Source organism: Erinaceus europaeus, chromosome 5, assembly GCF_950295315.1.
Source record: "Erinaceus europaeus chromosome 5, mEriEur2.1, whole genome shotgun sequence".
NCBI lineage: Eukaryota > Metazoa > Chordata > Mammalia > Eulipotyphla > Erinaceidae > Erinaceus > Erinaceus europaeus.
In genome coordinates this window covers 118717005-118861183 of record NC_080166.1, presented here as the reverse complement: position 1 = coordinate 118861183, position 144179 = coordinate 118717005, and the positions used below count along the sequence as shown (strand labels likewise).

Genomic DNA, 144179 nt, shown 5'->3' with positions numbered 1-144179 from the left:
CCACACCAGTGGCATCCTCCTGACCTCCCAGCTGTCCTACCAAAGATGAAAGAACCCTCTGGACTGGATTACAGTTGCTTCCCTGTGGCTGGAAACAAATTAATAACTTTTGAAGGAATGCCATGTGGTCCTAAAACAATTTCATTGGGTATAGTTTCCGTTGTGCTGCTAGACAAACCAATATTATCAGTAAGGATGAGAGGGAGAAGGGACACTAGTTCGTAAAGCCATCAGCATCAGTTGTAGAAGCACTATAATGGCAACCAGACTTCAGAGACCAAGTTTGAATCCGGACTTTCCTCTAGAGGTGGGAATTTTAGCACAAATTCTTTGCTCAGTTTCCTCAGTGACAAAATGATAGTGATAGTCAGACTGAACTAACCACCTGAGGTACTTTATTTAGGACAGCCTCAGGAAGCCACTCCTCACCACCCCTGCCCTACTGGAGGGAACAGTTCTGTTTCTCTCCTTGGAGAAAGGGGAGGAGGAAAGTCCTTGCCCCCTGCCCCAGGAATATTAAAAGAGCCATGAGATAGGGGTGGGGGAGGTTGTCAACTGCTTTATGGGGAAAAAAGTCCTGTTCTCATGTTGTGTGATACTACAGAATAAAGCTCTTCCCTTCACACTGAGGGCTGAAGTACAGAATTTTGACTTTTACTGTAGCATTTCAGTGATGACTTTCCACAAGGTGTTTTAGAAGAATAAATCAAAAGACATAAATGAACTTATCTTGTGCATATTAGCCATTGCTATATGTTTATAGTGTTTAGAGCCTTTCTATGTGCCACTGAGTAGAATAGGAAACAGGAAAATAGGGGACTGGGCAGTAGCGCAGTGGGTTAAGTGCACGTGGTGCAAAGCTCAAGGACCAGCGTAAGGATCCCAGTTCTAGCCCCCAGCTCCCTACCTGCAACGGGGGGGGGGGGGTCACTTCACAAGCGGTAAACAGGTATGCAGATGTCTATCTTTCTCTCCTCCTCTCTGTCTTCCCCTCCTCTCTCAATTTCCCTCTATCCTGTCCAACAACAACAACAGTTATAACGAAAATAACAACCACAAGGGCAACAAAATGGGAAAAATGGCCTCCAGTAGCAGCGGATTTGTAGTGCTGGCACTGAGCCCCAGTGATAACCCTGGAGTCAAATAAATAAATAAAATAAAAAAGAAAACAGGAAAATCCATTCTGGAGTCAGGCTCCTGGAGTCGTTTTCCTGAAGCTACCATTTGAAGGTAACTTGACCCAAACAGTATTCATGTTTACAGCAGAGTTCTGCTGTATTTATAGGAAGACCTGATTTAAGGCAGAGCATAAACATCCTCAGAAAGATGTATCAGGATACTTATGGAAACCTGAAAGGAACTCCATGAACGGGCTGGGTAGAGTGCCAGCTTTGCAGGTGTGAGACTCTAGTTCATCCCCAGCACTATGTGGAAGTGGCAAGGAGAACTCCATGGATGGTAGAGCAGTGTACATGAACGAACACACACACACACACACACACTAAAGAGACCTGGGAGAAAAATTGGTAATGCATTATCATGCATGAGACCCTGAGTTCGATCTCCAGCAGTGCGTTGAAAAGAACAGAGCAGAAAAGAAAAGGAGAGAAGAGAAAAAGAAAAGAAAGAAATACATGTATCTTGAGGTGCTTGCATACATGTTGGAAAGATTTATGAATCTGAAACATTTAGAGAAAAGTGAGACAGAGAGAAAGCAAATCAAGGTACAAGTTGGAAAGCTTTACTGAGGACATGGATTCGCAAGCACAAAGATCATCTTAATTAAGTAATTAAAAGTTTGATTAGTGAATGTGTTATAACTATATACACACAATGAGGGAGCTGGGCAGTGGTGTACTTGGTAGAGGATACATGTTATAATGTGCAAGGACCCAGGTTCAAGCCCCTGTTCCCCACCAGCAGGGGAGAAACTTCACCAGTGGTGAAGCAGCGCTTCAGGCATCTCTCTTTCTCTCTCTTTTCCATCTCCCCCTCCATCTCATTTTCTCTGTCTTTGCCTAATAAATGGATAAATAAAATAAACAACAGTTAAAAAAATACTCTGACATTAAATGCAAGGGAATGTAATTAACTAAATTCTAAAGCCTTCCTGTAAATGATTATATGTATATAAAAGTAAAACAATATTTGTTAAGTTTAACTTGAAAGCATAAAGAGTTACAGAATGTGGGAGCCAGGCGATGGTGCACCAGGTTAAGTGCACATAGTACAAAGCACAAGGACCGGCGCAAGGATCCGGGTTCGAGTCCCTCAGCTCCCCACTTGCAGGGGGGGGGGTCACTTCACAAGCAGTAAGCAGGTCTGCAAGTGTCTGTCTTTCTCTCTCTTCCCCTCCCCTCTCAATTTCTCTCTGTCCTATAAAAAAAATGGGAAATTGAAAAATAAAAGTTACAGGATGTGTTATTGAAATAAATTGAAAATTAATTCTTTAGCACAAAGCCATCTTTTCTCTGTTTAGTGTTTCCTCTGAGGACAACAACAAAAGCAAAAACATCTTATAATAAAGGTAGAGAGGAAAGTCGGGTGAGAAACTTCCCCTGGGAACTAATTTTTCTTACTTTGCTCCTTCCAGTCATGTTCTTCTCTCATTGAATCTGTGTTTTCTTTTCTTTTTTTTCTTTCTTTTAAGCAGAGAAGAAAATTGTGAACTCAGCATGTTGTTAGAGATGACAGATCGTACATGCTGAGCACTGATTTTTTTTTTTTTTTGAAACTGATTCCACCCTGCCTTTCTTGTTTATAAAGGTGTGGTTGTCTTCATCCTATTTGCTTGAGTTAGCTAATCTATTCCCAGACTCCTCATCTCTGTGATTTCTTCTCCAAACACTAGGCTTTAATTAATCTATTAGAATTAGTTATCCAGGAGAGCCTATAGTCACCCAAACTCAAGACACCTATGTGATCTCCTGTGTGCCTGCCCCTTCTTGTTACCAGACTCAGAATTTAGGTATTTTCAAAGCCTTGTTCATGGTTCCCATCTTATTTAATAAGCGACTTTTTCCTTGGAGATTTCCTTACAACTGTCACTACCATTAGAGAGTGGCTTCTTCTAGACTGCAAGAACTATTGAGAAGGAAGAGAAGGGGGGGAGGTGTATTGAAATATAATTTACATACTATGAGCCTTCCTTTTCAAGTATAGAATTGACTTTGAATCGAGATATGTGTAACCTTCCCCATGGTCTGATTCCAATATGTATTTATAATCCCCCAAAGAAATTACATTTCTAGTCTTTGCACTTAATTACATATGCCTAGAAGCACTTCAGAGGTTAAGCCTCGCCTGGGTCACATTCTGAGTGTGCTTTGTCATCTTTGCCTGAAGTGACCTCCATGTAGCAACTCAGGCCTCCAGGTCCCAACTCGGCAACATGCTCTTTTTGCCACCTTAGTATTTCAAGTATCCATTTTTGTTGTTTTACTTTTTCCCTGATTTGTTTAGAACTGATCAAAATATGTTTATTTAAAGTACAACATGATGATTTGGTGCATGTATACATTGGGAAACAGTTACCATGATCAAGTGAACTGACACAGTCATCACCTCAAAATTCAAACTTTTGTTTTTCCTGAGATTCTCAGATTCCGAGAACCTTGGGCTCTGGAAACAGTTTACTGAGGCTAGAGTACAGTTTGGGGCTGGGGGAGGAGATGAAGGAGAGAGTTTAGGTGAGAAGACGCCTCTTCATCTCTTCATGTACATTAGTGGAGATGTCTAGTCGTCATCCCTTATCATTCAAAAGAGTCATTTATCTAGTCATAAATTTTGTAATTTCAGTTATATCAAATAACAGTTTTAAAAATTTCTAATAATTTCTCACACTGTCATTTTGAAAAATTCACTATTGAGGGCAACAAAAAAAAAGGTTCAGTATCCTTTTCATGAAAACTGGGTTTAAAAGTATGTGTGTGGCTGGGAGTATGGATCAACCTGCCAACACCCATGTTCAGCAGGGAAGCAATTACAGAAGTCAGACCTTCCACCTTCTGCACACCATAATGACCCTGGGTCTGTACTCCCAGAGGGATAAAGAATAGGAAAGCTATCAAGGGAGGGGATGGGATATGGAGTTCTGGTGGTGGGAATTGTGTGAGTTGTACCCCTCTTATCCTATGGTTTTGTCAGTGTTTCCTTTTTATAAGTAATTTTTTAAAAAAAAGGTATGTGTGTTAGAGGGCCAGGCAGTGGTACACCTGGTTAAACACACACATTACAATGTCACAAGGACCTGATTTCAAGCCCATGGTCTCCACCTGCAGGGTGAAAACTTCATGAGTGGTGAAGCAGCGCTGCAGGTGTCTGTCTCTCTCCGTTTCTATCTCCCACTTCTATCTTAACTTCTCTCTGTCTCTATCCAATAATAAAAATACATTTGAAAAAAGATTTGAAAAGAAAAGAAAACAGCCATTAAAAATAAACAAATGTGTGCTGAAACAAGGGTACAAAGTACAATTTTGAAAAAGAAGAAAAAAAGCTTAAAGTGGATGATGCACTCACTAGGCTAGCATATATCAGGGTACACCCTTGTCCTAGACTTTACAGCTGTCATTTGCTCAGTGTTTACTTTCCTTCCCTGCTTCCACATTCCTTCTGTAGATGAGGTGAAGGAACAGAATTTCTCATGGCTACTGAATCATGTTGGCCAAATATTCAGCCAAGACCAAGAAGGGAATCTGCTTCTCAGTTTTATCTGTCAGATAGGATAGACATGACCCAGACCCCACAAAATAGAGGGTGACACATCAGACAAATGAAAAGAACCCATGTTTATGCTGAACATTGAATCAGCCACTCTTCTTTCTTACTACAAAGCAATGACCCTTCATTATTGAAGCCAAAAGTCAAGCTATGGTCCCTGGGCCATACCAGACTGCTGCCCATTTTTATAAATAAAGTTTTGTTGGGAAACTGCCATGCTTCTTTCTTTACTTGCTGACAATACCCACATTTATGACAAAGGTATGTAATTGTGTCAGAGGCCAAGTCTGAAACATGTTCTGTGTAGTGACCAGGAAAGTGGCCTAGTGAGCAGTGTGCAGAAGCGCAAAACCCCCCAGTTCAGTCCCAGGAAACACACATGCCAGGGTGGAGCTCAGATCTCTCTTTCATAAAATTAAACTTTTAAATATACATATGTGTGTGTTCTACCCTACCTAGTCTTTTACCAAGGGGGAAAAAGAGTTTGCCATCCATTTTTGTTTTGCCTCCAGGGTTATTGCTGGGGCTTGGTGCCTGCACCATGAATCCACTGCTCCCAGAGGCCATTTTCCCCCATTTTCGTTGCCCTTGTTATTACCCTTGTTGTTTTTATTATTATTGTTGCCATTGTTGTTGTTGTTGAATAAGACAGAAATTGAGAGAGGAGGGGAGACAGAGAGGGAGAGAAAGATAGACACCTACAGACCTGCTTCACCACCTGTGAAGCGACCCCCCCCCCTGCAGTTGGGGGGTCGGCTTGAACCCGGATCCTTATGTCGGTCCTTGTGCTTCACACCATGTGCGCTCAACCTGCTGTGCTACTGCTCGACCCCCTCCACCCCTAAATTTAAGCCATTTGCAATTATGTCAAAACATTGATGATCCTGCAACTTGGTACATGGCATAAACAAGTGTCTTTGTTCTTTGTTTTATTCCTGTGCTGTACTGATTTGGATCACAAATTCAGTAGATGACTAGGAACTAATAAACCACCTCAAATGTTAGTGGCATGGGGACAATTTTATTATCTTTCATGTCTGCAGGCATGGGCTGCACTGAGTGCGTGTTCTCACTCAAATCCCTCCTGTCATTTGGTCAGATGCTCTTTGGGCTGCAGTCATCGGGAAGAGTCAACAGGGGTGGACATTCAAAATGGCACACAAGTGGCTGCTGTGTCCTTTCCATGTGGTTTGGGCGCCTCATACGAAGGAAGCTTGGTGCAGACAGGGAGTCTCATGGACGGATGGATGGTCTAAGAGGCAGACGGAAGATGCTGCCTGGCCTGTGAGGCTCTCTCCTAGTGTGGCTGCAGCATCACTTTTCACAGAGAGAAGTAATCTTTGTTTCTTGAGGAAAGAGTAGCAAATTCAGGGTGCAGAGAGTTTGTATAGTCAAAATACTGTGGCTCCTTGGAAAATAGAGCCTGCCCTCTACACACAGTTATTCACATCCTTTTACCTACCTTCCTGCAACTCCTTCATAGTTTGTCAGAATCGTACTGGAAGGCCAGGATCTTGCCAGCTACCATGGCCAAGGTGTAGATGGAGCCTTTTTTCAGTGGGAGTTCCTGTTAGTGCTCGAGTACTAAAAGGATAGGCTATTTGCTCACATCCCCATGTGCTTCTAATATCCAATGAGGTGTGTATGAAAGATAACTAGAGGAGCCAGGTGGTGGCGCACCTGTTTGAGCATACACATAACAGTGCACAAGTACCCAGGTTCAAGCCCCTGGTCCCTGCCTGCAGGGGGAAAGCTTCACGTGAAGCAAGGCTGCAGGTGTCTCTGCCTCTTTCCCTCTCTATCTCCCCCTTCCTCCCTGCTCAATTTCTCTGTCTGTCCAATAATAAATAAGATTTTTTTAAAAAGAAAGATAACTGGAGGAGCCATGCTTGCTTTATAAGGCGTGTGGGGGGAGGGTTATGGGGGAAGCATATAGCAGCCGGCCCTCTGTAGCAGCTGTGAAACCTAGAAGGTGTCTGTCTCCCCTCTGTCCTACTGTCAGTCACAGCCCTGCCCTCAGGTTATTCTGCACCGGGCTTCTTGATTTTTTTTTTATGTTTTTTTAAATATTTATTTTATTTTTTATTCCCTTTTGTTGCCCTTGTTGTTTTATTGTTGTAGTCGTTGTTGGATAGGACAGAGAGAAATGGAGAGAGGAGGGGAAGACAGAGAGGAGGAGAGAAAGATAGACACCTGCAGACCTGCTTCACCGCCTGTGAAGCGACTCCCCTGCAGGTGGGGAGCCGGGGTTCGAACCGGGCTTCTTGATTTTTGTTTTCAAAATCATCCTTCCTTTGTTTGAGGAAGTGGCTTGTGCTTACCATTGAGTAGCTTCCTTAGTCTGTTCTCTGCCTATGTGTTTGAAAGTTTAGGGCTTCCTTCTTTTTTTTAAATCATTTCTGCTCTTTTCGTTGGGTCGTCAGAAAAATCACAACTCATTTTTGCGTAGAAAAATACACCATAACTTTTCCAACAACCCAAAGTTCAAGCCAGTGGGTATTTTTCTCTCCCCACCCACCCCATCTCACAGTTAAGAGAAACAGTGCCTGACTTCCTGTGGTGTTTTCCAGATTCACTTCCCCTTCAGTAATTGTATAAAAACAAGATTCCTGGTGACAGATCTTTGGGTCCTGGCTCCACTGGGCCCTTGCAGGTTGGAATTTTTAAAAGCTTGCCCCAGGCTTTCCTTAGTCCTCCCTGTTGTTGTTCACTCCTTACGTTTTCCTTAGAAACTCACTTCTTCTAGTACTTCTTGGTTCTCATAACTTCTGTAATAGTTAGAACTGGGTGACTGTAGGTTACAGAAAGCCCCAAACATCAGTAACTTAAGTATTAAACAATGGTTCTGGGGAAAAGTCCCCATAGGCCTTGTGTGTATGTCATCCTAAACCTCCTGGTCCAAGATGACATTTTGGGCTCCAGACTTTGCAACCGTATTTCTGTCAGCAGAAAAGAAGAAGGATACATTGTACAGATGCTTTATGGAAGTCATATGTGACATTTCTCTTATTTTATTGGCTTAAATTTAGTCAAGTCATCACCCCAGCTCCAAACAGATCTGGAAAAGTGTAGTGGTCTGTCCAAAATGAAATGTTCTAATACAGAGAAGACGGGGTAAAAGGATGGATCAATATTAGGGTACAACTCTTAGCCTTTGCTACATCTCCCAAACTCAGATCTCTAGGTTAGACTTCATTGTAACTTCTGCCACTTTGGTCTCCAAAGGTATTTCAAAGCTAAACATCCAAGATGGGTCTCTGATCTCTCTGACCCTGTTCTACTTTAGCTGCTTCCCTTCTCAAAGAAAGCACTACCATCTATTCAGCTATGCAAACCCTAACCCTAGGAGCCATCTTGGATTTTTAAAATGAGAACCACACTGACTCACAGTTCATTTCTGCCCTGGCTTCCCTGGGGCAGAGATGAATTCTCTGGCATACAGTCTTTAAGCTTTGTCACTTTTTTTTTTAATCTTTTTGGCTAATTGTTGCATATGAACAGACAGTTTTTAAGTTTTGTCCAGCCAGAGGCTTGAAATGTGCCTGGATAGTTTCACTCAACATGTGGGTTACTTGACTTGGTCCCTTGCCCCATTGCCAGTCACCGTAGAAGAACTTGGTCTGATGTAATTTCAGGTGCTGCGGTAACTGGCGCATCATTACCTTCAACCTGAAGCAGATCTGGCCCCACGACATGCAGACCTCTAGCAAGAGAAAGAAATGAGTATTATAAGTAACTGAGAATTTGGGGTATTCTTATTCAAGATACAGTGGAAACCACTATACTTCTTTATTAGTCCATCTCAGTGGAAAGTTACCACAGTTGACTTGCATTTTAAAAAATCTGTTCTTTCATTAAGTCCTGTCAGTTTATGTCATTTACAACTCTGGAATTCAATTACTTCTGTCCATCTCAATTGCCAGGCTGGACCACTGCAGTAGCCTCCTGTCTTATGCAACCTCTGCTCAGATCTCTTGGCATTTAGCTCTCCAGCCAGAAAATAAGTTGACATTTAAAATAGCTAATCTCATTTATAAGAGGGATGGATTTTGCCACTGTTACGGTCTAGGTGATGCTGTATTTTTACTCATGTACTGATAGCGAGGAGTTTTCCCATCCCTGGAATCACTATACCCCTAATTGTCATTTTATCGTTATCTCTGATGAGGAAGGAGGGAAGGAAATCAGCAGGAAATGACATAAGTTATTGAACTTGGGGGATAGATTATGTGGAGTGAACATCAGGTAATATCACTCCAGCTAGATCAATAATAAGAGAAATACTTTGGGAGTCAGGCAATGGTGCACTTGATTGAACACAGGTTACCATGTGTGAGGACCCAGGTTCAAGCCCCCCGCCCTGTCCCTACCTGCAGAGGGTAAGCTTCACAAACAATAAAGCAGTGCCTCAGGTGTCTCTTTGTCTCACCCCCTCTCTAGCTCCCCTTTCCCTTTCAGTTTCTCTCTGTCTATACCCAATCATTAAATTAAATATATATATTTAAAAGTAAGTACTGACAGAAAGCGTTAGCTCCCTGGTCCAGGCCACCTGTGTGCTCTCTCCCAGGTGAAGACAGTCTCAGGTGTTGGCCAAGTTCCCAGGTGTCTCTCTGACACTGGGCCTACCCAGCTCTTCTCTCTTGTAGTTCCTTCAGACCAAGAGTTCATCTAGCCTCAGCAAATGAACATCTTCCTCCCAGTTCCTCCCCCTCCCTGAACCTATAAAGTCCTGTTTATTGCCTACTCATTTTAGATGAACTTTATCCCTAACTTTCTTCAGGACTTTGCCTTTTGATTCACTGAAAGCTCTGCTCTTACAAATCACAAGTTTGGCTTTCACAACAGTCAGCGATAATTCTCTGAAATAGAAGTCAATATCTGAACCTTGACCCTGTCTTTGGCTTAGCTGTCCAGGATAGCTTTGTCTTTTGCTCTCCAATCTTAACTCTCCCCAAGAATAGATGTGTTGATTTAGGAATGCCAAAAAGAGTGAAGCACAATAACACGTGAAAGTGTCTAAAAATGTTTTAGTGCATGACAGTGTCACTGCCCCTCTTCCACTAAAAACTATTCAGTAGCTTCCTGTTGTCCTTATAATAGAGAACAAAAATCTTAATTCTGGCCCAAAAGAATCTAAAGGTCTGCTTTTTGCTTTGCTTTCTAGCTAATTGCCCACCTGGATCTTTCAGCCCTCACCACATCAGCCTGCTCTCTTTCCCTTGCTGGAGCCATGCTCGCTCTGTCCACACTTGACCCTGATTTCCCCTTCCTCTGAGAAGTCCCTCTGGATATCTGCCACCATCACCCCTCCACCCCATCTGAGTCAGACTCTTAAATTTGATACCCTTTACTGAGGGTTTCTTTCACTAACAAGGCGATAATGATTTCTTTCTCTGTGAGTTTGTGATCTGTTGGATACTCCACACCATCCCCACTACCAGAGTTCTGAATCCCCAATCCCTCCATTGTAAGCTATAGTGGTTCTCCCAAGGTTGCAGATATGGGTTAATTATTATTTTTACAACTGTCTGTCTTTATTTGTATTTATTTGCCCCCCCCCCCATGGTCCTATCTACTTTTCCTTTCCAAGTCACATAAACACCTTTTACTACATCCCAGCATCCCTCCTGTTTTCCTCTTCTCTCTCTGGATCCTGATGGAGGTGGAGTTCAGAGCCCTTCGGTAAACGTCCCCCCGTCATTTCTCCCCGCCTGGGAGTATGGATCAAAATTATTTTTTGGGGTGCGGAAGGTGGGAGTTCTGGCTTCTGTAATTGCTTTCCCACTGGACATGAGTGATAGCAGTTTGATCCATACTTCCAGCTTATTTCTGTTTTTCCCTAGAGAGCAGGGCTCTGGAGAGGTGAGATTCCAGGACACATTGCTGGAGTCATCAGCCCAGGGAAGTCAGGATATGATAGCGTTACAGTGGTCTTTCTCACCACTGATCTGTGTTAAATGAATGAGATAAGTGGATGGATGCAGAGACAGTAGGTACTTGTTAAAGGCAATCTTGTAATTCTTGGGCTCCAGTCAAATTAAAGTGATCAACAAGTAGATATAGCCTTCTGAGTGGTCAGACTATATTGCTTTCTATTTGGGGACAAGTCTGTCCTAAATCCTCTGCCCTTGTCCTCTGGAGATTTAATCACTCAGTCTTATTCCTCTAGACTAGTCATCAAGAGTTTTCTGCTAAAGTTCTAATAATTCTAGAAGAGTTCAGCCAACTGACAGCTGATTTCATAGATGAACCTGGGAGAACAGAGAGATAGAATAGAGAAGCAAGAGAAATAGAGGAACTTGGGCATGGGGAGACGTGTGAATGAGCCCTTGATAGCAAGGTCAAGACATCAGCTGTCCTCTGCTTCTCAGATTTGTCCAATTCTGATCTTATCACTTATGAGGCTCATGATCCAGATTTTTTTTTTTTTAAAAAAAGACTTTTCACTGTTTTTGAGTTATTCCCAAGATACAAAAAAAAAAAAAAGAAAGAGAGAACTTCAGAAGTACATAGCAGCACATAGACACAGAAACCAAACTGAACATTTGAACATGTCCTCTTGAAAAGCTTTGTTGGTTTGTGCCTTTGTCCATGAAAGGAGGATTACCAGCTCCCTGCGCAGCACTGTGCTAGGCACTAGAAATAAAGGGCAGAATAGGCACTCCTTTTTTTTTCAAGGGCAGAACAGACACTACTTCCCCCTCCTCCCCAAGTAATGGAGACTTCTTTTATTTATTTATTTTTTATATCTTATTTCATTTTTTGCCACCAGGGCTATCAGTGGGGCTTGGTGCCTACGTGATGAATCCACCACTCCTGGGAGCTAAATTTTTTTTTCTTTATTTGATCAGACAAAGAGTTTGAGAAGGGAGGGACAGATAGAGGGGGGTAAGAAGCAGAGACACACCTGTAGTACTGGCTCCATCATTTGTGAAGCTTCCTACTGGGGATTTCACGAGGGTTTTTTTTTTTTAGAAAATAAGACCCACAACACACGCACTCTTTTGTGTCTGCACAGACTCCTCCAGCTTGAAACTGCTTGGGTGTAGTGGGACAGGGAGTTTGAGGAAAGTTATATTAAAGTTTTTGGAGGAAGAGAGAGTTCTGATGAGGAAAGGGTACATCATTTTCTTTTCCCATTTTTCTCCTTATCTTTGATAACAGGACATGAGAAGATGAGGCGAAGGATTTGGGTTTGATTATGAACTCCAGTAAATATTATCATTATGGTCTGAATGACTTTGATGGTCTGATGCCAGCCTGAAGCTTTGAGGTTTTGTTAATAGAGTAAAAATATCTGATTCACAGAGTTTGACTGGTGATATGAAAATCACTTCAATGTACTGCATCTTCATTTTATTTCCTTTTCTTCCTGACATCCAATTTCTTCCCTTCTTCAGTTATGTAAGAGCTCCAATCTTCATGTCCCTGCATGCTACTCTTAATGAAATTTCTTCTTTTCCTTTTATTACATTTATTAAACACCCTTCCCCCTCTAGGCCATTACCAAGGTCATGTACAAAATAAAGCTACTCTGTGATTTTAATAAGAACCATGTAATCTCTTCCTAAAGCACTTCTCTGCTTTGAAAAAAAAATCAGTTTTCCTCCATTGGCAATTTCCCATAATGGTTTTAGTTGAACAAAATAAAATTTGGAAAATCAAAATGTTATGAGTACAATTGAATTTTTTAAATAGTAGATTTATATTTTATCTTTTAAAAATATTATACACATGATAACCTGTGCTCTTAAACAAGTATGCCACTTCCTGGTTCCTCCCTCCTCCCTCTCCCTCTCTCTCTCTCTCTTTAAGTAAAGAAAAAGATTGAACTGTCCAGTGAGATGTTCTCATAGTTCACTTGGTGTGGTGGCACACACACTTCAGTGGTGGGTAGAGTGAGTCATATGCCCACAGGTGTGAAACAAGGCTCCTGAGACATTATATGATTGTAGATCAAATTTAAATCAATAATAATGAGTTAAAAAAACCTTACCAGTCAACTTCACAGAATTCTCAACCATTCCACCACATCTATGCTGAGAAGTGACTAGATCACCAGCAACTCCATAATACCAGCTCCCATGGTATTATGGGCTGTTGGTATGCTTCTAATTCTGCTTCTAAAAACCCCTTCTGTTTCATTTGGTTTAATCCCCCCTGCTTAACTCTGCATTCTATTTACATAACCACTGCATGGCATTGGTTTAATCCCCACTGGTTCATGATGTCTTTTTGCTCCGCCCCTTCTCCTTGTCACACCCTGATTTTCACCAGTCACTTTTCTCTCCACTCTCTACGTCACAGCCTGTTCACACCCTACTTGGAAAGTATATATAAGGACAGCATTGTTCGTTTTAGTTTAGTTTTAGTTTTTAGTTTTAGCTTGGCTCGACTTGGATTGCGCTGCGTCCTGCGTGAATAAAGAGATACTGCGTACAGCTCAACCATGAGTCCCGGGTCGTCTGTCTCCCGTCCGTGAAGCTCAGCTTGACAATGGGCTTCTCGATTCTTAGCTTTATTGGACATCCTTGGCCACTTCTTCCTGCTTGAATCTTTTTTAAAAATGACATCTTTCCCTTCACTGTCTTTTCCAAGATTCTTCTGGCTTTAGATGTGTTTGGCATTACTGTGACGTGTGCCTGACTCCCGCCTTCTCATCTTCCCCAATCTCACGGGCACGCCGGAGCTGCGAGAATATACAACCGTTTCCCTTCCCAGAGTCTTTGTGCTGTCTCTCTCTCTCTATAGACCTTTCTTCTATTTTCCTTTATTTGAGAGTTTATTGTTGCCTTTTCTCTTTTCTTTCATGACTTTGCCTAAATGTCCTTTCCTCAGAAAAATCTTCCCTGATCCCCTTATTCTCTGCTCTAGGATTTGCTTGTGCACCTTCAAATACAAATTGTGGTTTTCAATTATTTGTTTATTCCACCTCACATTAGATAAGCCAGAAGGTCCTGAGGCCAGGGATAATATTTCATGTTCCCTATTTATCCTTAGTGCCTAGAAGACAACCTAGCAGATATTATATGCTGAAGGAGTAGTTTTGAATGAATGCATAAGAATAGCACCCACAGAAACTAATAGTAGATCTAATTTTGACTACTAAGCTTTTGCTAGTGAAACTATTTGGGGGAAATATTTATACAATCTGGAATTGGGATGATGTTATGTCTTAAGATGTATTCAGAGAATTCTATACTGCATTAATTATTAAGAGAACAAAGCTACATTCTTTTAGAAGTCATTAGAGCAGAAAAATTTCTATGACAAGACTATTTCTTACTCTGATTAAAACTTTTCCTATTAAGAAGGATGAAAGCAGAATATCTTTGAAGTTAATATGGAAACTGTTCTTGGAAACTTTGTATGTAATAATACAAAAGTGGTGGAGAGAAAACTGAGATTACTTTATTTTATTATTTAAATATACACTTATTTATTATTGGAGAGAGACAGACAGAAATTGAGAGGGAAGGAGGAGGTAGAGAGGGAGAGAGACAGAGAGACACCTGCAGACCACTCATGAAACTTTCACCCTGCAGGTGGAGACTAGGAATTTGAACCCAGGTCCTTGTACATTGTAAAATATGCACTAACTCAGGTGTGCCACTGCCTGCCCCCCTGAAGTGTTTTCTTAAAAACAAGCTAACTTTCAATTAAAAAAAAAACTTGCTTTTAGTCTCTGATTATACCCCCCTTTCTGAGAGACACTCCCCCTCAAAATTAAAAATTAAAAAAATAATTCTTCAGTTATAGCAGATTACTTGAAGACTAGAGTATAAAGAGATAGTTGGAACTAGCTCATGATGATTCCATCACAGTTACTTCCATTAGCATAAGGTGAAAAAAGCTTTTCCAGTAACTGCATATTCTTCGGCAAAAAATGTGTTCACTGTTCAGCAGTGATGCCACTGAAGCACTTTGCTTTAAAGATTAACCTGTAGGGGCCAGGTGGTGGCACACGTGGTTGAGTGCATGTATTACAATGCTCAAGGACCCAGGTTCGAGTCCCCGGTCCCCACCTGCAGAGTGAAAGCTTTACGAATGGTGAAAGCATTCGTGCAGGTGTCTCTCTGTCTCTCTCCTGCTTTATCACCTCCTTCCCTCTTGAATTCTGGCTGTCTCTATCCATTAAATAAAGATTAAAAAAAGAATTTTTAAACAAAGATTAACCTCTAACAAAAGGAGCAAATAACCTTAGTTTATGTTCCACTATTTATAATTAAATGCTCTTCATCTGTGTAATTTTTGCTTCTTTTCCAAAATTTTTATTTTGAAAGATGTATATAATAGCTTGATGTCTGAATGAGAAAATAGAATAATTATAAATAATTTTATTACTATTATGTTTATATTTTTTCTGGTGCTTAAGGTATTAAATATTGGTTGCCATTGATTTTTAAAAAATTGCGGGTCATTGACAGAGACGTTCACTACTCTGAACTGTTTTTGTTCAGATAGAAAAAGTGAGACAGAGATAGAGAGATAGAAAGAGAGACAGAGGAAAAGATCTCATGGTACTGACGCTTCCTCTAGTGCAATGTGGACCAGGTTGGAACCTGGGTCACATGCTTGACAAAACTGGTGCCCTAGCCAGGTAAACTATCTTGCTGGGCCTGGTATTTGTTTGTTTGTTTATTAGAGAGACAGAAAGAAACTGAAGACTGGGGAGAAATCCCAGTGTTAGAACATAACGATTTGCATGCCTGAATTCACAGAGGCCCCAGGTTCAATCTCTGGCCCCGCCATATGCCAGAACCAATCAGTGCTCTGGTGTCTTTCTCTCTCATAAATATGTTCAAAGATTTTTATTACATTTTGTGTTCAGAATAATAAAGCTCAAATTTTAGTTGATACTGTAGATACTGGAAAGCATTATGTTAAATTATTACCATAGTAAAATTCATATACTATAGCTACAACCTAACAGATATTTAATACAAATGTGCACTAGGACATTTTGTATACTATTTACCTCAAATTGATTTTTAAATAAAAGCCATAGAATTTTTAATCAGCTCACAGCCTTTCAGATTATTGTGTTTGTTTTGTTTTAGACCTCAAATAAAAGCTATTTACTGCTAAATTGAATGGATAAAAATTTACAGATAGTAATTAACAAATCATTTATGACTATAGTTAAAGCCTTGGAACTAGAATAAAAGAACTGTATACAGTAAAAAATATGTGAAAGGCAGTTAAGCCTCTCAAAGGACGTGGTAAGGTGGAAGGGCTGTCACATCTGGCATGTCACTCAGAAATAAAGTAAATAATAGCAGCCTTCCATGGTCTTAGTTGACTTTAATTCAAAATCACTCTGAACCATATCAGGTTACACTAAAATGCAAGTAGTCACCAGGCTTTGTACATTTCCCAGCCTATAGCTAAAGACTAAAGAAGCAAAGCCCCACTAACTTTATCAATAGGACTTCTTCTTCTTCTAGCGTTTGCCCTTCTTCCGTAGCCAGTCACCAGCGTCAGGTTGAGCCTGATGTAAACTTTCGAGACCTCCTTTGAATCTGGAGAGGTGGCAGTCGTTGACTATGTGGGTCATAGTCTGTCTTGTAGCCGTAGGGGCAGTTCGGGTTGTCTCTGGCTCCCCAGCGATGGAACATAGCGGCGCACCGGCCATGGCCTGTTCGATAGCGATGGAGGAGGGCCCAATCATAACGTGCTAGGTCAAAGCCGGGTTGATGCTTGCAGGGGTCTGTGATGAGGTGTTTGTTCTTTACCTCAGCTGACTGCCAGCTCTGTTTCCAAGAGACTGGAACAGAGAAGTTCAGTGTAGGCGTAGGGGACCAGATTGGATGACGAGACGTCAAGCGTTGGACAGGGTGGGCGAAGATATCTGCGTATATTGGCAGGTCCGGTTGAGCGTAGACGTGGGAAATGAACTTAGATGATGCCGCATCCCGACGAATATCTGGCGGGGCGATGTTGCTAAGAACTGGCAGCCATGGAACCGGGGTGGAACGGATGGTTCAATAGGTTCAATAGGACTAATAAATCAGCAATCTCTGTGGAAGTGGGTGTAAATGCTGTGTTTGAAAAAGTGACATGGTTCTATTGCAGTATTGTTTCATGAAAACAAAACAAAACAAAACAAAACAAGAAATATGGATTTGTGGGATTATTTTTTTAAATGTATGGGGGGGGAATCACACCAAAGCTTTTTTCAGTGTGTAGAGAACTGGATGTGAACTGAGGTCACACATGGCAAAGCTGCACACTATTCAAGTGAGCTATCTTGCCACCCAGAATCTGTAGGATTCTTAAGAAACTCATGACCTTGGCTATTTTTGCAATTTTCAGAAACATGATAGTGTATTCAAGCTGACATGACTATCCTTATCCTCTATACATATTTTTTAAAAACTGAACTATTATTTGTTATGCATTGCTAGAAATATTAAAAATTACTAGCAATGACTAAAAATAGTTTAGAAGAATCTCAGTAATAGTGCTAAAAATACCACAATCTCATAGTCATAAAAATAATTTGAAAACATGTTTCAGAAAACCATGTACAAAATTACTATATTTATAAAGAAAAGACCTATAGCTGCATAGATCCACACACTCCAAACTCTTGACAGTGACTGCCTGGGGAGAGGAGACGAGGTCGGGGTAGCAAGGATTTGTGTGCTGCTTTGAAGTTAAACATTCAAAAGCAGAGCCAGGGGAGTCGGGTGGTAGCACAGCGGGTTGAGTGCAGGTAGCACAAAGCGCAAGGAACGGCTTAAGGCTTAAGGATTCCAGTTTGAGCCCCCAGCTCCCCACCTGCAGGATAGTCGCTTCACAGGTTGTGAAGCAGGTCTGTAGGTCTTTCTCTTCCCCTCTCTGTCTTCCCCTTCTCTCTCCATTTCTCTCTGTCCTATCTAACAACAGCAACAACAACATCAATAACAATAAAAGAATAACTACAACAACAATAAAAAACAACAAGGGCAACAAAAGAGAAAATAAATAACTATTTTAAAAATTCTTAAAAAGGGAGTCGGGTGGTAGCGCAGCAGGTTAAGAGCACGTGGCGCAAAGCGCAAGGACCAGCATAAGGATCCCGATTCGAACCCCCGACGACTCCCCACCTGCAGGGGGATCGCTGATTGCTTCACAAGTGGTGAAGCAGGTCTGCAGGTCTCTATCTTTCTCTCCCCTGCTCTGTCTTCCCCCTCCTCTCTTCATTTCTCTCTGTCCTATCCAACAACAATGACATCAGTAATAACTACAACAATAAAACAAGGACAGCAAAAGGAAATAAATAAATAAATAAATATTTTTTAAAAATTTAAAAAAGCAGAGCCAGAACAAATTCATCTAGACAAACAAATAAATAAATCCAGAGGATTCTCAGTCAATCTCAGCACGTGCTATTATTTTCTGCAGCTGCCAAGATGAAATACACAGAAGAGAGGCTTTAATAGCAAAAGTTTCTCTTTTCTTCTCAGTTCTCAGGGCCAGAAGTCTAAGCCCAAGATGTTGCCAGGGATGTTTTCTCTGAGCCTCCTTCCTTCTGGTTGATAACTGACTTCTTTCATTTCCACAGGTATCTCTCTGTCTCCGTCTCTCATCTGTAACTGTCTCTCCCCCACCCGTGTATGTGTGTGTGTGTGTGTGTGTGTGTGTGTGTGTGTGTGTAGCTTTGTATGTTCTAATCTCTTCTCATAAGGACACCAGTTTCACTGAAATCCATCAGGTTACTGTGAAGACTTCAACTTTAGTCATCCCTTTGAAAACTGTCTCCTAATATAGTCACATTCTGAGGTACTCAGGCTTACACCTTTAACTTGTGAATTTTGGTAGATATAATACAACCCATAACATTGTTTTCATTTCATTTTCTTTTTTAATGAGAACTAATATTACTTTTATTAAACATGATGTATTTTTAAAAATTTTACAAGTGATTTAATATTGATTTACAAAATTATGAGAGTTCTGTGTCCCCATTCCCTCTACTGGAAACTGCAGTTCTCCCAAGACCACAGAGATGGGGTGAATATTATTTTTATAACTGTATTTATATATGTCCCCCTTTTTCCCCATGGTCTTGCTTCTCTTCCTTTCTAAGTCAAACCTACATCTATTGTTACTTCCAAATGTCCTTCTGTTTTTACTTCTTCTCTCTCCAGGTCCTAATGGAATTGTTGTTCAGAGCCCGCTGGTCACCTTCCCCTCACATTTCTCCCTCTCTGGGTATATGAACCAAAATTCTTTATAGGATGCAGAAAGTGGGAGTTTTGGCTTCTGTAATTGCTTCTCTGTTGAACATGGGCATTGGCAGGTCAATTTATACCCCATCCTGTTGCTATCTTTCTCAAGGGGTGTAGAGCTCTGTAGAGGTGAGGTCATCTGTCCAAGGAAGTCAGGATGGAATTATTGTAGCATCTGCAACTTGGTGGTTGAAAGGTGGTAAGATATAAAGTAGGACAAAATGTTTAATAACCAGGAACCAGAAAGTAGGAATAGGTGGTCCAGGAGATGGCACAGTGGATAAAGCATCAGGCTCTCAAGCATGAGGTCCTAAATTCAATCCCCAGCAGCACATGTACCAGAATGATATCTGGTTCTTTCTCTCCTCCTACCTTTCAGATGAATAAGTAAATAAATAAGTAAGTCTAAAAAATCCTGTTAAATCATACTAGTATTTTTTAAAAAAGAAAAAAAGAAGGAATAGAGAATATGAGAATAGTGATCGTAGAGTGGGAAGAAGCTAGGAAGCCCATTTTAGGTATTGCTTTAAGGGACCTGTGACTTTAGTAATTTTTGCTTGAGCTTGATAGCTAACACACAGGTGGACTAAAAGTATTGTCTGGGAAGATGGTTTCAGAGTTGAGAATAGGGCTAGAAATCTGGCTTATGGCAGAGAGTAGCTCCCAAACTTGAATAAAGTATATAAATATAATTAACTGTTGACCCATTGATCTGACCTAAGGCCCATAGATATATATTCACACCTAGCACAGGAGCCTGTGTAATCTCTGAGTCCCTGTCAGCCTGAGCTTGCAGTCCATAGTCACATCTGGGAACATTCTAGACTGCACTCATTTTAGGACCAGTCTTCTTCAATTGGCAGAGTAGGCTGACCCAGCCTTCCTTTGAAGAGTGGGACAGTTCCTATTATTGCTGCTTTATAGTGAGGGCGAGACCCTGGAGAGGCCCACAGGCGGGCTTATGCTGATGTTCCTGATGGAAGTGACCACTGATGGTGGAGAGAGGGATCTATTAGAGGTCTAGGCCCATCATATCTGTGTGGGAATCCAAGGATTCCCTAACTAGGGCTCCAGATGATGGGGTGGCCATCATTAAGTGAGCCAGTCTTTTACCCTTATCCAACTTTTGTATTCCTTTCTTTATCTGGAGGTTAGACTTTCTTCCAGTTTTTAAAGTGTTGAATGTCATTTATTATATCCAAATTACTATTGCTTTATGGGGTCTGGCCTCAAGTTAGGGAGGAAATACACCTAGGATTTTAGTGTGGTCTAAGTTAACCTTGGGTTTTATTGCGTTGATTTGTTTGATGATTCTAATAAAGGTTGTCACAGGGACAACAATTGCCCTATAGTTGATATATATACTTTTGCCAGTGTATCTCTTGGCCAATTGTATAGTGTGTGTTCTAAAGATTATCAAAGGGTGACAGTAATCAGAAGATACATCTTACTGGGGCCAGGTGGTGGAGCGCTGGGTTAAGCGCACATAATATGAAGTGCAATTTCTGTTCTATCGGGAAAAAAAATGGCCCATTTACTTCCCTGAGAAGTAAGATATTACTTACTTACTTTCTTTTATTATGTAGTTAGCTGAGTAGATAGAATGACTGAAGGAAGTGAAGTAGGGGGTAGGAGAGGAAGAGTGTCTAGGCCTAAGTGGTAAATATTGGACTAGATTAATTTATGGGGCCTTCTTTAGGCCTTTCTACTGGCTTGCTGATTATATTTAAAAAAAAAGTGAGCCATAAAAAAAAAGAAAAAGAAAAGAAAGTGAGCCATTTGGAATGGAACTAGATAATCCCATGAAACAAGGTAGAATTTGAATACCATATTCAGATAATTTTTAAAATTTTTGTTTATAAAAAGGAAACACTGACAAAGCCATAGGATAAGAGGGGTACAACTCCACACAATTCCTACCACCAGAACTCTGTATCCCATCCCCTCCCCTGATAGTTTTCCTATTCTTTAACCCAGTATGGACCCAGGATCATTATGGGGTGCAGAAGTGGAAGGTCTGGCTTTTGTAATTGCTTCCCCACTGAACATGAGCGTTGACAGGTTGATCCATACTCCCATCCTGTCTCTCTCTTTCCCTAGTGGGGCAGGGCTCTGGGGAAGCGGGGCTCCAGGACACATTGGTGGGGTCGTCTGCCCAGGGAAGTCCTGTTGGCATCATGGTAGCATCTGGAACCTGGTGGCTGAAAAACAGTTAATATATAAAGCCAAACAAACAGAGAATAATTTTAAGGGGGGCAGGTGGTGGCACACATAGTAAGCGCAAGGATCCAAGCAAGAACCAGCATTCAAGCCCCTGCTCCCCGCCTGTAGTGGGACGCTGCACAAATGAAGCAGGTCTGTCTGCAGGTGTCTATGTTTCTCTGTCCATCTCCCCTTCTTCTCTAAATTTCTCTCTGTTCAACCCAATAAAATGGTAAGAAGGAAAAAAAAAGGAAGAAATGGCTGCCAGCAGTAGTAGATTTGTAGTGCCGGAACCAAGTCGCAGCGATAACCCTGGAGACAAAAAAAAAAAAGAATTATATATATGTCATGTTATGTCATGTCATGTCATGTCATGTCATATCATATTATATTATTGGGGGCCAGGCGATAGTGCAGCGGGTTAAGCACATGACATGAAGTGCAAGGACTGGTATAAGGATCCTGGTTCAAGGATCCCAGTTCAAGGATCCTGGTTTGAGCTCCGTGAAAAAGGTCTCTGGGTGTCTGTCTTTCTCTCCCCCTCTCTATCTTCCCCTCCTCTCTCAATTTCTCTTTGTCCTATCCAACAACAACAGCAGCAGCAGCAATGGCAACAATAACAGTAGCAACAAAGACAACAAAATGGAGAAAATGGTCTCCAGGAGCAGTGCATTCGTAGTGCAGGTATTGAGCCCCAGCAATAACCCTGGAGGCAGAAAAATAAACAAACAAATATAAAAATATTTCATTTGTTTATTTTAATGACAGACATACAGAGAGAGATCAAGGCACTATTCAACTCTGGTTTATGGTGGTGCTGGGAATTGAACCTGGGCCTCAGACATGAAATTCTTTTGCAGAACCATATGCTATCTCCCTAGCTCCTAGAGAATAGTTTTTATAAACATTTCAACACTGATTACTTAATTAATTTCCTGAACAGTTTCAACTAAAGTTATAGTCCTATCCTGATTGATTATTTGAAGCTTTAGGTATTTTCACTTTAAGTTCTAGACAAATTAATTATATTCTGCATTATATTAGTTTTAACAAATGTATAATTTTATACTACACACAGATTAAAGAGACATTCAAGATGACTTTGACATATACTTACTGTACCCTCACATCAAATAAATGCACATTGTATAAGATGTGGTTCTTTTATGAAACCTACTACTCAGAGGATTGTTTGTATCTTGTGGCCTGTTTTGAGTAACTGCAGTGTTTCCATAGGGAAATGACAGGGCAAAGCAAGTTCTTCATCATCTCTGACCTGTGGTTGGTTACACATTAAATCCATACTGTAAAAATAAGTGGATACTTTTCTTTAATCTTGTAAAGTACGAGTAGTTCATCTATATCTAAATGAAAAGCTTATTGAAAAATAATTGAAGATAATTTTGAAAATGTCAGGCACCAAAATCTCATTTTCAGGGATTCCTGTTCAAGGACCCCAGTTTGAGCCTCCAACTCCCCACCTGCAGGGGGTGTTGCTTCACAAGTGATGAAGCAGGTCTGCAGGTGTCTATCTTTCTCTCCCCCTTGCTGTCTTCCCCTCCTTTCTCCATTTCTCTCTGTCATATACAACAGCAACAACAGCAGCAGCAGCAATGGCAACAATAACAACAACAATAGTCATGTGTATATGCACACCAACATTAAGAGTTCAGATAAGTGGAATGTAGTGTTACAGTGGAGCTCCTAACACTGACCAGCAGGAACACATCCACAGGCACCAGCTGTGTTTCTGGGCCACTCCACAAGCTGTGCAGTGACGTTTGTTTCTGGCTGTTACACTTGTTTATGAACTATGAGACCATTCTCAATTACTTATGGTGACAGCCATATTTCTTACTTGGGAGCTGGTCTTGGGGATCCATCCCCACAGGAGCTCTGGGGAAGTGAGACCAGAGAGCATGTTTGCATGTGTGGTTCATGTATCCTGTTAAGTGCCAAACTCTGACTCTGCTGTTGTTGAGAGAGAATTCTAACAACCCAGCAGCGATGGGTCAGACACCATAATACCCCCATCAATGTCAATGTTTCTTTCCTTTGTTCTCCATGGACATCTTGTAGACCTCTGAGTGCATCCACAGGCATGCACTCGTACACACACACTCCCCCCCCCACACACACACACCACAGATGGGTCCATTAAAGAAGGTAGAGGCAAGGAAATCACATATTTTGAGACTGGCCATGTGCTGTGTTCTGTGCAGACACTAGTTCATTGAATCTCGACAATGATTAAAAAACTCCCTTGGAGGTTAGGTATAGTATCTGTTTCCACACGGTGAAATTGATGTCTAGATAAGTTAATTGCACACCCACTTCATTTGACTAGTGTATGGCAAGTCTGGGATTCAGACGCACATCTGTCTGGCTGTTGAGCTTAGGCTTTTTCCACATTATCAACAAGGATTGAATAAAGGCTGAACGGCTATGTAGACAGTCAACAGAAAGACAAGCGAAGGATCGCTGCTGCAGTGGGTATGAAGCAGAGCTGAGAGTTTCTAGGCAACCGAGGATCAGATTGTTGCACTCTCATCTGATAAATAGGTCAAAGAAATTCATCAAGAAGAAAAGAAGCTTTCAGAGAAAGAAAGCTGTGCTACAAAAATCTCTTGCAATTATAGGATCCGTATAATTAGGCCCAAATGCCTTCCACCATTCGGGAACTATCTAATTTCCTTTGGAAAATGAGGACCTAGATGTTAGAGTTTCAGTTGTAGGGGAGTCCCAGGGGTGTAGGCACTGTGAGGGGGTGAGGGACTACTGCTAGATGCAGGTGTCAAGGAGGCACCAGGTCAGAGTCAGAACAGACCTAGATTGGGTCTCCAAGTTACATGGCTCTGAGTGCAGGTGTGGGGTGTGTCCGTCTGCCCCTGAGCATGCATGTGTAGACACACAGACACAGCGGGGACCAGTACTTGAAGAGGTCAAAGCACATGGAAACATGACCAGCTTGAGTCTCTTCTGACCCAGAGGCAAACTGTGTATGTGCCTTGTTTTTTAAAGCGGCATCTATATAGAGCACAGGACTTGCAAGCCTGAAGTCCTGAGTTTGACCCCAAGCATTATATATGCTCTGTCAATCAGTCAATCAAAAGAACAGATGATTTTAAAACTGAAGCAGTACCTATGGGCACTGTGCTTGTGCATGGCAGGAAAGCAGAAGCATCTTCCAGCTAGCCATCTGGTATATCATCCGTCCTTTGTTCAAAGCGAGAATGCAGTTGGCTTTAGGAAGACATTCCTGTAGGAGGCTCAGGGCAGGCACACAGCTCTTGAATGTAGAATGAGCTCAGAAGTTCAGGCTACAAAAGCAACTCAGAATGTCCAAGAGCTCCTGTGCTTCTTGGAGGGCCTGCAGACCCTGCTGAGACAGAAGCTGGGAGGGGCTGGGAGCCTGCAGGGCTGTGGCAGTCAGAGCGTGTTTGTCTTCAGAGTAGGGCCTAAAGTGGCACAGCTAGTCAGTGGCCTCAGCTCCTGAGCAGGTGGCCAGCATGGCCAGTGCTCTGCCCTCTGTCTTAGCTGTGGCTGCCCTAGCCCCTTACTCCTCTGGCCTTGGTAAGTGACCTAGTAGGCTGGTAACTGAGCATATGAAAGTTGTTTCCCTTGTCCACAAAACAGTGACTCTACTTTAAGGAGGAGCAGCCTCATTAAAAACAGATTCTGTTCCTCGTCACTCAGCACCTGGCTCTGCCACTTGCAGGGACTCTTCCTTCAGACAATGAAAATGACAGCATTCATATGTGCACAGTCACACACGGGGAGAAAGTAGCAGGAAATGAAGATGCCAGAGAATTCGGAAGTCTCTGTGTAGGTCCATCTTGGAGACCAGGGGCTTGCTCAGCAGTAGAGCACAGGACTTGCATGCCCAAAGCCCAAAGCCCCAGTGCCAAAGCTCTGACCTCTGTCTCTCTTTCTCTTTCTTTCTCTGTATTTGCCTCTCATTCTCTTTCTCTCTCATAAAAATAAATCTAAAGTGAAAGAAGCAGTTTGGGCCTCTGGGGAAGTGGCTTTTCTCAGGGGTCTAGAGTCTTCACAGTTTAGCATTAGAAGGGAAAGAAGTGCATGTGGCCCACATTTCCTCAGGGTCATGGTTGGAGTGGAGAAGCCTGCTCCCATCTCTCAGGTTGTGCCACCCTCCCACCTCCAGTGAGAGAACTAGGGGCCCACTGGGTAAGGGATTCCTGGGAGATACAGCTGGCTGCACCTCTGAGGCTGGAGGGCCAGGGAGGAGAGGCACGTCAGGGCCAGTGTGAGCATGGGTCAAGGCACAGAGTGGGTTGGAGAGTCTGTCTTCCCAAGGCTTGAGGGGGAGATCAGCTGCAGAGCAGGGAGAGAGTCAGAACTAAAGTTGTGGGTTATATTAGCAGCTCAGAGTTAACAGTGGCAGAAACCGAAGTCCACACTTGGCAGTTAAAACAGAGAGGATATTGCAATGTGGCACGCAGAGAAGGCACAGAATGAGCCCTACCAAGAATGGTGCCTTTCACCACTGCAGTCAGGCTGCCCAGACAGCTGAGGCTGTGTTGTGGTGAGGAAGCGGCTTGTACATGGAGACCCTGCCTGCAAGCCAGAACCCATGGCCCCTGCCACCATGCACACAGACGGACGGAGGGTGCCACATACCATTTCTCTCCTCATCGCAATTGTGAATAAAATCTCACCTGAGCAGCTGAGGAGATAGCTCAGTTGGTTGGATGCAGGACTTACATACCCGAGGCTCATTATATCCTGGTGGCCCATATGCCAAGGCGGTGCTCTTTTTCTCTCACAAAACCTCCATTTCACAAGAATTAAATCTTGAAACATATGTCACCAGGTAGATCACATGGTAACATATATGAAGGCCTGGGTCTGAGCTCCAGGTCACCCCATGGAAGCAGCTGCAGGATGGAAGCTTTACAAGTGGTACAACAATGCAGCAGTGTCTCTCCTTATCTGAGTCTCTGTCCTCTCTCTGTCTCTCACCCTCTGGCTAGAAAGAAGAAAAGGTCATGGTGAGGAGTGGGGCAGATGGTGGCACATCCAGTTAAGTGCATATATTACCAAGTGCAAGGACCCAGGTTGGAAACCCCACCATCACCACACTCCCCACCTGCAGGGTGTCCACTTCAGGAGTAGTGAAGCCATTCTGCAGGGGTCTATATCCTCTCCTTCTCTCTATCTTCCCATACTCTCTCAATTTTTCTCTTTCCTATCTAATAAAAATTAGAAAAGCCACTGGGAGCTATGATTTATAGTGCTGGCACTGAGCCCCAGTGATAACACTGGCAGCAATTAAAAAAAGGTAAAAAGAGGTAAAGAGGTGAGGAGAGGAAAGAAAAAGAAAAAGGTCATAGGAAGCACTAGAGCCATGTGGGTAGGCACAGACCCTGATGAGAACCCTGATGACAAGAAGAAGAGAAAGAAAGAAAGAAAGAAAGAAAGAAAGAAAGAAAGAAAGAAAGAAAGGAAGGAAGGAAGGAAGGAAGGAAGAGAGAGGGAGTCGGGTGGTAGCACAGCGGGTTAAGCACATGTGGTGTGAAGCGCACAGACTGGAGTAAGGATCCTTGTTCGAGCCCCCGACTCCCCACCTGCAGGGGGGCTGCTTCACAGGCGGTGAAGCAGGTCTGCAGGTGTCTGTCCTGGTGCCGTTTATGGGGGGGGTGCTAGGGAAAGCTTGGAGTGGTGGGTGTGGAACAAGTGAATTCCCAGAACTCACTGCTGATGGAGAGCTGGGATCCACTCCTGAGCTTGGGAGTTTGGATTTCTCTGATCAGGAGGCATGTCTGGAAGAGGACGCAGCAGAAGAGCATGTGACTTGCAAGGATGAGGACCTGAGTTTGACCTCCAGCACTACAAGTGTCAGATTTAATACTCTGATTCATTCTCTCATTAATCTTTTTTTTAAAGTCACTAGGAAGTTCTTAGCCAGAAGATGGTTATAAACAAAATGACTCTGAAAAAGACATCTAAAAATATTATTCACATTAAATTTGTCATCAGAAGTCTTTGACTAGAAAAAAAAAAGAGGATTTGTAGAAGACTGATTGTAACATATGTCAGAAATAATGAAAGTCCAAGCATAGGCCATGGGCGTAGAGAGGGCGAGGATATTAACTAAGAGCAAATTGAGAATGTTTGATGACTAATGAGGTGGGTAATAAAAGGAACCACAGACCTGGTGAGCAGAAACTATATAACCTTGTCTGTGAACAGCCAGTGCCTCCCCTGGGCGAGGCTTATAGAAAATGCCCGCTAGATGCTAGATGATGCACAAGGGAAGGAAGAGGACCAAGGCAGTGTGAGATCATCAAAAAACAGATGGGTAAATGCACATTTAAAGCAAGTAGAGTCAGTAGATTTGCTGTCCGCCCGACCCGTTTTTCAGTCAGCAAGCAATATGAGAAGTAGAAAAAGGAAAAAGAGGAAGGAGGAAAGACTTCTAGAGTCAAAGGAGAGGCCAGAAGGCTAGAAGAATGGTATGGTGAAAGTAGAGTTGATTCTCCAACAGAAACTGCACCTGTACTGGGAGGACAGCCTGAACCCCAAAGCGAGTTCTATTTGGGGACGTTAAACACGCTCAGGCAGGTGGCAGAAACCCTGGCTCTGTAACGAAGTAGCAGCGTCCATCTCTCTCTCTCTCTCTCTCTCTCTCTCTCTCTCTCTCTCTCTCACACACACACACACACACACAAACACAATTATATCATAATAAAACTTTACTGGGCTGGGAAGATAGCATAATGGTTATGCAAATGATTTTTATACCTGAAATTCTTGAGTTCCCAGGTTCAATCATTATCACTACCATAAGCCAAAGCTGAGCAGTGCTCTAGTCTCTCTATCTCTATCTCTCTGTATTTCCATCATTAAAACATAAAAAAGAAAAAAAAATTACCAACTGATAAGGGAAAACAAAGTCATCAGGAATAATGGACCTCTGATAAAAAAAAGTACTTCTAAATATACGACTAAAACTAATTGCAAGAACACATAATTACATGTTGGAACTCCATTTCCTCAGAACCCTGCCCCACTAGGGAAGAGAGAGACAGGCTGGGAGTATGATTCGACCTGTCAACGCCCATGTTCAGTGGGAAAGCAGTTGCAGGAGCCAGACCTTCCATCTTCTGCACCCCCATGGTGACCGTGGATCCACAGTCCCATGAGGTTAAAGAATAGGAAAGCTATCAGGGGAGGGGATAGGATATGGAGCTCTGGTGGTGGGAATTGTACCGCTCTTATCCTATGGTTTTGACAGTGTTTCCATTTTACAAATAAATAAATTTAAAAGAAATCTGTAAGAGGTGTAAATAACTCATAAAACTCAAAGTATTAATATTTGTATCTCAGAAAAATGTAACTTATCAGAATTTCCAGAAAATGACAAAATTAAAAAAATTAAATAACCCTGTCTCTTTATCTTTTCTTCCAATTTACTTTTTCCTTAGTGCTAAAGGGATTTCTAGGAAACTTAAAAAAAAACAAGCCAGATTTCTTTTCATGTGTATGAAAGAGAGAACCAGAACCTCTGGCATACAGTGGTGGCAGGAATTGAACTTCCTGCATGCAAGTCCTGTGCACTGCTGCTGAGAGGAATTTCCTGAGACTGCTAGTTAGTGGATGTTGTGGTTTCACTTTATTTCTGGTGTTAAATTCAGATAAAATGAAGTGTCTAAAAGCTACTACCAGCTTGTAGTAAATGATCCAACTCTTAAAAGCAATTATGCTCATTAACCATCTCTACTATATTTATGACTAGAAAGTAATTGGATCATTTTCTTACTCATGAGTGATGGACTTGAGGTGATATAAAACACTTCAATTTCTTCCTGCTTAAGACTGCTTGAATTCTTCTTTTGTAAATTGAAGTAGCCTGGGCTTTGGTCTCTGTATGTATTTCAGGGAGTGCTTTTATCTCACCTCTTTGGAAGTGTGTCATGCCACACCCAGCACTGAAGGGCCATATCCTTCACCACACAAGACAGTGTGAATTCTGTATTTTATTTATTTATTTATTCCCTTTTTTTATTGCTGTTATTATTGTTGTTGTTACTGATGTCACTGTCATTGGATAGGACAGAGAGAAATGGAGAGAAGAGGGGAAGACAGAGAGGGGAGAGAAAGATAGACACCTACAGACCTGCTTCAACGCTTGTGAAGTGACTCCCCTGAAAGTGGGGAGCTAGGGGCTCGAACCGGGATCCTTACACCGGTCCTTGCACTTTGCGCCACCTGCAATTAACCCACTGCGCTATTGCCGACTCCCAGGATGGTGTGAATTCTTTATAATAAGACTGCTTTTACAAACACAATAATCTAATATATAATTCACCACAAGGGAAAGGCCGGAGGGAAGCTCTCAGACAAGGACTAGAGTTCATTCTGGGTGACATGAACGTGGCTGAGGGTTGTGCAACCTTCTTCGGCAAAAGTCCAGACTGAAAAATCACTGGCAGGGCTCCTCCGGCTCCTCGTGGCCTGAGCTCTGCTCTCTCTTTCAGCCTCAACTTTATTGAATCTTCCATATCAAAGTCAAGTATCCCATGCTTTAGTCATTCTGAGCTACTCATAATTTCCTGGCCAGTCCTCCTCCTCTCATTCTTTGGGCTCTGCATCTGTTTTCTCTGCTGACACTACACTACTGCCTTCCACCCTGGGCTCTTCACCATTCACCATAGTCACCATGCTCTGGCTCTTCATAAATGTGTTCATCAAAAAAGGAAAAAGAGAAAAGGAGAGAGGGAGAGATAGATAGATAGATAGATAGATAGATAGATAGATAGAGTGAGCGAGCTACTTTTTACTCTGGTAAGATCTTAAAATTTAACTTGTTTTCAAAATTTAATATTTCTACTTTTTAAACAAGACACTTATTGCTTTGTTGTCACTGGGGCTTTACCACTCCAAGCTGACATTTTTCAGAGAGACAGAGACCACAGTGCTGAAGCTTCCTCCAGCGTGATGGGGGCCAGGTTCCAACCTGGGTTGTATGTACAAGGCAGGCAGACTGTTCAGATGAGCTATTTTGATGGCTCCTATTAAAGTGATCTGTAAGTGTACACTTGGGGAGCACTAATAATACATACATGTTGTGCAGTCACCACTATTGTCCATCTTCAGAGCACTGTTCACCCAGTAGAGAGCACATGTTACCATGCCTGAGGACTCAGGTTCAAGCCTCTGATTCCCACCTATGCTGTATGTGTGTGTGGGGGGGGGTGTGTGGGTGTGTGTGTTTGTGTAGCTTTGCAAGTGGTATAACAGTGCTATAAGTGTCTCTCCTCTATGTCTCTTTCTGTTTCACTTTCTCTCACACACACTCTCTATCAAAAAGAAAGGGAGAAAAGCCTCTGCAAACAGTGACAAGTGAGCCCCAGTGACAAGCTATATAGTGTTCAGAAATTGTGAGGAGCCTCACAAAGCACCCTGCATTTTTCTGCCTCCAGGAGCCTGGCATTCCTTAAAACATTAAGCCAGCTCCCCCTGCTCCACCCTGCATTCCTGATACTATGGCCTATCTACATAATGATTGTTTTGCCTGAAAGATCCCCACCCATTCCATTCCTTTGATCTACCTTCTTTCTACCCTCAAGACCCCCCCCATGCCTGCAGGGTATTATTAATCCTACCAGTTAAAACCCTCGCAACAGTTGCTAAGGAAGTTCCTACCTTTCCAGCCCCTTTTGCCTTTCTCTGCCCCTTTCCTAGCCATTTCTGTTTTCGACTTGCTACTTCTGGGTCTGCCCTTTAAAAACCTTGGCTCTCTGATCAATAAAGATACTGCATTGCCTCGCCGCCACATATTTGGTTCCTGAGTCATCTCCCTTGCGTCACTGAGTGAGTAGCAGCCCAGGCTGGCTCTGGTTGAGTTCTCTCCAACCCAGAGAGTACGCACCCAGGAAGAGGCACCCCCACCTTAGCCTGGCAATGTAGCAAATAAAGAAAATAAAAAAGGATTAAAATGAATTCACCAAGATATCTATATTAATATTTGATTCTGGGTGATGTGATTAATTTGTCTTTATACTGTGAAGTTCTCTGGACCTGTGAAATATGTCATGATCATAAACAAAGCTCATCACCAAGTTGATGTTCAATGGGTTTTTGAAAACATAGAACTTCTAGGGTTGCAGAGGACTTAGTGCCAGACCTTTCGCGATCAGAGTCGCGTCATCAACAACAAAATACAATGAAAGGGACTTTAGAAGAAGAGGTCAAAGCAAGGTGATAGGGTTCTGCTGGATCCTGAGTGCCAGAGAGAAGGCCTTTGCAGTGGGGAGGGAGCATGGCAGGAATGGATGGCTTGGGGCTCACAGGGGTCATGAAGAGTTGAGGAGTTCTGCTTGGGTCTTCCTGTAGTCTCAGAGCAGAGGTGGGGATGAGCACCCACAGGAAGCCTAAGCCTTGTGTATCCTGATCATGGGGCCGGGAGGTAGGCAGAGGGGCAGTGCTAATTCAGAGTGCAGAATTCTGAAAAAGAATTTGTCTAACTCTGGTAACTCCAACTCATTGTGCCTCTTTCCTGTCTCCATTATCTTACCTAGCTTCCAGCTGTAAGATGTAACTATGCCCACTCCTGTCTTTTATGATAGTCTTTTGTATTTAAGGATATGGAGTGATTCTTTTTAGGTCACCTGCAAAAATTAAGGCCACTGTTCCAAGCCATGAGTGCTCAGCTTTAACTAGGTTAATCTGAAAGGCCCAGGTGCCAATATTAAAAAATAAACCCAACACTCCCTAGGCGATCCTAATGGACAGCCAGGTTTGAGAACCAGAAATGAATCCCTTGCTTTGTACTTTTTGTTTTGTTTTTTTGGGTCTGAACATAGCAAATGTAAATTTTAATTGTCTCTCAACTCCAATGCATCTCACATCCTCCTAATGTTATTGTTAGAGCTATTTCCTATGAGTAGTCATCCTTGGCCTCTATGACCAAGCCCTCTTTTTTTCTGCTCATGCCTTTTAAAATGATTTTATTGGAGAAGTGATTGGTAGTCACTATGGTCTTTTTAGATGTCTTTTTACTTTCATTCAGAGGATAATTTGCAACTAGCTAGCAGAGGTTTTGGAGAAATCGAAATAGAAACATTTTTCTCATCTCTGAAAGCTAATTTCATAGTTTGGAGTCTGTATTGATACCTAGCAGTCCTAGAGATGCTTTGGAGTGGAAAAAGCTTCAATAAATATATTAGCTTGCCTACAAAGGCACCTAGAGCATGGGACTTCCTGCTAGGCAAATTCTGAAACTCTGCCAATTCCTCAGGGCCAAGGCTTTAAATTTTTTCCCAATTCTGCAACTTCAGTATGCTGGCTTTGCCCTCTGGCGATCTCCTCTCAGGGTTAAAAGGTGATTGTAACAGTTTGAGTCATCATATCCAAACTAAAAAATGTCCTGAGGCAGAAAAAAAAAAGAGGAAAAAGTCTTTTTCTAAGTTCTCCTTGGGAATGAAATCTTCCCTGCAAAATACTGTCAGCAGTTTCCCCTCAAATATCACTGACCAGGAACAGATCCTAGAAACATTCTGCCCTTCTGGGTCAATGGGAATCCCATAGCAGCAGCTTTGCTATTTCCATGACCTCAGGGATATGTTAACCTGTTATCTTATGCCCTGGCCTCATCAGCAAGTCAAAAATCAGCCTATTCTTAGTAGGTAAGACACCCAGGTAGGGGTGGGTGGAGGCCCTCCTTCATCACTACACTACCTTAGTGTTGGAAATCTGATGAGGGTTCGGAAATCCAAAGCTGGAATCTGGAGAACATAAACTGTCATCCTGTCATCACCTGTCTATCTTTTCCACCACCATTCAGTTATTCCTCACCCACTTAACCTCTTAGCTCTATGAAGCACCACGTCTTCTTGACATAATGCTGTGTCCTTTGTCGGGCAGCTCCCCTGCTCCATCCTCCATTGTTGACACTATGGTCTATTTACATAATCATTGTTTTTCCTGAAAGACCCCCACCACATTATCCTCAGGGTATTGCTAATTCCTGCCAGTTAAAACCATTGCAACAGTTGCTAAGGAGCTTCCACCTTACCATGCCTTTTGCCTCTCTCCACCCCCGTTCCTAGCCATTTCTGTTTCTGACTTGCCACTTCTGGTTTTTATCCCATAAAACCCACTTCTGTTCCTGATTTCACCCTCTTTTCTCTCCTGCTTCCCGACCTGGAGCAGGGCTGGTGTGCAGAGCAGGAGGCGGCCATTGCAGTTTGGCGCCATGTAGCTTAACCAGCTGTGCTCACACCCAACTCTGGAGCGTCTGCATCAATAAAGATTTGTATTACCATGCTGCCATGAGTTCCTCATCTCTCTCTCCGGCGATGCTAGCCTGGCACTCCTCCCTCATTAAGCCCTCTCAACTATGTATATTTTTCTTAGTCAAGGAGTCCCATCTCACATTTTGACAGTTTTATGCCCTTGTGTTAATATGTCCTATTCTTTGCTTATTGTCCATCTATAACATGGCATCTCTATATGAAGCCATGTCTCTTGTTGAATTGTTGGGAGCATTTCTTTTTATTCTAATTCAAATCTTATTAAAATCACCCACATATATCACCTTGTAAAGTCTTTTCATAATGCTTAGTGTGTATGTTAACACCTAGCACTTTATTTCCAACACAAAGTCTTAGAACAGGCCTACCAGTTTGTCAGGTAGATTCTTGGGAACATCAGCACTCTAATTATTTTGAAATAAGCTTTCAAATTCCACACCATAGGTCTTTTTGTCTTATTCTATGTGTGAAAAGCACCACTGTCCAAAACAGTAATTGATCTGTTTGGTCACCGACTTGAAACAAGCCCTGGTATCCCAGCCCAGCTCTTACTGTGGTGCTTTGAAAGCAGAGGACTAAATGGCAGTGCCAGTTAAAATGGAGATGGGTCACAATTATTTTTTTGTTGATTATTGTTGGGAGAATTAGGGCACAAAACTTTGGTAGTGGGTGTGGTAATCTTACACTCTTGTAAACTATTATTCATCACAAATTTAAAATGGCTTGAATAAAATTCTTTTTTTTTTTTTTTTAAATGCTTCTGACACACAGAGAAAGCTGCATACTAACTATGGAACTCAGGTTAGCAATGCCCCAGAGAAAAACTCCTGTAATAGAGAAGGGCAGTAAAAGAAACAGGTCTCTGAATCCTGAGAAACCTACTTTATGTAGTAGATGATTAAGAACTGAATGGAGCTAAGGAGGTAGCATAATGGTGCAAAAAGGCCTTCATGTCTGAGGTACAGAGGTACCAGGTTCATTCCCCAGCACCACCATAAGCCAGAGCTGAACCACGCATCACTTATTTAAATATATAAATAGTAGAACTGAATGAATGTTGATAAGATAGGTGAAGTAAGAGGACAAGTTGGCGGAGGGTGTGGCGTTACTGACACTCACCATGGGGAGGTATGTTATGACTCCTCTTTTCTTTTTTTGTTTTTTGCCTCCAGGGTTACTGTGGGGGCTCAGTGCCTACACTACTAATCCAGCCTCCTGGAGGCTGTTTTTTCCCCCTTTGTTGCCCTTGTTGTTTATCATTGTTGTTGTCGCTATCGTTGCGTGTTGGATAGGACAGAGAGAAATTGAGAGAGGAGGGGAAAACAGAAGGGGAGGAATAGATAGACACCTGCAGACCTGATTCACCACTTGCAAAGCGACTCCCCCTGCAAGTGGGAGGCTGGGGGCTCGAACTGGGATTCCTGTCTGGTCCTGTGTGCTTAACCCGCTGCGCTACTGCCCAGCCCCCTATAATTCCTTTTCAATTGGCTAAATCATAAAATATATTCATATTCCTTTCCTCAAGTATTGATTTCCTATGCCTACCCTGTATTTCTTGAAGCTGTCATCCTGAAAATGAGGCAGACTATAAACATTAAAGGACAAACACTTGACATCATTGTCACAGTCACAAAATAAACAGTGCAATCCTTATCTGGAGTTAAAACGGACATGTGTCACAATTATTTTTTATGGTGATTATCATTGGGACGATTAAGGCACAAAACTTTGGAGGTGGGTGCAGTAATCTTACAATCTTGTAAACTATTATTAATTACAAATTTTAAATGGCTTGAGAAGTTATTAGCCATGGTTACATAACCTTCTCCCAAACTCTCCTCTCACACCTCCATCTCACTATTTAACTACCAGATGACTGAGTAGACTATATCACAAAGTGGTACTGGGAAAGAATTACAGATGAGTCTGTGGCTGTTATTAATAAGGATGGTGTAAAGGCTTACTGAACTCTGGTTGAGTAAGTCTCTCCCACTTGGTAAACTTTAGAAGGATAAAGGCTGACATACTGCTGGCTTTACTGAAGAGAGGAATAAACTAAACTGAAAGTATAAAAGAAAAAATAGTATAAGACAGAAAAACATGCCAGAATTATGAATGGAAGCCATCTAAGAGAAGAGAAATATTCTATAACAGATGAAGAAAGTTTTAATTTCTTTTCACATCAAACATTGTTTACCACAGTCAGCTAACAGAAATTACTGTAACATTGGTCAAGACAACATAAAATCAAGGGTAAACGTCCGTTATGAGAAAACCTCATTTAATGTGAATGATAATGTTAGAGACTATTTTTTCATGATAAGATACAACTTATCTTGAAGAGAGAATAAATCATTCAGATCAAGGAGACATGCTGAGGTTTTAATAAAGAAGACAAATTTTGCCTTGTCTAGAACACTTAACAAGATCTGGGGCAATTTAGGTAAAAGAGGTGAATTGGATACAGGTGGGCAGGCTGAGAGGCCTAGAACTCAGGCTTGATTTACATTACTGGGTCTATGCAGCTCTCACCTTCCAGTAAGTGAGCTCTTTGTGGCAGAGGGATCTTTAATAGTAACCTTGGATATGATCAACCATATACATTTTTTATTTATATATAGCTGTGCCTTATAAAGTAATGCCACCAGATCAACCATATATTAACCACTAGGCAGTCACTATTTTAAAAGGGAAAGTTGAGTACTTCACATATTCATTATTAAGGCATCTAAATTTTTGGTGTTTTCAGTATATAATTTTACTGCTTTTTATTCTTTTTCATTTTGCACAAGAAAGATATTAAGTGAAACAAGTCTTTCTCTAGTAGTGAACCCATCCATTTTATAAACTGTAAATTGAGGTCTTGTGAAAGGGACATTTATAATACAGAACACACAGAAAATTTTATCAAAATCCAATAGAGAACAGTTTTAACCACCATAAAAATGCAATCATAATTAACTGATCGTCTTTAACTTTGGGGGGAAAACAAGAAGGGTAATTAGAATTAAAACAGGGACTAAAATAATTATAAGCAGTTTTTTTCTTAACAAAAGAGTAGAGCCACAAATGGCTTAATTGCCCAATGAATTTCCAGATTCATCTTTAGTCAACTCTTAAGAGAATTCACATCTGAGCTAGTCAACAAAGCATATAAATATTTAACATCTCTTGAATACAACATTTTAGTGGTAACAAAGACTACATAATTCTATCCATTATTGTGACTATGCACAAATTAGCCTGGTTAAATATTAAAGGTACATTGGAAATATTCCTGAAATTAACAATATTAAACTTTTTCAGATATAAAGTTAAAAAAAATTAACAATGGATGAGACAGTCTTAAACTAATTATCGACCTACTCAAGACCTTGAAAATTACCACTGAAATGCACAATATATATTTTTTTAATTTAGTTTACAGGAAGAATCTATAAGTACAGTTGCAGAAAAAAAATGATTAGTGCTATTTACAGTCATTTTAAAACTCTGCTCTATACAAATTTAATTGATTAGTATAACAATATTTTTGTAGGTCTACTGCATATAAAGCCTTTTCATGAAAGCATAAACAGTAAACAAAATAACCTTTAAAGAAAGCAGACCATTTAAAATCATTTACATTTAATGTTTTTAAGGGCCATAGACACAAGTACAGAACATAAGGTCAGCCTGCAATTTCATTTTTATGAAGGCTAAAGTTATTTATATGGAATATTGTTCTATAAACTACAAGCCAATCTACATTTAAGTTCTATAGTTAAGATTTATAAGTTTTTTTTAATTAAATATATTCTACACATATTTGTAATTTCATCCAGGAAGAATTTCTTCCCAGTGAAAAAATATAAAATCTTTTGTATTTTTACAGGTTTAGATGAAAACTAGCTCATGCTTTAGTGCTGTGCAAATTGTTTTTAGCATATCAATTTTTAAATTATTGGTACAAAACATAAGAATGGCATCTTTAATCATATATGCCTTAAAATCAGCTGTTGATTTTAATATAATGGCAAGCACTAATACCAAATGCAAACTACATAAAGAAACAAAATTATTACCATGGAGAACTTTTTAAAAAATTTACCTGAACTTTCTAATGAGTGAGCATGATGCTGGACCCAGTTATAGATGAGCTGTAATTATGGAAAAATTGAATTTGCTGATATTGACATGTGACGCTGAGGAGTAAATGAGGTTTCCTACTATTTCAGCATGATGATGAGAGTCTATGAGTGATTGGAATTTACCCCTCCCACATTAAGGCTAGGAAACGCACTCGCCCCATTTTGTGCTGTATGAAGAAGCACTCAGTTACTGTCTGACCCGAGAGTGCATGTGTTAAGGGAAAAACAATTAGTTTCATCAGCCCTCTACTGAGTGCTTTAAACAACAGGCACATTTCGCTTTTTTCCTTTGTTGCAGTGAAAATCATCACACTCAGTTTTGTATTCTGTGCCAGTGCAGCCACCATGGCTGACTTTGGTAGACTAAACCCAACATTTTAGTTTATTTTCCATTTTCCAGAGCAGGTTGGCCCAGTGGTTAACTTCAATAATTGCTGAATGTCTTCCAGTATGGTTTATATATATGAGTATTTCTAGGTGCCAGAAACCATGTTATAAATTCTGCTGATGAAGAAAATAGTGTCAATCTTTTTTCAGTGCAAAGTGTGTTTGGAACACTTGATTTGTTAAATTCTGGTGATGAAAATTTTTGTGACAACAAAATGATCTCTGCTGTGAAAGGTAACTTGTTAACTTTGCCCCTGGAAATCGACTACATTCAAAAACCAATGATTTTGAAACTGTTCAACACAGACAAACATACTAGAAAATCATAGTGAGAAATGTTCTTGGTTCTTTTTTACTTTTTATGAGAAAAGATAACAGTGTTCATGTGGTAATTCAGTTCCATGGATTAATAGGCAGGCTCTTCCTAAGGGTTTCTGAAGCAACATTGGGTCTCTTCTGTCCCAGCAGCATGAGAAAACAAAGACTACACCACATCACATGTAGAACTCTTTACAGGATGACACAACAATTACTCTCTCCAGTCTTTTCACGATTTCTTTGACCTAAATGGAAATAAAGAAAAGGCTTGTGTATAAAAATGCTCAAACTGAAGGGGAGGGGAGGTACCCAAGCATAACAAGAAAGTGTGACATGTTTACATTTTTTAATTTCAAACCTTGTAGCAAATGTTCTTTTAGTTTTTAGCTTGTTTGCAACATGCCTGGTTATTTGCTTGATGAGGTCTACTCATCAATTATGAAAACTTCCTTTGCTTCAGAATGTCTAAACATACTAAGCCAAGTTTTTGAATATTTGCTTCTGCAGCTCGAGAGAGAAACTTATCTAGGGCACAGCTTACCTTGAGAGTTTGGCTCTGGTAATGTCTCTCTGGCCACCAAGTGCATCACGGTTGTTTTGCCAAAAGGAAGTTTTAATGCTATGTGAAAAGCAGAAGACAATTTGTTACACATACATATTGAGATAGTATCCCATTGACTATAAATTCCCTTTCTTCATCCAGTCATCTAGGGAGGAGTATTAGGTGGCTGCCATACCTTGGCTATGGAAGTTATGAATATTGGTAGAACTGGGGGGGATTATGATTAATGAAATGAGAAGTAAAAAATAATTACTGATACTTTTGTTCATATGTGGAATATTATCAAAGCATATGAATTTGCAAAAAAGAAAAAATAACCATATTATCTCTCAGACTGTGAGAATTATAATAGTTGGGAGGGGTTAGGGGGGAACTTTGGTGGAGGGAGTGCTGTGGAACTATATTCCTGGAATCTTTTAATTTTTCAAACTGGTATTAAGTCACTAATAAAAGTAAATAAAAATTTTAAAAGTATTCTTGGTAATTCTTCTGCCCACTGTCTCAGACCACATTTTGGTAAACAGTAATGTGGACTGTAATTTTCTTTATCCTCTAGTTTCTAAGCTTGTTATCACATCTTTACTGGAATTTCAAAAAAAAAAAACCTGCTAATTTGATAATTTAAACCTTAAACTTACTGAACCATAAATTTTCAAGAATGGCAGGAAGTGCTCTGCCCTAACCATGTACACAATGACAGGACCGCACCCATGTATCATTCCCATCCCCATCCCCATCCCCAATAACTAGGATTCCACTTTCTCCTAATGCGGCCATTTTCCCTTCAAGCAGGTTGACATGTTCAACAATTCCTTCTTTTACTGGATAGAAAACCTCATTTGATTTCCAGCTGTTGGGCCTAAGTCTAGTCACAAGGCTATACAGAGTAAAACTCCAGCCTTCTTCACACTAGCCATTAAAATAGTTAAAAGGTAGTTGCTATCATGCTATGTGCCATCTCTTCTTATTCACATTTGAGAATAAAGAAAATTGAAAAGAAAAATTGTGATAAGTAAGAAATACCTATTATTACTTAAATTTTTTTGCCTCCAGGGTTATCACTGGTGCTCAGTGCCTGCACTAGGAATCCATTGCTCCTGGAGGCCATTTTTTCCCATTTTTTTGCCTTTGTTGCCCTTGTTATTGTTATTATTATCATTGTTATAGCTGTTGTTGTTGTTGGACAGGACAGAAAGAAATCGAGAGAGGAGGGAAAGAGAGTGGGGGGAGAGAAAGACAGACACCTGCAGACCTGCTTCACCACTTGTGGAGCAGCTCCCCTGTGGGTGGGGAGCCAGGGGATCGAACCAGGATCCTTACACTGGTCCCTGTGCTCCGTGCTATGTGCTCTTTACCTGCTGCGCTACCGCCTGGCCCCCATTACTTAATCTTTAACAAACACAGTTAAATAGATCAACTTAAATAGCCTATGCCATCCTCTCATGCTATTTTTCTAATTCACTGAAATCAGAGATGGTTTATTCTGTTTTTGAAAAGACTGACATTCTATGAACTGACACTAATAATAGTAGAACAAACTATTAATTATTAAAAAACAAACTTCAAAAAATATACCTAAATGGTAATGAGTGAACAATTTAATTTTAACACAAATTTCATGGCCTTTAGTATGAAATTTGGACTTTAGAGTTCTAAGAATACAATTATAAAGTCAGTGGGAAACTGCTCATATAGATTAATACTCAAAGGAAATGAAATCTCAAAATTCATTCATGTGCAATCAATCAACATTTACTGATTAATAATGTAAAAACTCACATGTGACAACTAGAAGAAAAGTAGTTTAAACTATGGTCCTATCCTTAATGAATGTATAACACAATCAGGGAGCTATTAATTCTTACATTGAGTTGGTCAACATAACTATAAAAAGAGCTATAAAAAAACTACAAACAAAAAAAATTTATTGTAAGTGATAGGAATCTTTCAGAAGACAGCAGTACATTTACAACTAGCTGTAACACTGCCACCAAACTTGGGTATACGTGAAATGATCTCAATATAGAAAATGATCAGTGACCATTTGCATAATTTACTTCAGTTCCTTTTTATGCAGCATTTACTAGAGATTTTTGTTTCTCTTCTGTAATACTAAAGCACACTGAACAGATTCTACTGTATTCAACATTGTATCTCGAATTGTTTATTTAGCACAGGCTTAGCAGTAAGAAATAGATATACAGTAAATGAGAGAAACTAATCTGTGCAAGTGGTGAAGCAGTATTGCAGGTGTCTCTGTCTCTCTCACCCCCTGCCCTCTTGATTTCTGGCTATCTCTACCCAATAAATAAGGATAAATAAAATTTTTTTAAAAAATAAAGATGAACCCCCTTTAGGGGGCACTATCTAGCTGTTATTGCTCTTCACATTTGATTGGAGAAATCACACATAAAAAGCGTAAGTTAATAATTAAAATGTTTACTATGTGCACAGCACTATTATAAGTGCTTTGAATAAACTAACTCTTCCAACTCATGAGGTAGGCACTATGGTTATCCCATTTTATTGACAAGAAAACTGGTTACAAAGCAGTTAATTAACTTGCTCAAGGTTACAAAGTGAACAAGTAGTGTGGCAAGAATACAACTTGGGAAGGGGCCAGGAGGTGTTGCACCTGGTTAAGTACACGTAGTAGCAAGTACAAGGACTCGGGTTTAAGACCCCAGTCCCCATCTGTATGGGGAAAGCTTCACATGTGGCAAAGTGGTGCTATAGGTGTCTGTCTCTCCTTCTCTCTCAATTTCTCTCTGCCCCATCAAATTAAATAATGTTAAAAAAATACAGGGTCAGGCAGTGCACACCCAGTTACAGGCACATGTTACCAAGAACAAGGACCCGGGTTCCAGCCCCCACTCCCTGTCTGCAGGGGATCTGCTTCACGAGTGGCAAAGCAGGTCTGCAGGTATCTTTCTTTTCCTCTCTCTATCTCCCTGTTCTCTCTGTCCGATCTAATAATAAAATAAAATAAAAAATTAGGAAAAAAATGGCCACCAGGAGAGGTGGATTTATAATACAGGAACTGAGCCCCAGCTTGGGCAAGTTTGGTTCTGGAATCTGTTCTTCTCATCACCACAGTCTACTGCCCCACTAATGATAACCATTAGTCTTGGCTGATTCCTAATTGTAACTGAGTCAAACAGAAAAGACTCCATTATGATAATTTAAAAAAACAATGATCATAAACTATTCCTATTTTGTCGGTCAGGTTTTAATTTTCAAATATTTAAATTATATTATGCAGTAATATCATAAGTTATATTTATAAAGTAACTCTTTGATTATTTTATATATTCCCATCTGTAATAGTGAAGAATTTATTTAATATGGTAGTGAACAACACAGTGCTAAAAAATTTAACTGAATACAATATGTAACTAGAGTGAACAATTAATATAAAAAAATAGCAGCAGTCATGTTGAATTTGGCATTCAGAAGCACCAGTGGGGGCCAGGTGGAGGCTCACCAGGCTGAGTGCACTTGTTACCAAGCACAAGCAGCTTCAAGCCCCCAGTCCCCACCTGCAGGGTGGAAGCTTCATAAGTGGTGAAGCAGTGCTGCAGCTGACTCTCCCTCTCAATCTCCTCCTCCCCTCTTGATTTCTTTTTGTCTTATCAAATAAAACAAATAATAATGAGGACAGATGGAAAATGTTGCCATGACATTAAATCCTTTATAGAGACCAGGGAGATAGTTGAGCCTGTTACAGCACATAACTTAATGTGCCTGAGGCCCCAGAGGCTGCAGTTTTAGTTTCCTACACCACATTATGTTAAAGTTGAGCAGTGCTTTCTCCCAATACTTAATGTCTATCTCATATCATAAAAATAAATGTTAGGAGAAAAACCACTACAAAGGTGACTATTACCTCCTAGTGTGACATTTCCATGCAGAAATCGTCCTTGATAAATAAGTCGTAGAATATTTGGACTGCTGACTTGCTCTTCTTCCCAGTCTGAAAATAACCAGTGAATTGTTAGGTATATTTCAAGATAAAAGTAAAAGTAAGATATTATTGCATTATTCTAAATATTTTGATCTGAATCAGGGAGACTATATATAAGAAAATATTTGGAACTAACAACTGAAATAGTTACTACTGATGCAATCATTGCAGCCTTAGTTTATTTATTTATTTTTTATATTTATTTATTTCCCCTTTTACTGCCCTTTTTTATTGTTGTTGTAGTTATTATTGTTGTTATTGATGCCGCCATTGTTGGAGAGGGCAGAGAGAAATGGAGAGAGGAGGGGAGACAGAGAAGGGGAGAGATAGATAGACACCTGCAGACCTGCTTCACTGCCGGGGCTCGAACCAGGATCCTGCATTAGCTGGGAGGTAATGCAGTGGGTGAAGCGCGCAAGGTGCAAAGCGCAAGGACTGGCGTAAGTATCCTGGTTTGAGCCCCCAGCTCCCTACCTGCAGGGGGGTTGCTTCTCAAGCGGTGAAGCAGGTCTGTGTCTCTCTGTCTCTCTATCTTTCCCTACTCTCAATTTCTTGCTGTCCCTATCCAATAAATAAAGATAATAAATTTTTTTTTAAAAGACTCACTTTAGGGAGGCAAGACAGAAAGTAAAGAATCTGAGGAAAGAAGGAATACCACATTTATCTCCCACCCTCGATTTTGTTTACTGTCAACTGTGCCTTGAAAACATAAAGTATACTAGGGTCAGGGAGGGGGTTCAGCATGTAGAGTGCAAAACTTGCATGTGTGAGACCGTGGTTTCAATCCACACACCTCATGTGCCAGAATCGTGCTCTGATCTCTCAAACTCCCCTCCACATACACACACAATAGACAAATAAATAAATCTTCTTCTTGAGGTTCTTTTTAAAATTTTTAAAAGTTATCTTTATTTATTTATTGAATTGAGACAGCCAGAAATCAAAAGGGGAGGGGGTGATAGAGAGACAGAGAGACACCTGCAGCCCTGCTTCACCACTCGCAAAGCCTTCCCCTTGCAGGTGGGGACCAGGGGCTTGAACCTAGGTCCTTGTGTATTGTAACATGTGTGCTCAACCAGGTGCGCCACCACTTTGTAAAAAAAAAAAAAAAAATCAAGGAATAAATGGATTTCATACCTTCATGACCTTGTAACAATTCACAGAACACACAAAGTGACATTAAATAGAAATTATCTTTCTGGGGCCTGGTTGAGCGCACATGTTACAATATGCAAGGATCCGGGTTTGAGCCCCCAGTCCCCACCTGCAGGGGGAAGGCTTCACAAGTGGTGAAGGTGTCTCTCTGTCTCTCACCCTCTCTATCCTTCCCTTCCCTCTCAGTTTCTGACTGTCTCTATCCAATAAATAAATAAAGATAATAATAATAATAAAAGAAATTAGCTTTCTGTCTAACTCAGTTTTAAACAGACTATATGTATAACAGACCAAAGAGAATATATTATAATTTGTATAATGTGTTAAAGGTAGTTTTTCTTTCTTTTTACTGTGTGCTTTGGTATAGTTATTGATATAAAAGAGTGAGTATGAGAGTGATACTTTCTATTTTTATTTTTACTTTATTATTATTTTTAAAAGAGAAAGTGCGTGTGAAAGAGACAACACTGAAGGTTCCTTCAGTGCAGTAAGGACCAGGCTTGAACATGGGTTGCACACATCACAATATCCAAGTGAGCTATTTCACTGGCAGTGCAGTTTTATTTTAGAATGAAAACTTCAGCTGGAGATTCAGTTCAGTTGCATGCTGTGTATGTATGAGGCCTAGGGCTGACCTCCAACATATGCATGCACTTACATACACACTATCTTCACTTACATGAAAATAGCTCACAGCTTAGAAACCAAGTCTTTATAGTACGGACTCTTATGCCATTTTGCAATGAGCCAGCTATAAAGTAAAATCTAGAAAAAGCTACAGTAATTTCTTTAACTCTTATATCTTAAATTACTTGTTCATATATATATATATGTATATGTTTTAAATCCTTTTTGTTATTAATTAATTTATTTATGAGAAAGGAGAAGAGAGAAAGAACCAGACATCAGTCTGGTACATGTGCTGCCAGGGATTGATTTCAGGACCTCATGCTTGAGAGTCCAATGCTTCATCCACTGTGCCACCTCCCGGACCATATATATATATAAAACTGGTGCTGAAACAAGTTAGGGCACAAAGCATTAACATCACACATTCTCAAGAGAAAACCACCACTCACCCATTGGCCAGTTGTCGTACACGTGCTTTGCGATGTCTGAAGCAGAATCATTAGGAGAAAACAGGAACTCTTTTGTTTTCCCGCTTACCAAGATGAGGCGCAGATTTATCTGAAAGAAGACAGTAATTAATTTAAATATAAATCTTGAAAACTTTTAAGTAAGTAAAAAAAATCCTTAGAGGTTTTTATTTGAATCACATTCTCATGATTATCTTCTGGTTTCTATTTAAATTCTATATATATATATTTTATTAAAGAATGGGAATTTGGCATATGGTTCTACGATTATTTAGTGTGGGAGGAGTAAACATATACAGGCCATCATCAGTAGTGAAAATACATATTTCCCTTTAGAAATTAATAAAAATCAAGCATAAAATCTATTTGATAATCTACTTCTTAGTAAAAGAGAAAAAAGTTTATTTATCAGTTTATTCTATAAAAGTAGTCAAACCTAAACAAATTAACCCAAAACCTTAATTTTAAAAGACCTTTATTATTATGATTAATATAGGAATTAATAGTAGTTGTTACCTTAATCCTAACTGCATGATTACGTATTTGTTGTGAGGGGGAAGAGGATATAAGTATGACAAGGACACAAAATCATTGTGTCCTAGTGAAAAACTTATCATTGATAGACTTAAAATTTTAAGAGTGACTTGATTTATATTTCCAGGTCAATATATTGGCTTACACCATCCGTAAATCTTTTCCAAAATGCCCGCTTTTTATTTCTATTATTGCTCATAATTATCTTGATATTATTTTTTAATATCTTTATTTATTATTGGATAGAGACAGAGAGAAATTGAGAGAAGTGGGGGAGATAGAGAGGGAGAGGAAGACAGAGAGACTCCTGCAGCCCTACTCCACCACTTGGGAAGCTTTCCCTCTACAGGCGGGGACCAGGGGCTTGAACCTGGGACCTTGTGCACTGTAATGTTTGCGCTTAACTAGCTGCACCACCACCTGGCCCCTAAATTTTTTTTTATTGTCTTTATTTATTTATTGGATAGAGACAGCCAGAAATTGAGGAGGAGAGATAGAGAGGAGAGAGAGACAGAGACACCTGCACACCTGCTTCACCACTCGTAAAGCTTTCCCCCTACAGGCGGGGACCAGGGGCTTGAACCTGGGACCTTGTTTATGCACTGTAATGTGTGTGCTTAACCAGGTGTGCGACCACTTGGCCCCCTTGATGTTATTTTTAAAAACCATACTGCCCATTCACTTCCATATAAGTTGCAGATACGTGATAAGGTTTTCTATTCTGAAGGGTCTCTATTAAGAGAGAAAAGACTTTCCACAACATTGGCTTTGGTCCAAAGGCAAGAATTGAGAAGGTGATTTGTTACCACATCTTATATATAAACAGAAAATATATTGTACCTGTTTGAATTATGCCAAGTCTCTGGTTGCCCATATTCTCCTCTTCAGCTACCAGTACATCTTTTAAATTCAACATGTGTTTACAGTATTATTATATTTTAGTGTAGTCGCTCACCTATATATAAGACTCACCACAGCTACCAAAGTCTCTCCCCTCCCTTTTCTTCTTCTAACACTCCCCAGGGAAATTTTTAAGATGGCAAAGTCTAAAATGCATAAACTGGTGCTGTTTAGGAAACAGGCCACGGATTTACTGTCTACCACCATGGTGGATGCCATTTTCAGTGCTGAATACTTTGAAACTGTTGGAAGTTACAAAATACCTTTCCTAGAAAAATGCAATACAAAAAATTCAGCAATTACAGGATGTAAATGGGTCCCATATTAGAAAATGTAACCAAAAAAAAAAAAAAAAAAGGAAAAATGTATCCTAACTGTATGCATGTCATATCTCAAAAACTTTATTTTCATTGCCGCTATGGTTATGGCTGGGGATTAGTGCCTGTACCAGGAATGCACTCCTAGTGGCCATTTTTGTTTGTTGTTCTTTATTAGATAATGAGGGGGGAGAAAGAGAGGTACCTGCAGACCTGTTTCATGACTCATGAAGGATGCAATTACATATTTTAATACATGAAACACAGTAAGTTAAATAAGGGTTCTAAAAGGAATGTGAAGGATCTGTGGGATTTTTCCATAACAGCTGTTACAATTGCATATGCATCTATACTTATCTCTAAGTTGTTTGCTTGCTTATTTGCTTTTGAAAGCAAGCACTCAGGGCTGGGAGACCCAGTAGAATGCATGCCCTACTGTAGGCAAGGATCCAGATTTGAGCACTTGTACCACATGGGCGTGCTATGAACAGTATCAGATGACCTTCCACAGATAGTATCACTGTTGTGGTGTGTCTTCTACTCTCTCTTTCCCCCTTGAATTGCTTTTGTGAAGGATTCATGCAACTTCTGAGATAAAAGAAATGATAAACAGTTAAAATCTATTATTTACTGTAGTATAATACAGGCTTTGTTTTTATTTGTATCTTAATTCTCCAATTAAGCCATGGCACTCAAGATGAAAAAAAAAATCTTAAAAAAATTTTTTTTTTATTATCTTTACTTATTGGATAGAGACAGCCAGAAATCAAGAGGGAAGGGGTGATAGAGAGGTAGAGAGATAGAGAGACACCTGCAGCCCTGCTTCACCACTCATCAAGCTTTCCTACTGCAGGTGGGGACAGGGGGCTCGAACCCGGGCCCTTGTGCATTGTAATATGTGCACTCAACCAGGTGTGCCACCAGCTGGCCCGGAAAAAACAATCTTAAAACTTCTTGAGTTTTCCTCCCAGAAATTGCTAATTAATATCAACAATCATCTTTTAAGTGTCTGGTGACAGAACAAGTTTGCAGATGACGTGCCTCTGGCTTTATCTTTGTTTTCACCACACAGGCCCACCATGTGAATACTTCCATATACAGAACAACAGAAGTGCACAGATGCATTGCAATTTGTGCTCTGGAAATAATAAAATTGGCAATATCCCCCGAAACTGTAGATCATCTCATCCTCACAGCAGTGCCAGGGGGCTGCTATTATTAATGCCCATGTTTATAGACAAGGAACCTGAAGCCTAAAAGAAGCTAAAGACTGGTAGCTTGCATTAAGATCCAGTAACTAAGAAACACTGGGTTGTCAGAAAAGTCCTGAGGAGTTTTTGCACAGAAAAACAGGCAAGTTTCTTGTATAGAAAAACAAGACTTTTCTGACAATACAGTATTATCTCCACATGATGATCCACCCTGGGGTCCTGGGTCTGTGCTTTTAGTCACTAGAGAAAATGGCCTATAACCAATTTAATATGTCTCTCCGTCACTGTTACAGAGTGAATTGCTCACATATATACACATGTGGAATTCACTTCAGCAGTAGTCTATATTCAGGGCCCAACTATAAAATGAAGCACTTGAACTGACATTTGTCTCTAAAACAGATGTTTCCCATACTTAAACTGCCCTCAACTAAAAACAACAGTAAAAACAAAAAGCAAATATTACCATGACTTTTACTAATCATTCCAGAAGCATACTGACTTAACTTCTGATTCCAATTCTTACTGTTGTTGTATTTACTGAGGGTAGGGCTACAGCTTGCTATTTTTCATCCGCTCATTTCCTATAAACTCTTTGTCATCACTGCTTGTGCCAATATGTGGTAGCATCATCCCCTTGCTCCCCAAAACACATTCAAGCAAACTAACACAGATTTAAGTCAGAGAGATGTATGTAAGAGATAAGACTTTCTGTAAAGATAAACAACATGGGGCAGAAGTGAAAGGTTACAGAAGTAAGTTCAAGAAAGTTCAGCACTGATTAACTAGAAAGAAGGGTAGAGCCAGAATCAAGTGGATGAGAAAGAAAAAAAAATTAACTCCAGAGCAGGTTGACCTGTGGACCACTGACTCTGTATTTTGCAGACAGCTGAGAGCTGAGGTCAACAGTCTTAGAAAATATGGGTCACCTTAACTGAAGACAGGAATATGAAAGAAAAACTTGGCTCCCTGTCTCAAATATAAGTGAACTAAAATGTTCAAAGTTCTTTCCAGGTGGTCAAACAACTGTGATGACTCTATTATCACCACTATATATAAGGGGAACCTCCTCCAATGACTTGCAACTTTTCAGAGAAATCAGATCTCTCTAGAAATGATATGTAATAATACTAATATTCTTTTTTACCATGAGGAATAACTTAGTTTCAGCTATTCAGAATATTAATTTGATATTTGTATATACTGTGAAATGCTGACAATAAATTTAGGTCATATCTGTCACCACATATAGTTACCTTTTTCCCTGTGATAAGAAATTTTAAGAGCCATTCTCAGCAACTTTCTAATATGTAGCTCAGTATTACTGACTGCAGTCACTGTGCAACACATTGTCTTCTCATGATTTAACTGATAGCAGCAGTTTGTACCTTTTGACCCTTTTGTACACTGCTTCACTCCACAGCCTCTGAAAACCACCTCTTTGTTCTCTAGGAGCTCAATTTTTAATTCTACATGTAGATGAGATTGTATGGTATTTGCCTTTCCTGAGCTTATTTTACTTAACATAAAAGTTCATTCAATGACAACCCTTCAGCTTCATTACTCGGGTGAGACCTTTCCTTTCATAGTATACTCTAATTTCATCTCAGGTGGTTCACTTTCTAACAAAGTCCCAAAACCTAGATATACACCAGTTTCTGTGAGAGAGAGCATATGTTCACACGTATCCATAAACTACTGCAAAATATATACCCGAAAGCAGAAGTACACTAGAGTTTGCAGTGAGTACCTCCCTAACACTTCCTCTCCATTATTCCAAGCTTTGGGTCCATGATTGCTCAACAATTTGTTTGGCTTCGTACGTTAACTCTCTTTTCAGTCACCAGGTTGCAGATGTCATCAGGATGCCGGCCAGGCTTCCCTGGATTGAAGACCCCACCAATGTGTCCTGGAGCTCAGCTTCCCCAGAGACACACCTTACTAGGGAAAGAGAGAGGCAGACTGGGAGTATGGACCGACCAGTCAACGCCCATGTTCAGCGGGGAAGCAATTACAGAAGCCAGACCTTCTACCTTCTGCAACCCACAATGACCCTGGGTCCATGCTCCCAGAGGGATAGAGAATGGGAAAGCTATCGGGGGAGGGGGTGGGATATGGAGATTGGGTGGTGGGAATTGTGTGGAGTTGTACCCCTCCGACCCTATGGTTTTGTTAATTAATCCTTTCTTAAATTAAAAAAAAGAAGGAAAAAAAAAACAAGCACAAGCAAAAAAAAGTTCATTCAAATCATCACAAATGAATAAGATATCTTCTTTTTTTTATTTTAGTTTGTTTTACTTGTGATTGAATATTGATTTATAAAATTACAAGATAAAGGTACAACTCGATACCATTCCCACCACCAGAGTTGTGAATCCCCATTCCCTCCATTTGAAGCTACAGTAGTTCTTTTAATATAGGTTAAATATTTTTCTACAATAATCTGTATTTGTAAATATTGGACTGTTTCTCTCTCTATATATACACACACACACACACACACACACACACACACACACACACACACACACACACACACATATATAATAGTTGTAACACAATCAATGAAAGTACAGAGTTCTTGGGACCAAAGAAGTTAGCTCTTGATTTTCTTTCTTTCTTTTTTTTTTTCCCTAATTTCTTTAGAAGATATCCTCTTCTATGGCTGACTAAAATTCCGATGTATGTATGTATGCATCACATAACATTTTCTTCATCTATCTATTCATTCCTCAATAGACATTTAGGCAGTTTTGATACTTCGGCAATTGTAAGGAAGGCTACAGTGAATCATAAAGGTAGGATTCTTGAAATCATACTTCCTATAAGTGAGTAAGTTGTCCAAAAAACTACTCCAACTATCACTATTAAGCTAAACTAAAATTTCAAAGTTTCTACCAAGTCAAAGCTTCCAGTCAAATATTAGATCAGTACTGGTAAATATTGTTTTTAAGTATAGGAGTGATGGTAGGTATTTTGCTTTAAATGTATTTTTATGTATTTATTTTTGCCACCAGGACTATTACTGTGGTTCCATGCCTGCAAGACTACACTGCTTTAGGTTACCCCCTCCTCTGTTTTTTTTTCTGTTGTTGTTGTTTGCTTGTTTTTTTCCCTCCAGGGTTATCTCTGGGGCTCAGTGACTGCATCTTTTTTTTTCACTGTTGTTGCTACTACTGTTGTTGTTGGATAGGACAGAGAGAAATTGAGAGGGTCTAGCTATCTACAAAACCGAGACCCCCACCCCTAACTCTTCATTTGTACTACTCCAACCTTTAGGTTCATGATTAGTTAACAACTTGTTTGGCTTTATATGTTAACTCTCTTCAGCTACCAGGTTTCAGATGGTAGCATAATGCCAACCAGACTTTCCTGGACAGATACCCACCAATGCGTCCTGGAGCTCCAATTCCTCAGAACCCTGCCCCACTAGGGAAAGAGAGAGGTAGGCTGGGAGTATGGATCGACCTGTCAATGCCCATGTTCAGCAGGGAAGCAATTGCAGAAGTCAGACCTTCCACCTTCTGCATCCCATAGTGACCTTGGGTCCACACTCCCAGAGGGTTAAAGAATAGGAAAGCTATCAAGGGAAGTGATGGGATACGGAGTTCTGGTGGTGGGAATTGTGTGGAGTTGTACCCCTCTTATCCTGTGGTTTTGTCAGTGTTTCCTTTAAAAAAGAAAGAAAGAAAGAAAGAAAGAAAGAAAGAAAGAAAGAAAGAAAGAAAGAAAGAAGGGAGGGAGGGAGGGAGGGAGGGAGGGAGGGAGGGAGGGAGGAGGGAAGAAAGGAAGGAAGGAAGGAAATTGAGAGGGGAGGGGAAGACAGAGAAGGGGAGAGAAAGACAACTGCAGACCTGCTTGTGAAGCGACCCCCCTGTAGGTAGGGAGCTAGAGGCTCGAACCAGGATCCTTGTGCTTTGTAACTGTGTGTGCTACTGCCCAGTCTCCCCCCCCACCACCACCATTTTTAAAAGAAATAATCTGAGCTGGGGAGTGGCACACCCAGTTAAGTGCACCTATTATCATGCACAAGGACCAGGGTTTGAGCCCCTGCTCCTCACCTACTGGGCTGAGGCTTCACTGAGGTGTCTATCTCTCTCTCTCTCTCTCTCTCTCTTAACCCTCGCCCCTCAATTTCTCTCTGTCCTATCCATTAAAAAGGAAAGAAAGGGAACAACAACAAAAACAAAAATTGGCCACCAGGAGCCATGGACTGATGCATAGTGCCAGCTCTGAGCCCCAGCGATGACCCTGATGGCAAATAAGTAAATAAATGAGAAAAGAAATAATTTCAAACCTGTCTTCTCAATAATAAAAATTATTTAGTTCTGTTGTTCAATTTTTATGAGAATGCGGGGGGGGAGACAAGATAATCAATGATAAGCTTAAAATATCCACTGTAAAAGTATGTAAGAGTTGTTAACAGCAGCCACTAAATGATCAGAATTAAGCCGCACAGGCTTACATAAGAGTCACTGGAGCTCATTCTTCTACGAAGGGTAGTTTTTGTATACAGAAAACAATTTAGACTTTTAATGAAAACTTTGGTTTTTAAAAGTTAATTTATGAGAACTACAAGTTCTACAAGTTAAGCCTAGCTGGTAATGCAATTATATATTTAAAACTGGATATAGTCTGACCAACAAGCATTATAAAAAGATGCTCAGCATTTGCTAAGCAGTTATCAGAGAAATAAAAAACCACAATGAGATACCATCTCAAACCTATTTGGATGGCAAATATCAGACAGACAGACAGACAGACAGACAAGCACAGATGTTGGCTAAGATGTAGTCAAACTGGTAGAAATGTAAAATGGTGCAGTCACTGTGGAGAAGTCTGGCAGGTCCTCAAGAACATTACAGAGTTTTGTCTGATTCAGAGAAACTAATCCTTGGGGTGCTGATTCTCATCTCTCACCATAGTACTGTTCTACAATACTGAATGAGCATGGAATTAGAGAAAATGGAACCACTATTTTACAATATATATCTACAAAACTGAATGAGCATGGAATTAGAGAAAATGGAACCACTATTTTAAGGAGAAATATAAAGTTAGCATGCGTCTCTAAGCACTACACTTTCAGTCAACATGAAACCTTGTTTTATGCTTAAAGATATCTCAAGTATCTACTGGACTCTCAATTTTTTAAATATAGTTTCTTAAAATATTGATTTATATACTTTAAAGGGCTGAATTTTCTAGTATATGAATAAAATGCCAGTTATTAAAAATAAAATTATACCAAACGTGAATGTGGTTCAATTTCTAGACTATAGTACCAGTTCATAGGAAATAGAATAGAAAAAAATGATATTGTAAAAAAAAAAAAAAAGCAAAACTTACATGCAAATGGTATCACATTCTATAGAACATATGTGTCCAGTCCTCCCAACAAGGCACAAGATGGGGGAGGAGGCAGAAGAAGAAGGGGGAAACTAATAAGTGGTATTTAAGAGATAATCTAAACCCTTTTTTAGATGCTTATTTCAACAAAACAATTATTAAGTATGCTTTGGGAGATTTGAAAGTAGGCTGGAAATTGTTATTAAGAAATTACTGTGGGGAGTCAGGCGATAGTGCAGCAGGTTAAACGCAGGTGGTGCAAAGTGCAAGGATTGCATAAGGATCCTAGTTTGAGCCCCGGCTCCCCACCTGCAGAGGAGTTGTTTCACAAGTGGTGAAACAGGTCTGCAGGTGTCTATCTTTCTCTCCTACTTTCTGTCTTCCCCATCTCTCTCTATTTCTTTCTGTCCTATCCAACAATGATGACATCATCAACAACAACAACAATAATAACTACGGCAATAAAACAACAAGGGCAACAAAAGGGAAAATAAATTAAAAAAGGGAAGTCTTGAAAAAAATATATATATATATACATACAGAAATATATGCTTTACCAAAATCATTTTTATTACTTCTATTAAACATTTGTCTAATAAAACAACTGTATCATCACTAATAATTTTGAGTGACATTCCTGTGAAATTTGACGGTTACTATGGATTCCTCTTGATCAGAGCAGCTGAGGGGAGAATTAGTTCTCACTGCAGTTACAACTATCATAACAAGCATGTTTTAACAGTGACTGCAAAACTTAAAAGGAGACAGGCTCCCCAGCAGTCTGCCTCAAACCTGTGTCTTACTGACCTCCCAACAAGACAAAAACTTATAGAAATTACCCACACAGCTCTGGATATACACCTAAATCATTCATCTCTGCAGTCAACAATCTGAATGAAAACATAGAACAACCTTTCTAGATAACTGAAGACCATTAAACTATTTGTCTCATATTTACATATAAAGAATAATTAACTTCAGAAGTAAAATAAAATGCTATCCTTGATTTGTCCTTTCCTAACCTTGGTCAGTTCTTCCCTGTTATATGAGGCCGAATATTTGAGATCTGTCATACATTTGGGCCTATAAACCCTTTGAATATTAAACATGCAAATTTATCTCCTCAACTAGATTGTAAACTCCTGGTGGGCCTCAGGAGTCAGTGTCTTCTATTCTTTGCAAGTGGATTCTCCCTTCAGCTCCCTCTTACCATTAGCAAGTTTTTCCCAGAATGTGTCTTTGTGAACCATTGCTAAATATCCTTAATGATGGCATGGTGTAAGTACTGACCCAGCTGATCATCCTCCCTAATGTGCGTCAATAAAATCATCAGGGGGCCATTAGAGAGAAGGAGAAAAAAGCCATGCTCACCATGACTACTGATGTAGTCTTTAACAAGCTGTAGCTACCAGAGTAGTCATCTGAAAAGAAGCAGTTTCAGTTCATATGTTTATCAACAACCCTTATTCCAAAGACTCTTTGCATATCTGTAATCTTGCAAAATTCATCTTAAACTGTTATTATGATAATTTATATTGAATAAGAAAACCTGAAATATGTGTGATTAGGAAATATGTGGAAAATGAAAGCTTTTGCGTGGCCTTACTATACTGTACCACAGTATTATACAAAGTATACATCCTATTTATCAAATGAGGAAGTTTATCAAAACCTCAATAACCAGGATGAGAGAGGAGAGAGGGGCAAGTTTCCGCCTAGAGTGATGACACAGGAAATTTTGATGATGGGTGTTGTGAGTTGTGTACATACACAGAAACAGGCATGAAACTATACTCCTAAAATCTTACAATATTGTGAACCAGTGCTAAAATATTAAAATCAGTAAAAACCAATCAATCAATATATTATTAAAAAGGTCTAGAAACTAAGTGTAAGTACTCATCAAACATTTATCAGTCTAGTAATTTTTGTCATGCTTATATTATTACTGTCAGTGGTAAAACAATAATAATGGTTTATGTTGTGTTTGAAACTGTGCTAACTAAAGATAGGTATTATTATCTTTATATTTCAGATGAGGAAACTAAGTATTGGCAATGCTTTACTTCGCAGCTAATGTGTCAGTGGAGCAGTTTCTAGACTTTACCATAAGTTTCTACTCCTCCCCCCCATTATGGGGTTGTATTTCCCAATACTATACTATATTATCTCAAGTATGATTATTAATAATACTAATATGTAGTATACTTTTAAATGACAGTATCACAAAGAAAGATCATGATAATATCACAAAGAAAGATCAATGATAGCAAAAGGAAACTGATTAGAATTTGAATTTAGATGTTTTGAATCTTAAAGCTTATGGTATCGTCATTCCTTTCTACAGAGACCCAAATACAGTTAAAGAGGTAAGGGTTGCCACAGACATCATCTAAAGAATGCCAACATTTACAGAATTCACTTCCATGAAATCAGAGACACTTCCTGCTTCTCCGTTAAAGAGAAAGAAGAGTCAGTAGGCTTGGATTTTTTGCATCTTGGCTTTTAAACTAATTGGCTGGATAACATTGGAACAATCACTTTACTGTTGATGGTCTGATCTGTAGCCCCTAAGTCTCTACAGCATGTGCGCAGTTTGTTATGCTGCTCTTGGCCTCTGATGTTACTACTGCACACATTGATTCTTCTTGCCTTTATCCCTTCTCTTCTACCTCAAACCAAATTACAGGTTTTAACCACAACTCTACATGTAGGTTTGTCATGTTACGTCTATGAATTTTATTAAGATTGTTTTTCTCAAATAGTGTTTTTACCTAGAAATTATTTGTATTGTTTTTCAATGAAATATTAATTAGTCTAATAATCATAAACATAGTATCAAGCATAGAGTCTTAATAATCCCATTAATTCTTGAGGGCCCCATGTCATCAAACAATAATCAGCTTTGCTTTTAGATCTGAAAAAAAAAAACAACCCAAAAAACAAAAAGTAAACCTTAGTAATTTTGAAAAAGAGCTCATTTAATACTTACTTTTTAAAAAAAATTTCTTTATTGGGGAATTACTGTTTTACATTTGACACTAAATACAATAGTTTGTATATGCATAACACTTCTGAGTTTTCCACATAAAAATACAACCCCCACTAGGTACTCTGTCATCTTTCTTGGACCTGTATTCTCCCCGCTCACCCATCCCACAGTCTTTTACTTTGGTGCAATATGCCAATTCCAGTTCAGGTTCTACTTGTGTTTTTTCTCTTCTGATCTTGTTTATCAACTTCTGCCTGAGAGTGAGATCATCCCATATTTATCCTTCTGTTTCTGACTTACTTCACTTAACATGAATTTTTCAAGGTCCATTCAAGATTGGATGAAAACAGAGAAGTCACCATTTTTAATAGCTGAGTAGTATTCTATTGTGTATATATACTACCACTTGCTCAGCCACTCATCTGTTGTTGGACACCTGGGTTGCTTCCAGGTTTTGGCTATTACTTGGCTATTATTAATTGTGCTGCCAAGAACATATATGTCCACAGATCTTTTTAGATGGGTGTGTTGGGTTCCTTAGGATATATCCCCAGGAGAGGAATTACAGCATCATAGGGTAGGACCATTTCTAGCCTTCTAAGAGTTTCAGACTGTTCTTCACAAAGGTTGGACAATTCACATTCCCACAAGCAGTGTAGGAGGGTTTCTTTGACCCCACAACCTCTCCAGCATTTGCTACTGTTTCCTTTTCTGATATACGACATTCTCACAGGAGTGATGAAGTATCTCATTGTTGTCTTTAGTTGCATTTCTCTGACAATCAAAGACTTGGAGCATTTTTTTTTCATGTGTTTCTTAGCCTTTTGGATATCTTCTGTGGTGAATATACTGCCCATGTCTTCTCACCATGTTTAGATGGAGTTATTTGTTTTCTTGTTGCTGAGTTTGGCAATCTCTTTATATATTCTAATTAGTAGCCTCTTGCCTGATGTATAGCATGTAAAGATCTCCCATTCTGTGAGGGGTCTCTTGGTTTGGGTAGTGGTTTTGCTGTGCAGAAGCTTTTTAATTTGATGTAGTCCCATAGGTTTATACTTGCCTTAGTCTTCTTTGTAATTGGATTCGTTTCACTGAAGATATCTTTAAAATTTATGTGGAAAAGAGTTCTGCCAGTATTTTCTTTTAAGTATCTGATAGTTTCTGGCCTAACATCCAAGTCCTTGATCCAGTTGGAGTTTACTTTTGTATTAGGTGAAATACAGTGGTTCAGTTTCATTCTTCTGCATGTTTCAACCCATTTTTAACAATACCATTTGTTGAAGAGACTCTGCTTTCCACATTGAATAGTCTGGGCACCTTTGTCAAAGATTAGATGTCCATAGGTGTGGGGGCTCACTTCTGGGCTTTCAGTTCTATTCCACTGGCCAGTGTGTCTATTCATGTTCCAGTACCAAGCAGTTTTGATGACAATGGCCCTATAATATAATTTGAGATCTGGGAGTGTGATGCCTCCAGTTCTGTTCGAATTTCTTCTCAAGATTACTTTGGCAAGTCTAGGTCTTTTCTAGTTCCAGATAAACATTTGTAGCATTTGTTCTATTCTCCTAAAAAATGTGGTTGGGATTTGTATGGGGATAGCATTAAATTTATAGATGGCTCTGGGCAGTATATTCATTTTCATGATGTTAATTCTTCCAACCCATGAACATGGAATATCTTTTCACTTCTTTGTGTCTTTTTCAATTTCCTTGAGTACTGACTCATAATTTTCAGTATACAAGTCTTTCATGTCTTTGGTTAGGTTTATTCCTAGATATTCTATTGTTTTTGTTGCTATAGTAAAAGGAATTGATTTCTGGATTTCAACTTCTTCTGACTTAGTGTTTGCATAGAAGAATGCCACTGACTTTTGAATGTTAATTTTGTAGACTGACACCTTAATGTATTGCCAGATGATTTCCAAAAGCTTCTTGATGGATTCCTTAGGTTTTTCTATATATACTATCATGTCATCTGCAAATAGGGAGAGTTTGACTTCTTCTCTTCCAGTCTGTGTGCCTTTAATTCCTTGCTCCTGCCTGATTGCTATGGCAAGAACTTCCAACACTATGTTGAATAGGAATGGTGATATTGGGCAGACCTGTCTAGTACCTGGTCTGAGGGGAAATGCTTCCAGTTTTTCACCATTGAGTATGATGTTGGCTGTAGGTTTGCTATATATAGACTCCACTATCTTCAGGAATTTTCCATCTATTCCCATTTTTTGTAGTGTTTTGATCATAAAGGGATGTTGGATTTTGTCAAAATCTTTCTGTGCAACTATTGATATGTCCATGTGGTTTTTGGTCTTGCTTTTATTGATATGGTGGATCATGTTGTTTGATTTACATATATTAAACCAACCTTGCATCCCTGGGATAAACCCCACTTGGTCATGATGAACAATCTTTGATATACTGCTGTATCCAGTTGGCTAGAATTTTGTTCAATATTTTAGCATCTATGTTCATCAGAGATATTGGTCTGTAGTTTTCTTTTTTGGTTGTGTCCATGTCTGCTTTTGGTATCAAAGTGATATTGGCTTCATAGAAGCTGGAAGGGAGTATCCTTCAGTATCTTCAATCTTCTGGAAGACTTTTAAAAGTAGAGGTATTAGTTCTTCTTTGAAGATTTTGTAGAATTCATTTGTAAAACCATCTTGTCCAGGACTTTTAATTTTGGGAAGGTTTTTGATAACTGTATCAATTTCATTAGCTGTGATGGCCCTGCTCATGTTATCTAATTCCTCTTTATTTAATTTTTGAAGATGGTAGGTATCTAGGAAATCATCCATTACTTCCAGGCTCTCTAGCTTGGTGGCATAGAGTTGTTCATAGAAGCCTTGCATGATATGTTGAATTTCTGCGGTGTCTGTTGTGATATCTCCTCTTTCATTTACTATCCGACTTATTTGGGTCTTCTCCCTTTTTTGCTTTGTGAGTCTGGCTAAAGGTTTGTCGATTTTGTTTACTCTTTCAAAGAACCAACATTTACTTTTGTTGATCTTTTGTATGGTTTTCTTATTTTCAATGTTATTGATGTCTGCCCTAACTTTAGTGATTTCTGTCCTTCTGGTTGCTTTAGGGTTCCTTTGTTCTTCTTCTTCTAGGTCTTTAAGATGTGCAATCAGGCTGCTTGTTTGTGCTTTTTCTTGTTTCCCAATGTGTGCTTGTATGGCTATGAACTTCCCTCTCAGTACTACCTTAGCTATGTCCCAAATATTTTGATAGCTTGTGTCTTCATTTTCACTGAAGTCTCAAAACATTTTGATTTCTTCCTTTATTTCCTCTTTGACCCAGTAGTTGTTAAGTAGTGTACTGTTGAGCTTCCACATTTTGGGTTTTTTACTAATCTTTTATTGATTGTTAAGTGTTAGTTTAATTCCACTGTGGTCTGAGAAGATGCTTGGGATGATTTTAATGCTCTTGAATTTGCTGATGCTGTCTTTGTGGCCTAACATATGATCTATCCTTGAGAATGAGCCATGTGGACTTGAGTAAAATGTGTATTCCAGTTTCTTGAGATGAATAACTCTGAAAATGTCCAATAATTCTAGTTTGTCTATTTCCTCATTTAGCTCCCTCATGTCGTATGCATGTATTATTTCTTTTGAAGTCATCCATAGCTCTCTGTTGTTGTTTTCAGAGTCTCTTAATCTCTTTTTGAGATCTCTTACTATTTTTTTAGTTGTCTCTAATTCATCCTCCATCTTGCTAATTCTTTCTTCAGCCTCATTTATTCTATTCTCTCTCCCCTCTATTGTTTTCTGGAGTTCATCTATTTTGTTACCCTGTTCTGATACTGTTTTAGCTTGTTCAGCTAGTTGTGTTCTTAGCTCAGCTATTTCACCTTTCAGTTCTAATAACCTTGAGGTAACTAGTGTTTTTTTTTTTCCCCCAGGGCCTCATTTGTTGTTTCTGCATTTCTGATGGCAGTTCTTTCAAACTCTTTACTCACTCCTGCAATTATTTCCTTAACTAGTGTTTGGTTGTTGACCTCATTATTTTATGCCTCACCTTTTGGGGGGCTTTTAGCTGGGTTCTTGTCCTGGTTCATTTCTCCAATATTTCTTCTTGTTGGTTTAACCATTTTATATAGTATGTTATGAGGTCCCTCTCTCAGTACTTTTCAAATTACTGATTGTCTTGCCTGGATTGACTTGTGTCTAAGGTAATTAAAGGGTTCACAGATGTGGAAATTGACAGTTCTTTCAATATTATTTTAATCCCTGAGTTGGAGCTCAGTGGCTTAAAAGCCTCTTTTGTGCTTTTTCTTTCCTGTAGGCTATGGGAACCTGAGGGCTTTTAAACTATAAGTAGGCTTCTTAGCTTAATCACTGTTTCCTGACCAAGAGATAAAGCAGGGTGGGGCAGAGATAATCCAGTGGTTATGCAAAGAGACTTTCTTAGCAGCTCTGCTAGGCCACTGAACAATAGATCTTCTCCTGAGTTTCCTGGTTAGTTCTCTGTCCCCTTGTGTCAGCACAGGGCCCCCCTACCGCTGCTCCAGATTCTGAAGGCAATAGCAATGGAGGCTCTTAGTTGCATTTGGTGAGTCTCCGGGGAGACCTCTCCTCCCTTCAGCAGTCTTTTTGTTGGTGAAAGAGACTGGAGGTCTCTCAACTGGTTTCTCAACTGGTAAACTGCCGGACTGTTACCAGCCACCTAATCTCTCCCTAGGCTCCTCTGTGTCCATGAGCCACACATATTTGCACTCACCAGTGATTTGGTGGGTTCCTGAAGTTGTTCTAGTCCTATCTTGTTGTGGTTCCAGGTGGTCTCCTTTGGTATTCCTAGTTGACCCGGGAGAGGAGAGAAACACAAGCTGCTGCTGCTCAGTAGCCCCACCTCTGGAAGTTCTCCAGTACTTACTTTTTAACAAGTATTTGCAAATGTGACCAAAGAGGCACTAGTTATAGAAAAGCTATAGGCACTACCTATAGTTGAGTGGTGCTGTTCTCTCTCTCCCACTCTCTATTGCTTTTAAAATCAGTTTTTAAAAAGTATTTGCAAGACTAGCATAAAATGAACTAAAGTATTTACTGATCATTCCTATGTAGAAATAGCATGACTGTAATTGTGACCACTTAAAATGAATGTTCTATAAAGATGTATGGGATGATCACACTCACAGGCAGAAGTTGAAAAACAAGATCAGAAGGGAAAACACTACGCAGAACTTGGCTGGAGAAACTCTAGGGTGGGTGGGGCAGAGTTCAGGTCCTGGCACATGATGGCAGAGGACCTAGTGGGGGTCATATTGTTATGTGGAAAATTGGGAAATGTTATGCATTTACAAATTATTTTATTTAGTCGACTGTAAACCATTAAAATCCCTTAACAAAGAAATTTTAAAAAATTAAAAAGGACAGCTCTTTGCTATAGAATCTACACACTGTAGTCACACACCTGATTTCACTGCATATTTACACATCTGCATTATTTTTATTTTCAGATGAGTAACCTAATGTCACATGCCTGATGGTGAGAAAATAAGATTATTTAAATACTTTTTAAAAGTCATTTATTGGGAGGGTAATGGTATACAGTACAGTGGTTGGCACATGGGGACAATTGGTCATCTCCTTGTGAAGAGTCTGCAGAACACTCTCACCCAACTTAGGTCACTGCCCACCACCAGGCACAGGACCCCAAGGCACTCTTCACCCCCCCTTCCTTTTTCCCTCCTTCCCCAGAGTCCTTTACTTTGATGCAATACACCACACCCAGTTCAAGTTTCACTTTGTGTTTTTCCTTTCTGTCCTTGTTTGATTTTTTTTTCTGCCCTTGTTTCTTAAGTTCCACCCATAAGTGAGATCATCTAGTATTTGTCCTTTTGTTTCTGTCAAATATGATACTCTTATTTACTCAATCTATTTTGAATCTCAAGTGAGACCATGAATATATAACTTTATGAAGATGTGAAGTAGCTAGTATTCACACCCTTTTGTTAGAGAGATAATGGGAGGGTTGGGTAGTGGTGCATCACTGTGTTAAGTGCACATAGTAAGTAACAAGCACAAGGACCAGCTCAAGAGTCCTGGTTTCAGCCCCTGGCTCCCCACCTGCAGGGATGTTGCTTCTCAAGTGGTGAAGCAGGTCTGCAGGTGTCTATCTTTCTCTATCTTATTTATTTACCGGGGGTGAAGCTCTGGTTTCTTACCCGTGTGCAGAATCACTACATTAGGTCAGCACTCTGCCTTACTCCCTCTCTATTTCCCCATCCTCTCTCAATTTCTCTCTGTCCTACCCAATCAAAACATGACTGCCAGGAGCAGTAGATTTGTAGTGCAGACACTGAGCCCCAGCAGTAACTCCAGAGGGAGAAAAAAAAAGGGGAGTGAGAGAGAGAGGGAGGTAATGGTGGTTGCATTCAAAGATCTCTATAGTTATGGCTACAGGTAAAACTGCAGATTAGAAGAGTTTTTAAGTTTTCTTTTGCTATTAGAAAAGTTGATTTTAAAAATTATCTGAAGACTACTAACAGTTTTGACACAATATAACAAAATTTTCTCTTTTCCTCAAAATAATTAAGGATACATGCTATTAATCATATATTTAGAAAAATGATTTTGAGCACACAGTATGGACACCCCGTAAGTGTACTTTCCATGTACATGACTGTATATGAAAAACTAAGCAAACGAAAGTAGCGTGGGAAAGTGCCACAAAGGGAACAAGGCTCTAGAGTAAGGAATGCTAATGAGGCCGTCCTTCACTGAGATCAAAAATAGGAGCCAGAAATGCAAAGTGGGTAGCAGAACATTCTAGGCAGTGGGAACAGTACATATGAAGACTACAAGACAGGAAAGTAAAAAACCTTGCACGTATGAGAAGACAGAAGGCTATAAGGGGAGAAACTCCTACCTGAGGGAGAGCAAAGAGCACAAGGGGCCAGATCTCACATAACCTGACGGCTCGCTTATCACCTACTCAAAATGAGCTGTGAGATCATTACAAACTTTAAACAGGAAAAAACTTGATTCAAAAAACACAGACCAAGTGGTCTGTTTTCTAGACAAAGTAGCTAATGAGAGAGCAGATGAGAAGCTACACTGAACTTTGAAGAAGGCTAACAATTTAAAAAGCATGCCAAGTTGGCAAAGGAAACAGAGTAGCTAAATGAGACCAGAAAAGGAAAAAGGGGGGGGGGGGGGGCACAGAAACCAAGAAAAACATTTAAAAGTCTGAATGCTCTATTATTTTAACTGTTACTGCAAGGTAAAATAAGATGACGGTTTGGATTTGCAACCTAGAACTCAACAATAACAGAATAGTTCCAATGGTACACAGTATATTTTTCAGTTTTTGTAAAATATTTAATGGCTACTCAGTATTATAGGAGAGTATATACAGGGTTTTTTCTATAACACTGAGTTTTTTACATGTCAGTTAGGAACTGGAACTCAATTAAAGAACATGACGTACCTTATTTGAGCCCACATAATTTATAAAGTAAACCAGGATTAGGAACTAGTATTAGGTACTCTGTATAGGAAAAACTAGGTACACACAAAACTCCTGTGGACAGAGGTTTGAAAGACTGCTACCAGTAGAAGTTGTGTTCTTTCCTTTATTTGCAATAACTAACAATAAAAATCCAAAAGAGATGCTTAAACTTCCAGCATCTATATATTGCTTTGCCAAGTTAAGGTCAATGGAACATAAAATCAAACTCCCTGGGGGGGATGAAGTGCTCCCCAGGAACAGCTATCTGCACTTCCACCTTCTCATCACCTGAAACATATTTTTTCTACAGTAATCTTTTGATCGGGCTGAGGAGAGGAGAGCCTAGGCAATAAAGACATTCTTTGGCCACTGTAATAGCTCTGGACAGAAAGCTTACAGATTTCTTGCTGCAGGAGGCATGTCACCCCCTTATTTCTTGCAGTTATTGGTAGTTACACGCCATACTAACCAATACATACAGTCTTGTTTTACTTCTCCTAAGTAAGTGTATTTTAAAGAAAGCAGTGTTAATTACAAGCAGACATTAGAACTAAAGCAGATACCACTGTAAACAGGAGTGACCTAGAACACAGTTCTGGACAATGAGATATAAGGCAGACTAGGGCTTCTGAAACAAAGTGATCTTTTACAGGAGAACTGTGGAGGTAGCTGTACTGTCCTTACCATGACTTCCCCTTCTTCCAAACACACTGCTCTTCTTTCTTTTGAATTGGTTCTAATAATCCACAAACTCACAAACAGAAGATGAAAAACCCATGTTCAGTAATGGAGGGGGGGACTGGCTACCTGATGATGTGACTAAGAGGCTAAACACATGACCCAGAAATGCCTTTCTGTAGATTTCTAGTTATCTGAGATAATGAAATGTCTTCACTGATGAAGTCACTGCTGTTTCAGCTTTTAAATGTTTTTCCTTCTCCAGTTAAAAACATCCCTACTTTCTCTCTTCATACCTGCATTAAAAAAAGAAAACAAAAATTCTTCCTTTCTCTGGCTTTGCACCCTGTCTCAAAATTTCTTAATATAGGTTGAAATTGTAATAATGTTCTTGGAACACTCTTTTAGCTAAACTGACATAATTTTTTAAAGGCCTAGATTAATTCCTATGTCCTTCAAGATCCTTCAAGAACCTTTCCCAAGAAGCCAGAGGGAATACAACCTGAAGTCCATAACCTCTGTATTCATTTGCTGAAAAATCACAACATTCCCCACCAACTTAATTTTATTCTCTATATAAACCTGTCATTCCAATCAATACAGTAGTTAGCCTATTCAAAATTTAGTTCAGCCTGAGAATACAGAATACCTGCTCTCTGGCTAACTGTTTAGCCAGAGTCTAGTTTTAAGATCCACTACTCATGGTTACATTGTTTTAGATAAATATAACTAATTTTCTCCTTTGAATTGGTTACTATTTCTTCTTCTTCTTCTTCTTCTTCTTCTTCTTCTTCTTCTTCTTCTTCTTCTTCTTCTCCTTCTCCTTCTCCTTCTCCTTCTCCTTCTCCTTCTCCTTCTCCTTCTTCTCCTTCTCTTTTTTCCCCTCCATTTTATTGAATAGGACAGAAAAATTGAGAGGGGAGAGGAAGAAGAGGGGAGAGAAAGACAGACACCTGCCACCTTCTTCACCATTTGTGAAGCATCCCCACTACAGGTGCGGAGTGGGGGCTTGAACCAGAGTCCTTGCAAGGGCCATTGCACATAGTACAATGTGTAATTAACTGGGTGCGCCATAGCCTGGCCCCTATAATTTTTTATGAGAGATGGAAGTGATCACCTATAATACTGAGGAGTATTATTACTACATTTTATAACCAAAGCGAATACTCAGCTCTGGCTTATGGTGGTGCTGATTATCTGACCTGTGACCTCAGAGCCTCAAGCATGAGAGTATTTGGCATATCCACTACACTGTCTTCCTGGTCCCTGAGTCAGTAACTCTTAACCAAGAACATAATTCAGAGTATATCCAAGAAACTTCCAAAATACAAATGTTGAAGAACCACTAGGAAACTACTAAGTCACCTATGTTAAAGGCTGCAAGTAACTTTTATACATACGTCTGGGTATAAGCTTTCTATTTAGGGTATTCTAGGGTGAAACTGTTCAATATGGCTCCTACTAGCCACATGTGGCTATTGAGCAACTATAGTTAATTTAATTTAAAATCTGCTATGTGATATCCAATTACTTTAAAAGTTTAAATACGTTTGGAACCTGAGTGTGTGAACTTTTCAACAATGAAATCCATGAAATCTAAATATAATATTTATGGGCTGGGCAGTCGTGCACCTGACTGAGCACAGATATTACAATGTGCAAGGACCTGGGTTCAATCCCCTGGTCTCCACCTATAAGAGGGAAACTTCACGAGTGATGAAACAGTGAGGGAGGTATCTCTTTCCCTCTCTATCTCCGCCTTCCCTCTCAATCCAAAATAAATATTTTAAAAAATAAAATTAATACAGTACCTCAGGTGAAAATGTGATAGCTGAAGTGAAATGTGCTGTAAATTGATTCAAAAGACCTTATATGAGTGAATGTAAAATATCATGAATAATTTTATTTAAAGTACATGTTGAGATGATGTTAGATGTATTGATTTCACCCCTTTTACTTTTGAGTATAGCTTCTAGGAAACATTTTATTACACATATGTTCACTGTTATATTTATTATACTGTACTATTTCCTACAGAATCATTTTCACATCTAGTTACAACTGTAACTAGAGGTTATGCCATTCAAAACTTTCTATTACGTTTACTTGGAGAAATCTAGTTACTATTTTGTGTCCTCAGTAATATAAGGAATTCCTCTTAGATGTCAGTGTGGGAGAAAATATCCTTTCTCTAAAGACATGGAATAGTTTTATTTTATAAACAAAGCCATATTCAGTTCTTCAAATTGCTATTCTTATTTTCTAATTCATTCTCCATAACTTATTCTTGTCACTGAAAGTAAAAATAAAAGTCTTAAAACAACATACAACAAAAGCTCTCATCTAGAGAAAGAATCAGAGTCACTTTTCAAATAAAATAAGATCCTTTCTATTCTGAGTGATTAAAGTCTAATCTAAAAAGAAACAGCTATTTTTAGTTTAACCCAGAAACTTTAAAAAAAATAGCATGTTATGCTTTTTTTTGGGTTTTAGACTTTGTAAGAAATATCTCATTTACATTCTACCCAAACAGAAAAGTTAATTTAAGAAGAAATTAATGATATTAATGTGAAAATCTGCCAAAACCTTCTATTCTTCACATGGATGGGCCATTTAACCAAGAGATGTATACTAACTCTATGATAAAAATAATAAGCTAACTTCTGCCATGCATCAAAGATATTAATAGTACTTTGCCACATTAGAATTTTTCAAACAATTTGGGAGGGCCAGGAGTCTAGGAGTGTGTATTAACCATTACAAAAATAAAAATGTCCTTATTTTATGTTCAGTGTGCTGAATGACATTAAGTCTCCAAGTACATGCTATCCTAACACAACTATACTAAGTGAAAGCTCAGGTGAGATGGAATATTACACAAATTCTCAACTGTACTTTCCAAATTGCATGGAGACATCCTTATATTATTACATGAGTTCCAGACCTGGGCAAATAAATGACTCACTTTTATAGGCTGATTATAGATTTCGACTCAAACAGAAAGCACACATTGGGAGGTTCTTGGAGGGGGCCAGGTCGTGGCTCACCTAGTTGAGCACACAGGACTACCATGTGCTAGGACCTAGGTTCAAGTCCCTGGTCTAAGCGTCATCAGTGGTGGAGTAGTGCTGTGGATGACACTCTGTCTCTTATTCTCTATCAAAAAACAAACAAAATGTCCACTGGGAATGGCAGAGTCATATAGGCACTGAACCCCAGCAGTAACCATTGAGGGGGAAAAATGAGGGGGGAAATACTGTAGAGAAGAATTCCAATACTATAATGAAGAAAATGGAACCTGTATAATCAAATCTTAGCTTGATTTTTTCAAGTTGGAAATACTTGGATTATCTAGAGTCTATATATTTCTTTCTTTCTTTTTTTTGCATCCAGGGTTATCACTCACCATGAATCCACTGCTCTTAGAAGCTATTTTTTCCCCTTTTGTTGCCCTTGTTTTATCATTGTGGTTATTGTTGTTGTTGTTATTGATGTCATTGTTCTTGGATACGACAGAGAGAAATAGAGAAAAGAGAAGACAGAGGGGGGAGAAAAAGATAGACATCTGCAGACCTGCTTCACCACCTGTGAAGTGACCACCCTGCAGGTGGGGAGCTGGGGGCTTGAACTGGGATCCATGCCATGTGTGCTTAACCCACTTCACTACCGCTCACCCCCCAGAGTCTATTTATTTCTAAATGCAGAAAGTTAGCATCCTTCACTATCAAATAATCAATCTTTGTCTGCATGAAGGCATCACAAATGTAATTTTTCATACAATGATGCCTTTAAGATCTAACAGCAGGTGATCAGAACATTTTTCCTTTATATTATCAGGATATTATACTAGGAATTCAACCACTTTTTAGTAAAAATGTTGGCATTTTGTTAAATGTAAATATGCTGTAATTTTATTAGTATTTAGTAATAGTCCTAATGCTACTGTCATAATTTAACTTTGTATAGAATACTTCTTTTCCTTAAAGTAATGTGATATTGAAAAAATTAATAAGGCTATAGAGTATACTCATATAATTCCTTTCTAATGGGCTTTTATCCTAGAAGTTGTCATTAGTGGCTTCTTAGAAAATGTTCTCTCTTGCTGTGAGCTATTTCTAAACTATAAGTAAAATAAGAGCAAGAATGTCATCAATATTGAACTCTAGAAATTATCTAGAATTAAAGTGTTGTTAATATTTCGGAGGCTCTTGCCGGCCGGGCTAGCTTCACGGTGGGTAACAGAGACGCGGAGACAACGGCTGGGCAGGGAAGCTGTATTTCTTTATTCAGGAACAACGATTCACAAACTAAGACAAACTAATCACCAAACAGAACTCGGCTGTCTCTTTGCGGCGGCGCAAGCACTCTTTCTTTTACTCCCGAACTCAGGAACCCTCTCCCTTACTCTGGAACTCAGGAACTCTCCAACTCTCGTACTGGGGAACCCTCTGAAACTCTTCCACTGTGGAACTCTCTCTTACTCTGTAACTCTGAAACTCTCGAACTCAGGAACTCAGGAACCCTCCAACTCTGGCACTCTGGAACTCTCGTACTGGGGAACCCTCTGCAACTCTGGCACTCTCGAACTCAGGAACCCTCTCTCGGGGTTCCTTGAGGCGGGGCCAAGCAGGCCGCAAAATTAACTGGACTGATCCAATTCTCTTGGTGGGGGAGGGTTAGAACAAACCAATGTAAAGCATACGACATTAAAGTTTATAAATTTGGTTACAAAAATTAGTATGATGCTTTACTGTTTGGAGACCTGTTATTTCCATGGTCTTGGTTAAACTCTAGGGAACAGAGAATACTATATAGATAACCATTAGGCAAGGTGGGAACAATTTATCATATGTTATCATTATCTTGAGTCAAGATATAGAGTACAAGTCAACTTGACTACATTAAAAATCCCCATAGCAAAAAGCTATGGCAATACTACTATGGTAAAACTCTTTTTTATCTCTGGACATTTTGTGTTGAGGTTGTTCAACTACAGGCTCCAATACAGTATGCTGAACTACTTTAGTGTTTAAAATTATGTGTAACAGGTAAATTTAATTTCCTTTCTACTAGAAGTTATTCATCCTAGAATAAATGAATAAAGTATTTCCTAGTTTATATTTTGGACACCAGCATTGATAAAGACTACTGGCTACTACAGATGAGTATGGTGGTGTGTTTAAAATGAAAATATAAATCACATTAGCTAAATTTCAGTTTCTCTAATTTGACAGATCATAGAGGCAGCAGAGACCTTGAATTCTTAATATGATGTAAGCCGTCTAGACTTGCTCTTCTTTTAACCATTACTTTCTCTCTGAATCACAAGTAGTCTCCTTGCCTAGGAGGCAGCTGCAGAGTATGATGGTAATGCTAGCTGGACTAATGGGGTTGAGAGAAAATGATGAGGGATATAAACACAATAACTGCAATGTATTTGAAAGGGCAGGGTTTTCTAGAAGTTTTTGGTTTTCAAATGCCAATCTCTAACAGCAGGTCCACCTGTAAAAGCAGAAGATAATCACAGACACACACACACACACACACACACACACACACACACACCCCTCTAGTCAGCACAACATCATCAGGTTTTATAAAAGGGATAGTCAAATATAAACTCACATGTCCACCTGTGATGTTTGTATGCTCATATAAACCTGCATGTGCGGCCAATCCCTACTCCAGTCTAGAACAGGGTTAGTGTTTTGAAAGATGGGAAAGGGCACGTAGTTGGGTAAGTGACAGCTAGACATAAATGTTTTCTAAGTAAAGGATTCTAAATTAACTAACCCTGAATATTACATCGAAAACAGCAATACTTTTCCTGCTGTTCACATATCCCTACAAGCTTTCTAGATCATGATCAAAATGTCTAAAATTAGAACGACTAAAGAAAAAAAAAGATACATTCACACACATCCTCTTCAGTTAGGAAGAGAAAGTTAATAGTATCTATAAAGCTTTCAAACCACAAAAATTTAGAGACACTTAACATCAATTATTTAAATCCAAAGAAAAGAGAACTATTTAAGTCACTTGACCAGAAGCAAAAATACTATTTATTTTCTTCCTTTTCTTCCCAATAAAAGAGGAAGACAACAACCTAATGACTTCCCAAGTTAAAGCTAATAAAGCATGTGAGGAATATTTCTCTTTTTAGGACTATTTCTAAATTTTGAAACATTTCAGCTTTAAAAAAAAAATAGCTTGCTGGGAGTTGGGAGGTAGCGCAGCGGGTTAAGCTCAGGTGTCACAAAGCACAAGGACCGGAATAAGGATCCTGGTTCGAGCCCCTGGCTCCCCACCTGCAGGTGTCTGTCTTTCCCTCCTCCTCTCTGTCTTCCCCTCCTCTCTCCATTTCTCTCTGTCCTATCCAACAACAACATCAATAACAACAACAATAAAACAACAAGGGCAACAAAAAGGGAATAAATAAATGTTTTTAAAAAATATATGAAAAAAAAAAACCAAAATGAAAAAATAGTTTGCTATTGAATAGGTTATCTAATCTTCATTATTTCAATGTGTGATGTTTGAGGGAGAAGAGGCAGTTCCCAACACTCACAAACAATCCTTGGCACCAGCAGAATGTGCAGAATTCAGTTCAATTCTGACATTACCTCCTAAGAGATAGCATTAGACCCCACAGGTAAAGCACTCAATCTCGTAAAACCACCCTCTACTCTACTCTCTAGTCTGAACCTAGACTGTCCTTGTGATTTCTACCCAGTGGCTATATAAATCAGAGGCTCCCTGGACCACCTCCCCAGGTTCAATTGATTTCCTACAACAGTTAGGAAGACTCAGAAACCCATTTACTCACTAGGTCTCCATTTATTGCAAATGGAATATTCAGATACACCAGATGGAAGAGGAACATAATGGAAAGTTACGGGGCTGGGACCTGGAGAGCACCTGTGCTGTCTCCAAACACACTATCCCCAAATCTCAAAGAGTTCATCAACCCAGAAATTCTTCAACCCTTATCTTTTTGGGCTTTATGGAGCCTTCACTCAATAGTTAAGATTGATGAGCCACAGGTCATAGGTAACTAAATTCAATCTCTCCTATCCTTACTGGTTGGTGGGGGGGGGGGGGGGGTTGGGAGAGCAGTTCCAACCCTCTAATCACATAGTTAATTCTCTGTGCTTCCAAAAGTCATGTTCATGTAACAAAAAGCAAATTTAGCACTCAACACTTGGAGAATTCCAAGGGTTTTGAGAGACATGAATTAGTAAGTCTGAACAAAAACAAATAGCTACAAAAATTATTTCGGTCATCTGAATGACCAAATATATACTTTTTCATAATAATATATCACAATATCATGGTCACCTTATTTTTAAAAATCTCCACATATAAGCATGGAAGTTATAAGTCTGCTTGTGATGGATATTAGTGGTCAAAATATAAGTCTGTATATTATGACAAGTTGAGACATTTTACTTTTAGAGTAAAATAGGAAAAATGAGAACTCTAAGAATACTGTCTCAGGATTAAAGAACTTTCCCATGTTATTTCCACTTCTTAATATTCACAAGACTAAAACTTTTTTAAAGCTAAACATGTTCTGAAATGTTAGGTTTTTTTAGTGCCTTCAGTTCAAACTGAAAAAGCTAGTATAAAAAATTGGTTTTAGTGAAAATGTAACTGTAGTCCAGGTTTGTAAGTTTGTTGGAAAAAGTAATCTACCCTGTGTACTGACCACCCTTTGAGATCTTTCTGGGTATGCCAAGAACAAATCCTGACTTCTTTTGACCCAATTTCTTAAGGCTGGATTTCCAGCAAGTGGCTCTGGCACAGGAGACAGTCTTTCCCTGGATCCAAGAGCAAGCTTTTTTCCACTTACTCTAAAAGAGATGAGAGCCTTAGCTCAATGTTCTTGCAGTGCAGCCCTATGAATAGACTGAAGCATAGCAAAATCAAGTTCATGTTCATGGAACATAGGGAACTGGAGAACAAATATGAAAACTCTGGCTACTCCTTGCTTTATTGCTAATATATGTATATATAACATCACAGTACTTTCAGGTGTATAAGATAATGATTCAGTGGCCTGATAATCAAGTTTTTGGGGAGCTTACAAGCATGAGGTCCCAATCTCATTCCATGGCATCTTATGTGCCAAAATGATGCTCTGGTTTTCTCTCTCTCCTCTATCAATAAACCTTTCAATATAATGATTCAATATTTGTATCAACTGTGAAATTAACACAATAAATGTAGTTAATATATATCACCACACTTAGTGTGCATATGTGTAAAAAGAACTTTAAAATTTATTCTAAAACAGTATATGTGTGCTGCACTATACACACACAACTAGTCAGGATGCTACACATTATATTTCTAGGACTTACTTATAACAGGAAGTTTATACCTTTTGATCTCTTTCATTCATTCTGCCCCCCCCCACATTCATCCTCACTAAGTTTGTTCTATTTATAAATTTATTTATTTCTTTATTGCCTCCAGGGTTATTGCTGGGGCTTGGTGCCTGCACTACGAATCCACTGCTCCTGGGGGCTATTTTTTCCCTTTTGTTGCCCTTGTTGTTATTGCTGTCACTGTTGTTGGATAGGACAGAGAGATATGGAGAAAGGAGGGGAAGACAGAGAGAGGGAGAGAAAGATAGACACCTGCAGACCTGCTTCACCGCCTGTGAAGCGACCCCCCTGCAAGTGGGGAGCTGGGAGTTCAAACCAGGATCCTTATTCTGGTCCTTGCGCTTTGTACCTTGTGTGCTTCACCCACTGCATTACCTCCCGGCTCCTAAAAACTGTTATTATGTACTTTATGTCTATATGTCTTATAGCACAAGGTAGTTATTGTCAATCTTTTTTTTTCTTTCTTTCTAATATTGAGACAATGCTGATTTATAAGACTGTTTATGTTTTAGAGTAAAGTTTTACAGTTCTTCAAAATGTAATGTTACCGTAGCACACACACCACCAAAGTGCCAACATCCCTGCACCAGCTCTATTAGAACCCCTCTGCTTTCAACTCATTCCCTCCATCCTATGGTAATTTCAGTTCTACAGATACTCTGTTTTTGTTTAGCTTATTTTTTTCCCTTGCTTTGCTTCTTTGTATAATTATTGCTAGTCGTGAAGGTTAGAGTAATGTGAATGTTTTTAAAATGCATTATAATATATTTCCATACACACAAGATGTGACATTTGGGGTTTGTTTCAAAATAATCAGGAGTCTGCTATGTAGTATAGGTCCTAGATAAAACAGTGATCATGAGTTGGTAAATGCTGAAATAGGAATATAGTGTATTCACAGGCTTCATTATACTGCATTATATATTCTATATATGAAAATGTTCATAAAATTTGAAGCAAGTGTTTAGAATAAAATCCCACATAACTTTTAATGTTACAATCTGAAAGAGTTGAGTCAAACTAGAAAGCTGCTCATTTATAACTCTGGGACAGAAAATGAGAAATATGTAGGAAATGTAATTTGGAAGAGAATGGTCCAGAAGTTTGTTTTGTTATAGCATAGCATGTATCCATATTACAAGTTCAATATAACGAAACAGGATTATATAGTTCAAAACAAATACAGCCAGATATAAATATAAAATTCAGCCAATTCCTTAAACTAACGGTACTTGGACATAGTACTTTCACACATCATCTACTCATAAAAATAGATCATTTCATTTAATAAAGCAGTTACATTTTCTGTAATTAAGCATGGATAATTACTGTTTACTTATAAAAATATTAGGGCATGAAAATTATATATGTTTTTATGAGCACTTTAAAAAAGTGCTTCTTCTTTAAACTAGAAAGGATATATGTATATACATATATAATATATGTGTTTTAATTTCTTTATTGGGGATTAATGGTTTATAATCAACAGTAGGTAATTTGTGCATGTGTTAACATTTCTCAGTTTTCCACATAATATAACCCCCACTAGGTCCTCCTCTGTCATCATGTTCCAGGAACTGAGCCCTCCCCCCACCCACCCCAGTCTTTTACTTTGGTGCAGTACACCAACTCCAGTCCAAGTTCTGCTTAGTGTTTTCCCTTCTGATCTTGTTTCTCAACTTCTATGAGTGAGATCATCCCATATTCATTCTTCTCTTTCTGACTTGTCTCATTAACATGATTCCTTCAAGCTCCATTCAAGATGAGACGAAGAAGGTGAATTCACCATTTTTAATAGCTGAGTAGTATTCCATTGTGTGTGTGTGTGTGTATATACATATACATACATACATACATACAATGGAATATATATAGTGGATATATATATGTATGGATATATATGTGAAATATATGTGATATATATATATATGTATATAGATCATAACTTTTCTCAGGCAATATAGTAAGTTGTGAGTGACAAAATTAACGTACAAACATATACATATATAAAGGAAAAAGTAGAAGAAAATCACATTAGCAGCTTGGGAGAAACAATATATAAAGAATCCAAGACTTCCCTCAAAAGAACAGTTGAACATTATTCATTAATGTCAACATTAGATTAAAAAGGCCTGAGACTGTCATCATAGAGGAAAACCCAGGGACAGTAACCCATCCCCCACCCCCATCCTATACCTACAGGTCTTGTTTTTTTGTTTAATAGTCAAACCTTTTTTTCAAAAATATGTTATTTATTTACCCTGGATAGAGACAGAGTTGGAGAGGGAAAAGGGGAATGGAGAGGGAGAGGCGCCTGCAAACCTGTCTCACTGCTTATGAAGCGCCCTGCAGCAGATGAGGACTAGGGGCTCGAACCCAAGTGTGTCCTTAACCCCTGCACCACTGACCCCCCAGGGGGACTTTTTAAAGACAACAAAAAAGATGAAATGTTAGTCATTTCAGAAATGCAAGCATTTACAAAATAAGTCTACAAGAATGATTTATGTTGATTGGGTGTCTTTTTTAAAAAAATTATTTATTTACTTCCTTTTGTTGCCCTTGTTGTTTTATTGATTGGGTGTCTTTTATATTACTTTTAATATATAGTATTTTTGTTTGTTTCTTTTGTTACCAGAGCACTGTTTAGCTTTGGTTTTTGATGGTGCAGGGGATTGAACCTGAAACTATGGAGCCTCAGGCATGAGAGTCCATTTGCATAATCATTATGCTATCTACCCTTCACCCTTAATATATAGTATTTTTATTTCTTTTCTGGAAGAAGTTTTTCTAATGAATAATCTAGTGAGAGTATACTCCCAGAGGGGGAGAAATGTTAGGAGATGACCAGAGGGCTCTGAATTCCAGCTCCATGAGGACCCAGAGAGAGTAGAGAAAAAGAGGAAAGACATTTGGAAGTAGTAATAAGTGTGGGTGTGACTTGGAAGGGAAGAGAGGGCTGGGCCATAGGGGAATAAAAAAAGGGCAGATATATATAAATATAGACAGTTAGAGAAATAGTAGTCAACCCATATCTGTGGCCTTGGGAGAATTACTGCAGTTTCCAATAGAGGGAATGGGGACACAGAACTCTAGTGATGGGAATGAACAGTGTACAGTTATGCCCATTATCTTATAATTTTGTTAATCAATTTTAAGTCACTAATAAAATTTAAAAAAATAACCTATTGGCAGTAGTATAATAGTGACTTTAAAAAAAAAAAGGATATATCAGAGATTAGCAGAATCTTACTGAGAAGTTCTCAGTTCTTTTTTTTCTTTTTTCCAACTTGTTTTTCTTTTCTTTTTTATTCTTTTTCTTTTCCTTTTTTGCCTCCCAAGTGATCATTGGAGCTCAGTGCCTGCACCATGAACCCACTACCCCTGGAGGCCGTTTTCCCCTTTTGTTTTTTGTTTTGCTTTACCACCCAGTCTCTCTCTTCTCTCCTTTTTTTTAAGTAACAGAATAAATTCTAGACTCGGGCTACTCCCGGATTTTTTAAGTAACAGAATAAATTCTAGACTCGGGCTACTCCAGATTTTTTGCAATCATGGATTTAATTTTACATCTGTAGTTCCTATATTCGAAATGTAATTAAACACTTAAAAACACTATACTTGTTTGTTGTTTTGAGTTATCTTCCACTCTACTTTTGTTATGTCAATATAATGATTGAAAGAACAAAACAAACACTTAGGGACTTTGCTCAGTGTGTCGGATTATGACCATGCTATGAACAGTAAACCCTTTAACTTAGTTGACATGACCTGTTAAATAAAATCTTCCTTTTTGCTCTAGTCTTACCACATGGGCATATATGTGTGTGTGTGTATGTGTGTGTATGTGTGTATGTGTGTATGTATGTGTGTGTATGTATGTGCGTGTATGTATGTGTGTGTGTGTGTGTGTGTGTGTGTATGTAATGAATTGCCTTATTTCTTCTTAATTAATTTACCTGAGAAAGAGGGAGTGAGGAATAGATGCCAGAGTAATGGTTAGGGTTTCCAGCATACAAACCCAGGGCTCTATTGTTGAGCTAGCTCCCCAGTCCTGAGTTACCTCATTTCTAATATAGGAGGCATCTGATAACAGTACATCTTCCCAGAATCCCAGAGCTATCACCCTGCCAGATAATAGGCTCTGGAATTAGATGCCTGGGTTTGATTGCTAGATTCTCCGTGTTTCAGTTTTCTTGGCTGTAAAATAAGGATGATGCCAATAATACCTAGCTCATAGCATGTAAAAATTTTTTTACTGGGGCCAAGTGGTGGTGCACCTGGTTGAGCACATATGTCACAAGATGCAAGGGCAGGGTTCAAGGCCCCGGTTCCCACCTTCACAAGTGGTGCTTCAGTGCTGCAGGTGTCTATGTCTCTCCCTCTCCCTTTCTACATCTCCCTCTTGATTTCTGGTGATCTCTATCAAATAAATAAAGATAATAAAAATTTTTTTGAATTTTACTGTGTTAATTAATATGAAACATTAAGAACAGTAAATACCTGGGCACTCAGTAGTTGCAAAGATACTTGTATTTACATATTAAAAATAAGACACACTAGACAAGAAGGCTTATTGGCTAAAGATCCATAATGACCTTGTTATAAAAAACTGAAGTCTGAGCGAGGTTTCAGTATATCTGGGACTAATCTTTCCTACTGTATACTGACTTATTATACTAAGGCACAAACTAAACAAAGACCTTTTTATGATCTAGTAAAGCTGTATATATTATTAGGAGTGAACCTGTACTTAGCGTTTACAGCTGCATTATGCCATTTCATAGTAATCATGTTTCTTGGGTAACCCAACTGCTGAAGAAGTCATTATGGAAAAGTTTATAGGTAGACCTAACTTTAAAAAAAAAAAAAACCCATATTGTATTTTTTTTAATTTTTATTTGATAAGATAGAAAGTAAGACAAGAGGGGTGATAGAGAGGGAGAAAGAGTCACCTGCAACACTGCTTCCCTTCTGCAGGTGAGGTACGGGGATCTGAACCCAGATCCTTGCACATGGGGACATATGTGTTCAACTAGGTGCATTATTGCCCAACCCCAAAAGCCTTTATAAGTAAGTATAAGATCATACTATTTGCTTTACAGATATTAAATTTTACTTGGAATTTGAAGACTCTTATTTCCAAAAGGATATGCTAACTTCTTTGATTAAATTTCCTATTTTGTCTTGTTTACCCTTTATTCATTGTTATGTATTCCACATAGCAAAACTTAATATGACAATGAGAATCTTTTACTAGCTTTATATTTCTCTAGTGCAAGGCCACATAAAAATGCAGCTGGCTGTCTTTACACTACTGTACTGACTTTGTAAAGAAATTCTTAATCTAAATGATCTGAGTACATATGAATTCCCAAAATAGAAGCATTAACAAACTGACTCTTAAAGAGTTAAAATGCAGGGAGTTGGCGGTAGCGCAGTGGGTTAAGTGCACGTGGCTCAAAGCGCAAGGACATGCGTAAGGATCCCGGTTCGAGCCCCCAGCTCCCCCACCTGCAGGGGAGTAGCTTCACTGGCTTCCCCTCCTTTCTCCATTTCTTTCGGTCCTATCTAACAATGATATCAAAAACAATAATAACTACGACAACAGCAGAAAACAACAAGGGCAACAAAAAGGGAAAAATAAATATAAATAAAAGAAATGAAATAATTGAAATGCAATGTAGACTAGTAAATATGGATATCAAATTAAATCTAACATGGAGTTTCTCTTGATTCTGAATGCTAACTTAGAAATCTGCATAACTAGTTATGCAATCATAAAAGGTTCAAGAATGTTTTATTCAATTACATAACAAACCCATATAAGCTATCCAAGTATATATAATTAGTTCTAACAGTTTTTCCATTTATAGTCAAATAAAAAAAGATTGAGCTTAAAAAATCATTCACAATACTTGATAGTTCTTCACAAACCTACCACTTTTAAGTATTTAAGTCTTACTATACTTTCTCAATTTACATTACAAATTTCTGTTTTAACATTTTCACTGTCATTAAATGTTAAAAAAAAAAGGTAATAAGCAAATGTTGAAATACCAGAATACTAACAAACTCACAGTGAAGATGATGTGGAAGTCTATAGAAATGAATAGTGAAAAATGTAAAAAAAAAAAAAAAAATTAAGAACACACACAAGAAAAAGTCCCACTTAACTGGCAGACCTTGGGAAAATTATTAAATATGATTAAGTCTCACTTTCCTCATCAATAAAATGCTGTTAACTCTACCACCTACTTACCTGATATTTGTTCTAGGAGGCTATTTTATGATTGTTAAATTTGTTTCAAGTAATAAAGTGGTAAATGATAGTCATTTATTCCTTTAAGCCATAAATATTTATAAGGAAAGCACTACACAAAAAAGAACTTATCAGATGCTGGCTACAATGGCAAACGAGATACTACTCTCATAGACTCTACTGTCTATTTGGAAAGATAAATTATAAAGTATCACAGGTTTCACAAAGGAACACAAAATTTAAAGATAAAAATTAAGGGAGGGAGGAAAGCAAATAATAGGTGTTGGCAGGAGAAGTGTCTCTGAGGACAGAAAAGTTTAAAAGGTAGTATCCTTGGATAGAGAGTGTGGAAATATATTGCTAATTGTTTTAAGAAAAAGGACTGATAGGGATGTATGAGAAACTAGGAGGAACCCATTATAATTGAAACATAAGCCAATGAGATAGGATCTTAGTGACTGACAGAGTCAGATGACAGGGCTCTGCATCTAGGTTATGCACATGTGACCTTTTTCTCTGGTCATTTATTATTCAGTGGAAAGCTAACAAAGTTTTCAGAAAGAAAGATCAAATTTGCATTTCATAAAGCTCACTTAAGCCACTTTGGAAAGTGTATCACAAAGAATTATGAATGGAAGTAGGAGGATTAATGTATAGGTTAGATTGGAAAGAGCTAGCACTTAGAACAGGATGGCAGTAGAGATGAAAACAAACTGATTTAGATGATGGAGGGAGAGGAAAAAAACAATTTCAAGATGTCTGACTTAAGAAACTGGTTGTTGGTACCATGGTAAAAAACTAATTTTAGCTATCTTTAATTACTATTAGATGTGGTGGAACATGCTGATTTATGTATAGTGAACCAACCTTGTATCCCTGGGATAAAATACCACTTGGTCACGGCGTACAATCCTTTTTAATACACTGCTGTATCTGGTTGACTAGAATTTTGTTCAATATTTTACCATCTGTGTTCATCAGAGATATTTGTCTGTAGTTTTTTTTGTGTGTGTCTGTCTGCTGCTTTTGGTATGGGTGATGTTGGCTTCATAGAAGGTAGAAGGGAGTATTCCTGTATCTTCAATATTTTGAAAGGGCTTTAAAAGTAGAGGTATTAACTTTTCCTTTGAAAGTTCTGTAGAATTCATTTGTAAAAACATCTGGTCCAGGACTTTTATTGTTGGAAAGGTTTTTGATAACTTTCTAATTTCTTTGACAGTGATTAGCCTGTTCATATTTTCTCATTCCTCTTTGCTTAATTTTGGAAGTTTGTATTTATCTAGGAAGTTGTCCCTTTCTTTAAGGTTCTCTAGCTTGGTGACATATTGTTCAAAGAAGCCTCACATGAGGGGGCGGGGTGGTAGTGCAGCTTAAGCACATATGGCAGGAAGCACAAGGACTGGCATAAGGATCCTGGTTGGAGCCCTCAGCTCCCCACCTGCAGGGGGGTTGCTTCACGGGTGGTGAAGCAGGTCTGCAGGTGTCTTTCTCTGCCCCCTCTGTCTTCCTCTCTCAATTTCTCTCTGTCATATCTAACAACAGCAATAACAACAATGATAAAACAACAAGGGCAACAAAAATGGGAAAAGATGGCCTCTAGGAGTAGTGGATTTGTAGTGCAGGCACTGAGCCCCAGCAGTAACCCTGGAGGCAAAAAAAAAAAAAAGAAGAAAAAGAAGTTTTGCATGAAATTATGGATTTCTCTGGTATCTGTTGTGATCTCTTTCATTTACAATCCTATTTGAGTCTTCTCCCTCCCTTTTTTTCCAGTTAGTCTGGCCAAAAGTCTGTTAATTTTGTTTAATATATATATGTATATAATTAGATAGAGAGAAACTGAGAGCAGGGGGAGATAGGGAAAGAGACAAGGAGACACCTGCAGCCTTACTTCACCACTTGTGAAGCTTCCCTGCTGTAGGTGGGGACCAGGGGCTTGAACCTGAGTCCTTTTGCACTGCAGTGTGTGCACTTAACCATGTGCACCATCTCCTAGCCCACTGTTTAGCCTCATTGATCTTTTGTATGGTTCTCTTATTTTTGATATTATTCCTGCCCTAATTTTAGTTATTACAATCCTTCTGGTTTTGGGTTCCTTTGTTATTTTTCTTCTAAGACCTTAAGGTGGTTAGTCAGATTGTTTATTTGAGATTTTCTTGTTTCCTAATTCTTGTTTCCCTCTCAATACTGCCTTAGCTGTGTCCCAAATAGTTTGATTCTGGAACCATTTTAATTTCTTCCCTGATTTCCTCTTTGACCCAGTAGTTGTTAAGTAGTGTACTGTTAAGTTTCCATATAAGACTTTTACTAATTTGTTGTTGTTAAGTGTTAATTTAATTACACTGTGGTCTGAGAAGTTGCTTGGGAGATTTGGAAGTAGCAATAGGTGTAGGTGTGACTTAAAAGGAAGAGAGGGTAGGACCATGGGGGGAGGGTAAAGGCAAAGAAAAGAAACAAATCAAAGGAAAAGACAGGGTGAAATGTCAATAAAGCCTTTGTCTATGCAAAAAAAAAAAAAAAAAAAGAAAAAGAAAAAAGCAAATATAGACAGAGAGTTAAAGAATAATAGTCTATGCATAGCTGTGACCTTGGGAGAACTGCAGCTTCCAGTGGAGGGAATGGGGACACAGAACTCTGGTGGGGGGACGGTGCAGAATTATATCACTGTTAGCTTATAACTTTGTAAATCAATATTAAGTCACTAATAAAAATTTTAAAGTAATATTAAATAAACAAGAAGCTCAGACAAAAAGAAACCTTAAAGGACCAGCCCAAGATTCTACTCAAATTTTTGCCCTCCAGTTATGTGCTTGAGTAACAGATAGGAACTGAAGCCAGCAAGAGAGAAAGGTAGGGGTAAAGCTTTCCCTAACCTCACAATAATTGAAATGTAAAATGTGTCAAAGTAGAAACATCTTGGGAAATAGTTCAAACTCTCAACCACACCTTAGAAGTGCTCATATACTAAGAGTAAAGTTATTTGAATTTCCTGATTGTCCTGAATTCAGCCTCAAGTTTTATCAATTACTGATGAATGGATGTGATCAATGCTTTCCTAACTCTGGAGACTATTAAATGCAATCTTGAAAAAGATAACATTTGAATCAGCTGCAACTTTCTATCACAATATCAATAAAATATTACCTACCATAATCTCGGCGGCAATAAAAATAAACATTCATCTTAAGTGTGCAAACAAATACGGGTTTTTAAGAGACTGACAGAAGAGGATAGAAGTCAAAGTTAGACTATATTCAAAACAACACACCTAAGGCAAACATACTAGAGAAAGTGGAGATAAAAGGAGCAAGCCAACAGAAAATGTCACAACTGAAATCTTATTTGCAACCAGTAATTTAGTCTCAAAATGCTTAGGCAAAACTTAGGAAGACTAAAATAACACAAAAACAAATCCTCACACAACTGGAGATTTTAAGGCATCTCACAATTATATCAGAAAGAAAAAGGTCAGTAGTAACAGCAGACTTGAACTTGACAAATCTGACTTAAGAAAAAAAGTGACTGTAAAGCACAAATTACCCACAAGTGAAATGATAGGATGTGAAATCACAGAAATAATGTTTACAGACCACAGTAGTAGTAAGATGTGGATACCAACAACAGAACTGCAACTAGGAAATTCTCAAGTGCTTAGATATTATGTAAAACATAAATGTTTAAATATTTTGAAATGGATAATAAATAAAACATGAAATATCAGACTTGTGAGACCCAGCTGTATTTGCATTATCAGGGCAACTTCAGGTCATCACTGATTTTAGTATCCATCTCAAGAAACTCGAACAAGAACAGATTATTTAAAAAAGAAAAGTAGACTGAAAGAAATGAAAGCGTAGGAGAATCCAGTAGAAAGTCAAGAATTTTATCTTATTTTGTTTTAATGAGAAAGACCAAAGCATCGCCCAGCTGCTCCTCGGGTTCCCCTTGTACTTTGCTTTTATGCAGCACAGGACTGGATCCATTTGTGCCAAACTTGTCTAAATCAACAAAAACAGGAAATGTAAATAATCCTATATATCTGAAGAAACAGAATTAATAATTCTTACAAGGACAACCCAGATAGTTTCACCTATTATATTTATTTATTTATTTATTTATTTTGCTTCATTTAATATTATTGTAGAGAGGGGGGAAGGGAGAGAGACAGAGAGGTAGAGAGAGGAGGTGGCACCAAAGCACTGCTCAGCTCCAATTTATGGTGGTGCTGGGGATTGAACCTGCGGTTTAGGAGCCTCAGACATGAAAGTCTTTTACATAACCATTATTCTATCTCCCAGGACCCCACCAGTTAATTCTTCTAAAGATTTACACATGAAATAAAATTAGTCCTCTGCAGGTATCTCTCTCTCTCTCTCCCTATCTCCCCCTTCCTCTCAATTTATGATGGTCTCTATCCAATAAAAAGATAATTAAAAAAAATCAGTCCTCATAACTTTTCAGAGAGTAAAAAAATTTCCTAGCTTATTTTATGAAATAAGCATAACCCTGATACCTAATGTGCCCAAGACTTTTATGCAAATTTTCTAAATTAAAAAAATAATTCAGCATATTAAGACAGTGGATAATAAAAAAGGTGGGCTTATCTGGAAATTCAAGAATGCTTTAAGGTTAGTATATGTATACCACCCACATAATTAACACTGAGCAACTATATGTCTAATAATTTTTAAAATATTTATTTTACTTATTTATTCCCTTTTGTTGCCCTTGTTGTTTTATTGTTGTAGTTATTATTGTTGTCATCGTTGTTGGATAGGACAGAGAGAAATGGAGAGAGGAGGGGGGAAGACAGAGAGGGGGAGAGAAAGATAGACACCTGCAGACCTGCTTCACCGCCTGTGAAGCGACTCCCCTGCAGGTGGGAAGTCAGGCCTCGAACCAGGACCCTTACGCCGGTCCTTGTGCTTTGTGCCACCTGCACTTAACCCGCTGCGCTACAGCTCGACTCGTATGTCTAGTAATTTTATACTAAGAAAAGAATCAGACAAGATGTGTGTATATATATATATATATATATATATATGTATATATATATATATATATTTGCATTATGTCAGTTTTACCCTTTTAAATATCCAGAAGTATACAGTGAGGTGAGCAATTTATGTTCATTTCACATGACTAAATTAAAAAAGTATAAATGCAAATTAAATATATAAAAACAATATTTTGTTTGGATATAATAAATTACTATAATTTAATTTCATAAGCAAAAGATATAATGCCTAGCTTAAGACAATTTTCTAGAACAGAAATAAAAGTTGTTTCTCAATATCTAGTCACAGAAAAATGCCCATGTTTGTATTTCATTTACACCACAAAAAACGTTACTAGGTTTGAATCAATAGAGATTTTTTTATCATACATAAGTAACAGCAAAAGAAAACATAAAATGCCCTTCTTCTTCTTCTAGCGTTTGCCCTTCTTCCGTAGCCAGTCAACAGCGTCAGGTTGAGCCTGATGTAAAGTTTCGAGACCTCCTTTGAATCTGGAGAGGTGGCAGTCGAAACCACTTTAATCCATTCCAAGTCAATTTGATAAATTTATAAAGCAACAATGGCTGTTATACTCAGAATGATAAGTTTATGGGGGGGAACTATTGTATGATAATACACAAGAAGAGTCAAGAGTCCCAACAAGTCTAAGAAAACGCCTTTTAATTTAACAATTAAAAATCACTTCAACCTTGAGGTTACATAGTATTTTGCTAATGTATATAAAATCGATGTCATCTCTACCAAATTCGCTCATACCAATAAGCAGCCTGGCTGGAGCAACATGTTGTGAAAGAATCTATAATATTCTGCTTAGGAACACAAACCTGAGGAATTCAGTGATGTTTGCCCAGGTATTGGGGTGGGGTTGGGGGTGGGGGTGTTTCTACAGGACAGGACATAACAGGGCAGTGGGGGAAGAGAGGATTCCGTGTGTTTTATCACTATTGCCAAATTCCTGTCCTAGCTCTCTACCTTTTACTGGTGCCAGGACTTGAAACATATTCCTTGCCATTGATGGACTTATGCTCTGAAAAAGTGAAAAAATCAGTTCTGCTGATAATCACTCTGATGTCTTTAAAAGAAACAATCAAGGCCAAAAAAAAAAACAAGAAATAAAACTTCTTCCAGACCACACTACAACTCTAAGATGACTAAACAAGGCCTGGGAGATACTCGGTACGTTAGAGCATACACTTAGGGGTTCTTTCCATTCGAAAACTGAGCAGTGTTGTGGTTTTTCTCATAAAAACACATTCCAGAGCTAAGCAGTACTCTTATTTCTCTCTTTAAATTTCATTCTTTTTTTTTTTAATGACTAACACTCTTCCTTTTTCTCTGTAATTACTGCTTTCTTGCCAATCACTTCCCACCCCCTTCATTTCTCCTGCTCATTAAAGGGTCACTCCTAAGAGTCCCATCTATGAACTCACCTGCACTATAGCTAGGCTCTATTCCCTTAGGCTCTCACTAGAATCATTCAGGACACCCTTGACCCTCCCAGAAACTTAGATTCTTCTTAACTGAGCCTCTGCATAGTTCCTCAGTCCACAGACCTGGCTGCATCACTACATATTCTTTACCCAACTATCCAGGGTAATTGTGAAGATTCAATGTGATCATATAAAATGCCAAGCATCTGCCTGGTATTAAACAGCAAGTACACGATAGATATTACTTTCTCCTATGAGCACAAAACAAAGAGGAACATATAATTTCATTTTCTTAATTATCTACGTAGCTCTTCACTATCAAGAATGTTCACATCTCTGTAAAACACTAATCAAACAGCTCAGGTTATCAGAACAACAAAAATCAAATTCATGAAACAAAGATTTACAGCAGAGCTCCTAAAAATTATACTCTGACATTATTATTATGTAATGCAGCACCAGGGAACGAACACAGAGCAATATTGCCTCCAAGGCTTAGGCTATTTCTTTTACTTTCTTCTCTTTTCTTTTTTTTTTTTTTTTTTGGCTGGAGTGGGGGTGACTGCAGTGACGCTGAGAACAATTGAGAGGACATACAACAGCACCAGTCCACCAAGCTTGCAGTTCCCAAGAGAATGCCATGATGTTCCTGTGATGTCTGTGCTCAAACACAATAAGGCATAAGGTGTACTAGATGAGCTTATCTCCTAGCCCCATTTTAAATGCCCTTTCTACTAATAAAATTTGCAAATTTGGCTCACACACCCATACCAAATTAAATTCAGCCATTCTAAATGTTGAAGGAGGCAGCAGGTGACACATTCTAACCACAGAAAAACAAAGCTGAGACAGAAAAACTCTCAACAGCAAATAAAAGAACTTATAATGTTCAGAAATCTACAATGACTTGTAAGTTTTAAAAACCATTATTGCACCCAAGTAAAAGACTCTGGGGTGGGTGGGGGGAATACAGGTCCATGAAGGATGATAAATGACATAGTGGGGGTTGTATTGTTAAATGGGAAACTGGGGACTGTTATGCATGTACAAACTATTGTATTTACTGTTGAATGTAAAACATTAATTCCCCAATAAATAAATAAATTTAAAAAAAAAACAACCATTTTCCCTCTGGTGCCAGGGCCTTACAATGAGCAATTCTACCTCTCTCAGGATGATTTTTTTCTTCATTCTTTTTATTTCAGAGAGACAGAGATAGAGAAGACATGGTAATCCCATTGGTGCTGAGGTTCAGAAACCAGGGTCTAGGCAAGGAAAGTTGAGCACCTACCAGATGCTCTACCTCCCACTCCCTACAGCTTCTAATTATTATTTCTTTCTTATACTTTTTTGTGTTAGTCATTTAATATCGATTTATAAATCATGATATAATAGGGGTATAATTCCACACTGTTCCCACCACCAGAGTTCTGAGTCCCCATTCCCTCCATTGGAAACTGCAGTAGGTCTCCCAAGGTCACAGATATGGGCTGACTATTATTTCTATAACTATCTATATTTAGATATTTTTTTCCTATGGTCCTGTCACCTCTTCCTTTCTAAGTCACACCTGTACCTATTGCTTGAAAGTCCAATGCTTTATCCACTGCGCCACCTCCCGGACCACCCGTACCTATTGCTACTTCCAAATGTCCTTCCTTTTTTCCCCCCCCTTTTCTCTCTGGGTCTTAGTCATCTTCCCTTAACATTTCTTCCCCATTGGGAGTATGGACCAAAATTCTTTATGGGGTGCAGAAGGTGACAGTTCTGGCTTCCATAATTGCTTCTTTGCTGTACATGGGTGTTGGCAGGTCAATCCATACCCCCAGCTTGTTTCTGTCTTTCCCTAGTGGGGTAGGGCTCTGGAGAGGTGAGGTTTGGGTGCCAGGCAAGAGTGGCACACTGGGTTAACTGCACACAGTATTAAGAACAGGGACCAGTGCAAGGATCCATCTAAGGATCTGGGTTCAAGTCCTCAGCTCCCCACCTGCAGGGGGGATGCTTCACAAGCAGCAAAGCAGGTCTGCAGGTGTCTTTCTCCCGATCTCCTCCTCTCCTCTCAATTTCTCTCTGTCCGACCCAACTAAAAAAATAATAAAAAATGACCACCAGGAGCAGTGGATTTGTAGTACCAGCATCGAGCCCCAGAAATAACCCTGAAGGCAAGGGGAAGGGGGAGATGAAGTTCCAGAAGATAACTTCTGGTGAAGTTATCTGCCCAGGGAGGGCAGGACAGAGTCATAGTAGCATCTGCAACTTGGTAGCTGAAAGGTGGTAAGATAAAAAGCAGGACAAAACAACAAACAGGCACCAAAAAGTAGGAATAGAGTAGATGAAAATAGGAGTTTTAGGGTGGAGTGAAGCCAGGAAATCTATTTTAGATATGTTCCTATGGGTCCATGACTTCATTAATTTTTGTTTGAGCTTGATGGCTAACAGCAAGTAGACTAAGAATATTATCTGGGAAGATATAGTCAGAGTTAAGAATAGGGCTAGAAAGGTGGATTAGGGCAAAGAGTAGTAGCTACCAAACTTGAAGTATATAAATATAGTTGACTGTTTACCCCATCTATCTGACCCACGGCCCATATATATTGACATTTAACACAGGACGTGGGTAACCTGCAAGTCTCTTCTCAGTCTGAGCTTGCAGTTTGGTCACAGCTGGAACGTTCTAGGCTGCCCTCATTTCAGGACCAGTCTTCCTCCAGTGACAGGGCAGGCTGACCCAGCCTCCATCAGGAGAGTGGAGCAGTCCCTACCATTGCTGCTTTATAGTGAGGGCGAGATCCTGGAGAGGCCCACAGATGGGCTTATGCTGATGTTCCTGATGGAAGTGACCAGTGATGGTGAAGAGAGGGATCTATTAGAGGTCTAGGCCCATCATATGTATGTGGGAATCTAAAGATTACCTGACTAGGACCTTAGATGATGGGATGCTTCTATTTTTTTTCTTGCCTCTAGGGTTATTGCTGGGGCTCGTTGCCTGCACTATGAATCCATTGCTCCTGGCAGCCATCTTTTCCCCACTGTTGTTGCTGCTGCTGCTGCTGTTGGATAGGTCAGAGTGAAATTGAGAGACAAGGGAAAAACAGAGAGGGGGAGAGAAGAAACCTGCTGACTTGCTTCATTACTTGTGAAGCGACCCCCCCTACAGGTGGGGAGCTTGGGCTCAAACTGGGATCTTTATGCCAGTCCTTGACTTTTGTGCCATGTGTGTGCGCTCAACCCACTGTGCTACTGCCCAGCCCCCCTCAAGACATATTTTCAAAGTGTTCTCTCCACAACATTAATTTCTTCTAAACAGCAAGTACTGGGCCAGAGAGAGTTCATCCAGTAAAGCACCTGCTGTGACTCGCAGCATGTATGACTGAGATTCAAGCCCTGTCACCACAGGGGAGTGTGACGGCATGGGGGACACACTGGTGCTATGGTTTCTCTGTCTCTCCTTGCTGATCTGCATGAAACAGACCACCCCAAAGTGGTTAAAATGCATATGCATGTGGTCCTGGCTCCACACACACAAAAAATAAATATAATATTTAAAAGCAGGTAACTCTTAATCTTTAAAAAATTGATTTATTTTTCTTAGAGACTTGTGCTTGTTGTCTCAAAGATATGTTAGGTAGCAGAGTGTTGATAGTTTCTTGTCATTGTGGAAAGGATAAGCATCACGAATACTCATCTTCAGCCAAGGAGATAGTTCAGTAGATAGGGTGCAGGCCCTGCAAACATGAAGCCCCAGGTCCATTAGCTGGTACCAAATGACAGAGAAATGCTCTGGTCTCTGTTTCTTTCTCATACTATGAATAAGTAAATGAGTCTTTAGAATACCCATCTTTTTTTAAAAACATGTTTTAAAGACTTTATTTATTAATGAGAAAAATAGGAGAGAGAGAGAGAGAGAGAGAGCCAGACATCACTCTGGTACTTGTGCTGCCAGGGATTGAACCAGGACCTCATGCTTGAGAGTTCAGTGCCTTATCCACTGCACCACCTCCCAGACCACAGAATACCCATCTTTTATATAAAGATGTGTAATTTAACCTTGAGTTCTATAGCTCTTTTAAATACGTTGGCAGTAATCCTCAGCTCCCCATCTCTATACAAAGTGTCACAGATTTCTTTCAGAAGTACTTCTAACTGTAATGTTACAATATATTCTAAAAGAAAAGCTGTAAAAGCTTCAAGAAACTCATGGTACTGTTTGGTTCACTGAGGTAGAATTCTGACTCCCCTCAATAAACTACATTTACTATGACAACTGAAATGTGGACAAAACAAATCCTGTAAGCAATTTATAAATTAGTATAAAAAGGCACCTCCCCCACTTTGGGGATTTTAAATAAACAGAAGTCCTAATACTTTTATTCTTACATCTCAAGGGCAACTTGTCTCATTTTATAAGTTACTGATCTAGTTATGGCATATAAAGTGTCACAATCTATATGAGGTATTGTGTGTATGACGGTTGTAGCTTATAAAATGATGATACATTACACAGAATACTCAATAGACTCGCATTAAACTAAATCAGTATTATTCAGATATTGGCTCTAAATCATCACAAATAAGTTAAACTATGTGTAGATTGAACTCAACAGGAAGGAACCCAAAATTGTTAAATCAGGATATTTCCAAGTAAAAACTTCCTATATTTAGGAGAGAATATGATTTAATATCCAAGGCTTCCAGTTACCCTGAATTCTACAGTCATTTTCAATTCTTTCCCCCAGGAAGAGAGGGAGCCTTAAAAAGCACACATAAAAATCATGTTACTGAAATACATCAACTGTTCCGAATTATGAATGCTAGCAGATACATCAGTAATTTATTTGCTATTTTGAAACAATGTCTAACCTTAATATAGGAAAAACATTTTTACTCAAAGTAGAAACACACTTTATATTTAACATAGTTAGTAGTGATAGCAGTAGTCAATAGTATGTTGCAATATTTGGTTTTTTTCCAAAAGTGACAGAGAAATGTGCTCCTGAAATCAAGAAAAAAACCACTCAGCAGATTTTAAATGTCTATTCTGTTTTAAAAATAAATCAGGGGACATGTAGTAAGCCTAAGGCACTTATAGCTACATAAATTTAACACTGTGAAGAGTATCACTGGGGCCAGGTAATGGCACATCTAGTAGAGGGCACATAATACAAATGTACAAGGACCTGGGTTCAAGCCTCAAGTCCCCCCCCCCCAATAAGGGGGGCAGGGGTGTGTGTGAAGCTTTACAGAGTAGTAAAGCAGTGCTGCAGGTGTCTCTATTTCTCTCTCCCTCTCTACCTCCTCCTTCCCACTCAATTTCTCTCTGTCTGTATCCAAAAGAAATAATTAAAAAAGAAGAATATCACCCTGGCTGGAGAGGTAGCTTAACTAGCAGAACACAGTTCTTGCATGTGTGAGGAGGCTCTGGGTTAATTCCCAGCACCACATATGATGTGAACAGTGCTTTAATGTTTCTCATTCTCTCTCTTCTGTCTCATAAGACAGTCTCCTTGGGGAAAAAAAAAAAAAAGGAGTTTCAAATACAGACAGAAAATGTTTAAGCAAAAGAAAAGATCACTGTGGGATAGAAAGGAACTAGAAGGGAGTCGGGCAGTGGTGCAAAGTACAAGGACCGTGTAAGGATCCTGGTTCGAGCCCCCAGCTCCCCACCTGCAGGGGAGTCTCTTCACAGGCAGTGAAGCAGGTCTGTAGGTGTCTGTCTTTCTCGCCCCCTCTCTGTCTTCCCCTCCCCTCTCCATTTCTCTCTGTCCTATCCAACAACGATGATATCAATAACAACAATAACTACAACAATAAAACAACAAGGGCAACAACAAAGGGAATAAATAAATAAAAAGAAAGGAACTAGAAAGGAAACGGCATTTAAAACTGAGGGGGAAAATAATTTGTCAATTATTGTTTTAATAAAAGCTGTCTAATTCAGAACACCCATATAAGATAGTCAAATAAAAATAAGTTACAGGAACATTCCACTGAAGATTACAGTACTGACTAAGCTGTTAGTCAAATCATACACTTAGCAAAAGTAAACAGTACTAATCTACCCTTTAGTATCAAAAAAACCTCCTAAATTAGACTTGAAATAAGAGCGCTAATAAGAGAAAGTTAAAAAAAAAGACTGTCAGAAAAATTTCAGCAACAGATCTTAATATATTCCCCTACCCCCAAAGTTAAAACTTTTTTTTTCTAGACCTTTCTCTAGAACATTTTTCCTTGTATTACTATATAATTGTCATTTTACAATAATTTGGAAAAGTCATGAAAATTCACAAGGATATCCACTTATTTTGTGTCCACCAGGGGGCTCCAATATTTCTTCCACAAATGAAGAGACATAACATTGCAATAAAAAATATCCATGAATCCCTGGTAGATCTCAATTTATCATCATCTCACTTAATCCCAGTCTAAAAATTGCCACATCTACTACAACTTGCATATTACTAGTTATAACTACGTAGCTTGTCTTTAACTATTTTATCATCAAAAATGTTTTAAATACCAAAATTGCTTTGCAATTAGTCCAATGCTAATTATCAATTTCTTTTATGGAGGGTTTTCAAAGATAAGTTTAGTCCAAATATCCAAATAATTTTTATATGTAATACTTTTATAAATACAGTAATTTATTTCTTGATAGCCTTCCTAGTCCAGAAAACAAAATCACCTTTGTATCTACCCAGTCATGGGCCTTATTACTAAACAGAAGGTATAAACATTTTCTTTCAGAAAATGACATAGTTAACATAGTTCATCCTACAACTACAAAAAGCAAATATTATTGCATCATGCATTTGGGTTAAGAAAAAAGTAAATAAAAATAATGATTTAAATATAGTATATTGTAATACTATTCTGAAATGTTTAGATGCTTTCAGGGATAAGATTGCACTGGAATGTTGGCGAATCTCTTAGTTCAAATTCAATCACTTAGCGATAGAAAAGTCAATATTTTATGTAAATACACTGATATTTTCAGACAGGGCATGTATTTACAGAGTGTTAATTGGAAAGTGCCAGCTGCAAATTTTTTTCAAGAGTAAAGCAAATCCATTTACAAGAGGTAATACTTCCCCTCCAAGAAAGATCAGCATGCTAAATATGAATTATTTTTAAAAGTTCAGAGTAAAAGGAAAATGAATTTAATGTTTAAAAAAGAGTTCTATTTACAAAGCTAAAGTATGCAAAAAACCCTATTTTAAAGTGAGTTACAGTCATAACTTTAAGAATTTTACCATATTAATTGATTTAGCAGTTACTGTAGCTCAAGAATGAATTATCTGATGAAAATGACTGGATGCATAAGTTTAAGGCACCACCTCATCTCCCAGGTAGGATTTTTCTACACAACTGCCTAGTACCACTAACATGTTAATATATATATATATATGTATACACACATACACACACACACATATATAATTAATATGTTTCTAGCTGCATGGTAAATGTCAAATTGTGGGAAGGTGAGGGCCAGAGGTTGGGGTTTTTCAAGATTCCGAGAGTGGTAAAGTGTTGCACTTTAAGTCACAAATACTAATGCAAATTAAACTGCAAAATTACTGTTATGAAAAACCGAACAAACATGGGGCAGCTAATGGCCAACTTCTAGCCAATATTTATCATGCTATAATTTCTAATATAGTTGTGAATTCTAGGAGCATAACAAATGAAGGCACTGTCTTATGCAAAAAGGTTTAAAAGGCTTTAACATGATGGTAGAGGTAGAGGGGTGTAATCTTAAAACCAAGTTGAAGAGCTAGGAAATAAGATGTACAAGCACTGAGAACAATCTAATCTGAAGGCTTTACCTCAGACACACACGAAAGCAGCATCACCAGGGCATTATATGTTTATTACATAATACTGCTTTGCCCTTGCATATCACCTTTAATCAAGGGATCTCAAAGCACCACAGAATCACCAGGGCCTTAAAATACAATCTAAAACAGAAATAGCTATATTTGATAATTGCAGCTACTGATAAAACACTGCCACTACTTCAGTCCTCCGAGCTCAACGTTACCAAACCTTCTCTCTGCCTTGGAAACAGTATTCCCCAAATCACTTCCATTTGTGACTGATGCTAGGCACATTCCTGCTTTATCCCTGGGCCTAAAGAAAGTAGTGGCACTGTTTTTATAACACAAATCTATTTCATTACAACTTCTGTGAAAGAATAAACAGTACGTAGGGAAACCATACCAGTAAGATATGGTCATGCGCGATGATATAAAAGATAAAATGGAGGTTTTATAGAGCAAATCTTTGCACTCATCAAACAAGGAAATAGCTTTTTTTTCCCAGCTCAGCGGAAGCCCTCTCCATGCAAATACAAGAGCAGTGCAGAGAAAGCCGAGTGCAGCCGTCCCTGTGCGGGCAGTTCTGTGCACAGCAGTGTGTGTGTGTGTGTGTGTGGGGGGGGACTAAAAGGACAATACAGGAGTTTTATGACTCTGGAAGGAGAGTGTAAGGTTGCCGTGGCCACCCGGGAGACCAAACAGTGTGGTTTGCATTTAAATGGGAAATCAAACATAAGCAAAACGTCTTTAAACCAAGGTCACTTATCCAGTTAATTTTATTTTAGTCTGTGAGATAGGCTTCTCGAGAAACAGCTGACGTTTTAATCATCAGGAAGGTTTAATTTTGTTTTTCACTGAAATACACAAACACTCAAAATGTTAAGTGAGCATTGCTATGCTAATTTCAATGACTTCATAGACAAGATCATGCATCTCTCTGTTAATTGCATTCTGTCTGTCTCTTGGACTGTGAAATTTTCACACTCACAAACCCACCTCCCACCGGCAAGGCTAAATAGTTTGATTCAACAGAATCAAAACCTTAACCTTTACAAACAGAAAGAAACACGTCTACCAACAAGGCTACTTTTCAAGTTCTCAACATTCAAAGGTCATGCCTCAAAAAAAAAAAAGTGTTTTATTAGCTTTTAAGAAGTCCAATGGTATAACACTACTAAATATTTGGTGCTAAAAGTCCTGGAATCATCGTTTTTTTAAAAAAAAGCAGCCATCTCGGGTCAGTTTAGATTTGTCAGAACTCGCACTAAAACTGGTTTTGCTATCTCTGTTGCCCTGCCTGTTCCCTGGGACATGTCATAAAGCTCACAGCGAATTCTCGCAGATTTCTTCCAGCAGAGGGGTCCCGGGTCCCGCTGCGGAGGGCGCCCGGCTCGCACCTACTGCGGGAGCGACTGGCGGGCGCAGAGCCTCGTGGGGGCTCCGGGTGAGGCCGACACGCAAACGCTCCGCGTCTGGGAGCCGAGAGCGAGCTGTTTCCTCCCCGGCAGGCTACCTCGCTTCATTTGCCCTACTTCCCTGCCTTGAATAACTTAGAAAAACAAATCGCATGAAAAGCAGTACTTTCTAAAAGGAAGGAGCCGGCTCCCCAACTTGGTCAAATCTCCCAGCTCCCGGCCTTTCCAGCATCACCCCCCGCCCCGCGCGCGCGCGCGCGCACACACACACACACACACACACACACACAACAAATCTTCACTCCGCGTCTGCATCCTTCCTGATTAAATAAAACTGGAAAGCCACAATCAAATCAGAGTGCCACAACTTTGCCTTCACTTACCATATCCGCCGGGACATTGCTGGACATCTTGCCGTTTGATTAGATACACAGACCCAGATGTTTACGGTGGGGGTGGGGGTGGAGGGCGGAGGTGGAGGGGGGAAAAATAATAATAGTGACACAACAATCAACCCAAAAAGGAGCAGAAGTCTTGGAGCTCTAGGGATCCACCTTCACGATCTTGAGAGAGGCTCGCTTGTGTGCTTTCCCCCAAAAGCAGCAAATAAAAAGTTCCTGCGGAGCCCGAGCGGCGGCTGTGCGCGCGGAGGAAGGATCCCCGGGCAGCGGGGCACGTCCGGGGAGGCAGCAGCCCCGGCGGCGGCGCTCGCGTCGTCAGTCGCAGCAGCAGCAGCAGCAGCAGCAGCGACAGTCCCAGGACCGGCCTTGCCAGGTGGACGGAGCCGACTGACACACGGACATGGAGCGGGGTGGGAGGGGGTTAAATCCGCCTTCCTCCTTTCCCGGTGATTCACACTCGCTCCCGAGTCAAGTCCTCCCGAAGCAGGAAGCGAATGCCCCGCCGTGGATGTTCATAGATAACTATGTGGCTACACATGGACGCGTGAGCGCTGAGTGGCCGCCGCCGGGGAGGCGAGTCAGCCCGCGCGCTCGGGGCCGAGGGCCGGGCGGCGGAAACCCGCGCTCAAGGGCATTTAACTCGTTGGCAGCCGCAGCGCGAGCCCCGGGGAGCTCGGGTGGGACGGAGACCGCACGGCCCGTCGGGGCTCAGGCGGCGGGCGCCTCCGGGCGGCGGCGACTCTCGGGGCGCATCGTCTCCGGCGTGTCTGGGCTCCTCTCCTGCCCGGGTCTCCCGGATTCCCGGCTTGCCCTCCCCTCCCCTCCCTGGCCTCGAGGGCTCCGGGCGAAACGGACTTGAGCTCGTCCCCGGAAGAGGCCGGGTTCTCCCTCTCCTCGGCCCTCGGAACGGTTTCTTCTCAGAGCTTTGGCTCCTCTTTCCTGCTCCACTTTTTCAGTCCCAAGCGCCACAGCCGCCTCCTGTCATCGCGTCTCAAGCCAACATGGCGGCGGCGGCGGCGGCGGCAGCCGGAGCGCCAGTCGGGACCCGGGGAGAGCACAGCCCCCGATCACCCCGCCTCGCAGCCGTCGCCCCCTCCCTCCCGTCCCTCAGCGGACACCAAATGCGTCACTTCGGAGACCACCCTGGAGCATCACGGGAAGTGTAGTCCACCTTGGGTCGGGGGTGCAAGCAGCCTAACGCGTCGTCTCCCGACACCGAAGCCACGCCCCTCCTAGTAACAGTTGCTAGGAAAAGAAAGCTGGCTTTAAGCAAGCTGCCACCCAGGAGTTCTGTGATACCTGCTGTCAGGAGTGCTGTGATCCTGCGAATTGTTTGCGGGGAAATAAAGCTGCACAGAGAAAAGCCCCCTCATGCACAATATACACCCAGACTTAAAATATGATTCTCCTCCAAGCAGAATCATTCATTTTAACGACAGCGCACTCTTCACATCCTGCAATCTCAAAGTATTCTGTAGTGATTTCATCTAGGTCTCCTCAACATTACATTTGGAAGATCAGAAGCAATCATTGATTTCCAATAAGGTCATAGAAGTTCAACAGGAACAAGGATCTCATTAAGCAGGGAGAATGTTTGAACATGTGTTTCTTGAAGATCCGGGGGCCATAAAGTTACAGACTAGCTAATTGAAATTGCCGAGAAAAACGTATTAGATACAACAGTGTGTTCTGCCAAATCTATATCAGGAAATAGCTACTGCAAGCTATCTGGGGATTCACCACTTTATCAGGATAACCCCTGAAATTCTATTTAATTCAGAATGTAATTGAAAACCTTTGCACCTACAGTGATTAGCAAATACAAAATAATGTCACAGCTCTTTGGGGACTTACAATGGGGTTGTGTCCTGATAAACCCATGACAAATGGGACATAATGTCTGTCAAAAGGATTGTGAGAGCTGTGGCTCTCTGCTCATGTCATCATCAGAAGAAAGCAATTGCCTCTGTCCCTGCTGAATGTGTAACACTTTTGGGCCATCAAAAGATTGTAACGTCTTGTAAATTGGGGTCCAACTATACTGAGAGATTTTGATGAAGAATATGTCTTTCTCATATTTGGAAGTAAAATGCTGAAAAATGACTGATATCTTTCTAAGTCTCTATTCGTAGCTTCACCTAGTGTTTTGGTAGAGCATTTTAGAAATGCTCTTCTCAGTAAGACACCTGCATAAAAATGTCAATGAATTTACAGTTGGAAAGCCATCTCTCCAACCTATGGTTATGTGATCTTGTCTGTAAAATAGTCTTGCCTATTTTCTAGGGGTAGAGCAGGGGCAGTTGTGAGGATGAGTTCGCATATGGGACATACTCATTCATCAGCACAGAGGTGTGACAGGCACTCTGTTGGATACCAGAAGTTCAAAATAAATGATCTAGGCACTGTCCTCAGGGAACTCATTGTCTAGAAGTAAATGTCATTTCCTAGGAGCAATCTCTCCAGTCATGTTTGTCTCATCAGAATGAAAATTCACAGGACATTTAGAGTACCTACTTCTTGAGTAGCTAGGATGAGAGAAATTCCAGGCACTCCTAAGGGCCTACATCAACCTGTGGGAGTTAGGGTGGGAGTCTGGGAAGGAAAAGGATAAATTGAATTCCCAGAGAAACCAAAGAGCAGTGGGAAGAAAAGGGGGTCCAAATCTCACCATGATTTTATGCCAGGACTTTGCCCAGATATTTCTGAATCTGATCTGTAGTTATGTGATTTACTGTGGTCTTAGGTACTTGGCTCCTTGATTAACAGTAAGGAAGCTCTTCTCACCAGTCCTCCAGGAAATAAAGACAGTCTGAAAATACTCCCATTGCCCAATAAGTTCAGAAGGAATAGTGTAACACATGTTATAGACCCACACTTACAAAGTTAGTCCCCACCTAACCCAACCCCAAATTTTATCCAGTGACTAGCCTGGCCAACGTTCTGGTGATTTTAATGGTACTGTAGATAATAAAGGCAGGAAGTATTTAGGCATTTAAGGCAGTAGGACTTACAGAAGCCTTAACTCACACTTCTCTTGTCTTCCAGTGGTTATATGGCAAAAGGATATAAGAAGCCACCACCATAGTATTTCGGACACACGATGCTACTGTTTTCTGTCAGTTACAAAAGACTATATAAAAAAATAAGTCACATATTTTGAAAGTAAATTCATTGAATGCACCTAACTATGCTTCTAGTCATTCTTCTTTGAGAAACTGAGACTTGGCTCTCAATAAAACTAATTTTAACGGGAGTCGGGCTGTAGCGCAGCAGGTTAAGCGCAGGTGGCACAAAGCACAAGGACTGGCATAAGGATCCTGGTTCGAACCCCGGCTCCCCACCTGCAGGGGAGTCGCTTCACAGGCGGTGAAGCAGGTCTGCAGGTGTCTATCTTTCTTTCCTCCTCTCTGTCTTCCCCTCCTCTCTCCATTTCTCTCTGTCCTATCCAACAACGACAACAACAATAATAACTACAACAATAAAACAACAAGGGCAACAAAAATAAATAAATAAATAAACAAAATAAATATTTAAAAACTAATTTTAACTGTCCCTTAACAGAAATAAGAAACGAAGTAAAATTGTTGGTGTATTGTACCAAAGTAAAAGACTCCAGGGCGGTGGTGGGAGGAGGGTTCAGGTCCTGGAACATGATGGCAGAGGAGGACCTAGTAGGGGCTGAATTGTTGAAATGTTCTGCATGTACAAACTATTGTATTTTACTGTCGACTATAAACCATTAATTCCCCAATAAAGAAATTAAAATAATAAATTGAAGAATTATGAAACACAACTGTACATTTTCCTGTTCTTCCCTCTATACTCTCTGCTTCCTACTCAGGCAGGTGGATGGGAGGTTGAGGAAAGATCACATGTCCACATCAGGGAAGGGAGCATCTTCTTGATGCTGTAAGCCTACTGTCAATATTAATTTGAAGGAAATGAGTGATACAGAGGTTTTATATTAGGAAAAATAACTACATGGGGAATCCTGTAGTAATCCACCCTACCACAAATTAGTTGTGTGTCCTTTGCAAGGACATTTTGCCTAGCTGTCTCAATTTATTTATTTGAAGTTGAACTTAATCTCTAAGGTTCCTCCTAAGAGCCTGAGAGTCAAGTCCCAGGAGAATAGTACATGACACTCATAATCTCTTAAAAATATCTCCCTCAGGTTCCTGTTCATGGTTATGAGCAGCTTTTGTTGTTGTTTGTTGGATGAAGAGTGATATAAATGTCTTCAAAATTATGGTCATTTTCACAACACTATAAATATACCCTATGACTATGACAACTCTAAAAATACATTTAAATCCACTGAATTGTACACTTTTAATTTGTGGATTTATTTACTTATTTATTTTTAGGTTTTAGATTATGTTGAAAATATGTTATAAGAGGATGGAAGATGGTGTGCCTGGTAGGGCACACATGTTGCTATGTACAAGGGTCAGGGATCAAGTTTCTGGTGAATCAGTGCTTTAGGTCTTTCTCTCTCTATTTCTGTCCCTGTCTCTATCTCTATCTCTGTCTCCCTCTCTGTCCCTTCCCCCATTAAAGAAAGAAAAAATCAAATTGCCACCGATAGGGATGAAGTCTTGCATATACTGAACGTGAGCAATGACCCTACTGTTGAAGAAGATGGAGAAGGAGGAGAAAGAGAAGGAGGAGAAGGAGATAGAAGAAGAGTTCACTATATAAAATTTACTGTGTTTAGGTGCAGAATTAGGTATATTCACTTTGTTGTGCTACCATCACCACCATCCATTCACAGTGCTCCTTCATTTTGAAAACTAAAACTCTCTACCCCTTGAGCAACTTCCTGTTCCCTCATCCCCTTCCCTTCCTGGCAACCACTCTTCTACTTTCTGTCCCTACTAATTTGGCTACACTGGGTACTTTATATAAACAGAGGCGTGCAGTATCTGCCCTTCTGTGGCTGACATTTCTTTGAACAGTTCATCCATGTAGTAGCATGTGTCAGACTGTCCTTTTCAGACTGGGCAGTATTCCATAGAATGTATTATTATTTCATTTTGTGTAGCCAGTCATCTGCTGATCCATTGATGACACTTCCATCATTTCACTATTACAAAATGGGTGAATGTTATGGTATGTAAATTGTATCTCAATGAAGCTGTTGAAAGATGAATCTCTATCTGCGATGTAAAGTCTCTGAAATGATTCCCATCCTAGGGTCATTCCTTAAAGACCATCTCAAGAAAGCACATTAGTTCAAACTGTGAAGCCAATAACATTTAATCAGATACTACTTTGGATAATTGTTTCATTATGCCATTCTTTGCCATTTATAAAGTTTCTGGAATAGGGAAATGCCACAAGAGACAGAGAAAGATCTGCAACAGGGCTGGGGAGAAGGTGGGCAGGAAGATATGTGCACTTAATAAAGGAGAATACAAGACATTGATGGTGACCTTTGTCATCTCTGCCCACTTTTGCTCAAGCCTGCCCTGGTCTACAGGTACCTGGAAACCTAGGCAGAATCCTGAACTGTCCACCAAAGATCATCCTTCATTCAAGACCCTGTGGTGAAGATGATCGAAACTCTAGCCCCACCCAGAGTACTTCTTAAGCAAAGCCTCCTTTGGGGCTCCAAGAAAAGTCACTTCACAACTTCCTTCATACTGTACTATATTGCTATAAAGTACACTATATTTCTCATGAGAAAATCCATGCAAAGGCCCACCACAACACCTATGCTAAGACCCTTAAGATAGAAAGGATTTTAAGAAATGCTAATTTCCTAACACAATCAGTCACAGTCTTTTCTTTGAAACTACTGCGATTTGCTAATTGGTTTAGTAATGGAGTTTTTCTCCTTTGGTTTCCCTTGCCAGAGCAGAATGAATGAGTAAGGGTTTATAGATTTAAGAATTGTGCTCTGTGGTCCAGGCGGTGGTACAGTGGATAAGGCATCGGACTCTCAAGCATGAAGTCCTTAGTTCAGACCCTGGCAGCACATGTACCAGAGTGATAACTGGTGTTCTCTCTCTCTCCCTCAAATAAATAAATTCTTTAAAAAAAAAAAGGAATTGTGCTCTTTGTGCTCTGAAAGAGTTTGGAGTATGAACAATAGAATTAAATTGTGTAAGGCAAGCAGATAGGACATACTGGCCAACCTATTTTTCTTCCTGAGGACACACACAAACACACACACACACACACACACACACACACACACACACACACACACACATACACTCATACACTCATACTACAAATATATTCAGATTCTTTAACCTGGCACCTACCTAACCAGACATTTTCAGCTTGATCCCCTTAAGAGTAACTAGGACCCATTTGAAAAGGCAAATGTCTTTTTAAAAATTTTGTTTATTGGGAGTCGGGCAGCGGGTTAAGCACACGTGGTGCAAAGCACAAGGACCAGTCTAAAGATCCGGGTTCCAGCCCCCAGCTCACCACCTGCAGGGGAGTCGCTTCACAAGCGGTGAAGTAGGTCTGCAGGTGTCTATTTTTCTCTCTTTCTCTCCCCCTCTCTGTCTTCCCCTTCTCTTTCCATTTCTCTCTGTCCTATCCGACAACAATGACAACAATAAAACAACTAGGGCAACAAAAAGGAATAAATAAATAATAATAATAAATTTGTTTATTTTATATTGTTGGACAGAGACAGAAATTGAGAGGGAAGGGGGAGATAGAGAGGGAGACAGAGAGACACCTGCAGCCCTGCTTCATCATTTGTGAAACTTTCCCCGTGTAGGTGGGGGATCAGGGGCTTGAACCAGGGTCCTTATGCACTGTAATGTGTGTGTTTAACCAGGCATGCCACGGCTTGGCCCCAAAAGACAAATTTCTTAGTTCTACCCCACAACAACTAAATCAGACTCTCTGGGGCTAATCCTAATACAGTCATTTGTCAAAGTTCTCCCAAGTAGTTTTTATATTCAGTCATAGTTGAAAAAAAGTATAGGCTAGGCGTGTAACCCATGAAAAAAAGTATAGGCTAGGAGTGTAACCCATGAAGTCCTGGTTATACACCTAGCACAGCCAAACAAAGGCATTGTGAAAGTCAAATTGTGCTTCCCTCCTTTCCTCCAGCCAAATCTCCTTTCCACTAGGAGTGATAATCTGATCGTTCTTGTGATTTGCAAAAGTGACTGATTGCCAAAGTCATGGTGATTGAGGAAATAATCAGACCACACCGCACTCTCCTCCCTCCCTTTGACCTCTCGTCTGCTGCAGCCTAAGTCTCTCTGTAGCTCTAGACGTTTCCCTCTGGGCTCAGTCTAGGAAGAGATAGAGACACACAAGGTAAAAATTACAATGCCATGTGATGAGCCGATAAACGCCACCATAGGAATAAGTAGCGGGCTCAGAGAGATTGCAGTAAATTCAGCCTCAAGGCGACTGTAGTTGAACCAGGTGATGGGCAGTTGAGCAGGTGGAGTGTTCCAGAAGAGAGGACAAGACCAAAGACCCTGCCTGGAGGCTAACTGGGTTAGGAAGAAAAGAAACTGAGGCTCTGGTGGCTGCCTGGGCCTACGGGAATGAGTGGGTAAAGAAAGTGTCAGAGAGAAATGGAAACCAATCAGGAAAAACTTTGAGATTTAGACTAAACAGTCTATATTTACTCTGATACCACATGTGAACCATTGGAAAGCTTTGAACTGAGATGTATCATGATAAAATTTGTTTCTATAGAATGAAACAAGGCCTTGGAACTCCAGTAGGTTTTGTCTGTATATTTTTGGGTAGTTGTCACACAGAACCTCTTATACTCACATAGTTTAAAAACTCTTAACAAGTCTTGGAGAGGAGCAAACTCTGACTCTTCATGTTGAATATCAGCAAACACTATGATTTATAGGGAGACCAGGGTTAGAATCTAAACATGGGCATGTTCTTAAACTGATACTGCCAATAAAATTCTACAAAAGCAGTATGGATTTTCCTCTGCTGCATAACACATACTCAACCCAACTCTGTCTTTTCTCTTTAATTTTTAAAATAAAGAGTAGTATTAATATCACAGACATTTGGGAAATTAGAAAGAAAATGTATATGTGTTTCCTTCCAAGTTTTTTTTTTGTGTGTGTGTGTGTACATGATTTCACACATTCACATTATACATCAATGCTTCTCTTCACTATTAAAGGAAACTTTCTTTTCTAAATATAAAAAAAGTACATGCTCACAAATGACTACATACTCTCTCTATTCCTCACTTTTAAAGGTTAGGGAGTATTGACGTTCCATCACTGTACTGCAATTTACACAATCATTTTTTACTTGGAGAACATGAAGATTGCTTGCAGTCTTCACTCTCTGCATGTTAATCTTTCTGCATGTTAATCTTTCTGCCTTCTGAATTATAGTACTTGTTTTGGCAAGCTTCCAGAAACTGGCATCACAGAATCAAAGTCTCTGAATGTTCCCTTGGTTTAACAGGCAAGGTCTTTCCCAAAAACCTTTACCTGTCTAGAATACTTCCTGCCAATGAAATTGCCAACTTTACTACCCCCACCACTTCTCAACCCTTTTTATAATTTCCTCTCTAGGGAAATCTCCACTCTTCTCCCCTGCATGTAAAGATACAATCCAAGTAAAGCAAGTGTTTGCTGTGCTAGCACAGCTTCAGCTCCCTCCACCATACCTGCCAAGCATTAATACCCAGTCCACTCAGATAGGGAATGCCTTGTATTTAGAAATGGAGGTGGTGGAGGCTGCTCCTGCCTTTATATACTAACTAATGAAAACGACACCTTATCCTTTGTAGTTGTTTGTTTTGCATCTATATCACTTCTGTCAGACTGAGCCTTTTTCTGTATATGTGAAGTAGTCTTTCTGAAGGACTGAACTGAGCAAGTAGAAACAGTAGTTCAAATGCACTGAGAGCTGGTGCTGGACTCTCTCCCAGGATTCCTCCTCTCTCTTGCAGGTAGGTCTTGGGTGACAATGCAGGTGGCAATCCCTGCACATTCTTCAGCTGCTTCCAGAGACCACCACTCTCTTGGAAGCATGATCTTAGGCTCAAGAGTCACTGTGTTGGCTCCAGAATCTTAAGAGTCACTTTAACACATATCAATCTGATAAACTTCAGAAGAGATTTTCTTATTTACAAATAAAATACTGTCAAAAACAGCCAAAGGCCCTCTCTCTCTTGAATAGAGGAGGCCATGCCCAATTTTGCTAGAGACTGGTAGCTTTGTCATGTATTCCTGCAACTGTACCCACATTCCCTTCTGTTGATTCTCCAACTACCTACAAACTCTCTTTATCTTAATTAATTAATTATGAGAAAGATAGGAGGAGAGAGAGAAAGAACCAGACATCATTCTGGTACATGTGCTGCCAGGGACTGAACTCGGGACCTCCTGCTTGAAAGTCCGATGCTTTATCTCCTGGAACACCTCTATTTATTTTTATATTCCAGTACTTACCATATGAATGAATAACATCTTCAGAAAAGCACCTCCCCCACAGTTCCCCCCACCCCCAATCTCTGGAGCTTCACCACTCCGGGCTATTTCAGGCAGACAGAGAGGCAGAGAAAAAGGGAAAAGAAACCACAGAACTAAAACTTCCTTCAATGTGGTGGTGAGGGGTGGCACTCAAATCTAGTTCTCATACCTGGCACAGCAGCACATTGTCCAAGGGAGTGAGTTATCTTGCCAACCCTAAAAACAGAAAACAAACAAACAAACAAAAAACCTATTTTCAATAGCACAGTGAAGAAATAAAACTTTTAAACCCCCCTTCCTAGTTCTGTGATTCTGTAAAGTCGGGGATTACCATTAAATGTTAATTTCAGACCTACAGATATGTCCTATTAACACAGAAGTTGATAAGCAAAGCTTAGCTCAAATCTCTTAGCTCCTTTGACTAAGAGAATGTGAAGACAATTTTAATGTAATGAATGCAGTAAAGAGATTTTTTTCTTACTATTTTTTTTAATTAGAGCATTGTTTATGATGGCACCTAGGATTGAAACTGGCACCTCTGGTAGTTATGCTATAGCTGGTACTCTCTCTGAGGAGTTGGAATTTTTAAATTTTTAATAGTAATGTGTTTTCAACTTTTTTTTTTTTTTGGCAAACATATAACATGAGAGTTCGGTCATACAAGAATTCCTAAGCTACCAAGTAAGAAATATTATGTGTCACACAGTGCCTTTTCCTGAGCTGGCCCCACTTTACCTACTGTATGGAATTATCCAATCCTAGAAGAAAAAGACCTCTAAGAAGATATCTTCTCCTTCTTGTTCTTCTTCTTTTTTTGCAAATGAGGAAATAGAAACTTCTTGAGAAGCCACATTTTCTTTGTAATTTTCAAATGTACACAAGAATGTTTCCTCTAAGATATTCCAAGAAACAGAATGGCAAAATGGTTCCTAGTGGTATTATGTAATTGTTGAACTATTGCATGATGTTGTGCTAGTCACGACAAGTTGACCAAGTAAGTGTAAAATATATTGCCCAGCTGGTACCATGAAACACATGGTATTCTTGGTTTTATTATCATAGAAATTAGTTCACTATCATAACATCCAACCAAAAAAATTAATGCTGAAAGAAATAAAACTTCACCTGATTTTAAAAAATCTATATAAGCATCATATTCCCATTAATATAGTCAAGATAAACTTATTATTTAAAATAGGTTTGCTTCTCTAACATGAGAGAAAACTTCGGCATCACTCTGGCACATGCAGTTCTGGGGAATGAACCTGGAATCTAATATGCTCAAGCTTTGAATTCTACTGCATAGTTACCTCCCTGGTCAAGTGAAATATTCTTAAAACTAATCTTGTAGTAAACTATAAATTCTATTTCTTTTACACTCCAGTATCCTCTACTCCAATCACTTTTTGACATTAGTTTTTTATTTATTTTTATTTAAGAAAGGAGACATTAACAAAACCGTAGGATAGAAGGGGTACAACTCCACACAATTCCCGCCACCCAATCTCCATATCCCATCCCCTCCCCAATAGCTTTCCCATTCTCTGTCCCTCTGGGAGCATGAACCCAGGGTCATTGTGGGTTGCAGAAGGTGGAAGGTCTGGCTTCTGTAATTGCTTCTCCGCTGAACATGGGCGTTGACTGGTCAATCCATACTCCCAGTCTGCCTCTCTTTCCCTAGTAGGATGGGTCTCTGGGGAAGTGGAGCTCCAGGACACATTAGTAGGGTCTTTAGTTCAGGGAAGCCTGGCCAGCATCCTGATGGCATCTGGAACCTGGTGGCTGAAAAGAGAGTTAACATACAAAGCCAAACAAATTGTTGAACAATCATGGACACAAAGATTGGAATAGTGGAGAGGAAGTATTGGGGGGTACTCACTGCAGACTGTTGTGTACTTCTGCTTTCAGGTATATATTTTGCCCTACTTGGTGGATATGTGTGAACATATGCTCTATCTCACAGAACCTGGTCTATATCTAGGTTTTGGGACTTTGTTAGGAAGTGAACCACCTGGGATGGAATTAGAGAATACTATGAAAGGAAAGGTCTCACCCAAGTGATGAAGCTGAAGGGTTGTCATTCCACACCTGAAGTCTCTAGACACAGTCTGAGCTGAAGCATGTTGAGGTGGCACTCATTGCGTTGATTAGGTTGTGATCAGCGGATGCAATATTATTTGATATGAATTGGAAGAAGCATTCAGGAAAGTGGGCCCTACCCTAACGTTCCAGGACTGGGGGAAATATAGGCTCTATAGTGGAAATATGAGGTTCCTGCTGTCTTAGGGTTCAAGAAGACAATGGATAGTTATTGTTATCATCACATTATTTGGTAATTGGGTTAACTTTGAAAAGTCTCTTTGTTAGCGTTTGCTGTATAATACCCAGTATTTTGTATATAGCTGTGCCACCGGTTGCTTCTGATCTGCCTGGTCTAGGCTTTTGAGAGAGTCCGCGACATTAGTTTTTGATTGATTCACTGATTCACCAAGAAATAGTAGTGTTGCCCATCAGTAAACATTGCATATGATATTAATATCTAAGAGAACCTAGTAATAGTAAAAAAGCAAAGGGACATCACTCGAAGGCCTTGTATTTGTTCCTGAAGGTTTCCAAATGCATCCTATTGTCTGGGAGGTCACCACAGTAAATGGTTGGAACTGGTGAATGTCTTCTGTCATCACTGATTCAGTTCTTGATTCAGTCCTTGTTAGGCAACCAAATGGCTGAATTTCATGACTGTGTTTCCTAAACTGAATAACCCAGTTAGCACATGCCTCCTCTGGCATGCCTTCTTCAGGTATCATGAGGACGGAAGGGGACCTGTAATCAAAGAACCAACTGTCCTGTTTAACTTGCCATCCAGTCCAAAATGCAGTCACTCTTAATATTCTTTTGCGGGTCAGAGTGGCTCATTTATCACAATTACAACCTTTGGACTTAATGTTACTGGTAAAACAGAAGACCCAAAATGAACTTCAGCCAGAAGATTATAATGAGAGAGGAAGGGAAAAATAATATTCATAATAAATGGTTCTGCCATTTACTAGATATGAAAACTTGGGTGAGTCACTCCATTTTCTTATCTAAACAATAATAAGGACAGGAGTCATAAAAAACAGAAAAGTATATGTAATGTATTGTACTAAACTGTATACATTTAAAACATGACTTTTTTTTTCTCGCCAAGGTTATCCTGGGACTCTGCCTGCATGGTTCCTCTTTTATTATTTTTTTATAAGACAGAGAATGAGAGACCGAAGAGGGGGGCACAGAGGGAAGGAGAGACAACACAGCACTAGTCCACTACGCATGAAGCTTTCCATGTATAGCTGTCCCCATGTGGGGCTTGCGCTCAGGTCTTTACACATGATAAGGTGGGCACTCTACTGCAAGAGCTATCTCCCAGCTCCCTAAAGCAGATCTCTCTCTCTCTCCCCCCCTTCCCTCCCTCCCTCCCTTCTTCCCTCCCTGCCTCTCTCCCTCTCTCCCTCTATCTCTAAAATTTTTGAAAGCACCTAGTAAGCTACCATAATGTTTGTCATAAAGAAACGGGCAAGTGAGAACTGCTTCGAGGGCCAATGGTATAGATTTGTCTCAGTCTATTTGTATACTGGGCTGACATTTTCATATGTGATAAAACATGACTAAATCAGCTTTTCTGAGGGCTATGTTTTCAGCCACTTATTTATGCTCAACTTGAATGTATCCACATTGACTTCTTAATCTCCTCTCTCTCTCTCTCTGTGTCTCTCTCTCTCTCTCTCTGTCTCTTTCTCTCTCTATATATATATGTATATACAGAGCTGGGGAATAAACTTAGGATCTAAGGCTTGTATAATATCCCTAAGTAATAATTTTTAATTCTATGCATGTCCTTATTTCTATTTTAAAAATTCTATACATTTTTGAAAACTGGAGAAATGGGGAGAAAGGAAGATGCTTGGGGACCACTTCACTATCCATGGATTCTCCTTGGTACTGTTCATGACAATTCCTTGTGGTGCAAGGGATTGTGCTCAGGGCTTCTCCTGGATGCCCTCACGCTGTTGTACCCCCCCCCCATGTTCTTTCCCTTCCCTCTCCCCTTCCCCTCCCCTTTCTCTCTTTCTTCCTTTCTGCCAATGGAAGCAATCTGTGAAACAGTTGTTAGCCTCACAGCTAATAGAGCAAAACAAACTTAACACAGAATTTGAGCTCTAAACTGTGACCTCACAGTTTCTATTTCACTCATAAAAGGAAATGTGGAAAATTTTGTGAATGTTTAATCCAGCTCCTAATCTTTTTTAAAAAAATTGATTTAATAATGATCCACCAGACCACAGGACAAGAGGGGTACAGTTCTACATAGTTCCCACCACCAGAGTTCTGCAGCCCATCCCCCTCCATTGGAAGCTTTCCTACTCTTTATCACTCTGGGAGTATGGACCCAGGGTCATTATGGGGTGTAGAAAGTGGAAGGTCTGCCTTCTGTAACTGCTTCTCTGCTGGACATGGTCATTGACAGGTTAGTCCATACTCCCAGCCTGTCTCTCTCTTCCTTAGTGGGGTAGGGCTCTGGAGAGGTGGGGTTCCAGGACACATTGATGAGGTCATCTGCCCAGGGAAATCAGCTTGGCATCATGGTAGCATCTGCAGTTTGGTGGCTGAAAAGTATTAGGATATAAAGCAGAACAAGTTGTTTAATAATCAGGAATCTAAAGATAAGACTATAGCAGATGAGATTGGGGTCTCCATTTTGGAGAAAGCTAGTAGGTCTATTTTAGGTCTATTCCAAGGGGATGATGATTTTACTAATTTTGCCTGAGACTGACATCTAACATGCAGGTGGACCAAAGGAATTATTTGGGGAGATGGTGTCATAGTTGGAAATAGGACTAGAAAGCTGGATCCGGACAGAGAATAGCTCCCAAATATGGGAAAGTATATAGATATTGTTAGCTGCATATCCCATCAATTTGATCTGGGCCCTATATTCAGCACTGGAGCCTGTGTAACCTCTGCATCCTTGTAGGTCTTAGTTTTGAGTTCTGTGGTCACAGCTAGGAGCATTCTAGGCTGCATTTATTGCAGGACCTGTCTTCTTCAAGTGGCAGAGTATGTTGAACCAACCTAACTTTGAAGGATGGGACAGTCCCTATCAGTGTTGACCCACATTGAGGGCAAGGCCCTTTAGGGTCCCACAAGAGGGTCCACTATGTTGTTCCTGATGGAGATGACCAGTGACAGTGGAGAGAGGGGTCTGTTAGAGCTTTAGGCCCATCATGTCTATGTAGGAATCCCAGGATTAGGGACCTGGATGATGGCATGGTCTGGTAGTGACCAAAAGAGTCATCATTAAAGTATTCCAGTCTCTTATCCTTATCCAGCTTTTGTAGTCCTTACCTTGTCTGACAAGGTTAGCTTTGGAGTGACTGTGGGAAGTGAAATAGGAAGTAGCTCAGGAGGTTATCTAGATCTAAGTAGAAACTATTTGATTAAGTACCATGGTACCTAATTTTTTTTAAAAAGTGTCATTTTTAGGTCTTTCAGCTCCTCATCTTTATCACTTCACCCTCCTGCCATAGAGGAAGTGATAGCTCACTTCTTAGGCCTTCCACTTGCTCGCGATCCACTTCTGTCTCAGAATCTTGTTCCAACAATCCTTCTTTCTCTGACAGCTTCTCTTTCCTCTCCCAAGGTTCTTCTACTTCAAGTGATCAGACACTATGCATCCCAACCAGAAAAAGTTAGAAGAATGGGGGCACTTAGGTAAAGCAGCTCAGACTACATCAAACTTCTCATGACCATGTACATTTACTCGTATTTCTCCCATTTCAGAAAAAAAAAGCACTCTCTTTTCTGATTGCTCTTCTCTTTTAGCCCAGCATTTTCTCCCTTAGCAATAGTGTTTTTAAAGAATGTGGAAGCATGTCCTACAAACCTTCCCTTAGGGCTGTAGCACAGACTGTTCAGGTTGTGCACCTCACAACTTCAGGGGTGGCTTCTGGTGTAGCTGAGGGACATCACTACGTGCTTCCTAGAGTTGTGGGATGTATTCACACCACACACAGCACTCTCTATCCACTTTGATATAACGCTCCTCCATTTTTCTTTTCCTCAGCCTGCACCCAAACTCTCAAGCAAAGATTTCTTTTTTCTCCACTGCCAAATATCATGGATATATTTTCAGCTTGGTCATCCTTGACCTATTCTCTGAGTCCTTGACACATCTGACGACTCCCTCTTTTTTGGATGGGTTGGGAGTGAGCCCTCATGGGATTAGATTCCAACTCTACCACTCATAGCTTTGTGGGCAATGTGTGTAATGTGAACATCTCAACTGTAAAATATGATTGTCAATAGTGTCTTTTTCATTGGATTGCCCTGAAGGCAAGATGAGGTAGAGTTTATGAAGAATTTACTGTGGCCCATAACTGATATGAGGCAGTCTAAAAATTTTTTCTATCATTATCTTTTACAAAATGATGCACAGTTTTCTAAAATGCTACCTTTCCACATTTTTCAACTCCTTCTTTGTCCCTGCTCATTATACTTTTCTAGAGGAATTTAAAAGATGCTGAGGCTCATTTTCCTTTCCTCCACTCCCTGTCCACCCTCTATTCCAATGACTTTAGCTGTCTACTGAAGTTGATGATGTCCACATTTTTGAAACAATATTATATTAGAATATTATGTAAGTTTCGGGTGTGTCATTATAAATCAACACTGTGTATATACTACATTAAGTTTTCCATTAAAACTTCAATTCTATTCTTCACATGATCTCTTTTAGCCAATTGACCCATTCCCACTTCCCACTGAACTTCTGGTAGCCACCAAGTTAATTTTAAAGGTCAAAGTTTATTTTTTAGAGCACTGCTCAACTCTGACTCTTAGAGGTATTGGGCACTGAAACTGGGACCTTTGGTGCCTTAGCATGAAAGTCTTTTTTTTTTTTTTTTTTTTTTTGCCTCCAGGGTTATTGCTGAGGCTCGGTGCCTGCACTACAAATCCACTGCTCCTGGAGACTAATTTCTTTTCCCTTTTTGTTGCCCTTGTTGTTGTTGTTATTATTATTGCTGTTGTTGTTGTTATTGATGTCATTGTTGTTGGATAGGACAGAGAGAAATTGAGAGAGGAGGGGAAGACAGAGAGGGGGAGAGACCTGCTTCACTGCTTGTGAAGTGAACCCCCTGCAGGTGGGGAGCCGGGAGCTTGAACCAGGATCCTTATGCCAGTCCTTACGCTTGGCTCTATGTGCGCTTAACCTGCTGAGCTACTGCCCGACCCCTGAATGTCTTTTTGAGTAGCCATTATGCTACCTTCCCAGCCCACAAAGTTTATTTCTGTTCTATTCAGTGCAGTAATTTTTTCTTTATGAATGAGAATACTTGTGCTTGTCTTTTCCCTGTGACTTATTTCATTAAGTATAATATCCTCTAGATCCATCTGTATTGTTGAAAATGGCAGAACTTCATTTTTTAATGTCCAAGCAGTATTCCCATCATATGAGCGATGCCCAGTTTTGTGTCTCCAGTATAGATTCTCTTGGGGCTCGAGGCCCATACATCCCAACTGCCTGTTAGATCATTTTACTGAGTTGTCACATGGAAACCACAAGGCTAGTAAATTGCAGATCAAAGGACCACATTCTTCTGCACTGAACCTGTTCCTTCTCTGTGTGCTCCCTCTATCCCACGATCCATCTTTCACTTTCTCTTGTCATTTATTCCCAATACCAATGATCTGCCCTCTTTATAATTCTCAAATTCATATCTGTACACCTACTCCTACAACGTTAGTCCTCTTTTTCTTTCCTTTTTTTTTTTCTGGGAATTTCACTTTATTGTAGCAGTAGAAATTAAGCATACAGCATAACTTGTAAAATATGCATCAAGTTTTTAAAAATATTTTTTATTAGTGAGTTAATAATGATTGACAAGATTGTGGTGTAAGAGGAGTACAATTTCCATACAACTCCCAGCACCAGAGTTCCATATCTCATCCCCTCCACTGGAAGTTTCCCTGTTCTTTAGCCCTCTGGGAATAGGGACCAAAGATCTCTATGGGGTGCAGTAGGTGGAAGGTCTGGCTTCTGTAATTGTGTCTTCACTGGATATGGGTGTTGACTGGTTGATCCATACCCCTAACCTGTCTCTATCTGTCCCTAGTTGGGTAGAGCTCTAGGGAGATGGGGTTTCAGGACACATTGGTGAGGTTGGCCAGGGAAGTCAGCTTGCATCATGGAAGCATCTGCAACCTAGTGGCAGAAAAGCATCAAGATATAAAGCAGAACTTTTTTTTGTTGTTGTTAATAATCAGGAATCTAAAGGTAAAAGCACAGCAGATGAAATCTGGTGTCTTCACGTTGGAAGGAGATAGGAATTCTAGTTTAGGTATATTCCAAGGGGCCCATGACTTTACTAATTTTTGCTTAGTCCTGTTTCTTCATGAGTTCTTCTCAGGACCAATTGACACCCAGTGTGCCTGCCTATATCTGGGTTCATAGCCCTAATTAAGTCTGAATATCAATACCAAGGTAGAGTGGAGTTCTCATTTACCTGTGAAAAATCTTGAAAGTTAATGCAATAAAGTCATACTTCCATAAGGTAATTTTTTTTTTCAATTTAGAACTCTACTTTGGAGAAAAATGCTCTTCCAACTTTGTGGGGAGGGGCATTAAAATAACTTATTTTGACAAATTACTTTGACTATATGTTTTTACAAATTAGTATTCCTAGGTAGACCTTCAGATATTCTGAAAGATGTTTTGTCAAAAGTAAGCTTTAAATATGCATGTTATTCTGCATCACTGTATTTCAATAAACTTTGAAAACAAACAAACAAATGAAAATGTTTTCATGTCATGAAATTTGAAAGTCTATCACCTCTGTTCTCACTGATTACAGATGAACCTTTCTAAAATGTATCAATAACTATGCTCTTCCTAATAATCATAGCATGGGGTACAATGATATCATGTGCATTAATCTTCACAATGAGCTTGCAGAGCAGGCTCTGTTACTATCTCCTTTTACAGATGTCATAGACAGCTGGTCAGGTAACATATAAATAGTAGAACTGGAATTTGTAGCCAGACTTGACTTTTGTTTTTTGTCATTATATGCTTTGCTTCTTTGCTTAAATATCTTTTTTAAATTTCTTTATTGGGGAATTAATGTTTTACATTCGACAGTAAATACAATAGTTTGTACATGCGTAACATTTCTCAGTTTTCCATATAACAGTACAACCCGCACTAGGTCCTTTGTCATCCTTCTTGGACCTGTATTCTCCCCACCCACCCTCCCCAGAGTCTTTTACTTTGGTGCAATATGCCAATTCCAGTTCAGGTTATACTTGTGTTTTTCTTCTGATCTTGTTTTTCAACTTCTGCCTGAGAGTGAGATCATCCCATGCTCATCCTTCTGTTTCTGACTTATTTCACTTAACATGAATTTTTCAAGGTCCATCCAAGATCGGCTGAAAACAGAGAAGTCACCATTTTTTATAGCTGACAAGTATTCCACTGTGTATATATACAACAACTTGCTCAGCCACTCATCTGTTGTTGGACACCTGGGTTGCTTCCAGGTTTTGGCTATTACAAATTGTGCTGCCAAGAACATATGTGTACACAGATCTTTTTAGATGGGTGTGTTGGGCTCCTTAGTATATATCCCCAGGAGAGGAATTGCAGGATCACAGGGTAGGTCCATTTCTAGTCTTCTAAGAGTTCTCCACACTGTTCTCCACAGAGGTTGGACAATCGATATTCCCACCAGCGGTGCAGGAGGGTTCCTTTGACCCCACAACCTCTCTAGCATTTGCTGCTGTTACCTTTTCTGATGTATGACATTCTCACAGGACTAAAGTGGTATCTCATTGTAGTCTTTATTTGCATTTCTCTGACAATCAAAGACTTGGAGCATTTTTTCATGTGTTTCTCAGCCTTTTGGATCTCTTCTGTGATGAATATTCTGTCCATGTCCTCTCCCCATTTTTGGATGGGCTTATTTGTTTTCTTGTTGTTGAGTTTGGCAATCTCTTTATATATTCTAGTTGTTAGTCTTTTGTCTGATGTATGGCATGTAAAGATCTTTTTCCATTCTGTGACGGGTTTCTTGGTTTGGGTAATGGTTTCTATTGCTGTCCAGAAGCCAATAATGTGTATATTATTTCTTTTGAAGTCATCCCATTGGTCTCTGTTGTTGTTTTCAGAATATCTTAATCTCTTTTTGAGATCTCTTACTACTTTTTTAGTTGTCTCTAATTCATCCTCCATCTTGCTAATTCTGTCTTCAGCCTCATTTATTCTATTCTCTCTCCCCTCTACTGTTTTCTGGAGTTCATCTATTTTGTTACCCTGTTCTGATACTGTTTTAGCTTGTTCAGCTAGTTGTGTTCTTAGCTCAGCTATTTCAGCTTTCAGCTCTCTAATAACCTTGAGGTAATTAGTGTTTTCTTCCAGTCTCATTGGTTGTTTCTGCATTTCTGATGACAATTTTCTCAAAATCTTTACTCACTCCTATGATTATTTCCTTAACTAGTGTTTGGATGTTGACCTCATTATTTTGTGCTTCACCCTTTGGGAGGCTTTTAGCTGGACTCTTGTCCTGGTTCATTTCTCTAATATTTCTTCTTGTTGGTTTAACCATTTTATACAGTATGTTATGAGGTCCCTTTCTCAGTACTTTTCAAATTACTGATCACTCTTGCCTTGATTGACTTGTGTTTAAGTAAGGTAATTAAAAGGGTTCACTGTTGTGGAAATTGACAGTTGTTTCAATACTTGATGTCCTCCTGGAATTAGCCCATGAACCTCCCCAAACCTACTCTAGCTTCAAAAGAACCAAAGGAGGGAAGAACACTGGGGACAGCATGGCTATAGCTATGTGGTATCCCTGCCTGGGCAAGTGTGTCCTCTTGTTTGCCTCCATCCACCTGCAGTTTGCCTCCATCCACCTCTATCCACCTGTCAGTCACCTGCAGAGTGCTCGACAGGACAGGTTAGGGCCAGCTCTCATGCAGTGTAGATTTTAGCTCAGAAAATACCTAGTAAATCCAACAAGCAAACAATTTAGTGTATAAAATAATCTCAGTTAAGTCTCAAACACATAAAAATAAAATGTGTAGTGGGAAGGGCAATTCTGGGTGGATGATCAGAAGTCTTAAAAAAAGATGACATTTGAGCTGAGACCTGAATGAAAAGAAGGAGTCAATCAAGTGAGTAGGGCACAGGAGGTTCTAGGCAGCCCTCACTTAAAGGAAGTGTATTTAGACTCATGAACTTCTAAAACTAAATGTTATGTAGCAAGCTGTCAGAGTCCAGTGCATGGTAGTTGCTCAGCAAATGCTATGAGCTGAACTGCTAACTTGAAGAAACTAGACAGGCTCAGAAGTTGGGCCCTGCATGGCTTAGGATTCTTCTAGCATCTCATTGTTGGAAGAAGACTGTTTTATAAAATTCACCTGATTATCTCAGATAAAGTAGGAAAATAGCATCAGTGGGGAATGACTGCATTTTTGACTTGTAAACAAAGCTGCCTCTGGTTCCTAGGTACAGGCAGTTCTGAGTGTTTCAAGGTTCTGTGGGGACTTGGCAAGACATTTCCTATTTTGACTTTGTAGGTAGTAGGCTTTCCATGAAGTGTTCCTCTGTATATTCTATCCCTGATCTTAAACTCAAGTGGCATTGACATCAGTATATAAGTAGCTCAGTGAGCTGACTGGAAGTGAAAAATATAGGTATTTGATAATTTGGTAAAGCCCCAGAAACATGTTTTCAAGTCTGCTTATAAGAATGTGTGTGTTCCTCTTCAAACAGACCTCAACTGAAATGACACTCAGGTTTAGCTAAAACGTCCATTTTGAAGAAAAAAAAGACTCATAAATTAGGTAACTTTTTGGGTTTTAAACCAGCTTTATAATTAAGAGAAGTTCATAGAAAAATCTGACATAAATAAGCTACTTTATTTTGCAAGCACTTTAAAAACACAGCAGCAAATTGAACAGAGGTGTACTTGGTGGTGTTCACCATGCATATGATGGCTCTCTGAAGACTTGAACAGTGAGCCTCAGCAATTTTCATTCTCTTTGAGACTTTCCTGAGTTCATCATCTTTTAGCAAAGTCATCTTTCCCCTAAATTCCAGGGAGCTCAGAGCAACCTATACCACCAATACTTGTAAGTGCTATGGAGAAGATAGGCTAAACATAAATCAAGAGAGGTAGAAGAACAGATGAAACACACACAGTCATAAAGTTGGCAGAAACAGTGTTAACAGAAAAACGAGAGGAACAAACACAGAATCCATGCTCTGGGCAAAGAGAGAGGCTGACAGACTCCTTTGGTGGTTCTACTTTTCCTCTGAGGAGCCCAGGGTGAATGTCCTTGACCTTGTCATCTCCTCACCACTCTCAGCTCTTGGACTGGTAAATTATCCTTGAGCTGTTTAGTTATCTTGCCCAGAGGGAATTACCCCAATTACAAAGTCATAGACATGAATGAGTCTGTGAAGCTCTTTCATCAGTAATTCTTTATGCTGCCTAGGGCTTGAGTCAGGTGGCAGAAGGGGAAAAGGATATGGAGTATACCCCCTAAACTTGCCTGGACTTAACCACACATCGGCCTGGATGAATGCCATTGAAAGTGATGTCAAGAGAGGGATAAAGAGTAGGAAGAGAAAGGCATGGTAGCAGAGGAGCAACGGATTGGTAACCACAGGACAGGCAACCTTTGGAGCTTCACATACTTTAATACATAGAATTCACAACAACCTTTTGACTTCATATCCATTTTGAAGAAAAAAAGACTCAGAAATTAGGTAACTTTCTCAAAGTCACTGTAATACACACTCAGGTCTGTTTAATTCTATTTTTTTAAATTTTTTATTAAGAAAGGATTAATGAACAAAAACATAAGGTAGGAGGGGTACAACTCCACACAATTCCCACCACCCAATCCCCATAACCCACCCCCTCCCATGGTAGCTTTCCCATTCTCCATCCCTCTGGGAGCATGGACCCAGGGTCTTTGAGGGTTGCAGAAGGTAGAAGGTCTGGCTTCTGTAATTGCTTCCCAGCTGAACATGGGCGTTGACTGGTCGGTCCATACTCCCAGTCTGCCTCTCTCTTTCCCTAGTAGGGTGTGTCTCTGGGGAAGCTGAGCTCCAGGACACATTGGTGGGGTCTTCAATCCAGGGAAGCCTGGCCAGCATCCTGGTGGCATCTGGAACCTGGTGATTGAAAAGAGAGTTAACATATGAAGCCAAACAATTTGTTGAGCATGTTTAATTCTTAAGAAGGAATAAAAAGGAGACTGAGAATGATTAGAAAAGGTATACACTCAAAAAAGAAAGAAAGAAAGAAAGAAAGAAAGAAAGAAAGAAAGAAAGAAAAGATATACACTCACTAATACAAGGCAGAGTGGGGTGGCGGGGGGGCAACTTTAGGACAGAGATGTCCTGCTTCTTATGCTATGCATTTACACTTTTCTTCTATAAACAGTAACAGCAAGTATGGAGCTTTAGGCATCCAGAAACAAGTTATAGTTAATCAATGCTTGCTCATTGAGTATTTTCTTTAGAGGGCATAATTTATCTATTGGATCCACTTATGAACATGACATAAACTCAAACAGGCATTCCTACTTTCTGTACAGATATGATTATAGGTGGTTCTACACTGTGAATTATATGAATACATATACACAGCACCGCCATTTATCCGTGTAAAAGGATAGCAAGCTCGGACATGTCTACTTCCTGTACAGATATGGTTATAGGCGGTTCTACACTGTGAATTATATGAATACATATACACAGCACCGCCATTTATCCGTGTAAAAGGATAGCAAGCTCGGACATGTCTACTTCCTGTACAGATATGGTTATAGGCGGTTCTACACTGTGAATTATATGAATACATATACACAGCACCGCCATTTATCCGTGTAAAAGGATAGCAAGCTCGGACATGTCTACTTCCTGTACAGATATGGTTATAGGCGGTTCTACACTGTGAATTATATGAATACATATACACAGCACCGCCATTTATCCGTGTAAAAGGATAGCAAGCTCGGACATGTCTACTTCCTGTACAGATATGGTTATAGGCGGTTCTACACTGTGAATTATATGAATACACATACACAGCACCGCCATTTATCCCTGTAAAAGGATAGCAAGCTCGGACATGCCTACTTCCTGTACAGATATGGTTATAGGCGGTTCTACACTGTGAATTATATGAATACACATACACAGCACCGCCATTTATCCGTGTAAAAGGATAGCAAGCTCGGACATGCCTACTTCCTGTACAGATATGGTTATAGGTGGTTCTACACTGTGAATTATATGAATACATATACACAGCACCGCCATTTATCCCTGTAAAAGGATAGCAAGCTCGGACATGTCTACTTCCTGTACAGATATGGTTATAGGTGGTTCTACACTGTGAATTATATGAATACATATACACAGCACCGCCATTTATCCGTGTAAAAGGATAGCAAGCTCGGACATGCCTACTTCCTGTACAGATATGGTTATAGGCGGTTCTACACTGTGAATTATATGAATACATATACACAGCACCGCCATTTATCCGTGTAAAAGGATAGCAAGCTCGGACATGTCTACTTCCTGTACAGATATGGTTATAGGCGGTTCTACACTGTGAATTATATGAATACATATACACAGCACCGCCATTTATCCGTGTAAAAGGATAGCAAACTCGGACATGTCTACTTCCTGTACAGATATGGTTATAGGCGGTTCTACACTGTGAATTATATGAATACATATACACAGCACCGCCATTTATCCGTGTAAAAGGATAGCAAGCTCGGACATGCCTACTTCCTGTACAGATATGGTTATAGGCGGTTCTACACTGTGAATTATATGAATACATATACACAGCACTGCCATTTATCCGTGTAAAAGGATAGCAAGCTCGGACATGCCTCTTGGAGCCCTGCAGGTCTTGTACCGTTTTCCTCCTCCTTTTTCTTACACTGTCCAACTAAGCAGGTGGCACAAAGCTGATTTTCTGTGGAGTGTTCTGAACTAGTGCTTCTCAAATTTCAAATTTGTTTTCCCCCTAGGCAGCACTTGAACAAAATTAGGGATGACTCTGTTGAAAGTTTAAATTTACCTGCCTGCTACCCAGTGTTTGGAGCTTGTATTGCATGATCAATAAATCAACAAGCTAGTTTATTCCTTTAGACTAGGCCAAATTATAGTTATAAAAAAATAACACTTTGGTATCTTGTTGTTGGAGATCTTTTCAAAAAGTCCGACTGCAGTTCTATTTGAATATGTGTGCATTCTCTACATGGGCACATATTATTTTGTGTTAGTTCCTGTGCTAAACCAGATGTGTGAAGACTTAAGTTAACAAACAAATCATATGAGCAATGACTATTACCAGACTAAGCATGAAAATAAACTCTTAATTATAAGGTGTCATTACCTGCGTTATCAGAGAGGTGCTGCTGTGGCTTCTCACACCAGCTGCCTGGCAATCCCCTGTGCCTGAGGGCTGGTCTGTCTGCCTTTGGGCTGGCTCCCTATTCAATTCTTGCTTATAGTGCCACCAGTGTATTTATTTTCCTTCTTGTAAAAGCTTTCTGCTGACTGCAAGATTTAACAAAGCTTTCTTATCAAGAATATGGACACTTTTTGCAGTGAATCACTTTTTAAAAAAATTACTTATAAAGTGGAAATACTAACAAGACTACAGGATAAGAGGGGTACATTTCCACACAATGCTCACCCCCAGAGCTCCATATCCAACTCCCTCCCTTGATAGAGTCTTTTTCTTCCCTTCTCTTCTCTTCTCTTCTCTTCTCTTCTCTTCTCTTCTCTTTTCTTTTCTTTTTGCCTCCAGGGCTCAGTGCCTGTAATACTACGAATATACTACTCCTGGAGGCCATTTTTCCCCATTTTGTTGCCCTTGTTGTTGTCATTATTACTATTGTTGTCTTGCTGTTGTTGTTGTTGTTGGATAGGACAGAAAGAAATCAAGAGAAGAGAGGAATACAGAGCGGGGGAGAGAAATATAGACACATGCAGACCTGCTTCACCGCTTGTGAAGAGACTCCCCTGCAGGTGGGGAGCCAGGGGCTGGAACCTAGATCTTTACTAACCTGTTGCGCTACTGCCTGACTCCCTTTTTTTAAATCCAACTTTATTTTTTAAATATTTTATTTATTTGATAGAGACAGCCAGAAATCAAGAGGGAAGTGGGAGATAGAGAGGGAGAGAAACAGAGAGACACCTGCAGCCCTGCTTCACCACTCGGAAAGCTTTCCCCTTGCAGATGGGGACCAGGGGCTCAGACCTGGGTCCTTGACATTGTAATGTGTACACTCAACTAGGTGTGCCACCACCTGGCCAGCTTCCCTATTCTTTATCCCTCTGGGAGTATGGACCCAGGATCATTGTGGGTGCAGAAGGTGGAAGGTCTGACTTCTGTAATTTCTTCTCCACTGAACATGGGCGTTGGCAGGTTGATCCATACTTCAGCCTGTTTCTCTCTTTCCCTAGTGGGGCAGGGTTCTGGGGAGGTGGGGCTCTAAGACATGGTGAGGTCATCTGCCCAGGGAAGTCAGGTTGGCATGATGGTATCATTTGGTACCTGGTGACTGAAAAAGAGTTACTTTTTACAGGGAGATCCGCCATGAATCTTTTAGCAAATGCAGATGATCTCCTTTCCATTTTATTCATAGCTCAAATAGCCTGACTGGAAATATGTCCTGAATTTACTTGACCTACAGAGACAAAGGAAAATATGGTCTTGGGTGAAAGGAGGTAATCTAAGATTTAGATCAGCTGACACATTCAAATGCCTAGATTACCGAACCCCAGAAGGATGAGTCCACTAGGTTTCACACACGGGGTTGTTCCTGCCAGTGGCTTAAAAAGATGGTGATGGGGAGGAGGGAGAAATCGTGATATTTTCAGCACTATGAAAGGCTTAACAGAAATTATATGTGCATACCTGATAAGGCCGCTCAGAGGACTCAAATGCCAGGTCTCTTGCATTTGGGCTGGAATGTGATGGCTGTGATTTAACTCATGGGAAAACCTATTCATGAAAATTTAATAAATGGAGTTTAGGAGATAAATCTTTCAGAACAGGGGGTACATTGGGGGAAGAAAATCATGCAAAACCAGTTTGCTTATTACTTTTGTACAAACATGTAACACTACCAATAAAACAACAAATAAGAAATTTCTGTTCCTGTATTGAAATTTGGGAAGAAAAAAATTACAGACAAGCCAAAAAAAAAAAAAAAAGAAAGAAAAGTAATCATTAGGGGCAGAATCAAGTCACTTTCCAAATATGGATGTTAAAATCTTAACCCTATCAGAATGTGACTGTTTGGAAACAGGCAAGTGAAGCCTAGAGATAAGCATGTTGAAAATGAAAGTGACAAAGTGGATCCTAATGCAGTCTGACCGGTGACCTCATAAGAAGGGGGGGAGAGGGAGAGAGAGACATGCAGGCATAGTGGGGTGACCATGTGAAGAAGTAGCAAGAAGGCAGTTGTCTGTACACCAAGGAAACAGCGCTAGAAGAAACCAGGCTGCCCACACCCTTGAATTGGATTTCCAGCTTCCTGAACTTCAAGAAAATAAATGTCAGACAGAAGTAGTTCATGCAGGTTTTGGAGGCCCAGCAAGAGTGTGAGTCAATGAGGAAACTGTGGTGGAGTTAAGTGGGACAGTGTCAGCTTTGGATGTAGACTCTATATAAGTGTGTTTAACTGCTAGGTGGAGGGTGGATTCTCGAGGGATGTGAGGAAAAGCAGGGAAAGCCCACTGGAGCTGTTGACTGCCCTCTAGGGAAGATGGAGATGACTTGGGTTATCTGCTTGGGAGGGGTAATTTGGATTTGCATTTGGTTTCTGGACATATTGAAAATTTCTTTGAAGAAAAGTAGTTTTTCAAGTGTGTTGTCCAGGGGAACAATTTCACAACTCCCCCAACTCCCCCAAATACATGTTAACAGACCTCAACTTCCACCGAAACCTCTACTTCCACCAAAGTGCTATCAGCTGCAGGGTACTGGGCCTGCTACCCACCCCACTCCCTATTTATTTGTTTATTTATTTTCCATCAGGGTTATTGCTGGGGTTTACCACCTGCATGGCTACACTGTTGTAGGCCTCTCTCTCTATTTCTCTCTGATAAAGCTTGAGACATAGAAGAGAGAAGCAAGGAGGTAAGGAGAGACACTTCAGCACTACTCTACTGCTCATGAAACTTCCTGGATGCAGGTGCTTGCATATGGTGTGTATGTGGGGGCCATGGGGTGAGGTGGGGGTTGAAATGTTTCACCAGGTGAGCCATTTCTCCCCCCTTTAGTGACTTAAAATCTAAATGATACACCCTGTCCTTACCCCTTGCCTGGTTTCAAGGGAGAATCCACAAGACCAGGTCAATGACCCTCTTGGAAGGGCACCGCAGAAGGTCATTAAAGGGAAAGACAGCTGTGTCATAAAAATGGACACAAGTATCTGAGTGCGCATGCTCCCCGAGGCACTACAGTAGAGTCAATAAAGCCTGACTTCTGAGCCTTGCCGGGTTCTTGACCAAAGAGCCTAGGCAGCAGCACACACCTTGACTGCTTTATGGCCCTTTTATCTCCAGAAGAGCTTGAAATTCTTCTCTCTGCCCCTGGTCCAAAGTCTATCACCCTCTTAGTGCTTTTCTCCATGGGAGGTCATACCAGCAAGGAGCTTCTTTGAGAGCCTGGTGATGAAAACAACGTCCTTCTCAGACATAATTGATGGAGGGTCCATCAATCTGTCTGCGATCTGTCCATTGCAGGTGGTTGTGGGTAATAAAAGTTCTGTGACCCTGTTTGATTCAAATAACTCACCTCTCACGGGGTGGCTGCCTTTGCCCAGGCTTAGGTCTGCTTTTATCTGCAGTCCTCCAGATTTTTGCTAGATGCCTGCAAAGCTCTGCTCTTCTTTTACCGCTCCTGCACTAGGCCAAGCTGCTCTTCCTGAATACCAGAGCAGTATTTCTGCTGGGCCCTCGATTCCAGTCTTAGTCTTGCTAGAGTTCCCAGTTCAACTTCCCTGAACACCCCTCACCCCCCCGCCCCGATGAAAAAGGTCTCTTCTGATGCTTAGCTTCTATTGAAATAAAACACCAAATCTTTCTTTCGAATTGTCCTGTTTTCTGACTATATTCCCCTTTAAGCTGTTTTTTTTTTTCACTAGACTCTGAGCCATCTGTCTATTCCTGGAGAAATTAAAGGAGTATCTTTTGTTTCCTCATTAAAAAGCATCCCTTAATAATTTTGACAGCCCTTTAACAGACATACACTGACTGTATGCTGTGGGCAGACTGGACTTGCTTCCCGTAGCCTCTGATCCACATCTCCGCCAAACTGGGTCAAAACTACAATAGTTCTTTGGAACATCTATTTATAATAGTACCTGAAGGGTATTAACTCAGACCCTCACAAAAAGAAACAAAAGGATGAATTAAGAATGACTAAGTACAGAAAAGAATGCAAATGCATTTGTCTTCTAAACCTTGGTCTGACAATCATGGACACAAACATGTCTTCACGCTTATTGGAAAAATATGAGATTGGACCAGTGATACTCTCTCTTTAAAAAAAAAAAAAAGATTGTTTAAAAGTGTGAAAGACGTAGAAGCAGAAAAACCTACCCTATGGTTTTGTTAATTAATCCTTTCTTAAAAAAAAAAAAAGCAGAAAAACAAATTCCCATAATGCTAACTCTTATACCTTTCCCACTATTTGTGTTGATAACTACATTTCTTTAATATTTGGATTCATACGATACCAAAAAATTGCCAGCATGTCTTTATTTTCTTACTGTCATAAACTCTTTGCTAGTAACACTTTTTGTACATGCCATAATGAGTGACTGTATGTTTTTCCATCATAAGACTGTCAAAATACAGCTCTTTATTTGCATTTAATACTGTTATCTGAAACAGGTCCTAAGCTTTATTTAAGTATACATACATTTGTTTATCTGTTTATTTATACTGCCATTAAGAATTCCTGCCCTATATAGCCACTGCTCCTGGTGGCCATTTAGCCTTTTTTTAAAATTAGATATGACAGAGAAAAATTGAGATGGAAGGAGGAGATAGAGGAAGAGAGCACAAGCTCTGGCTTATGCTGGGGACTGAACCGAGAGAGAGAGAGAGAGAGAGAGAGAGAGAGAGAGAAAGAGAGAGACTTGCAGACCTGCTTGTGAAGCAGTTGGGGTGTGAGGGCTTGAACCTGGGTCCCTGCACATAGTAATCTGTGTACACAACTGGTGTGTCACCACCCGGCACTCCTAAGCATATTTCTATAACCTATCTCTCACTTGCCATACCCAGCATCTTAGGAAGATTTTTTTTTTTTTTTTTTTACCAGTGCAATGCATAGCTTTATGGTGGTGCTGGGAACTGAACCTGTGACTTCAAAACCTCAGGCATGAGAGTCTTTTTGCGTTATAACCATTATGCTATCTACCCCCCACCCAGGAAGATTTTTTTAAAGTACATATTTATTTATTTGATAGAGAAAGAAATTGAAAGGAAAGGTGGGGATAGGAAGAAAGAGAGTAAGATAGACACATTCAAATTGCTTTATCACTTGTGAAAATTTCTCCTGCAGATGGGGACTGTGGTTTGAACCTGGATCCTTGCACATGATAACTTGTGCTCTCAACCAGATCTGCCACCATCAGGTCCTTTCTTGGCAAGATCTTAAGGGACAACCAAGGCCAAGGTCAAATACAGAAGAAACAATCTATAAATTGCATAATTGACTCCCTTGTATTTGTTTTTTCTAGAACACTGCACACCTTTGGTGTATAATGGTTCAGGGGACTGAACCTGGGACTCCAGAGTCTAGGCACAAGAGTCTGTTTGCATAACCATTATGCTATTCCCTCTACCCTCATAATTAACTCTTAAGTAGACAGTTTTGAAAGCATTTTGAATGTTAATTTACTTTCTTATTTTTTGATACTAAAGATTTAATATAGCATACTTTAGACCCCAGGCATTTGGATGCTTGGCCACTAAAATATATATATAAGCTATGTACACAGGAAACAAACATGTATTTATAAAACTGGTGATCAATGCTTCCAACTGCAAAAATCCTTCCTATTATCTATGTATTCTTTCAATTAAAGTGAATTAAACTTTATTTTCTTAATTTCACAATGCTCTTGTAGTAGACGGAGGTATCATGGCTTATTACATGGCTACGGTCTCATAATGATAATGAAAATTATGTTACTTCAAGCCTCACTCTTTCACAACAACATTCCTTTGTTTTGATGGAGCAACAGGAAAAAAAAAATGCCATTGTTTGCTTGGCTGATTTTTAAGTCTCATTTTCATGGGATGATACCCATTTAAATTTTCATTAGCAAGCTGTTTTTAATTATTACATTCTAGTGATGGAGGAGTTTGATATACATTCAAAGAAATAATTAAATGTTCATAATAGTGCTCTTGTTCATGACTTCTGAAAACAGCATTACTTTAAAGTATGAAAGCTCAGAACCTTTCCATTATCTTTGCTTGGCCCCCTGAAATTCCTAACAGAAAAGTGGACTAAGGAGTTCATGAATCTAAAAGGACAGTTCTGAACGGTGTGGGAATGGGGAGTATGGGAGGGTTGACCTGGCTGGCTAGTCAGAGTTCGAGGTTTTCTTTGGAAAATGCATCACTTAAATGTGTAGGCCTCCGACTTAGCAGTCTTTATGGGGAAGAGTGGGGGTGGGTGCATGAGTTAATTTTTCTCTCTGTTGGTGACAAGAACAAACGTTGTTTTTCTATAAAACCAATCCCACTCCCACCATCAAGTTTTCTCTGCCTTGTGGAAAGTGTCTCAGCATTTTGCTGAGGGTGAAAGAACTCTGAAACAAAGGACTACCTTTGCTTTGAAGGTCTGGCTGGGACAGAGCAAGATTCTTTTTCTCCCTGGAGGAATGGATGGCGGTGAAACAAGACAGAGGCTGAGAGTGAGGCAGGAGGGGCTCTGGGGAGAAACTACAGGGTCAAGGCCAGTTTCCTTTGATGAGAGGGAGGTCTTGTGTCTAGTTTTCTTTTCTCTGGGTTAGAAAACATACTTCTCCAGCCTCTTTTTTCCTTTGGCATCTCCATTTTTTTTTTTTGTTGTTGTTGTTTGTTTTTAGAGGGAGATAGAATGAACACAGCACTGCTCAGCTCTGGCTTATGCTGGGAACTGAACCTAGGACCTTAGATCTTCAGGCATGGCATAGCCATTACACTATTTCCCCATCCTGCCATGGTCTTGTTTTACAGCTTCATTTTATATATGGACTAGCTCTGTTTACAATCTCTTTGTGCTAGATCCATCCACTCTGTGGCTACTACTCTTTGGACAGAGGCAACTGTAGATTAATCCCTACATTTTCAGCTACATGAAATATATACATATATTTTTTCTTTGTTTTTCTGACCAGAGCACTGATCAGCTCTGTCTCTCTGTCTGTGCTGGAGATTGAACATGGGAGTGGGGACTTCTGAGACTCAGGTATAAAAATCTTTTGCTTAAAACTGCTGTGCTAATTCTCCAAGGCTCATCTATATGGAATATTATTGTAAATTAACTTAAAAAGAGGTATGGGGGTTGGGGCTGCTTGTGGTGCATATAGAAGAATTCACAGCAGGAGCTGGGAACTGGTTTAATCAATACACGGTTTATTAGGATGAAACAGGTAAAAGGCAAAATAAGCATTATTATCATCAAGGGTTAAGCATATGCTAGGTCTATAGAGTCTGAATATGGTTATCAAAGTTTAGTCTCATAAGATAAACAATTATAAGCTCTGGTAAAGGTTGCTCATGGCTGTAGAGGGGTCTAAAAGTTTACCGGCTAGCAGAGTCACACGTGCTCAGTTCCCAGGAAAAGTAGACATGGCAGATGGATGCCTGGGGCACCGATGCTGAGAAGTATCGGGCCAGGAGAAGAAGCCGCAGCCAAAGAGAGCCCAGAGTTCCGGCTGCTGTCCTTTTAAGTCTATTCAGCCTACCCACAATGCTTTGCACACCAGCAGTCTGGATTCACCTACAGTCCTCCATGCGCCTGCACAGACCACTGCACTCTGTCAGCCTTCTGTCGCCAAAGCTGACGGCACCACTGTGTCAGGGCATAGAGCGTCACCACAGAATATTAGGATACTGATTAGTTATTATTCTTTTTGCTGTTTGAAATACTTAATTTTATTATTTATTCATTTTATGTATTCATTTGAATAGGAAAAAGAAGGGGCCAGGTGGTGGTACACCCCGTTTGTTAAGCACACACAGTACTATGCACAAGGACCTGCACAAGGACCTGGGTTCGAGCCCCTGCTCATCACCTGCTGGAGGACACTTTATGAACAGTGAAGCGGGCCTGCAGGTGTCTCTCATTCTCTCCCTCTCTATCTCCCCATCCTCAATTTCTCTCCTAGCTAATAAAAAGATTATAGAGGAAGGAAAAAAATAGGAAAAATAGCCATCAGGAGTGGTAGATTCATAGTGCTGGCACCGAGCCCCAGCAATGACCCTGATGGTAACAAAATAAAAATAAATAAGTAAGGGGAGAGAGGGAGAGGGGAAAGGAGGGCGGAAGACAGACAGTCAGACACCTGGGCCATGTGCATGGCCCATCAGAGTGAGATCTCTCTCTCTCTCTGTCTCTCTCTCGCTGCTGCTCAGTTGTTATTGTCAGGCATAGCCTCTTCCCACAGTCTGGCAAGTCTAACAGGGACATGACAGGTGTTCAGACTTGAGCTGGGCTAGGGTCTTCACCATGCTGTTTGACAGCAGTCTCCCCAGCCTGGCTTCATACCTTACATTCCCTTCCATTTACACTAAATTCATTCTACACTAATCATCAACCCTGTCCAAACTAGAGTGATAGGAGCAACCGGGTCTTGATTCTTCTTGTCTTTAAGTCAAAATTAAACCAAAAATGATAAATAATAAAAATAATAAAAAATAATCTTTTTATTAGCTAGGAGAGAAATTGAGGATGGGGAGATAGAGAGGGAGAGAATGAGAGACACCTGCAGGCCCGCTTCACTGTTCATAAAGTGTCCTCCAGCAGGTGATGAGCAGGGGCTCGAACCCAGGTCCTTGTGCAGGTCCTTGTGCATAGTACTGTGTGTGCTTAATGGGGTGTACCACCACCTGACCCCTTCTTTTCTTATTAAAAATGAATAAATAAAATGAATCAATAATAAAATTAAGTATTTCAAACAGCAAAAAGAATAATAACCGACCAGCATCCTAATATTCCATATAGATGAGCCTTGGAGAGTTAGCACAGCAGATCTGGTTGGGAGCATAAGTTATCACGTGCAAGGATCCAGGTTCAAACCACAGTCCCCAATATCCAGAAAACCTATCCAATAAATAAATAAAATAAATATTTTTAAAAATTTTGCTTTAAAAAAAGAAAGTCTGAAAGACAGTGACTGTTAAGATCACAGGGATCAGTGGAGTGTACAACCGTTTCTCTGAGGATGAGTGTCTGGAATGGGGAGGCAGAACAATTCCAGTGCACCAGACTTTCATGCTTGAGGCTCAGAGGCCTCAGGCTTAATCGTAGGCACCACCACAAACCAGAAATAAGCAGAGCTCTAATCTTTCTCACTAAAAGAAACGAACAAACATTTTTAAAGGTGAATAACACACACATCCACTACTTGTACACTAAAATGGCCCACCCCCACCACTCCCTTGGAGAAACAGATTGGTTCTGTCAATCAAGGAAGACCTATGTTATGTGATGTGGTGAGAAATCCCTAGGTTACAAACCTAAATCTTGGCTAATTCCTATGATGACTAAAGCACACAAGGAGAACTAGTTCTAATAGAGCCTTGAGATAAGAGCTTTAGTCCAGGAAAATTAGAAAACTGTGCACATTTGCAAGAAGCCCTCACTGTGCAATTTATATTCATATAAATAAGAAAACATGGAGTGAGTTAATAGTAAATTATAACTGCTCAATAAATCTGTATTACTGCAGACTACAGCTAAATCATAGTTTTGTTAAAAATAATAAATTAGCATTTATTGAATATCACATACCACAGTCAGTAAGTGTGCAGGGCTTTTTATCTGTATCTTATTTAACACAAAGTTGTAAATTGATGAACCCACCAATTTAAACCATGTTTCCAGGCAGCTTTATTTAAATCTTTAATTAGACACCAAATGGTACTTCCTAATGGCAAGAGTTCTACATTTGCAAAAGGGAAATAATTACACTGAGCTCACGGGTAATTTAATATTGACTTTAGTGCATCCAAATTATTGCCCATCTTACAGAAAGATTAGAATTAAACATTATATATGCAAAATATGGCTTTGAAGTAAAATTAAAACCCCATTACATCTTCACTGATTTCCCTCTTAATAGCCTTTGGGTGGGAAATTTTGAGTGTCCTTTTCTTCCTCTCCTTGCATCTCAAAGAATTTTGCTCCAGAAGGAAATGCAGAGGCTCTTGCAGGCTGAGTTCAGGAAAGGGGTAAAGGCCATTCATTCCTATACAGCAAACCAGTGACTTCCCCACTTCTGGGAAAGTGAGAAGGGCCACACCTCAGAGGACTTTTCTTTTTTGAGAAAAAAAAAAAAAAAGTTGTCTTACAACTGCAAATCCCCCTCCAAAGACCTTACTGAACTTATGTTCTGGTCCAGACAATTGTGTTCAGTGGTTCTGAAAACTTTCTGAAGCTGGGATAGCTCGGATTGCCTCACTTGACCGTTTCAGTGCTTAGAGGCTCTTCCCACCTAGTTCCTTACTCACCTGAGATCTATTTTTAGGCATGTCCATAGTTATTTCTAGCGCTGATTTATATCCTGACGTCACTGCTAAATTATCTTCCATCGACATAGTTCTTTAATTGCTTCTTCCATTCTGCCTTGCCTCCCACAAACAATCAGTTAATTGTGGCAGTCAGGTCACAAGGTGGCTTCTCCTCCCCCACAGTGCTTGACAACTAACCTATTTCTTAGGAACTGAGGGCTTAGTGTCTGGACAGTGGCACATCCAGTTGAGCACACAGGTCGCCGTGTTTAAGGGCCTGGATTCAAACTCCTGGTCTTGACCTGTAGGGGTGGAAGCTTCACAAGCAGTGAAGGAGTGCTGCAGCTGCCTCTCTCTTTTGCTATCTTCTCTATTCTTCTTAATTTCTCTCTGTCCTATCAAATAAGAGGAAAGTGGGTGTGGAGCAGCCCCCATGTTCTGATGCCGTGGTCTATTTACATAATCGTTGTTTTGCCTGAGACCTGCCCTGCCTGCAGGGTATTGGTTAATCCCACTGGTTAGAACCTTCACAACAGTTGCTATGGAACCTTTCTACCTTTGTGCTCTTTTCTCCACCCCCTCTCCTAGCCATTTCCTTTTCCCACTTGCCACTTCTGGTTAAAGATATATATAAAGGGGTTGTCTCTGATCAATAAAGGCATTGCATTGCGTTCCTACTCTGCCATGAGTTCCTGGTCTCTCTCCCGCATAAGCAGCAGCCCAGGTTGGCTCAGGTCGAGCTCTCTCCAACCCAGAGAGCACGTGCCCAGGAAAAAACACCGGCAAAGCTAGCCTGGCAAGTGGGGGGGGCGGTGAAGGAAGGGCAGGATTGAGAACCTAAACACTAACAGTTATAGTGTATGGGGCGTTTCTCAGAGTGAAAAATAAGAGGAGGTGGGAGAGTAATTTAAATTTTGCTATTGTTGTTATGGGCAACCTAATATATTTTGATAGGCTTTTTACAAAAGCTCAACAAAACTCATTTCCTGCTAGGAATTCACTGTTGTAACTAGAAGTGTGATGAAAGAGAAGAGAAGGAAAAGACTAGTGAGATAAGGGATGCTGAAATGTAAGGTAAGGGTCACCATGAGGCTACTTGCTTCTCCACTTTCCAAGGCCAGTCTTGCTTTTCAAGGCTCTGCTATCTTTAAGGAAGTTGGTTTACAGTTACATGTCGGTCATAAGCTGTTGCTTTGGGGTCCAGGACATGGCCTCAAATTACTGTAGTTCTGCTGGAAGTGATGCCAGTGGAGGTTAAGAAAAGGTGAATGTTTATTCAGGCAACAATTGATAATTCAGGTGGTCTCCTCTATTTCCTTAGTATTGTATCTCCTGCCTTTTAGCTAACATTCAGTTAGAAGAAGCCAAGGAACACCAGTTAATATGTTAGAGAAATAACAACAAATCATCACTGTTTCACAAGTCATTAGCAGCTTTGGCTTTGATGGTTGGAAGAAGTGAGATACATGATACAGTGTCAATCACAATTCCCAACTGGAAGCTCATAAAAGGCTGCATATTGTGAGAAGGAGCAGAGCCCAAGGACTTGTTTAGAAGTGGTGTTTCCATAAGGCACACATGGTTTTTACTTACATTGACTGTTTATTTGGTGGTGGTTGAGGGCTCCCTAATGGAGATTACGGGTAATGAGGCTAACACTTTCTACCCCATATTGGTGTGCTGGACATAGGGGTCTTTTTCAAACATGCTTTCCAATTTCCATGACAGGAGATTCCCAGTAATAGAAAATCTGGGAACCTGAAAAGTTTCAAATAGTTAACTTTCACTCTTTTTAAAAATCATTTTGTTGGGAAGAGAGTTAATGGTTTACTTCATAGTTGTTGACACATGGGTACAATTTCTCACCTCTCCTTGATAGGTGTCTGCAAAAACACTCTTACCCATAACATAGTCCCCTGCCCCTTAACTGGGCTACATCTAGCTTATTTTGAACACCATTGGAATGGTTTTACATGAGCATGCAATATAAGAAGATAGTTGAGGTAAGTATCTGGAAATCTTGATTGAATCTGACTTGCTGTGTGTATAAACTTGTAGCTACCTGACAGTTTGCAGAAGTGTATTTTCTTATGTCAATGTCAAAAAGCCTGTCTGCATGAAAACACTTAGCATAATTACCTGCCACAGTGCCTGTGAGTCAATCTTCGTCTAGCCACCCAAGCCCCTGTTAGAATATATATTATGCTAAAACACCTGCTAATTCCCATTAATAACTTAGTAGAAATTCAATGATCACATTACTACACCAGTAGCCTTCCAGATTCTAAAGAAATAGGATATGAGATTGATAAGTCTGCATAGAAGACATGTGGCTAGAAAAAAACTGAACAGTAGGGGCCAGAGAGTAGTGCGTGCTGTAGAGCACGTACATCACCATGTGCAAGGACCCAGGTTCAAGCCCTTGAACCCAACCTTCAGGGAGGAAGCTTTATGAGTGGTGAAGCAATGCTTCAGGTACCTCTCTCCATCTCTCCCTCTTCCCTCTGAATTTCTCTCTGTCTCTATCCAAAAAAAAAAAAACATAAATAAAATTAAATACTTATAAAAAGAATTACTATGAGGAAAGTATACTTGGAGAAGAGAGTTTCTCTTTTTCAATTTTTAAAATTATCTTTATTTATTTATTGGATAGAGACACCCAGAAATTGAGAGGAAGGGGGATATTGAGAGGGAGAGAGACAGAGAGACACCTGCAGCCCTGCTTCACCACTTGTGAAGCTTTCCCCTTGCAGGTGGGGACTCGGGGCTTGAACCAGGGTCCTTGCACACTGTAAAATGTATGCTCAACCAAGTGTGCCACCACCCGGCCTCCAAGACAAAAATTTTTCCAGCAAGCTTAAAATCCCATTTATGTTGGTTCTCCTGTGGGGGTTCGGTCATGGCTGAGCATTTCTACTCATTTTGTAACCAGTTTGGATGAGAAGCCTCTGATTTGTGTCTGTGGCGTTTGAGACCAAACAACCTTCAACTGACCAAACAGATGGGGTCATGCCAAGCAAGTTCTGAGACTCACAGACAGGGTTGTGGCTGAGGTTCTGCAGATGTGGCCTTCTGTGGGGGGGAGAAAGCCTAGCCAGCAGAGTGGCTGTGCTGCAGAAACAATACCACTCCCACCTCTTGAAATTCAGCCAGGGGACTAGCACATGGGACACATGGGAAGTCTAAGAACACTTGGGGACAGGGTGGGGCACTTTCCTTTAGATCTGGATCCAACATTCACCTCTGTAGGAAAAGCAAATTGAAGACAGTCAAGTTCAGTGAACTACAATTTGAAGAAGCTTTTTCTGTATATTTAGGGTGTGATCTAGGCAAAGCTTGAAAGGGGCACTTTCCTTCACAAGAACAAGTCTATTTCTTTACTGCTTGGGAAAACTTGATTTCGATTTTAATTATTTTCAACTGACTATCACTAGAAGGTGAGGTCTGAGCAGATCCCTGAAACACAGTAATATCAAAGCCTTCTGGGCTGGTGGTGTACTGGGTTAAGCACACATAGTACGAAGCACAATGACCCATGCAAGGATCCAGGTTTGAGCCCCTAGCTCCCCACCTGCAAGGAGAAAGCTTCACAATGGTGAGCAGGTCTGCAGGTGTCTCTCTGTCCCTTTCCCTCTCTATCTCCCCCTCCTCTCTCAGTTTCTCTCTGTCCTACCCAGTAAAATGGAAAAAATGGCCGCCAGGAGCAGTGGATATGTAGTGCTAGCACCAAGCCCCAGTGATGACCCTAGAGGCAAAAATAAAATAAAATAAAATAAAATAAAATAAAATAAAATAAGTCTCCATGGACTTGTCATTTTGAGCATTATACATACTGGCATATATACCTGCCCCCTACATTGAACTGTTTCTTCCTTTTATGTTAATACAGGTAGTTAGGTCAAAATTATGATCTAGAAAATTAGGGTTCTCGTGGTAACAATCAATTTCTTTGTTTCACCTGCCTTATTCCAAGATCTTACAACTAGTAGAATAATTGGAAATTTAAAATGCCCCAGTCAACATAACTGATTGAATGCTTGTTTTCATTTAAAAAAAAAAAACCACCGTAGATTCTAATTTCATAACCTTTAGCGTTGAGTGGCTTTCTAACTGCCTCTGCTACAGTTATATTTGTAATCTATATGAAGAAGTTTAACAGCTGTGTCTGCTAACATCTATTTCACAGTAACAAGCAAGCATGAAAACACAAAGATTAAAACTTATTAACAGCTCTTGTTTCCATCCACAGAGTGGGTGAACCACTATCTCTGCATTTGTAGGTAATGTACTTAGTACAGGATTGTGCCTTCTGCATAGCATATGGCAGATGGTAGAGACTGTCAGTGCCTACCCCACCGCACATGCTAGATTATTCTCTTTTGGATCGCAGGCCTGATGACAGGGAAATGATGAAACTCCCCATTCTTTTCTGTAGCAAGGTTCATCATGGGACTAAATCCAGCCCAATAAGACTAAGAGGAAGTCTAAAACAGTTAAGAGATGCTCTTCTTCCCTTTCCATTTCTCTCTGTTACCTAGGATGCAGAGGTTAGATCATGAAATGACAGAATAAAGGCAATGAAACAGGACAGAGGAACCTGAATTCTAGAAGATCTTCCATATTAGTCAAGTGGCTAGCTCTCTTCTTTTCCTCGATCCTTCTCTTCTTTCCTCTTCCCTTCCTCCCTCCCTCCCTCCCTCCCTCCCTCCCTCCCTCCCTTCCCTTCCTTCCCTTCTTTCCTTCCTTCCTTCCTTCCTTCCTTCCTTCTCTCCTTCCTTCCTTCCTTCCTTCCTTCCTTCCTTCCTTCCTTCCTTCCTTCCTATAGCTTCTTCCCTTCCTTCCTTCCCTTCTTTCCTTCCTTCCTTCCTTCCTTCCTTCCTTCCTTCCTTCCTTCCTTCCTTCCTGTTTTCCCACCCTGTCTTCCACGAAAAAGCATCTCAGTTTTATCTTCTACAAACCACTATTGTTTATTGTTCCTCAAGCACCCAAGATAAATTATAATAGGTAGACTAGGATTCATGAACTAGAGATGGAGTGTATAGATCAGTGATAAAAGAACCTGGAATCTTGTGTTCTAGAAGTTATAGGGGAAATTGGAATTGTCTAGTCATTTGCCAAACTACTATACCAAGAGACATCATTTGACTTGTTTCCTCTGTAGAGACTGAACGATGTTTGAATAGGCACACAAAAATAGCTGTCAAATGAATAAATAAACAAACGAGTAAAATAGTTAACTTTTGGAGTGGAGAATATGGAAGAGATGATTATTGCTCATGAAGCCAAAAATATGTACATGCTTGCTTTGGGTACTTAAATCAATTTTAAATCCATGAAGAATAAATATGCTTTGGAATGATTCTAATGCTTAAGTATTATCAAAACTATTCTTAAAACTAAAAACTGGGAAGAAAACACATTGGTAGCAAACAGGACTTGGATGTGACTGATCCCAAGTTCTATTCCTAGCACTACCAATAGCTTGAGATGGAGTATATAAGTGAGTGATATGAAGACCTGGAATCTTCTATTGGCTTTTTTGACCAGAAGAACCAAAACAACAAAAAGTCCCCACCCAAAACATCAACAAACTAATGACAATAGCAACAAAATTTTATTATTTTTGTTGGGGAGGGTATATTTAAGACCATATGCATAGACCATTTTACCCCTGTGGTCTACTTTTTCCATTCAAATAACAATAATGAGAAAAACAGGGAGGAGGAGAGACAATGAGCACCAGAGGTTCTCTGCTTCTATAGCACCTACCATAAGGTGTTAAGGCTTGAAGCTTGTGTGTTCACGGCAAAACACATGTACTATGTAGTGAGCTATTTCTCTCCTCCACCCCCAACCCAACCATTCTTAAAAATCAGTATCTACAACTCACCCACCAGTTCTATATTGAACACCCAAGGCCCAGTACTGTAATATATAATAAGTCACAAATTCAAAATAATTTCTTACTTTTGATATATGACAACCCACCTATGTGCCTTATTTTTGCTCATTCCTTTTTTTTTTAAGGATTGATTCAAACAAAGTCAAATGAGAGCATCCAGAATTATTCCTATTACTTTAGCCTACTATGCCCTCCATAGTAATCCATGTTCCTTTCCCTGTAGGGAAACCAAAGAAGACAGTTTTAAAACCCAAAGGAATATACCTATCAGTGGAATGTCAAACATCTTGTCAAATAATTTGAAAAGTATATAATAGAGTAATATAGCCTGGTTCTGCCCAAATGTCTCACAAAGAAGGTGGCATTCTACTATTCCTAGAATCATATTTTCCATGCTTCTCTGAGTTCTCCAACCTAAATCCAAGCCTTCTTTGCTGATGGTCCTTTGTGACCTTTATGAGAGCTTGACAGTTAAGTGGCATTATTGGCAATCTTTTTTTTTTAAATTCTTTGTTGGGGAACTAATGTTTTACATTCAACAGAAAGTACGATAGTTTGTACATGCATAACATTTTCCAGTTTTCCACATTATAAGAAAACCCTCACCAGGTCCTCTGTCATCCTTTTTGGACCTGTATTCTCCCCCCACACACACATACCCCAGAGTCTTTTACTTTGGTGCAATACGCCAATACCAGTTCAGGTTCTACTTGTGTTTGCTCTTCTGATCTTATTTTTCAACTTCTGCCTGAGAGTGAGATCATCCCATATTCATCCTTCTGTTTCTGACTTATTTCAATTAACATGAATTTTTCAAGGTCCATCCAAGATCGCCTAAAAACAATGAAGTCACCATTTTTAATAGCTGAGTAGTATTCCATTGTGTATATATACCACAACTTGCTCAGCCACTCATCTGTTGTTGGACACCTGGGTTACTTCCAGGTTTTGGCTGTTAACAAATTGTGCTGCCAAGAACATATGTGTACACAGATCTTTTTAGATGGGTGTGTTGGGCTCCTTAGGATATATCCCCAGGAGAGGAATTGCAGGATCATAGGATAGGTCCATTTATAGCCTTCTGAGAGTTCTTCAAACTGTTCTCCACAGAGGTTGGACAATTGACATTCCCACCAGTGGTGCAGGAGGGTTCCTTTGACCCCACAACCTCTCTAGCATTTGCTGCTGTTACCTTTTCTGATGTATGACATTCTCATAGGAATGAAATGGTATCTCATTGTAGTCTTTATTTGCATTTCTCTGACAATCAAAGACTTGGAGCATTTTTTCATGTGTTTCTCAGCCTTTTGGATCTCTTCTGTAGTGAGTATTCTGTCCCTGTCCTCTCCCCAGGTTTGGATGGGGTTATTTATTTTCTTGTTGAGTTTGGCAAGCTCTTTATATATTTTGCTTATTAGTCTCTTGTCCGATGTATCTTCTCCCATTTTGTGAGGGGTCTCTTGGTTTGGGTAGTGGTTTCTTTTGCTGTGAAGAAGCTTTTTAATTTGATGTAGTCCTATAGGTTTATACTTGCCTTAGTCTTCTTTGTAATTGGATTCATTTCATTGAAGATGTCTTTAAAATTTATACAGAAGAGATATTTTCCTCTAAGCATCTGATAGTTTCTGGCCTAACATTCAAGTCCTTGATCTAGTTGGAATGTACTTTTGTATTTGGTGAAATATAGTGGTTCAGGTTCATTCTTCTGCATGTTTTGACCCATTTTTTTCCAACACCATTTGTTGAAGAGATTCTGCTTTCCCCATTTAATAGCCTGGGCACCATTGTCAAAGATTGGATGTCCATATGTGTCTGGGCTCACTTCTCAATTCTGTTCCACTGGTCAGTGTGTCTATTCATGTTCCAGTACCAAGCATTTTTGATGACAATAGCCCGATAATACAATTTGAGATCTGGGATGTGATACCTCTAGTTCTCTTCTTTCTCCTCAAGATTGTTTTGGCAATTCTAGGTCTTTTCTGGTTCCAGATAAACATTTGTAGCATTTGGTCTATTCTCCTAAAAATGTGTTTGGGATTTGTATGGGGATAGCATTAAATTTGTAGATGGCTCTGGGTAGTATATTCATTTTGATGATATTAATTCTTCCAACCCATGAACATGGAATATCTTTCCACTTCTTTGTGTCTTTTTCAATTTCCTTGAGTAGTGACCCATAATTTTCAGTATATAAGTCTTTCACTTCTTTGGTTAGGTTTACTCCTATATATTTTATTGTTTTGTTGCTATAGTAAAAGGAATTGATTTCTGGATTTCAACTTCTTCTAACTTAGTTTTTGCATAGAGGAATGCCACTGACTTTTGAATGTTAATTTTGTAGACTGACACCTTACTGCATTGCCTGATGATTTCCAAAAGCTTCTTGATGGATTCCTTAGGTTTTTCTATGTATACAATCATGTCATCTGCAAATAGGGAGAGTTTGACTTCTTCTCTTCCAATCTGTATACCTTTAATTCCTTGCCACTGCCTTATTGCTATGGCAAGAACTTCCAACACTATGTTGAATAGGAATGGTGATATTGGGCAGACCTGTCTAGTACCTGGTCTGAGGGGAAATGCTTCCAGTTTTTCACCACTGAATATGATGTTGGCTGTAGGTTTGCTATATATAGACTCCACTATCCTCAGGGATTTTCCATGTATTCTCATTTTTTGTAGTGTTTTGATCATAAAGGGATGTTGGATTTTGTCAAAGGCTTTCTGTGCATCTATTGTTATGTCCATGTGGTTTTTGGTCTTGCTTTAATTGATGTGGTGGATCATGTTGATTGATTTATGTATATTAAGCCAACCTTGTATGCCTGGGATAAACCCCACTTGGTCATGATGAACAATCTTTTTAATATACTGCTGTATCCGGTTGGCTAGAATTTTGTTCAATATTTTAGCATCTATGTACACCAGAGATATTGGTCTGTAGTTTTCTTTTTTAGTTGTGTCCATGTCTGCTTTTGGTTTCAGAGTGATGTTGACTTCATAAAAGCTGGAAGGGAGTATTCCAGTGTCTTCAATCTTCTGGAAGACTTTTAAAAGTAGAGGTACTAGTTCTTCTTTGAAGGTTTTGTAGAATTCATTTGTAAAACCATCTGGTCCAGGACTTTTATTTTTGGGGAGATTTTTGATAACTGTATCAATTTCATTAGCTGTGATGGCCCTGTTCATGTTATCTAGTTCCTCTTTACTTAATTTTTGAAGATGGTAGGTATCTAGGAAATCATCCATTTCTTCCAGGTTCTCTAGCTTGGTGGCATAGAGTTGTTCATAGAAGCCTTGCATGATATGTTGAATTTCTGCAGTGTCTGTTGTGATATTTCCTTTTTCATTTACGATCTGATTTATTTGGGTGTTCTCCATTTTGTGTTTTGTGATTTTGTTCACTCTTTCAAAGAACCAACATTTACTTTTGTTGATCTTTTGTATGTTTTTCTTATTTTCAATGTTATTGATGTCTGCCCTAACTTTAGTGATTTCTGTCCTTCTGGTTGCTTTAGGGTTCCTTTGTTCTTCTTCTTCTAGGTCTTTAAGATATGCAATCAGGCTGCTTGTTTGTGCTTTTTCTTGTTTCCTAATGTGTGCTTATATGGCTATGGACTTCCCTATCAGTACTACTTTAGTTGTGTCCCAAATATTTTGATAGCTTGTGTCTTCCTTTTCATTGAACTCTCAAAGCATTTTGATTTCTTCCTTTATTTCTTCTTTGACCAGTAGTTGTTAAGTAGTGTACTGTTGAGCTTCCACATTTTGGGACTATTACTAATCTTTTGTTGATTGTTAAGTGTTAGTTTAATTCCACTGTGGTCTGAGAAGATGCTTGGGATTATTTCAATGCTCTTGAATTTGCTGATGCTGTCTTTGTGGCCTAATATATGGTCTATCCTTGAGATTGACCCATGTGGACTTGAGTAAAATGTGTATTCTAGTTTCTTGTGATGAATAACTCTGAAAATGTCCAGTAGTTCTAGTTTATCTATCTCCTCATTTGGCTCCCTCACTTCTTTATTGATTTTCTGCCTGGATGATCTGTTAAATTGAGAGAGTGGTGTGTTGAAGTCCCCTACTATGACTGTGTTGCTGTTAATCTATTGCTGTAGCTCTTTCAGTAGATGTTTGATGCATTTAGATGACTTTTCATTGGGTGCATAGATGTTAAAAATTGTTAAGTCTTCTTGATTGACTGATCCTCTGAGCATTAATTAGTATCCATCCCTATCTTTTTCAATTTCATGATTTTGAAGTCTATCATGTCATATTTGTGAATAGCTGTTCCTGCCCTTTTTTGTGGGCCATTGGCTTGTATGATAGCTTTACACCCTTTCACTTTGAGTCGGTATTTGTCTTGTTGAGTTAGGTGTGTTTCCTGTAGACAGTATATTTTTGAGTTGTGTTTACTGATCCATCGTCCTAATCTGTGCCTTTTAATAGGTGAATTCAGGCCATTGACATTTATTGTTATCAAAGATTGAAGATATTTTAACACCATTCTTGTAGAGTTTCAGAGTGTTCTGATTTATGGCCTATTTATGGTGGTCTGACTGTTTATAGGAGACCTTTCAGAAGTTCTTTCATGGCAGGCTTGGTGATAGTTGATTCTTTCAACTATTGCTTGTCTGAGAAGATTTTTATGCCTCCCTCTAGTCTCAATGACAGTATAGTAGGATACAGTAGTTTTGGTTGAAAGCCTTTCTCATTGAGCACTCGATAGATATCTTGCCATTCTCTTCTGGCCTGTAGTGTTTGTGTGGAGAAGTCTGCTTTTAATCTTATGGTTTTTCCTCTGTAGGTGACTTTTTTTCTCTTGCAGCCTTCAGGATCCTTTCTTGATCCTTATTCCTTTCCATTCTAAATATGATGTGTCTTGGTGTCTTTAAGTCTGGGTTAATTCTGTTTGGGACCCCCTGGGCTTCTTGAACCTTTATGTCTTTGATTTTGTCTAGACTAGAGAAGTTCTCAGCTATTATGTCCTGAAGAATGCTTTCTTCCCCTCCCTGTCTTTCTTCTCTGGTAAGCCAATAATGCATATATTATTTCTTTTGAAGTCATCCCATAGGTCTCTGTTGTTGTTTTCAGTATCTCCTAATCTCTTTTTGAGATCTCTTCTTTTTCAGTTGTCTCTAACTCATCCTCCATCTTGCTAATTCTGTCTTCAGCCTCATTTATTCTGTTCTCTCTCCCATCTACTGTTTTCTGGAGTTCATCTATTTTGTTACCCTGTTCTGATACTGTTTTAGCTAGTTCAGCTAGTTGTGTTATTAGCTCAGCTATTTCATCTTTCAGCTCTCTAGTAACCTTGAGATAATTAGTGTTTTCTTCCAGAGTCTCATTTGTTGTTTCTACATTTCTGATGACCATTCTTTCAAACTCTTTACTCACTCCTGTGATTATTTCCTTAATTAGTGTTTGGATGTTGACCTCATTATTTTGTGCCTCAAACTTTGGGGGGCTTTTAGCTGGGCTCTTGTCCTAGTTCATTTCTCTAATATTTCTTCTTGTTGGTTTAACCATTTTATATAGTATGTTATGAGGTCCCTCTCTCAGTACTTTTCAAATTACTGATCACTCTTGCCTGGATTGACGTGTGTCTAAGTAAGGTCCTTAAAGGGTTCACAGTTGTGGAAATTGACAGTTGGAACTCAGTGGCTTAAAAGCCTCTTTTGTTCTTTTTCTTCCCTATAGGCTATGGTAGCCTGAGGGCTTTTAGAGTATAAGTAGGCTTCTTTGTTTAATCCCTCACTTCTGACCAAGAGATAAAGCACGGTGGGGCAGAGATAATCCGTGGTTATGCAAAGAGACTCTACAGCCCCACTGCTAGGCCACCAAGGTATAGATTTTCTCCTGAGTTTCCTGGTCAGTTCTCTGTCCCCTGGTGTCAGCATAGGGCCTCCCCCCCTGCTGCTCCTTAGTCTGAAGGAAGTAGCAATGGAGACTCACAGTTGCATTTGGTGAGTCTTAGGGGAGTCCTCTCCTCCCTTCAGCTGTCTTTTGGTTTATGAAACAGACTGGAGGTGGTTTCTCAACTGGTAAACTTCTGGATTGTTACCAGGCTCTTAATCTCTCCCATGGCTCCTCTGTGTCCTGGAGCCACAAGTATTTGCACTCACCAGTGATTTGGTGGGTTCCTGAAGTCATTCTTATCCTGTCTTGTTGAAGTCCCATATGATCTCCTTTGGTGTTCCTCAGTGATCCAGGAGAGGAGAGGAGAGAAACACAGCTCATGCTTCTCCGTAGTCCCTCCTCCAGAAGTCTCCCATTATTGGCAATCTCTTGGCATCAAAATGAATATTGAACCACTCTTGATACTCTTTAAAGAGATTACTCACAAAATAATACAAGACAGCAGTGATTTAAATTTCATACTATTTGAATTGGATGAGCTTGGGAAAGATGCTAAAGTCATGTTGACCAGCCCCTTGGATGTTGAGGTATAAGTTACAATGTCTCTGAGTCAGTTTTGTGCAATAGATAATTCTGAAACAAACAAAAAAAAATGAGGCTAGGAAACACTTGAAATGGAGCTAGTATGACTGTGAAATTGGATTTTACACTTGAAAATTATTTGAATAACTGCATGTGGCTAGTGGCTACCATCTTGGACAGCAGGGCTATAGGGTGTCCTAGTTATTATATATGAGTTTGGAGATGAAAGATTTAAAATCATACCCAAAAGAGAAAGCCAAGGTCAGCCAGTAAAAATCCAAACAAAACAGGTGGTCATGTGTGAGAAATGATGGCAAGGAGTGAGAACTTATGCAGAAGTTTACTTGCTGCCAAAGAGAGACAAGGCTAGTATGACAGGCTGAGAATAGAGTACTGAAGGGGATGGAGTATTGACAGTTTTCCCCCAGAAAATGGCTTAGGGGACATTTGTGTATAGCTACATTTCAACTTGCATCTCATTGCCTCAGCTTAAAAAAAATTACAGACTTTATTAGTTTTTGAGGGAATGTTGCTTCATAAGTTTATAAATGCTTTAGAAGTATAACTTTGCACCTGTTCAAAAATATGTCAGCACACCACACCCACCACTATTATGCCAATATCCTTGCACCAAAGTCCATTAGACCCTTTTTGCCTTACAATCTGCCTCATCCCCTTTGGTAACTTCATCTCTACAATCCAAGTTCAAGAGTTTCTTTTAATTTGACCATGATTGTTGTCCTTGCTTTAATCCTCTGTTTACCTAAAATAAGTGAGGTTCTTCAGTATTTTTCTTTTATATAAGTCCATTTTATATTTCTTATGTCCTTTGGGTCTGTTACGATGAAAGGTAAATTTCTGCCATATTGCTCCACCAAGCTACCATGATCTTCTGGAAGACTGCTGCCATGACTCCCACCTCATTTACAACTTTCACTTCCTCAGTTTTCATTGTTGCAAAGCTATAGCTACCGAGTTGTAATAGAATTGGGGTGCTGTGATTTTGGTATAGTTGGTGTTTAGTCCATCAGATTAAAATTTCTTACTTTAGAAATCTCTCTTGCAGTTCATTATCACACAGTGGGTTTTTAAGTGTTTTGTTTTTTCCTTTCCCCTCTTCCTTCTTTTTCATTTTCTTTTCTTTCCTTTCTCCTTTCTTTCTGTATTTTTTGGTTAGGATGTCCATCCATGTCCCTGCTGCCTGGGTGCTGACACCTTATCCCTTGTTGTGGAAAGTCAATTTCTATGCTAAATTTTCCATATATTGTTGTTACTGCTTATGCAGGAGAAGGGAAAAAAACATGTCTTCTCTATTTGGCTATGTTGGCCTTGTTCATTTGTCTTGGCTTTTTGTAGAAGATTCAGACAAAATGAAATAATTTGGTAATTG

General features: G+C 39.7%; 1 protein-coding gene across 2 annotated transcripts; it reads right to left on the bottom strand.

Moving 5' to 3' along the window:
• Window positions 1-35558: 35558 nt before the first annotated feature.
• UBL3 (ubiquitin like 3) lies at window positions 35559-95575 on the bottom strand. Of its 2 annotated transcripts, none has more exons than XM_007522397.3 (5): window positions 95164-95575; window positions 45011-45119; window positions 42699-42785; window positions 38792-38869; window positions 35559-38495 (listed from the first exon to the last, which is right to left on the bottom strand). In XM_007522397.3, exons 1-5 carry the CDS (start codon window positions 95188-95190, stop codon window positions 38443-38445), a joined length of 354 nt encoding a protein of 117 aa, XP_007522459.1. In that variant the 5' UTR covers window positions 95191-95575; the 3' UTR covers window positions 35559-38442. The 2 variants fall into 2 exon arrangements, with proteins under 2 accessions (XP_007522459.1, XP_060047655.1); XM_060191672.1 differs by lacking the exon at window positions 95164-95575 and adding an exon at window positions 54711-54730.
• Between the last annotated feature and the right edge of the window lie 48604 nt (window positions 95576-144179).

Bases quoted from the DNA above. Each gene is read 5' to 3' on its own strand.
- UBL3 (XM_007522397.3), bottom strand. From the start codon at position 95,190: ATGTCCAGCAATGTCCCGGCGGATATG. The intron at 45,120-95,163 runs GTAAGTGAAGGC...GTCTTCTTTCAG, and splicing joins GCAATGTCCCGGCGGATATG to ATAAATCTGCGCCTCATCTT. The intron at 38,496-38,791 runs GTAAGCTGTGCC...ATTTCCATTTAG, and splicing joins ACCAGAGCCAAACTCTCAAG to GTCAAAGAAATCGTGAAAAG.